This window comes from Dendrobates tinctorius, unplaced genomic scaffold, assembly GCF_039654945.1.
Source record: "Dendrobates tinctorius isolate UK_male_01 unplaced genomic scaffold, ASM3965494v1 ptg000011l, whole genome shotgun sequence".
Taxonomy (NCBI): domain Eukaryota; kingdom Metazoa; phylum Chordata; class Amphibia; order Anura; family Dendrobatidae; genus Dendrobates; species Dendrobates tinctorius.
Window position 1 is genome coordinate 87,076,256 of NW_027361679.1, and position 144,179 is coordinate 87,220,434.

At 45.2% G+C, this 144,179-nt stretch overlaps 1 protein-coding gene across 1 annotated transcript; it reads left to right on the forward strand.

The window, feature by feature from the left end:
* Nucleotides 1–23,988: 23,988 nt before the first annotated feature.
* Nucleotides 23,989–113,435, forward strand: RFX2 (regulatory factor X2). Its single transcript, XM_073544331.1, has 17 exons — nucleotides 23,989–24,220; nucleotides 49,582–49,694; nucleotides 54,353–54,429; nucleotides 56,216–56,474; nucleotides 58,466–58,540; nucleotides 66,135–66,316; nucleotides 66,761–66,880; nucleotides 68,371–68,486; nucleotides 69,313–69,431; nucleotides 69,636–69,745; nucleotides 78,525–78,676; nucleotides 82,480–82,577; nucleotides 99,234–99,383; nucleotides 99,467–99,675; nucleotides 99,782–99,935; nucleotides 104,243–104,285; nucleotides 110,500–113,435. Exons 2-17 carry the CDS (start codon nucleotides 49,590–49,592, stop codon nucleotides 110,607–110,609), a joined length of 2,079 nt encoding a protein of 692 aa, XP_073400432.1. The 5' UTR covers nucleotides 23,989–24,220; nucleotides 49,582–49,589; the 3' UTR covers nucleotides 110,610–113,435.
* The last annotated feature ends 30,744 nt before the right edge of the window (nucleotides 113,436–144,179 follow it).

The following is a 144,179-nucleotide window of genomic DNA, read 5'->3' on the forward strand; positions in this document are numbered from 1 at the left end:
TACCCGCTTGCTAGGTCCAAGGTGGAGAAGTACTTGGCTTTGCCCAATGCTGTCAAGGATTCTTCGATGCAGGGTAATGGTTATGAGTCCCGAACAGTGCAGGCATTGAGTTTCCTGTAATCTACACAAAACCGGATGGTCCCATCCTTTTTCTTGACAAGCACCACCGGGGCCGCCCAAGGGCTCTGACTACTCTGCACTACTCCTGAATCCAGCGTCTGCCTCACTATTGTCTTCACCTCTTGGTACATCTTGGATGGGATCTTCTGGTATCGTTCTCGAATTGGACGAGCATCCCCGGTCGGTATCTCATGCATGATGGCTTCAGTGCAGCCGAAATATTGGGCGTGACGGGCGAATGTGGCCTGATTTTCCCACAGCATAGCTTCTATCGCTTGCACACGCTCAGGGCCAAGAGCCTTCACATCCACTTCCATTTGATCAAGGATGATCCGTCCACTCCACTCCGGGGATGGCGTCTCTTCGGTCCCCGCAGCAACTGCTAGGGTCCACCCCGTACCTTCCATCGGCGATAAATACATCTCCTTCTGACTCACTACTTCACCCTTATGTAGGTATACCAGGGCCAGATCTGTCCCTCATGGCAAGGTGACCTCCCTGGGGCCCACATTCAAAGCACTTATGGGGACGTGTCCTTGCTGGATCACAACTATTGTACGAGCTATCATGACTTCTTGGTCCACTCCTACCGCAGGCTGAACATTCACTTCCAACCCATCAAGGTTGTGATGAGTCCCCACTGGAACGTGTAATATACTTTCTCGCTTGGGAGGCAGGATTACAGGCTCTTTCCCAGGGGCCCTGATGATCCCTACCGGCTGATAAGATGGCACACTCTTCTGCATCCCACAGACACGGATCAGTCGCTGAAGGGCTTCTTGAGTAGGCTTATGTGTAGCAGCGTACTTCCAATAACTGGGTCCCCGTTTGGTAAACATAATCTGATCGAGTTCACGTAGGATATTCATTCCCAGTACTACAGGCACATCTTCTTTGATGGGCGCAAGGACTAGCAGGATCCGTTTTCTCCCCACTTCTTGCCCACAGATTCGAATATTCATCCACACGACCCCTCTGACCGGGATCGGTTGTTGGTTGGCAGCAAACAACCGGATCAATGTCTCCTTCTCTAGTAGGCCAGGGCCTGAAAATGCTGCTTGAAATACATTTCTGGCATCGTCGTCACTTGTGACCCGGTATCTATCAAGCAATCCACTGGAACACTCTCGAATTCAGCACGCAGGATGGGACTCAGAGCAATCAAGTGTTCATTATGATAAGGAGTGGCCTCTCTCCTCGCCTCTCCAGCAGAGTGCCGCGTTACTGCGGGGGTTGGTAGTTTAAAGGCCCTTTTACATTTAGCGATGCACCAGCGATCCGACCAGCGATCCCACCCGGTCAGGATCGCTGGTGCATCGCTAAATGATCGCTAGTGAGCTTTCATACAGAAAGACCTCACAGCGATTCAGCAGCGACGCAGCGCACGATACTTACCATTCACACACAGCGATCCTGCGTCCTCCCGCCCCCCTCCAGCGTCGCTCGTCGTCACAGCAGGAAGTCTCAGCAGGAAGCGCCCGACGAGAAATGGAACCGGACATTCTCGCGCGATCAGCGATGGACAGCGGGGGAGCCGGTCGCTGGTAAGTATCACACATAGCGATATCGCTAGCAATATCGCTATAACGTCACAAAACCAGTGACGTTTTAGCGATATTGCTAGCGATATCGCTTAGTGTAAAACCCCCTTAACAGTGGCTTCCGCTGGCTTTGAGGATAATTCCAATAGTCTCTAGCAAGGTGCCCCCTTCCTCCACATTCCCAGCATTGGATGCCTCCTCCTCGCCGGGGGGCACCTCGAGCCTGTCCTCGTGCCTCCGATACCTGACGGGAGGGAGCTTGCACCCACTGATCCCTTATCGGTCGAGCCGAAGAATGGTTATATGAGTACGATGGGTGAGACTGTTGTTCTCCAGCAGCAGGCGACGGGCAGGGCCGACAGGGGGCCAGAACAGCCGAGTAGAGATGTTCAGCAGACAGATCTCCCATTCTTTGCTCCATCTGGGTCAGTTTGTCTTGAACATTGACAAGGGACTGCTGCAAGTCTTGCACCACCTGGACCAGCACCTCCTGATGGCTTGGGTCCACTCTGGTATTGGTGCCCTGGACACGCATCAACCCAGACGCGTAACTGTCTTCTTTGCTTTGGGCCACTGTTTCTGCCAGGATTTGACGAAATGTAAGAGCCAGATCTGCCCAGACCTGTTCTGACAGTGCTCGCCTCAAGGATGTGCTGTGCAGTCCCAGAATGAATTGTTCCCGGAGTATCTGGTCTTTAGAGCCCATGCCACCAAGTCCATCCAACTTCTTTCTCTGCACCTCCGTTAACACTTCTTGCAGTGCTGTCGCCTACTGAGAAATTCCTTCTTCTTCCAGCTGCAACCTCGAGAAAAATTTGGTGCGAAGGTGTCCCGCGCTAGCAGTCTCACCGTAGATCACTTCCAGGAACTTCATTAACTCTTTCAGGGTACTATGGGTGAGTTCTGGCTGTAGACAGACGTTTCTATGGGCCTCTCCCTCTAAGGCAGTCAAAGCGATGTCCATTTCAAGATCTGGGCTGATGTTATAAATCTTCAGGGTGCTTTGCAGCCAGGACACCCAATCAGACAGTGGCATATTATTGCCGTCAGACTTTGGTAGCACACTAAATATGGTGCCCATAGGGATTGTCCTTGCAGGGGTTCCACCAATGCCCACAGCATCCCCACTAACATTAGCATTCCCGCCGTTGCTGTCTGCTGCTTCCATCTTGGTGACAGCGCCACTTGACGCGATGGCCGGGGAACCACCACGGTGCAGGGAGACTATGGTACACAAGATGAGGTGCAAACAACAAAGGGTAAATTTATTGAAAGGCAAGGAATGAAGTGGATAAGGAAGGTGCAAATATTTTTTAGCTGGGCCGTCAAATAGCACGGTGCTCAAACTATTACAGGAACAATATATTTCAAACAGGCAAATCCAAACAATGAACACAGAATGATGCTACTCTAAGTAAAGCCTCCCTGGCCTCTACTAAACAGGCCACATGGCTGCCGTGTTCTGTCTATTGAAGCGTACACTAGGCCCTGATATGTGCACAAACGGGAACTGTAATGAATGAGTCACCGTAGGAGGCAAAAAAACAGAAATACTAGCTAAGTCCAGAAAACCAGAGAAGTTGGCAGCTATCGGATTGCAGACCCCTGAACCTAACAACAACAAGTAGCAGTAGCCGTGGGGGGTTCCTACGGTGCCCTAGACCCCTCGATCACAGCCGGAGAACTACATAGCCTAAAGACAGAAAGGGAAATCTAAACTGCCCCAGAGCAGACCCCAAAGCAATAGGCAGCCCCCAACATATAATTACGGTGAAGCAAGATGAAAAAACACTCACACAGATAGATAGATAGGCTGAGCAAATGATGGGGCCCAAGCTAACTAAATAGGACAGAATAGAAAAGCTGTTGTCTGCAATCCGCCAAAACCCTCTCAAAAACAAGAGCCAACAGACTGATAGGGAAAAAAGCCCTGAAGACGCTAGGCTTCAAAAAGACTATATCAGTACTCAGGTATTATCTGAAGACAGAGCAAAAAGGAATTCAGCTCACAAAGCAGGGAAAGGCAGAAATCTAGAAAAACAAGGCAAAACAAAACCAAAACACAAATGCAAAAAGTAGAGCAGAAAACTTAGCTTTTGAGGAGCAGGAATCAGACTGGTCTCCAAGAATCCCTCAGAGTAATCACCCGCAAGGCACAAGGGCGTAGGCTGCCTTATATCCAGTCAGCAATCCCAGTCATCATCATTCTGCTCAGGTGCTTTGTAATCAGCCTCACTACCTTCCTTCACCAGAAGAGGGAGTTCATCAGACCTCAATGGTGAAGGGGAAAATGAACTCACAACAGTACCTCCCCCTTGAAGAGGGGTCACCGAACCCTCATCCACGCCACCAGGGCGATCAGGGTGAGCACGATGAAAGGCACCCACCAATCTTTTGGCATGAATATCAGAGGCAGAGACCCAGGAATTATCCTCCTGACCATAACCCTTCCACTTAACCAAATACTGGAGTCTCCGTCTAGCCAGACGGGAATCCAGTATCTTCTCTACCTCATATTCCATGTTACCTTCAACTAATACAGGGTCCGGAGGTGCCACCCCAGGAACAACTGGTTCAACAAACCTCTTCAACAAGTACTTATGAAACACATTATGAATTTTAAATGTGACAGGAAGAGCCAAACGAAAAGAGACCGGATTAATAATCTCCAAAATCTTGTAAGGTCCAATAAATCTAGGCTTAAACTTAGAAGCCACCTTCATAGCGATATTTTTTGATGATAACCAAACCATATCACCAACCTTAAACTGGGGACCAATGGTCCTATGTCGGTTGGAAAACCGCTGGGCCTTTTCCTGGGAGAGAGATAACTTATCCACCACTTGGTCCCAGACCTGGTGCATACTCTCCACCACAGTGTCAACACCTGGGCAGGCAGAAGGCTCCACCTGCCCTGAAGAAAATCGAGGATGAAACCCAAAGTTACAAAAAAAAGGTGACATCAAAGTGGCAGAACTAGCTCTATTATTTAAAGCAAATTCGGCCAAGGGCAAAAATGAAACCCAATCATCCTGATCAGCGGAAATAAAACATCTCAAATACGACTCCAAGGTCTGGTTTGTTCTCTCTGTCTGCCCATTGGTCTGAGGGTGAAAAGCAGAGGAGAAGGACAACTGAATTCCCAGCTTGGAACAGAAAGTCCTCCAAAATCTAGACACAAATTGAACTTCTCTGTCAGATACAATGTTCTCAGGAATCCCGTGCAAGCGAACCACCTGTTGCAAAAACAGGGGCACCAAATCAGAGGAAGATGGCAACTTAGGGAGTGGTACAAGATGAACCATCTTAGAGAACTTATCACAAATCACCCAAATAACAGTCATTTCCTGAGAGACAGGCATATCAGGGATGAAATCCATTGAAATATGGGTCCATGGCCTCACGGGGAACGGCAAAGGCATCAACAACCCACTAGAGCAAGAACAAGGTTTAGACCAGGAGCAAGTCCCACAGGACTGCACAAAATTCCTGACATCATGAGACAAGGCGGGCCACCAAAAAGACCGACTCACCAGATCTCTAGTACCAAAAATACCTGGATGACCAGCCAATGCAGAGCAATGAACTTCAGACATCACTCTCTTCTTCCACTGGTCAGGAACATACAACTTTCCACTGGGACAACGCTCAGGTTTGTCCTCCTGGAACTCTTCCAGAGAACGTCTCAAATCGGGCGAGATGGCAGAAAGAACTACCCCTTCGCCTAAGATGGTAGCAGGCTTGGTCACCACAGGAGAATCAGCAAAGAAGCTCCTAGAGAGGGCGTCTGCCTTGACATTCTTAGTGCCAGGAAGAAAAGAGACCACAAAATCAAAACGTGTAAAAAACAAGGCCCACCTAGCCTGTATAGGGTTCAAGCGTTTGGCCGACTCCAGGTAAATCAAATTCTTGTGGTCAGTGAGGACCACGACTTGGTGTTTAGCTCCCTCCAACCAATATCTCCACTCCTCAAATGCCCATTTCATGGCTAACAGTTCCCGATTCCCCACATCATAGTTACGTTCAGATGGAGACAACTTTCGGGAAAAGAAAGCACAGGGATTCATTTTAGATGTTGCAGGATCCTTTTGGGACAAAACAGCTCCTGCACCAATCTCAGAAGCGTCCACCTCTACCTGGAACGGGAGTGAGACATCAGGTTGCCGCAAAACCGGGGCAGAAGTGAATCTTCACTTCAGCTCCTGAAAGGAAGAAATAGCCTCCGGAGACCAATTCAACACATCAGCACCCTTTTTAGTCAGATCAGTCAATGGCTTGGCAATACTAGAAAATTTTGCTATAAATTTCCGATAAAAATTAGCAAAACCCAAAAACTTCTAGAGGGCCTTCAAAGAAGTGGGCTGAACCCAATCATAAATGGCCTGTACCTTGGCCGGGTCCATTTCAATAGTTGACGGAGACAAAATAAATCCCAAAAATGAAATCCTCTGTACCCCAAAAAGGCATTTCGATCCTTTGACATACAGGGAATTCTCCCTTAAGATCCTGAACACAGTCCGAACATGTTCCACATGAGAATCCCAATCCTTGGAGAAGATCAAAATATCATCCAGATAGATAATCAAAAATTTATCCACAAAGTCTCGGAAAATGTCGTTCATGAAGCACTGGAAGACAGAAGGGGCATTAGTGAGCCCAAAAGGCATCACCAGGTACTCAAAATGTCCCTCCGGAGTATTAAACGCTGTCTTCCATTCATCCCCATGCTTAATGCGGATAAGATTATACACCCCCCTGAGGTCAAGCTTGGTAAACCAGCAAGCACCTTTAACTCTGGAGAATAGATCCGAAATCAGGGGTAACGGATACTGATATTTAATAGTAATTTTGTTGAGGGCACGACAGTCAATACAAGGCCTTAATGAACCATCCTTTTTGGCCACGAAAAAAAACCCGGCACCTAAGGGTGAAGAGGATGGTCTAATATGACCCTTCTCCAACGCCTCCTTAATATAGGATCGCATAGCCTCGTGCTCGGGTACAGATAAATTGAAGAGCTCGGGCTCAGTTCAATTGCACAGTCATAACTCCTATGAGGAGGCAAAGACGCAGACTCAATCTCACTAAATACATCATAAAAGTCCGCCAAATAGTCAGGAACATCATGCGACTGAGGAGAGGTGGAAAAAACCAGAGCCTCACTAAGGGCACACCGACAACCCCAACTCACCACAGACACAGATTTCCAATCCAAAACTGGATTATGAATTTGCAACCAGGGAAACCTCAGAACAATGGTATCATGCAAATAATGCAACACTAAAAATCTGCAATTTTCTTGATGGTCTGGGGCGACCCGCATTACCACCTGGGTCCAAAACTGAGGTTTATTCTTCGCCAAAGGAGTAGCATCAATACCCCTCAAAGGGATAGGCATCCGCAGAGGTGTCATAGGAAATCCACAACGTTTAGCAAAATCCAAGTCCATCAGGTTCAGAGCTGCTCCCGAATCCACAAAAGCCTTAGCGGAAAATGTGGACAGGGAGCAGATCAGAGTAATTGCCAGAAGAAACTTAGGTTGAACACCACCCACAGCAAATGTGTGTGCAAAACTTTTCTCTCGTTTAGGGCAGACAGAAATAATATGCGAGGCATCACCACAGAAGAAACACAGCTTATTACGCCTTCTGAACTCCTGACGTTGCGCCCTAGACAAAACTCTATCACATTGCATTGGTTCAGACATTTGTTCAACAGGTGGCAACACCTCTCGTGCGGTTTTGCGTTCACGCAAACGCCGATCAACCTGAATGGCTAATGACATAGAATCGTCAAAACCAGAGGGAACAGGAAATCCCACCATAGTATCTTTTACGGTTTCTGACAAACCCTTCCGAAAGAGAGCTGCCAAGGGACCATCATTCCAGGTAGTAAGGACCGCCCACTTTTGGAATTTTTGACAGTACAACTCTGCAGAATCCCGACCCTGGCTCAATGCCAACAGGGCCTTTTCATCCTGATCAATAGCATTAGGTTCATCATACAACAACCCCAAGGCTTGACAAAATGTGTTCACATTAGTAAGAATAGGATCATCAGGTTTCAAAGAAAACGCCCAATCCTGGGGATTGCCGCGCAGCAACGAGATGACAATTTTAACCTGCTGCGCGGAGCTCCCCGACGAGTTAGGCTTCAAGGCAAAAAATAATTAGAATTATTCTCAAAATTCAAAAATTTAGACCGATCCCCAAAAAACACATCAGGAGTAGGGATCTTTGGTTCAGCAGCATGTGAATGAGCAAGATAGGAGGAAATTCCCCGCACTTCAGCAGTGAGCTGCTCCACACGATCAGACAATTGCTTCATCTCCATTGAGAAAAAAAAATTCCCCCTACGGCCTCAGAGACATAGAGGAAAAAATATACACAAAAAAAAAAAATTCTGACAAACTCTTTTTTTTTTACAATTCTTTCCTGCTATTGAGTACCCTAGGATCTGCGGTATGGCTGGTGATTCTGTTATGAATGAGTCACCGGAGGAGGAAAAAACAAAAATACAAGCTAAGTCCAGAAAACCGGAGAGGTTGGTAGCTATCGGATTGCAGACCCTTGATCCTATCCACAACAACTAACAGTAGCCGTGGGGGGTTCCTACGATGCCCTAGACCCCTTGATCACAGCCGGAGAACTAAATAGGCCTAAAGAAAGAAAGGGGAAATCTAAACTGCCCCAGAGCAGACCCCAAAGCAATAGGCAGCCCCAACATATAATGACGGTGAAGCAAGATGAAAACACTAACACAGATAGAAAGATAGGTTGAGCAAACGATGGGGCCCAAGCTAACTAAAAAGGACAGGATAGAAAAGCTGCTGTCTGCAATCCACAAAAAACCCTACCAAAAAATGTCCCAACCGTCTGATAGGAAAAACAGGCCCTGAAGTCGCTAGGACTTCAAAATGACTATATCAGCATTCAGGTAAATTCTGAAGACAGAGCAAAGAGACAAACTGATCAGAGACAAAAATGGAACTCAGCACACCCCCGACCGGGGATGGCTGAACTCCAAAAAACAAGGTAAACAAAACAAAACTAATAAGTTCAATTGCAGAGCAAAAACTTATCTTTGGGAAGCAGGAGTCAGACTGGTCTCCAAGAATCCAGCAGAGAAATCACCAGTGACCCAGTCATCATCTACCAGATTAGGTGTTTGGTAATCAGCCTCACTACCTTCCTTCAACAGAAGAGGGAGTTCATCAGACATCGACGGTGAAGGGGAAAATGAACTCACAACAGAAGTCCATGGACAGATGAGTCCAAGGTCTTCTAGGAATAGGCAAAGGTACCAATTCCCCGGCCGGCAATGAGAGCTCTTTGAACGGGCGCAAACCCCACAAGCTGTGACATGATTCTTAATTTCTGCAGACATTAATGGCCACCAAAAAAGTCTCTTCACTGCCTCACATGTGGCTGCAATACCTGGGTGAGCCCCCAATTTTGAGTCGTGAAATTCTCGTAAGAAATCAGAACGTAAATGCTGTGGTACAAACAATCTATGAGCAGGTTTGGACCTTGGAGCTAAAGATTGAGCCCCCACAATCTCCCGCTCCAACTCCGACGATAGCTCTGCTATAACCACCTCGGGTTAAAGAATGGATGACGGTGGATCGGGGGCAGACAATGGTTCAAAACATCGTGATAGAGCATCTGCTTTTACGTTCGTAGATCCAGGCTGGAAAGTAATAGAAAACTGGAACCGAGAAAAAAAAGTGACCACCGAGCCTGTCTTGGAGTCAACCTCTTCGCTGACTTAATGTACTCCAGATTTTTGTGATCCGTGATAACCGTAATTGGATGCTCTGCCCCTTCCAAAAATGCCTCCATTCTTCAAATGCCAACTTAATTGCTAGGAGCTCTCTATTCCCAACATCATAATTTCTCTCTGCCGGAGAGAATTTTTTGGAGAAAAATGCACAAGGTCTAAGAGTAGTCAAAGTAGCTGGCCCTTGAGACAAAACGGCCCCCACCCCCACCTCGGAAGCATCGACTTCCACAACAAATGGTAAGGATGGGTCAGGTTGCACCAGTATCGGAGCAGACATAAAACAATTCTTCAAAACCAAAAAGGATTGTTTAGCCGGGAGAGACCAATTTTTGATATCGGCCCCTTTACATGTGAGGTCGGTGAGGGGCTTTACTATTTGTGAAAAGCCCTTGATAAACTTTCGATAATAATTAGCGAATCCCAAGAAGCGCTGCAGCCCTTTTGGGTCCTGGGGTTGAACCCACTCTGCAATGGCCTGCACCTTCTTGGGATCCATCCGAAACCCCTGTGGAGAAATAATAAGTCCTAGAAAGGTCAACTCCTGGACAAAAAAAGTACACTTTTCCAATTTGACAAACAATTGATTCTCCCTGAGTCTCTAAAGAACAGTTTTCACATGTACCTAATGAGAGTGTTTGTCAGTCGAGTAGATCAAAATATCGTCCAGGTAAATAACAAAGCGGCCAATCATGTCTGCAAACACCACATTGATGAAGTTCTGAAAAACTGCTGGTGCGTTAGCGAGACCAAACGGCATCACTAGGTCCTCAAATAACCCCTCAGTAGTGAGGAAAGCCGTTTTCCATTCATCCCCCTCTTTGATTCTTATCAAATTATAAGCCTCCCTGAGATCCAATTTGGAAAATCATTTTGCCCCCGAGAGTTGGTTGCACAAATCTGGAATCAAGGGTAAGGGATATGCATTTTTGACGGTAATCTTGTTGAGTTCTCGGAAGTCGAGGCAGGGGCACAGGCCACCATCTTTCTTTTTGACAAAGAAAAATCCTGCTGCTATCGGAGAGACTGAAGGTCTAATATGCCCCTTACGGAGACTTTCCATTATATAATCTTTCATAGCCAGACGCTCAGGTCCCGACAAATTAATTAAACGGGCTTTGGGCAATTTGGACCCTGGGATCAGGTCAATAGTGCAGTCAAATGACCTATGTGGGGGTAAAACCTCGGCCTCGCTTTCGGAGAACACATCCTCAAACTCCTTCAGGTATTCCGGAATACCCTCCAGACAGACAGAAGACTCAGAGACAGGTTTTGCGGGTGAAACACAGAACACAGATTTATAAGAGCAGTCAATACATTTTGGACCCCACTTAACGATTACTCTTCTCTCCCAATCAATAACTGGGTTGTGCCGTTGGAGCCACGGCATACCCAATACCAGCCCTTCGGGCAGATTGTCCATAACAAAACATCTCATCTCCTCAATATGGGAGGAACCCACATGTAAAATAAAATTGTTGGTAACATAACGAATCCCCGAACGGGTGAGAGGGGAAGAGTCAATAGCCACGATTTTCATAGAGGTCTCCAACCTGACTGTCCCTATCTTGACCCTGGAGACAGTACTGGAACTAATCAAGTTAAGGGCTGAACCGCAGTCCACCAAGGTTGTAGAAATAAAACGACAGTTGTCTACTACCAGTTCGACATTCAGCAAAAACTTAGAGCATGAGGAAAAAAGTACCTGAGGGTCTGGGCAGCCTCCTCGATCACTACCCAGACCTAGTAGTTTCCCGACGGCTTGGAAGTCGCAGGACAGGATGGGCAGTCTCTTCTCCAGTGTCCTGACTTCCCGCAGTAGAAACACTATTGCTTTTCACGGCGGCGCCTCCTTTCTTTCTCTCTGATCAAGGTGGCGCCAATTTCCATAGGCATAGGACTGGACTCCACCTCTTTACTTCCAGAGAACAAGGAAGTTTCAGAATGCATCACTTCTCTGGCTCTCAGCCGGCGATCCATTCGCACCGCTTGGGTCATGGCTTCTTCCAGAGTATCAGGAGGTGGGTGCAGGGCCAGAGCGTCCTGAAGGCGTTCTGACAGGCCCCTACGAAATAGCCCCCTGAGAGCAGCATCATCCCAGGCGACCTCGGCCGACCACCGTCGAAACTCCGAACAAAACCACTCCGCAAAGTGCCGACCCTGATGTGCACTCATCACCATGTCCTCCGCCAAGCGAACCGTCAGGCTCGTCATAAATGCGGCCCAAAGCCTCAAAAAATGCATCCACAGTCATGCGTTCACGGGCTGTAGGTGCTAGAGAAAATGCCCAGGCTTGTGGGGAACCCCGCAGCAGGGAAATAACTACCCCTACCCTTTGGAATTCTCCCCCGGACGAACGAGGTCTCAGGGAAAAGAATAATTTACATCCCTCTCGAAAGGCCCTGAACTCCCTTTTGTCCCCAGAAAAGGAGTCGGGTAATTTAACCGGAGATTCTGGAGAAGGAAGGGACACATCCCTATTCTCGGGACCTATAGCCCCCTGTACAGTGTTGACCAGCTGTTGCTGGGTATGAGCCATAGCACGTTGTTCCACATTTAATTTTTGGAACATCTGAGAAAGTTGCTTTACCTGCTCAGATAGAGCCTGCATAGGATCCATGATTACAGCGGATCCAGCCACACAGACACCACCTTTCGTTCAGAGGGAGCAGAGGAGAGAGAAAAAAAAACTGTATTGGTCGTTTATAATATCAGGCTCCTGACAGCGCCGGCGTGCAGCCTCCGCTGAGCAGGGACTCACCCATACAGTAGGGGCCCCGGGGACAGGAATAGCCGGAAAGTACAGATGCACAGGACCTGAACGCTGAAGCTTTAGCAAGCAGGCACAGGACCTACGGTCATGTGACAGCAAGGGGTCGGGGCTTAGCGTCCTGCTTTCAGAGATGTTAGAAAACTCAGAGTCAGGCAAAACGGAGGTCATACACAGTCCGGGCAAACGAGGTACAGAATCGTGAGTCAGAGAATAGTCAGTCATAGCAGAGGGTCACACACGGGATGGAGGCAGAAGTACCAGAGGGGCGATCACAGGGAGGTCAGGACAAAGCCAGGGGTCATGCATGAGACGGACACACCAGTACAAAATCAGAATCCAAGAGACGTAAACCGAGGCTAAAACAGATCATACACCAAACAATCGTACCAGGACAGGCGAGAGCACAAACGGAGCAGGGTCGGGCACACTCAAACTAGGAGTATAAACGACAGGAGAGGGTCCTCACCTGAAGCTATAAAAACCCTCCCCAGACCCAGAAGGAGGCTCTACCAATTAACCCCTACACCGCCTGCCCAGCATTCTGAATAAACCATGACAAAAAAGTTTTATTTAGTGGACTGAAAGGGTCATGGTCCTTGGGAGGCTTGGACCTGGGAGCCAGTGGAGAACATCCACGCTCCGCTCCTTATTGCGGCATTTGAGAGTAGCAAGGCTCAGAGAGGAAGGGGCCCTAGGAGGGGTAATGTTAGGCGTTGAGTTTTCCCCACTGCACAGGAGGAATCTCGAGTTATGCTCTCTGCGGTCTCCCATTCCTCTGCAGCTGCAGAGATTCCTGCTCAGCAGGGTCGTCGCTCCAGGCGTCTTGCCCAGGCTGATGCTAGGCATCTGGTTGCTCCTTCTTGCTCTGCTATAACTCCATGCCTGAGTCAGCAGCAAGTAGACACTTCTGGGACTAAGTCCTATCTTTTGGGTACTGAGTATGCCCGTGGGACGACCACCCATTGGAGGTCGGAGGTCACATGTGCAGGTCCCACTCCTGCTCGGATTGGTCCACCACTGGGAAGGTCCCGGAAAGACGCCACTATAAAAGAATCGCATGGCCGCTCGGCCATGCGCTAGTATAGACTCTTATGCTTATTTGTGTGTATGATGATGGATGCATGTATCTGGTGACTGACTCATTAAGACTCCCCTCCCTTTGATACACATGTTGGTTAGGGATTCAGAGTGAGAGTCAGCGCCAATGGGTAGCTATGCTCAAGCCACCATGCTCCCAGTACTCTATGCACACTAGCGTCCGACTGTGCCTCCCTGCTACAGGCACTGTCCTACCGCACCAGGTAGCTGTGACCGCTGTGCAACGCCGTGCGCACCTCTAGCGCTTTCCTCTCCGTCCTGGGTGGTTAGTGGCGTTCGCCGAAGCGGCACTGTGTGCACTTGGTGCGATTACAAACTCTGCTTCCTTTTGCTGGCACCGCAGCCACACCGCCGAGCGCTGATGGTCTAGAGGAGCTCTAGTCCAGTGTCTCTAGAACAGGGCTCTGTGACCTCTAATTAACGCTCACTCAGCCGACCTCTGTGAGTTCAACAGGCTCCGGCGTTTGTTTCAGCGGCTCTGTGGAGCAACAGAGTTTGCCTCTATTCACACTGGGTGAAGTTAACCCACGTGTGAGCAAGCTTTTAGCCACCATCTAGTTCCACCATTACTCAGCAGCATGTTCCATCTCTGCACGGTGGACTCCGGGCTGTGAACGCACCTCATATCTCCTTTCATATTATTTGGTGCGATCCGCAGGCCCTAACAGTTTGCTGTGTGTGTCAGTGTAGTGTCCAGAGGCTGGAGGCGCTACCAGGAGATAGGCCAGTACACCAGGAGACGTGGAGGGGGCCATAGGAGGGCAACAACCCAGCAGCAGGATCGCTACCTCCGCCTTTGTGCAAGGAGGAACAGGAGAAGCACTGCCAGAGCCCTGCAAAATGACCTCCAGCAGGCCACAAATGTGCATGTGTCTGCACAATCGGTTAGAAACCGACTCCATGAGGATGGTCTGAGGGTCCGACGTCCACAGATGGGGGTTGTGCTCACAGTCCAACACCGTGCAGGACGCTTGGCATTTGCAGCAGAACACCAGGATTGGCAAATTCGCCACTGGCGCCCTGTGCTCTTCACAGAGGAAAGCTGGTTCACACTGAGCACATGGGACAGACGTGACAGTCTGAAGACGCCGGTTTGGCAGTGGGTCAGTAATGGTGTGGGGTGGCATTTCTTTGAAGGGCCGCACAGCCCTCCATGTGCTCGCCAGAGGTAGCCTGACTGCCATTAGGTACTGAGATGAGATCCTCAGACCCCTTATGAGATCATATGCTGGTGTGGTTGGCCCTGGGTTCCTCCTAATGCAGGACAATGCCAGACCACATGTGGCTGGAGTGTGTCAGCAGTTCCTGCAAGATGAGGGCATTGAAGCTATGGACTGGCCTGCCCATTCCCCAGACCTGAATCCGACTAAGCACATCTGGGACATCATGTCTTGCTCCATCCACCAATGTCACGTTGCACCACAGACTGTCCAGGAGTTGGCAGATGCTTTAGTCCAGGTCTGGGAGGAGATCCCTCAGGAGACCATCCACCGCTTCATCAGGAGCATGACCAGGCGTTGTATAGTCATACAGGCACGTGGAGGCCACACACAATACTGAGCATATTTTCCTTGTCATGAGGCATTTCCACTGAAGTTGGATCAGCATGTAATTTGATTTTCCACATTGATTTTGAGTATCATTCCAAATCCAGACCTCCATAGGATATTCATTTTGATTTACATTGATAATTGTTATGTTTTATTGTTCTGAATACATTCCACTATGCAATGAATAAAAATTTGTAACTGGAATATTTCATTCAGAGATATCTAGGATGTGGTATTTTAGTGTTCCCTTTATTTTTTTGAGCAGTGTAAATATAAACCTCCAGTCCGTCACTGGCAGGATCCCCCAATAACACCAAAACAGTATGCTGCCACGTGTTCCTCGTTAGATATAAGACCAGTCCGTTAACAAGCTTATATCGGGTCAGAAAGCAACCCCAGGTAGAATATAAGTACTAGCTGGATTCACAGACATGGGAAATCCGGTTTTGAGATAAAAGAGCAGCCCAAGGTTAATTGATATTTTAATTGCCAAAATATGCACTAGATACTACAAATATATACAGAGTAATATACAGATATTACAGCCAGAAGTACAGATAAAAGTAGGGTACAGGTTGGGGATAGCAGTGAGCTGTATGTGTCACATTACCGTTTTTTATGGGCCATAACTTCCAAGCAGGAGGTCCAAATGGGACAACTGACGTCTCAACGGGTTCGTTGGGGCTGGACCGATATGGAGAGTTCAAACTTGGGTCGGCTAAGTGGTTCTGGAGAGCCAGACTCGATAGCTTGGTATCCAGGTCTGCTAGAGAGATGAGACGCAGTGGTGCATGCGGAGGTCTCCAAGAGTTATGGTGGTATATTTGACTTAATCCTGAGGTGAACGGTACTCTCATAATTCATCTCTAGATGTCGGTGATGCTCAGTCTAGAGTTTCCATTGATAGATAAGTGATGCTGGTTGCCTTGCACAAGAGACAACAGGGGGTCTCAGCTCTGCTCCTTGCCTTCATTAACACGTGGCCTCTAAAGGGCCCTTTACACATAGCGATATCGCTAGCGATATCGCTAAAGCGCCACTGATTTTGTGACGCAGCAGCGATATCACTAGCAATATCGCTACATGTGATACTCACCTCTGACCGACTCCCCCTCTGGCTATCGCTGATCGCACGAGATCGGCCTGTTCCATTTCTCATCCTCGGCTTCCTGCTGGCGCCGACGAGCGAGCCATGGACACAGGCAGAAGACGTCACCCTCGCCGCGTCTGACAGGTGAGTACGACCGCCGACCGCTGCTGCATCGCTAGTGAGATCTGCCTGTTTGGCTGCTCACTAGTGACCATTTAGCGATGCACCAGCGATCCTGACCGGGTCATATCGTGGTCGGGATCTCTGGTGCATCGCTAAATGTAACGGGGCCTTAATTCTCTTGCATATGGTAAAGTTCTGTTCTTTTAGGAATTGTGCACTTATCTCAAGGGTGGGGGCCACATTCCTGCTATGTAAGGGAGATCTCTGGATAATCTATGGGGCCTGAATTAATAAATCCAAAATGGAGTCTCCCTTGTCCCTCACAGGTGTACACATCTGATGGGTTGGCTGTAGTGGAAGAGATGTTGCTCCTCATTATACTATTTCTACTCTGGTGAAATTGATGCCACTTTGTTGGTGTCTGCCCCTAATTATTTTAAATTTGAAGACTCTTGATTGGGTCTCCATTAGCTTGATTGGCTGTAGTAGAAGACTTGTCAGTCCCTATTATACTATCTGTATTGTGGTGAAATTGATTCCACTTTGTTGGTGTCTGCCACTAATTTTTAGAAATGTGAATACTCCAAGTTGGGTCTACATTTGCTCGGTTAGCTGTACAGGAAGCTGTGTCAGTTCTTATACTATTTCTACTTTTGTGAAATTGATGCCACTTTGTTGGTGTCTCCAACTAATTTTTGTAAATGTGTAGACTCCTTCATGTGTGTTGCCTGAAGCAGCAGGTCTCCGAGATCGGCAGGCCTCTACATCCTTTGAGTGAACTACCCATGTTACTATCATTACATTTTTCTGACAATTACAGTCTGTGAAACTGATATGTGAGTATGGCTGAGCATAAAAGCAGGTTGAGCTGTTCACTGTGGCATCAGGCAAACACTGATGCTTAACCCACCTTTTCTTAATTTGAGGTTCAATTCAAAGCTGTAGATGCTGGCCCAGACCCTGATACGTCATGCATGATTGATTGCTGCTGTGCCATTCTAAAATTTGTACTGTGGGTGAATTGAGGCCACTTTCCTGGTGTCTGCCCCTAATTTGATGTTTTGGCAGCTTTTGTGAACGTTTGAAGGTGTTGTGAATGCATTTGTTTTTGCCTGCCATTGACTTCAATGACATTCGGTTATGTTCGATGAATATTGCAAAATCGGTGATCGTAATCCGAATCAAACATTGAAATATTCGCTCATCCCTAATAAGAAGATAGCAAAGCGTTCTCAAGTTGCCCTTTCCTCAATTCGAAATGTAAATAATAGCAGTTACTAGGAACCATAGAGGTCAAGATATGTGTAGAGCCAACAACCCAGCATGCTTATCTCCTACCCCAGCAGGGAAACCGGCTTATGATCTGCTGTGGCCCCCCGTCCTGCACTTCCTCCTCCGGCTGCTGTCCAAGGTCTTTGCATGACGTGTAGATCCCCAGGCACTGTGCTTATGGCGGGCACTCCCTTCTTATTAAAGTGGCTGCATGCGCCATCATAAAGTGTCCTCAACAATGGCTGTGAGACACTTATTATTTAAGGCACCTCCACCTGAATGGAGATGCCTGAGTAATGTGTATTGTTAGTCCCTAACACGCTTGCTAGTTGTCAGGTCCTCAGTGCTCACCAGTCAGTCTACCTGTCCAGTACCTGTCTGCTCATATTTGACCTGCCTATCTGTATTTCAGCAATACCAATCCGCACCTGCCAATGCTTATCTGTATACCAGCCAAACCCACCTGCACCTGCTAGTCCCTATCTGTATACCAGTCGTGCCTGCCTGTATCAGCTGTACTGTCCTACTGGGCTATTCCAGATACCTGTCCCTATGGAGTCAGCTGCCATATGTCCGAGGTCTGACCTGGAGTAGCACCTGGTGTCCATCAGAAGCCAAGACTAACCCCACCATCAAGGACTCTAGTGAAGTCAGGTGTTCACCTAGTCTCGCTACTCTAGGCTCTCCTCGGACCATGGCACAGTGGCTCCACCATTCCCATTACAGTTTGCTCAGGCCATGGAGTCTGCTGGCTCTCAGGCTTCCTCTATCTCAGACCTGTGCCAGGAGGTCTCCGGCCAGAAAGCCCAACAGGATAAAATCTCCTTCCTGTGGACAGTGTACATCGGTCTAGATACTGACAACTGCGGCTGCATCCGCTCCTACCCAAGCTGCGGCAACCTCAGTCGTATCCTATCAGCCTGCCAGCTTTGTACTCTGTTCCGGACCCAGTATGTCAGCTCCTCCACATTATAGAGGTGACATTGTCCTATGTCAGGGATTCATCAATCAGTGCATGTTGTTCTTCAAACTATTGGCTCATTAGATTTGCTTCCTCATATCCCATCTCACTGGCGAAGCTCTAGAATGGCTCAATTCCCTATGGAAATTGTTTCAAATCTACAGTACTTTCTAGAGGCCTTCCATAAGGTCTTTCATGAGCCAAGCCACGTTTCCTCCTCAGCATCTTCTCTCCTCAGACTGTGCAAGTGAAACCTCACAGTGGGCCACTATACTGCCTGATTCCATACCGTCTTCCGAGCTCGCCTGGAATAATCAGGTTGTCGACGACACCATCTGAGAGGGCCTTTTCGGGAGAATCTAAGACAAGCCGGCTGGTCGTCATATACCCACTTCACTGGATGACATGGTGTGCCTGGCAACTCGGATCGGCATCAGGTTTCTGGCTACATTTCAGAGGCTGATCATTTAGCAACCGTCAGCTTTGGCATCTTCTCCAGAGTCCATGCACATTGACCAGGTGAAGATTGACAAGCATCGGCAGGAGGTCCATCAAGACAAGGGAAGGTGCTTCTATTGTTGCAGCCCTGAACATTTGATCTGCTCCTGTCCAGATAAAATAAGAAAATCCATAGCCTATGGTCGGGCGAAGATCACTCTTCATCTTGTCAGTATCTGCTTCCTGTGGCAACATCCGTTTTGTAGAGTGGGTCTATCAGCCGCCTGGTTCCGCAGGAAATCTCATTCAACAGGCCATTGTGGAGCAGTATCAAATCTCGATCCAACGTTTACAGGATCCATTGATGGTTTCATCGGTGGACAAAAAACATCTCTCAGAGACCATCCTTTTTGTCTGAGTAATTTCAGGTCGGCATGCTACACTTGGAGAAGATTCCTGTCTATATGCTGTCAGGTCTGTCTTATCCTCTGCTTCTATGTCTGCCATGGAAGCAAAAGCCTATCCTGGATTGGAAATCCAGTGAAGTACCCGATTGGAGCCAGGAGTGCCACGAGAGTTGTCTTGTTCCCATTTGTTCTGCTAGACCCGTCTTCTTCATCTAATTTACCTGTCTCTCCTGCTGCATATTAGACGTACTTTGATGTCTTCGACAAACAGGAGGCTGAGACGTTACTACCTCATAGGCAGTAATAGCACTATCAACCTTCTTCCTGGCTCCTCTCCTCCATGAGGCTGTATCTACCCCTAGTCTCATGCTGAGACTCGAGTCATGTCCAAGTACATTAAAGAGAAATTAGCTAGGGGATTTAACCAGAAATCTTCCTATCCAGCCAGAGCAGGATTTTTCTTTCTAAAGAAAAAGGACAGCTCACTTCGACCCTGCATCGATTATAGGGGACTTAACCAGATTACAATCAAGAAAAAATATCCTCTGCCACTCATTTCCAAGTTGTTTGATCGTCTCAAATGTTCCAGAGTCTTCACAAAACTTGACCTTTTGGGGGAGTATAACCTGATCCAAATATGCCAGGGTAATGAATGGAAGACTGCCTTTAACACCTGCAATGGCCATTATGATTATCATGTAATGTCGTTTGGGCTCTGTAATGCCCCACCACTCAGTCTTTCAAGAACTCGTGAATGACATCTTCGGGGACCATGTCTACATGTGTGTGGTAGTTTACCTAGATGACATCTTGAAGTTTTATCCTGACCTGCCTACACACAGGAGGGATGTTCACCAGGTTCTGCAGCTTCTGTGCTGCATCGACCAAACAATAATTAGCTATTCTATTTGGAAATGGATGCTTCTTCCTCAGGGACCAGAGCCATTCTTACCCAGAAGTCTCCTTCTTGCCATATGGTGACCTGCTGCTTCTTTTCCAAAATCTTCTCAGCTCCAAAACGCAACTACTCAATAGGTGATCAAGAACTGTTGCCGATAAAACTGACACTGGAGGAGTGGTGGCACTTGCTTGAAGGAACATTGCACTTGGTGGATATTTACAACGACCAAAAGAATCTAGCTTATCTGCAGTCCACATAGCGGTTAAATCCACGGCAAGCAAGGTGGTCTCTGTTCTTCTGTATAGATAAATGAATTACTACTGCGCTTAAGGTACTGTCACACTTAGCGATGCACCAGCGATCCCGACCAGCGATATGACGCAGTCAGGATCGCTGGTGCATCGCTAAGTGGTCGCTAGTGAGCTGCCACACAGGCAGATCTCAGCAGCGACATCTCTGGGGACGGGGGTCGCTATTTACCTGTCACACTAGGCGATCCTGCGTCCTCCCGCCCGGCTCCACGCTCGTCTCTCCACAGGAAGCGCCGCAGGAAGCTGACGACGAGAAACGGTCCAGCCTGATCTCGCGCGATCAGTGATAACCAGCGGGGGAGCGTGTCGTAGGTAAGTATCACACACAGCGATATCGCTAGCAATATCGCTATAATGTCACAAGTTATAGCGATATTGCTAGAGATATCGCTTAGTGTGACAGGCCCTTTAGAGTCACTGGTATCTATTGTCTTACTCAAACGCCTGCTTCAACTTTATTGTCCATTTATGGCTGAATGATAAGAATGTCAAGAGGATGAACTTACCAGGTCCTTTTTGTCTTCCGATCAGGAGGAGGAGCCCCAACACATCATAGAGCCCTCCAAAATTGTTAGTCGCCCTGCTGGATTTGTCTCATGACCCATCTGGAAAAATTTTCATTGCTGAACCAAACCGGAAACAGGTTCTTCACTGGAGTCACTTGTCTAAATTGGCTAGTCATGCTGGACAGAGGAAAACAGCTCTTCCCTTTTCCCGGTATTATTGGTGGCCGACCCTGAGCAAGGATATTGTGGATTTCCTATCGACCTGTTCCTCTTGTGCCAAGAACAAGCCTAGGTAACAGCTGCCGACCGGGCGGTTACTTCCTTTGCCTGTACCATATGCTCTCTGACAGCATATCGCAATGGTTTTCATTACTGAGCTTCCATTATCAGCCGGGTGTACCATCTTCTGGGTGGTTGTGGATCGCTTCTTTAAAATGGCTCATTTCACTTCCCTACCCAGTCTCCCATCTGCTCCTGTGCTTGCAGAGAAGTTCATACTACATATTTTCCGCCTACACGGTATACCTCTCCATATAGTCTGTGATAGAGGCGTCTAGTTTACATCTTGATTCTGGAGGGCTACCTGCAAGCTACATAATGTCATTTGAAATTTCTCTTCAGCCTACCATCCGCAATCAAATGGGCAGGTAGAGAACGTCAACCAGACCCTGCCCAACTTCCTACAGCACTTCGCCAATGCCTACTACAATGATTGGTCCGAACTCCTACCTTGGGCCGAATTCTTGTACAGCACCCATGTGAGTGAATCCTCTGCTAAATCTCCATTGTTTGGGGTCTATGGTCAGCATCCCAATATTCCGCATGGGGAACATATTATTATTATTATTATTTATTGTTCTAGCGCCATTTATTCCATGGCGCTTTACATGTGAGGAGCGGTATACATAAAAACAAGTACAATAATCTTAAACAATACAAGTCATAACTGGTACAGGAGGAGAGAGGACCCTGCCCGCGAGGGCTCACAATCTTCAAGGGATGGGTAATAATACTGTAGGAGAGGGTAGAGCTGGTCGTGCAGCGGTTTGGTCGATCGGTGGTTACTGCAGGTTATAGGCTTGTCGGAAGAGGTGGGTCTTCAGGCTCTTTTTGAAGGTTTCGATGGTAGGTGAGAGTCTGATATGTTGTGGTAGAGAGTTCCAGAGTAGGGGTGATGTGCGAGAGAAATCTTGTATGCGATTGTGGGAAGAGGAGATAAGACGGGAGTAGAGAAGCAGATCTTGTGAGGATCGGAGGTTGCGTGCAGGAAAGTACCGGGAGACGAGGTCACAGATGTATGGAGGAGACAAGTTGTGGATGGCTTTGTATGTCATGGTTAGGGTTTTGTAATGGAGTCTCTGGGCAATTGGGAGCCAGTGAAGGGATTGACAGAGGGGAGAAGCTGGGGAATAGCGGGGGGACAGGTGGATTAGTCGGGCAGCAGAGTTTAGAATAGATTGGAGGGGTGCGAGAGTGTTTGAGGGGAGGCCACAGAGCATGAGGTTGCAGTAGTCAAGGCGAGAGATGATGAGGGCATGGACTAGGGTTTTTGCAGATTCTTGGGTGAGGAATGAACGGATGCGTGAAATATTTTTGAGTTGAAGTCGGCAGGAAGTGGAAAGGGTTTGGATATGTGGTTTGAAGGAGAGATCAGCATCAAGGATTACTCCGAGGCAGCGAGCTTGTGGGACTGGGGAGAGTGGGCAGTCATTTACTGTAATTGATAGGTTCGTAGGGGGGGTCACGTGAGATGGGGGAAAGATGATGAATTCTGTTTTGTCCATGTTGAGTTTCAGATATCTAGTGGAGAAGAAGGATGAAATAGTGGACAGACATTGAGGGATTCTGGTTAGTAGGGAGGTGATATCTGGTCCAGAGATGTAGATCTGTGTGTCATCAGCATAAAGATGATACTGGATTCTATGAGCTGTCCCAGGCCAAAGGTGTAAATAGAGAACAGCAGGGGCCCTAGGACTGAACCTTGTGGGACTCCGACAGATAGGGGGCGAGGTGAGGAGGTGGTGTGTGAGTGGGAGACGCTGAATGTCCGGTCTGTTAGGTATGATGAGATCCAGGAGAGGGCCAAGTCTGTGATGCCGAGGGATGAGAGGGTCTGTAATAATAGGGAATGGTCCACTGTGTCAAAGGCAGCCGACAGGTCCAGGAGGAGGAGGACAGAGTAGTGTCGCTTGCTCTTGGCAGTTAAGAGGTCATTGGTGACCTTAGTAAGGGCAGTTTCAGTGGAGTGGTGTGACCGGAAGCCAGATTGTAAGCGGTCGAAGAGGGAGCAAGAAGAGAGATGGAAGGACAGTTCAAGGTAGACGTGTTGTTCCAGTAGCTTGGAGGCGTATGGGAGAAGTGATATAGGGCGATAGCTAGATACAGAGGATGGGTCAAGAGAGGGCTTTTTGAGGATAGGTGTGATGGAGGCATGTTTAAAGCTTGAGGGGAAAACACCAGTTGTTAGTGATAGGTTGAAGAGATGGGTTAGGGTTGGGATGAAGACTGTGGTGAGGTTTGGGATGAAGTGGGGTGGGATGGGATCGGGTCGAGTGCACAGGTGGTGAGATGTGATCTTGAGAGTAGAGTGGAGAGTCGATCTTCTGTAATGGTGGAGAAGTATGTGTATACATACGTGTCCGTATGTACAGTATGTGCTCTGTGTATACATATGTGTATGTGCTCTGTGTATGTGTGTATATACACATCTATATACACACACTGTATATATAGTTGTAAGGGTTAACAGTATAATGCTACAGTTTAATACAGCGCCACCCGTCACCTACACCCAACGGTTAGCCTGGAGCCAACGCTCCTTCCCTCACAGACGCGGATTAGCTGCATTACTTCAGGTTTCACGCTACATAAAATGGCGGGGACCCTTTAAACAACTCCGCGCACCAACTTCGCTGGAGTTTGGCGGTTGTCCGGGTAACTACCCTTCCCCCACCCCGAGGCAATCACCTCCTCCCGCCAGTGCCGGCGCCAAAGCTCAGTACCCGCCCTGATTCTTGTCAAGGAGACTGAAGCGGAGGGCAGGGACGTAATCTAAAGACACGCCTACCGCGCTGGTCAAGATGACGAACGTCATGACGTCAGTCAGTTGTAGCCAATGGAAATGTGATAGGTGAGAGAGTTGGGAGTGGAACGTTGGCTGGTGACGTCAGAGGGAGAGGATAGCAACAGTTGCCTTGAGACCCCCGGCGCCATAGTGACTGTAGCCGTGGAGACTGTTACTTGCCAACCGGAGACACACGATCAGCAGTGGCCGGAGGAACAACCCGGGGACCGCGGGGCCACAAGTTTCCCATCACCGCGCAGCTAACCGCACGGGGAGCCGGAGCCAGGTGAACCGCTCACCCGTACAGCCCCTACTGCGGCGGGGATGGGGGAGTATGGACGGGCCACGGAAGTAGAGGGGTCTAACAGTGCTCCAAGAAGTGGCTGCAGATCCGGGCAGCGACATAGTAACCCTTTAGTGGCTAGCTATATCCAATCGTGTGTGTAGTTATAGATGTATGTGGGCGAATATAGTCATATATGTGTGTGTGTATAGTCATGTGTATATGTGTGTGTGTAGTCATATATGCATGTGGGCGAATATAGTCATGTGTGTGTGTGTGTGTATATAGTCGTGTGTGTATAGTCGTATATGCATGTGGGCGAATATAGTCATGTGTGTGTGTGTGTGTGTGTGTGTGTGTGTATAGTCGTATATGCATGTGGGCGAATATAGTCGTGTGTGTGTGTGTATAGTCGTGTGTGTATAGTCGTATATGCATGTTTGTGTGTGTATTTACATAGTCATATATGTATGTGTGCATGTGCTGCATATAGTCATGTATGTGTGTGCGCTCGCATAGTCATGTATTTGTGTGTGCATATAGTCGTATGTATATGTGTGCACGCACGTGTATAGTCATGTATGTGTGTGTCTTTGTGTATAGGTATATATGTATGTGTGTGCGTACGTATAGTCATATATGTACATGTGTGTCCGCACAGTCGTGTGTGTTCATACAGTCTTGTATGTATGTATGTATGTATGTGTGTGTGTGTGTGTGTGCGCGCGTGTAGTCATATATGTATTTGTGTATAGTTATATATGTGTATAGTCGTGTGTGTGTGGTCACATATAGTCATATGTCTGTGCGTGTCTACAGTCATATACATGTCACGTGCACATAGATATATAAATATATGTATATGCGTACACACACACACACACATATTACATACATTATATATACACACACATATATATATACACACACACTTGCCTGTGTCCAGTTTTAAGAGTATCTATCTAGTCAGATTGTAGTGCGGGGACAGAACTTTTCTGCCTTGTTGCTGTGCTGAAGTTTAGCAGTTTCCATAGAAACCCTTCCATGAGCTGCGGTGATGCCTCGACTCTACATCACTCCCTTTCCTATAGAAGTTGTGCTTCCTAGTGACACCGCTCCAGTATATGCTTCCCGATGCCGGAACCATCCATGTGGCTGAGGGTCAATGTACTGTACTGTAGCCTGGTGGTGCCCTGTATAGGGTGCACAGTGTTGTGCAGAGGGCACGTCACCATTGCTCCAGTTCTGGCCTAGGTCAGCAGATGTCGTTTCTGATCCCACCGGTTGTCACCTGGCATCTCCACAGGTCCAGGATTGGGTGGGCTTGGCTGCTCCTTCTTGTGTTTATATACATATATGTAGTGTGGTTTGTGTTGATGACTGTCACATACAGACCTGTTATACCTTCACATGTGTCCTGGACTGATTATATCGCTGTGTATTTATTGCTTCCCTCTGTTTCCTACCGACGTTTTTATATCTGGAAGGCAGGACTGTTTATTTTTGTTGCCGTTGGATACCAAACAGCTCGGCCGTGCAGCCCTCGCTGTGTACAGTCGTATTCGCAAAGCAGTTTTATTCCATGTGAAAGTGCACAGAAAATAAACCTCTCCTAGACAGCATTTTATTTACTCCATGGTAAGATCCCAAGATTTGGTAATGTCTTTGCTTTCCAGGAGATCTCACCCAGCTCATGTGATAATAAGCTCTTGGTATCTGTACCATATCATTGCTCTTAGATGTTGGGGTATTTTACCTGCTTTTACATATATGCATATAAGTGTTAAGGCCCCGTACCACATAGCAAGATCGCTGAAGCGTCACCGATTTTTGTGACACAACAGGGACCTCGCCAGCGATCTCGCTACGTGTGACACTTAGCAGCAACCGGGCCCCCGCTGTGATGTCGCTGATCGTGCTCGAATGTCCTGGGCCATTTTTTGATCGCTGGTGTCCCGCTGGCCAGCGCACATTGCTGTGTTTGACACCGACGAGCGACCTCGTTAGCGACTCAGAAATCATGGACGCAGGCGTGAGTCGTCAGAATCGCTGCTGTGTGACAAGGTCCTATCGACCGCCGAGGTCGTCTTACAGATCGCCGGATCGTTGCTGCGTCGTTGGGTAAATCTGACTGTTTGGCAGCTCACTAGCGACTATTTAGTGACGCACCAGCGATCCTTACCAGGTCGTATCGTTGTCGGGATCGCTGGTGCGTTGCTAAGCGTAACGGTACCCTAAGTATGCGTGTCAAGTTTGAGCCCTTTGGGGGATCTGCGATAGATCATAGAAGTAGGCCCAGTGAAGCCTATCCCTCTTTATCACTGGTGACTTAAGGCCCCGTTACACATAACGATGTCCCAGCGATCCCACCAATGATCTGACATGGATGGGATCGCTGGGACATCGTTGGGCTGATTGCTGGTGAGCTGTCACATAGACAGCCCCTCCATTAATCAGGACCAGCGAGCAAGCTGGTTTCTAATGTAAACATCGGGTATCCAGGAGCCGTGGCTCCTGGATACCCGATGTTTACATTAGAAACCAGCGTCGCTGATCGCTGGTCTCTCGCTGCCACATGCAGCCATGCGTGCTGGCCAGAGGGACACCAGCGCTGAAAAAATGGCCCAGGCCGATCGAGCACGATCAGCGATACCCGGCAGGGGGCCGGTCGCTGATCACTGTCACACACAGCGATCTTGCTGTGGCGTCACAAAATCAGCGATCTCGCTAGTGAGATCGCTGTGTATGACGGGGCCTTTTCTCCTTTTCACCGGTCACTTGTACTTTGGCATTGGGCACTCGCTACTACACTACTTTGATGAGCAAGTTGGCATCGTTCCCAGACTATTTCTATAGTTACCATTGCCGGGTCTTTTTTGGAATGAAAAACCGGTGGCCTGAATTTAGTAATCACATGATCAATGTATGTCCCAGGCTTCACCCATTTGCTTTCAATCAGGAATATAAAGAAATAAACATTAGATACAAGTTGGCCTGAGCCCACCTATTTTGTCTATTATGTCCGTGGACATAAGCATCAGGCGATTGGAATTCAGTCACCCTATCCTTTTATTCAGCGTGGCGATAAGCTTCTGCCAGATGATTCTGGTGGAGGCTCTTGTAGAGAGCACAGAAATCAAGCCTAGTGATCCTGTGAATGATGGAGTCAGGACAGAGAGCAGTCAGCCAAACGATAGTTTGCTCAGTTTTAGGGTTTGTTCTCATGTTACGATCATATAGCACACTGTGTCTCCTTTTTTAAATAAAAAGTGCAGTGGGACTACATTATATGAATACCCGATACTTTGGGGTCTTACGGAGGTGTCTGCAACGTAAAGGGGTTAAAAATATACTGCTCGCAAAAAATAAAGGGAACACAAACAGCCTGTTGCAAATGGAATAGTGTTCCCTTTATTTTTTTGAGCAGTATAGTTTTGTCTAGAGAACTAATCACTATGTAATAAAAATGGCTGCTGTCCTGTTGTACTGATAAAATCCTGTATGTTAGGTCATGTGCCTGTCAGCACGTGCAGTAGCAGCTCCTCCGCTGTGACCTGAGGATACTTACACCATGTACTGTCATACAGAATGAAAGGGCTGACAACAGAGTGAGTAGTCTCTACTTTCCTCAACACCCCTACTATCTCCAGTATTGGATCAGATAGACAGGGTGCACAGCAGTATGAGCAGCCTCTTCTTACCTCAGCACCCCTGGTATCTCCAGTAGCAGATCAGAAACAATGGGTGGACAGCAGTGTGAGCAGCCTCTTCTTACCTCAGCACCCCTGGTATCTCCAGTAGCAGATCAGAAAGACAGGGTGGACAGCAGTGTGAGCAGCCTCTTCTTACCTCAGCACCCCTGGTATCTCCAGTAGCAGATCAGAAACACTGGGTGGACAGCAGTGTGAGCAGCCTCTTCTTACTTCAGCACCCCTGGTATTTCCAGTAGCAGATCAGAAAGACAGGGTGGACAGCAGTGTGAGCAGCCTCTTCTTACCTCAGCACCCCTGGTATCTCCAGTAGCAGTTCAGAAACACTGGGTGGACAGCAGTGTGAGCAGCCTCTTCTTACTTCAGCACCCCTGGTATTTCCAGTAGCAGATCAGAAAGACAGGGTGGACAGCAGTGTGAGCAGCCTCTTCTTACCTCAGCACCCCTGGTATCTCCAGTAGCAGATCAGAAACGCAGAGTGGACAGCAGTGTGAGTAGCCTCTTCTTACCTCAGCACCCCTGGTATCTCCAGTATCAGATCAGAAAGACAGGGTGGACAGCAGTGTGAGCAGCCTCTTACCTCGGCACTCTTGGTATCTCCAGTAGTAATAATTTTATTTCTATAGTGCCAACCTGTTCTCCAGCACTTTACATTTTAGAGGGGATTTGTACAGACAATAAAAAACATTACAGAATAACAATAATCATATAAATCAACAGACACCAAGAGGAGTGAGGGCCCTGCTCGCAAGCTTATAATCTGAGAAAATAGGGGAGACACGAAAGGTGGATGGTATCAGTTACTTTCATTGTACGGTCCAGCCATCAGTGTAATAAATGAGGTGTTCATATAATGCTGCTGTGTGTGTAAAAGTACAGACACAGAGAGATTTTAAATGCATAAAGGGTGTGAGAACAGATGATACATGGGTGCTGGTTTTGAAGAAAATTTCATATGGGCAAAACAGGGATAGTTAGATAAATATGTTGAGGCAGTAGGCCAGTCTGAAGAAATGCGTTTTTAGGGCATGCTTAAAACTGAGCATTGGGGATTCATCGAATTGTCCTGGGTGGTGCATTCCAAAGAATTGGTGCAGCACGTGAGAAGTCTTTGAGTGGGAGGTTCGGATTATTGAGGATGTTAATCTTGGGTCATTAGCAGAACGGACGGCACGGGGCGGTTGGTAGACTGAGACAAGGGAGGAGATGTAGGGTAGTGGTGAACTGTTGAGCAATTTGTCGGTGAGACTGATAAATTTATATTGAACTCTGGAGTGGATGGGTAACTAGTGCAATGACTGGCCCAGGGTAGAGGGATCGGTGTAACGGTTGGTGAGGAATATGATCCTGGTTGCTGCATTCAGGATAGATTGGAGATGCGAGAGTTTAGTAAGGGGAGATCAATTAGAGAGTTACAATAGACCAGATGAGAATTAATAAGAGCTACAGTAAGTTTTTGCAAAGTAGAAAGTAAGAAAAAGTCGAATTTTAGAAATATTTCTTAGGTGTAGATGATATGAGCGAATGACCGGATGTGGGTAATGAATGAAAGCTCAGAATCAAGTATGACCCCAAGACAGCGGGCATGTTGCTGTAAAATAATGGTAGAACCACACACGGAAATGGCAATGTCGGGCATAGGTAGGTTAGTGGAGGGAGGAAACACAAGTTCATTTTTTGACAGGTTCCGTTTTAGATAGAGGTAGGACTTGATGTTAGAGATAGTGGTAAGACAATCACTGGTGTTGTGTAATAATGCAGGCATGATGTCAGGAACAGAGGTGTATAATTGGGTGTCATCAGCATAGAGATGGTACTGGAAACCAAATCTACTGATTGTTTGTCCAATAGGGGCAGTATGCAAGGAGAAGAGGAGTGGGCCTAGGACTGATCTTTGAGGAACCCCAACAGTAAGGGCAGATGAGAGGAGGAGGAGCCAGCAAAAGAAACAGTGAGGGCCCCGTTACATGCTTCAATGTCCCAGCGATCCCACAACGTTCCGACGTGGATGGGATCGCTGGGACATACATTAGTTAGCTGATCGCTGGTGAGCTGTCACATAGGCAGACTCGCCAGCGATCAGGACCAGTGAGCACGCTGGTATCCAGGTTAAACAGCGGGTATCTAAGCGGCGCTTAGGTACCCGCTGTTTACCCTGGATACCAGCTTCCAGTGTCTGCTGTATGGCGCTGGGAGCTCGCTGATCGTTGGTCTCTCGCTGTCACACGCAGCGATGTGTGCTGCCCAGCGGGAGACCAACAATGGATTTATAGCCCAGACCATTAGGCAACGATAAGCGATCAGCCAACTGATTGTTGCTACGTGTCATACGCAATGATGTCGTTTCGACATCGCTGCAACGTCACCAAGCTGGTGAAGTTGCAACGATATCGTTCACAATATCGGGTGTATTGGGGCCTTGAAGAAGCCGTCAGAGAGGTAGGAGGAGAACCAGAAGAGAACAGTGTCCTTAAAGCGGATAGAGTCGCGCATAGTGAGGAGGAGCTGATGATCCACAGTGTCGAATTCTGCAGAGATATCCAGGAGAATCAGCATGGAGTAGTAATTTAGCTGTTTAGAATTTAGAGATGATGGGAAGATTAGAGAAAGGTCTATAGTTAGTAGCACAGTTTTGGTCGAGGGATGCGTTTTTTTAATTTTTTCTTTTTAAGTATTAGATCAGAAAGACAGGGTGGACAGCAGGTGTGAGTAGCCTCTTACCTCAGCACCTCTGGTATCTCCAATATTAGATCAGAAAGGGTGGGTTGACAGCAGTGTGAGTAGATTCCTCTTTCTTCAGCACCACCAGTCTCCCACATTACATCCTAAAGACAGGGTGAAGAACAGTGAGAGCAGCCTCTTATTACCAAAGTACATTTAATGTCTCCTGTATTAGATCAGAAGGACAGGGTGGACAACAGTGTGAGCAGCGTCTTCTTACATAAGCACCTCTGGTATCTCCATTATTAGATCAGATAGGGTGGTCAGCAGAGTGAGCTGCCGCCTCTTACCTCAGCACTCCTGGTATCTCCAGCATTAGGTCAGGTAGGCAGGGTGGACAGCAGTGTGAGCAGCGTCTTCTTACATAAGCACCGCTGGTATCTCCATTATTAGATCAGATAGGGTGGTCGGCAGAGTGTGCTGCTGCCTCTTACCTCAGCACTCCTGGTATCTCCAGCATTAGGTCAGGTAGGCAGGGTGGACAGCAGTGTGAGAAGCGTCTTCTTACATCAGCACCGCTGGTATCTCCATTATTAGATCAGATAGGGTGGTCAGCAGAGTGAGCTGCCGCCTCTTACCTCAGCACTCCTGGTATCTCCAGCATTAGATCAGGTAGGCAGGGTGGACAGCAGTGAGAGCAGCCTCTTTGGCTAGTTTCACATTTGCGGACAGAGGGCTGCAGACTTCCTCTGTGAAGCCCCGCTCTCCCGCCGTGCCTCCCCCGGTTAGCTCTGCCCATTTCTGCATGCGGCTTCCTGCGGCCTGCGTACCCCATCTTTAACATTGGGTATGCCGGCCGTGCCGCAGTGCGCGGATGCTGCCGCATGTGTTATTTTGATGACTTGGCACCCGCATAAAATTTCAACATGATGCGTTCTACGCGGTTCGCCGCACCATCAAAACGACGCATGCGGCGGCATCCGCATACTGCGGCACGGCCTGTGTACCCAATGTTAAAGATGGGGTACGCAGGCCGCAGGAAGCCGCATTCAGAAATAGGCTGAGCTAACCAGAGGAGGCGCGGTGGGGGGCGGGGCTTCACGGAGGAAGTACGCAGCCCTCCGTCCACAAATGTGAATCCAGCCTTATTACTTGGGTACTCCTGGTCTTCTTGCACATGAAGTGGGTGGAGCTTCTACTGCACATGCTCACAGGCACAGGCCCTCACACTAGAGGACAGGTTTCTGTCCGTGTAACAGGACAGCGGCCGTTTATAATTCTATAGTGATAAACCTCCCTAGACAAAAACAATGGTGATTTGCTTTTTAAAAGTGTTTGTGAATCTATTCATAATGTCCTTTTCTTTAGGTCTTTATTTTTTCTACTCACAGAGAGCCCGCTAGCCGTTAGGACAGCACCGAATTATTAATTACTGCTGGATGATAGCTTTAGTAATGCATTAGCACGTTGTGATTTATCACAACTTTTGCTGCCATTTCTGTACAAACTGTGATAAATTCCTCAGGTCCTAATTCATTAAGACTGCCATTTGCTCATTCTTATTGAGAGCCTTGCAGAAATAAGATGTGGTGAATTCATTAAGAGGCACACGTCACTTAATAAATTCAGCGCATCTCCTCATTAGTGACGTGCACCTCACCAGAAATGTTTTAATCAGTGACTGGAGTAATATTTTTAGCAAGGAATGTCACCACTTTTGTTGAATTTGTCGGGTGGGCATTACCATGCCCTGTCCTGCCTCTGGAGTCCCTCCAGCTCCCCCCACTTTGTTGGAACTGATAAAAAAGAGTAAAAAGTTTGTGTTGCGCAAAAAAAAAAAAATTGCAAACTTGCAGAGTGTTTTACGGTTGTAGAATTTTTGATGCATTTGGGCTTCATTGGTTTGCTGCAATTGTGCAAAAATGATATCAAAGCTGCCACCTAATCACAGTATGTGCATACACCCTCAGCCTGTCCTTGAACTGTTCAGTTAGGGGTGTCTTCACATGTAGCAGTTTTCTCGGGGAGGGACACAAAACCACATGTCCAGATAACATCATGCAAGTTTTAGTTGTGGTTTTGATGCGATATTCACATCAATTGTGTGCCTGATTGTGTCTACCGATAGGTGACCACCTACTACACAGTATTACACCTCACCTCACACTCTGGTCAGCTTTCTATACTTGTGTGTGTTTATGATACACACCCTTTGAAAACTCATGGATGTCAGTGTGAGGCCTACAGTAAATCCATTTATTTGTCACATGCGACTTGTGACCAGTCCTAACACATTTGAAAACCTTTGCAATTCTGTTGCAGTCATTGGATGTCGCAGGACGCAACGTGACGCCATACGGGATCATTACATCCAGTGTTGCAATGTGGCACTGTGATTACAGTACACGTTGCTGTATAGCCCTGGCTTTTGATTGATCATCCCCATCACAATTACACACTGAACGGGAAACCACTGGGTAAATCTGACATGGAGAAGGACTTGGGTGTTCTAGTTAATGATAAACTTACATGGAGCAGCCAGTGCCAGGCAGCGGCTGCCAAGGCAAACAGTATCACGGGGTGCATTAAAAGAGGTCTGGATACACATGATGAGAGCATTATACTGCCTCTGTACAAATCTCTGGTTAGACCGCACATGGTGTACTTTGTATAGTTTTGGGCACCAGTGTTCAGGAAGGATATAATGGAACTAGAGCGAGTACAAAGGAAGGCAACAAAATTAATAAAGGGGATAGGGGAACTACAATACCCAGAGAGATTAGCAAAGTGATCAAACTAAAAAAAAACCCAGTAAATCACCCCCCCCCTTATCACCCCCATAGGTATTGGCAAATAATAAATATTTTTATTTTTCTATTAGGGTTGGGATTAGGGGTTGGGTTTGGGATTATGGTTTAGAATAGGGTTAGGGGTGTGTTGGGATTAGGGTTAGGGGTGGGTTGGGATTAGGGTTGTGGTTAGGGGTGTGTTGGGGTTAGGGTTGGAGTTAGAATTGAGGGGTTTCCACTGTTTAGGCATATCAGGGGTCTCCAAACGCAACATGGCGCCACCATTTATTCCAGCCAATTTTGCGTTCAAAAAGTCAAACGGTGCTCCCTCCCTTCCAAGCCCCGACGTGTGCACAAACAGTGGTTTACCCCAACATATGGGGTATCGGCGTACTCTGGAAAAATTGCACAACAACTTTGGGGGTCTAACTTCTCCTGTTTCCCTTGGGAAAATAAAAAATTGAGGGCTAAAAAATTATTTTTGTGGGAAATAAATGTTTTTTTATTTTCACGGCTCTGCGTTATAAACTTCTGTGAAGCATTTGGGGGTTCAAAGTGCTCACCAGACATCTAGATAAGTTCCTTTGGGGGTCTAGTTTCCAAAATGGGGTCACTTGTGGGGGGTTTCAACTGTTTAGGCACATCAGGGGCTCTGCAAACGTAACATGACGCCCGCTGACCATTCCATCAAAGTCGGCATTTCAAAACGTCACTACTTCGCTTCCGAGCCCGGAAGTGTGCCCAATGGTTCCCCCCACATATTGGGTACCAGCGTACTCGGGACAAACTGGACAACAACTTTTGGGGTCCAATTTGTCCTGTTACTCTTGTGAAAATATAAAAAATTGCGGGCTAAATAATTTTTTTGATGAAAAAAAAATGATTTTTTTCTTTTCACGGCTCTGCGTTATAAACTTCTGTGAAGCACTTGGGGGTTCAGAATGCTCACCACACATCTAGATAAGTTCCTTGGGGGGGGTCTAGTTTCCAAAATGGGGTCATTTGTGGGGGAGCGCCAAAGTTTAGGCATACAGGGGAGCTCCAGACGCGACATGGTGTCCGCTAACTATTGGAGCTAATTTTCCATTCAAAAAGTCAAATGGCGCTCCTTCCCTTCCGGGCCCTGCTGTGTGCCCAAACAGTGGTTTAGGACCACATATGGTGTACTTAGAAGAAATTACCCAACAAATTTTAGGATCCATTTTATCCTGTTGCCCATGTGAAAATGAAAAAAATTGATGCTAAGGCTATGTGCACACGTTGCGGATTCCGCTGCAGGTTTTTCTGCGCGGAAACGCAGGTAAAACCGCAGGTAAAGTGACCTGCGGTTTTCCTGCGTTTTGGTCTGCGGTTTTGCCCTGCGGTTTCACACCTCCACTATGTTAAAGGTGTGAAACCGCTGCGGAAACCGCCCAAACAATTGACATGCTGCGGTTTGTAAACCGCAGCAAAACCGCGCGGAAAAAACTGCAGCGTGAGCACAGCGTTTTTGAAAACCCATAGGCTTTCATTGTACTGTACGATGTCAGCGAAACTGCTGCGTTTCTGCAGGGCCAAAACCACTGTGGAAACGCAGCAGAATCCGCAACGTGTGCACATAGCCTAAAAGAAATTTTTTGTTGGGAAAATTAAAATGTCCATTTTTTCACAAATAAACGCAAAAATTATCAACCTAAATTTACCACTAACATGAAACCCAATATGTCACGAAAAAACGCTCACAGAATCGCAAGGATGCGTTGAAGCGTTCCTGAGTTATTACCTCATAAAGGGGCACTGGTCAGAATTGCAAAAAATGGCCTGGTCATTAAGGTCAAAATAGGCTGGGTCATAAAGCTTAACCCCTTAATGTCCAATGACGGACACAGTCCGTCATCGGACATTTCCCCTGCTTTGATGAGGGCTCCGGCGCTGAGCCCGCATCAAAGCCGGGACATGTCAGCTGTTATGAACAGCTGACATGTGCCCGCAATAGGCGCGAGCGGAATCGCCGTCCGCCCGCGCCTATTAACTAGTTAAATGCCGCTGTCAAAGCTGACAGCGTGCATTTAAATAGCATTCCCGGCCGCCGGGCCGGAAATGACGTCACCGCCGACCCCCGTCACGTGATCGGGGGTCGGCTTCATGTTGCCTGGACAACCAGAGGTCTCTATGAGACCTCTATGGTTGTTCCAGGCATATGGCTTTCAGCGCCACCCGGTGGTCGGCGCTGAAAGCACAGCAGTAAATCTGCCACATATGGGCGATCTGCTCATCGCCCATATGTAGCAGAGCCGATCGGGTTGCGCAAGCTTCTAGCCTCCTATGGAGGCTATTGAAGCATGCCAAAAGTAAAAAAAAAAAAAAAAAATGTTTAAAAATAAAAAAAAATTAAAAAAACCTAAAAGTTCAAATCAACCCCCTTTCGCCCCAATCAAAATAAAACAGTAAAAAAAAAATCCCACATACACATATTAGGTATCGCCGCGTTCAGAATCGCCCGATCTATCAATAAAAAAAAGCATTAACCCGATCGCTAAACGGCGTAGCAAGAAAAAAATTAAAAACGCCAGAATTAGGTTTTTTTGGTCACCAAGACATTGCATTAAAATGCAATAACGGGCGATCAAAAGAACGGATCTGCACAAAAGTGGTATCATTAAAAACGTCAGTCCGGCATGGAAAAAATAAGCCCTCACCCGACCCTAGATCATGAAAAATGGAGACGCTACGGGTCTCGGAAAATTGCGCAAATTTTTTTTTTTTTTTTTTTTTTTTTTTTTTTTAGCAAACTTTGGAATTTTTTTTCACCACTTAGATAAAAGAGGACATAGACATGTTTGGTGTCTATGAACTCGTAATGACCTGGAGAATCATAATGGCAGGTGAGATTTAGCATCTAGTGAACCTAACAAAAAAGCCAAGCAAAAAACAAGTGTGGGATTGCACTTTTTTTGCAATTTCACCGCACTTGGAATTTTTTTCCCGTTTTCGAGTACATGATATGGTAAAACCAATGATGTCATTTAAAAGTACAACTCGTCCTGCAAAAAATAAGCCCTCACATGGCCATATAAACGGAAAAATAAAAAAGTTATGGCTCTGGAAAGAAGGGGAGGGAAAAATGAAAATGTAAAACCAAAAATACCCCTGGTCATTAAGGGGTTAAGCTCATGGCAGAACTGGCACTGAAGTAAGGGCAGGATGAGATGAGTTCGGTTCACTTTGCGTTAGGGTAGTCCGTTTAACAGATTCGTTTGTAAGCAGCACTAACGCAATGTAACGGACATGTTAACCACCGCTAGACTTCCATTAGTGTAACGGATCCTAACGCATGTCAAAATTGGCATGCATTTGCAATGGTCCCGTTAGTTTGTGCTGCACCTTCCAACGCGGACTACCACGTTTTCGGGTCCGGTACAGCGAACTCACAGTCAACGGAAGCGTTCGGTCTGCCATAGAACTTTATTGCAAATGCAGGCAGACGCATAATGACCTAACGCAGCCACATGTGTTAACGCGACGGCAAAAATACACCACGAAAAGACATTTTTGGGCTCATTTTTAGCTCATCCGTTTAACGGATCCATTAAACAGATCCGTTAAACGGATTGCCCTAAGGCAATGTGAACCTAGCCTTAGCACTTTTATTACATCTCTTGTGTTTGCTATTGATGTTGTAATCCCGACGAGCGAGCCATGGACGCAGGCGGAAGAAGTCACCAGAGCTGCCGTCTGAAAGGTAAGTGCGACCGCCGACTGCTGCTGCATCGCTGTGAGATCTGCCTGTTTGGCAGCTCACTAGCGACCATTTAGCGATGCACCAGCGATCCTGACCGGGTCGTATCGTGGTTGGGGTCGCTGGTGCATCGCTAAATGTAAAGGGGCCTTAAGTATAGGGGCAGAATCCAGGATTTATGCAGTGGTCTTTACGGCCTACTACATGGACACTCTGACCTTGGAGTCAGGATCAAATGCTGATGTGACTAATCTTGGGCCACTTACCACACGTAGCGTTTTGTTTCATACGTTCGCTGTCATTTGTGTAGCGCAATACAGTTGTGGCCAAAAGTATTGACACTTCTTCAATTCTGTCAGATAATACTCAGTTTCTTGAAAATGATTGCAAACACAAATTCTTTGGTATTATTATCTTCATTTAATTTGTCTTAAATGAAAAAACACAAAATTGTCCTAAAGCCAAATTGGATATAATTCCACACCAAACATAAAAAAGAGGGTGGACAAAATTATTGGCACTGTTCGAAAAATCATGTGATGCGTCTCTAATTTGTGTAATTAACAGCACCTGTAACTTACCTGTGGCACCTAACAGGTGTTGGCAATAACTAAATCACACTTGCAGCCAGTTGACATGGATTAAAGTTGACTCAACCTCTGTCTTGTGTCCTTGTGTGTACCACATTGAGCATGGAGAAAAGAAAGAAGACCAAAGAACTGTATGAGGACTTGAGAAACCAAATTGTGAGGAAGCATGAGCAATCTCAAGGCTACAAGTCCATCTCCAAAGACCTGAATGTTCCTGTGTCTACCGTGTGCAGTGTCATCAAGAAGCTTAAAGCCCATGGCACTGTGGCTAACCTCTCTAGATGTGGACGGAAAAGAAAAATTGACAAGAGATTTCAACGAAAGATTGTGCGGATGTTGGATAAAGAACCTCGACTAACATCCAAACAAGTTCAAGCTGCCCTGCAGTCCGAGGGTACAACAGGGTCAACCCGTACTATCTGTCGGCATCTGAATGAAAAGGGACTGTATGGTAGGAGACCCAGGAAGACCCCACTTCTTACCCCGAGACATAAAAAAGCCAGGCTGGAGTTTGCCAAAACTTACCTGAAAAAGCCTAAAACGTTTTGGAAGAATGTTCTCTGGTCAGATGAGACAAAAGTAGAGTTTTTTGGGCAAAGGCATCTTTACAGGAGAAAAAAAGAGGCATTCAAAGAAAAGAACACTCCCTACAGTCAAACATGGCGGAGGTTCCCTGATGTTTTGCTGTCTCTGGCACTGGACTGCTTGACCGTGTGCATGGCATTATGAAGTCTGAAGACTACCAACAAATTTTGCAGCATAATGTAGGGCCCAGTGTGAGAAAGCTGGGTCTCCCTCAGAGGTCATGGGTCTTCCAGCAGGACAATGACCCAAAACACACTTCAATAAGCACTAGAAAATGGTTTGCGATAAAGCACTGGAGACTTGTAAGGTGGCCAGCAATGAGTCCAGACCTGAATCCCATAGAACACCTGTGGAGAGATCTAAAAATGGCATTTTGGAGAAGGCACCCTTCAAATATCAAGGACCTGGAGCAGTTTGTCAAAGAAGAATGGTCTAAAATTCCAGCAGAGCATTGTAAGAAACTCATTGATGGTTACCGGCAGGGCTGTGGAGTCGGTAAGCCAAACCTGCGACTCCGACTCCTCAGTTTCCCTTACACCGACTCCGACTCCACGACTCCGACTCCGACTCCCACACATATTGCTTATATGTAAGTGAAAAATTTATTGTAGTACAATGTGAACCTCAGACATTTAATCATTTTTATGATCCAATAATCAAGATATTTAGATAGAACAGAATATATATTGGTGTACTACCCGGTTTTCATTCTTTTTGGTACAGATACGATATGGATAGACAGATATGGATAAATGGATAGATAGAGCAGATTTCTAATCTGCTTTTGCTATTGAAAACATTATCTATGAGCTCAAAAACCTTTCAGGTGATGCAGTTTTTTAAAAAGATGATCAGCTTTTGCAGCTGAAAAACGTATCCTCAAAAAACACAGGAAAAACGCTGTGTGTGAATGTAGCCTTAGATCAGGAATATAACAGCCATTTATAGGACATTTCATAACTTTCCCAAACTCCTATGAAAAAATATTCAGCACATCCTGCATTGAATTACTGTACCCAATTTATTATATATTTTAGGAGTCGGAGTCGGTCCATTTTATTCCGACTCCACCAAAATGAGCACCGACTCCGACTCCACGACTCCGACTCCACAGCCCTGGTTACCGGAAGCGGTTGGTCGCAGTTATTTTGGCTAAAGGTTGTGCAACCAAGTATTAGGCTGAGGGTGCCAATACTTTTGTCTGGCCCATTTTTGGAGTTTTGTGTGAAATGATCAATGTTTTGCTTTTTGCTTCATTCTGTTTTGTGCTTTTTTTCATTTAAGACAAATTAAATGAAGATAATAATACCAAAGAATTTGTGTTTGCAATCATTTTCAGGAAGAAACTGAGTATTATCTGACCGAATTGCAGGGGTGTCAATACTTTTGGCCACAACTGTAGCTGTGTATCTGGTGAAATGTCTGTACATACTGTCACGCTGCAGTGTCTGCTTGTTGTCCGCACTGTGCGCAGCGTATATCTATTTGCAGCTATGTAATGAGACCGTTGTCATTTAAGCCAGCAGGACATTTCTGTCTACCCATCACTCCTGGTTGGCCTTATTGTCAGAGACAGCTGTGGGCACATACCTAAGCAGATGCCTCCTTATCATGTTTCAGGGAGTATAATCGATATAGAATTGATTTTGTCCGTCCAGTCGTGGTATACGTTAGCGAAAAGAACATATATCAAGGGGATACATTAGTACCGGTAATATGATCCGTTTGGATGTAGTCCGGGTCACGTGGAAGGTCTTGTGGGATATCGCATACAGCTTCTTTTACCAGTGTGTTGACCACCGGTAACCGAAGGTGGTTCTACTTTAGTCAGGGTCAAGTGGAAGGTGTAGGATATCAGGTACAGCTCCTTTTTCTAGAGTATTGACCACTAGTAACTGAAGGTGGTTCTACTGTAACTTTCCCTTGTATTGCCAATCATCAGTCCTTGACCATAAGAAAGATTGGCATGTCTAAGTGGTGGACCTCTTCATGCTGTTTTCTACCCTTCTCTTTAGTTCTACATAGAAGCTTTTATACCATACACTAAATGATCGATATGTCATTTCTCCATGTCTTTTGTTTAACTCTTCTAAAAGGGTTAAGGTCCGTGTGGACAGATATTTGTTTTTCCTGAAGATCTGAGCTTTAAACCTCCTCCGCGCCACCTGTATCCTGATGCCTCCAGGCGCTATTTAAAATACGCCGGCATCACTGTTTTCATATTTAACTTTGGTCTCCTTGGTTCCCACACTAAACACAAGGGGACTTCCCATAATCCTCGCTGAGCAGAGACACCTACTGGTTAGAGGAACACGGTTAGATTAAGCTTTTCTTTACTCCCCCTTAAACACATTTAACTTCTAAATCTGACTGTGGAATTTTTTGCCTGGCGTGGAGGCAAGCATATTTTTAAATCTGACTCCCCACTGTCTGATTAAAGGGACAGGCCTGTAATGTCTTACTGTGTCGTGTTATCAGACTGATCTAGTTCATAAATTACCGGCAATGAGTACCGGAGATAATATTGCTGAAATGCCTACACAATGGGGCAAGCAACTTACCGGGTGTACAGAGGATAGAGCAGCAGTGACCGGTGGGGAGATATTGCCCCACTGATGGACTAGGATCTGGATGGCACACTTGGTTTCTCAGTTTTTTTGTGACCATTGCACTATGTTTTAACAGGATTTTATCTATATTACCATTGTAATGTTATTTTTAGTGTTTCCTTATGTTATGAACAAGGAGGAGGAAAGTAATGACCACCTCCACACAACTAGAGTTGATGCAAATCGAATTGCTTGACCCGGTCTATCGGCCACGTCAATAATTGGTTGCTGGGCGGGTGCCGTGAGAACCGCTTCTTACTTGGCGTTTCTTTTGATCAGCCTTTCTGCTGTAACATCATGAGTGTCGCAGCGCATCGGTGATGTCACTCCAGACTGGCTTATCAGAAGAAGACATGCTGAGGTCGCCTGGTAAGAGGTTGTTCCCATCGAGTGACCAGATGTGACTGTCATGGCCGATGGACTAGGTCATGTGGATCGATTCACACAATCTCTAGTAACTACCAACCTACTTCTGTAGTAGTCATATGTATAGGCGTGGTCTCTGTCCTCTGAACAATAGGTTTAGCTCTGAGCTGAGTCACAGGCCTGTTCCTCATTAAAAGGAAACTTCAGTTATATGAAGAGAAAGTTCTAAAACTGCCAAGTATAAGCAGATTCGTTCACAAATTAACTTGAAAGACTCAAATTCACGATCTTAAGGCATGCCTATTTAGATATGCTTAATGCACAGGTGCTTGGTGCTGTAATATTCCCTGATTATTTTCTATTAAATAATATTCTGTCTACCGTTCCGTCATTATATCTACTCTTCTTTTTACAAATCATTAGAGTGTCAATGTGTAAATATATGAAATAAAACCACTGCATACCATGTCTGTGGAAAGTGGTTGAATGCCATCTGTATCACTCCATTGTATTGTTAATATCTAGGTTATTCAACTTTGAGCTATATAGAACCGTTGACTGAAAGAGCACAGAAAGAGGACTTAAAAATCCTCCACTTTCACTGGAATCTATACGTGTGTGTGCCAAGTTAGTCTATACTAGTATACGGATTGGGATCCTTCTTGTGCACCACCTACTTTGGAGTTGTGCCAACAGTTCTATATAGGAAACCAGCAAAAAAGCAGAGAGGTTTACCCGTACAGGCCTCCAGACAAATGCAGGATGCAGTGGACCCATATAATAAAGATGGCAACACAGGTACAAGAATACCGAAGAGACAACCGCTCACAGCCTACCAATACATGGAGGGGGCGGTTGCCTGGTATGTTGATGCACAAAACAACTTGTATGCGGCGCTGTTCACACTGTGGCAATGCACAGCATCCAGGCCAGCCTAGCAGTGACACCCTCCTATTAGCTCTGGCGGGCTGAGCTACTAGAAGGGTGTCACTACTAGGCTGGCCTGGATGCTGTGCATTGCCACAGTGTGAACAGCGCCGCATACAAGTTTTTTATTGTGCATTAACATACCAGGCAACCGCCCCCTCCATGTATTGGTAGGCTGTGAGCGGTTGTCTCTTCGGTATTCTTGCACCTGTGTTGCCATCTTAATTATATGGGTCCACTGCATCCTGCATTTGTCTGGAGGCCTGTACGGGTAAACCTCTCTGCTTTTTTGCTGGTTTCCTATATAGAACTGTTGGCACAACTCCAAAGTAGGTGGTGCACAAGAAGGATCCCAATCCGTATACTAGTATAGACTAACTTGGCACACACACGTATAGATTCCAGTGAAAGTGATATTTAATAAAGTACAGTACATACAGCAAAGATGTTTCGGTCTCAGCGACCTTCATCAATGTACTGTGTGCACTTATTGGTAGGGCAAAGTGTCCATTAAGAATGAGGAGCATGAGGAGCCATATGTCAGTCCCGGGTATGCGGGGTGAGTGCCAGCAAAGACGCGGTTTCCGCCGTTAGGCTCGCGTCTTAATGGACACTTTGCGCTACCAATAAGTGCACACAGTACAGCATATAGTACATTGATGAAGGTCGCTGAGACCGAAACGTCTTTGCTGTATGTTCTGTACTTTATTACATATCACTTTCACTGGAATCTATACGTGTGTGTGCCAAGTTAGTCTATACTATTCAACTTTGAGCTGACCTTTTAGCGCACCAGCCTCCAAATATTATTTGATGTTTTCCCAATATTCCATCTACTGGCATGATGCTATATATGTATGTGTAACCCTTTAAACAAGTTGATTTCTTTATGACCCCAAAGTGATTCTCTAGCAGCACGTTTTGCCATTGTGTATCCGTGAGTCAGGAAGTGCATTGGGTTGTGACGGCGCACTTACAGCTCCTCGGCCTCACTCTGCATTCCCGTCCTGCTCTCTCCTGGCTTATTGACAGGTCTTTGGTTCTCCTATAAGTGATTACAGCCTGAGGCTGCGGAGCTGTAAGTGCATCGTCACATATATACACAATTTCAGAATGAAATTTCTCACTGCTCACAGTCATTTTTTAAGAGCTACACGGTCATCTAACTAGTTTGGGAGGAGTATATGTTTTTGACAGGTTCCCTTTAACACCAAAAACTGTTTCTATCAGCATACTAAAATTGTAGTTTATTTCTGACACTTCTGTGGATCTATTTGAAAGTATTTAAAACCATTTGTATGCAGTGCTGTAGGCTCAATTCACACACAGGTCTGAAATGCTGGAGACTTGGTACTTCAATAATCTTATTTAATGCATTGGAAGTATCGCGGAACAGGGAGCCACCTGGTATTACCCCAGGCTTGAAGCATCATGACATCCATCTATACATCAAATATTCATTGCAACATAAGCCTTTACTGTGCATTATTTACTAGCGGCCATGTTCGGTTGCTGCACTCGCGTTATTGTAACATCGTTGTGTTTTTGGATTTCCATATTACCCATGTGACACCTACAGAATGTCCATCGCTCCTGCTAGTAGATGTGAATGTGCTTGTGACTGCTGGCAGGAGATAAAGGGAGACAGAGAAGTTCTTCTGCGTAGGTGGCCACAATCTTCTTGAAGGTCAGCAATGACTGTTAGTAAAACAGCCTTGTAGCCTTTATCTATAAAAAAAAAACAACAAACCTTTAAAATGTTCTTTTCTATGTGATTACAAAATATACATATCAGATGTGTTGTACTAGATGGGAGGTGACCAGCTTTAGAAAATCCTTTGCCAAAAATCCTATCTGAATTGTAATTTAGGCCAGGTACAGATGTGTGTTTTTTCAGTCGGTGATCTGCTGTACCTGGCAGCGACTGCTACACATCGCACTGAGCTGTGCTGTTCAACTCCATTCAATGTTTGCATCCAGCTGCCGCTAGGGTTGGGTACAGTGAATTGCTGGGGGTCCTGATCCCTAGAAATCTGAAATTGATTAACTATCCTAAGTACATGTCATCAGTATTACATGCTCGGATATTTTTAAAGGGATACTGTCACAAGGACCTGGGGATCGGAGGACCGCATGTTGTAGGTGCATAGATATTGTTTCCAGCAATGTACCACATGGCTGCTTTCTGTAGTTTTGATAAAATATCACTGTTTTCTCAGCATAACAGTTAGGGTCCCGTTACACTTAGCGACGCACCAGCGATCCCGACAACGATACGACCTGGTAAGGATCGCTGGTGCGTCTCTAGTAAGCTGTCAAACAGTCAGATTTACCCAACGACACAGCAATGATCCAGCGATCCGTATAACGACCTCAGCGGTCGTTGGGACCTTGTCACACAGCAGCAATTCTGATGACTCGCACGTGTCTATGATTTCTGATTCGCTAACAAGGTTGCTCGTCTGTGTCAAACACACAGCGATGCATGCTGGTCAGCAGGATGCCAACGATAAAAAAATGGCCTAGAACATTCGAGCACGACCAGCGACATCGCAGCGGGGGCCTGGTCGCTGATAAGTGTCACACGTAACGAGATCGCTGGCGAGGTCACTGTTGCGTCACAAAATCTGTGACGCTTCAGCGATCTCGCTATGTGAAACGGGGCCTTAACACTAGAGGACTAGTAAACCTGCTGCCATGTAGTCCTCCATATTCATGAGCTCTGTATGACCCCACCTCCAGCACTGAGTGTCAGCTGTCTGCCTATGCACAGTGTACACAATCATTAGTGTGGGCAGATCTCAGTATTTTAAGAACTGGTAGATCTGTAGCAGGTTAAGCAATGTTTTTATCAAAACTGCAGCCAGCAGCCCATTAAGGGATACACTGATGGAATCAGGGTCTTGCTACTACATCAGGCTGCCCTCAGATGGGTTAGTGTAAACCTGATGACTGCTTCCTTTTTAAAGGGTAATTCAACTTTTAATTTTTCATATGTTGTAATCTCTGTGTGCGCGCTAATGATCCGTGAGAGTTTTGGGTCCTGAGGCTCCTACTACGAGCTGAAGTGCTCACTTTCAGAAAGTCTCCGGAGCTCTGTCCATCATTCTTCCTATGTTCTAGCACAGGCTGAGCACTTGTGCCTTTAGTGATCCACGGGTGTCTCAATACAGACTCGGGTAGAACTGCCAGACAATCTACGTTCTGTAACTTTCTGGTCTAATCCTCACCTCTCTCTCCGACATGTCTGAGCTTGCCATTCTAGGGAGGTTTTTTTTTCTCTCCTTTTTCCTTTCTTCACTTCTGTGAGTACACATTCCTCAGATTCCTCATTGCTACACTGAGCCTACTTGTTGGGCCTAAGACAACCCCTGGCGAGGACATTAGATTTGCATTACAATACGGTAGATAAAGATGGCGACCCTGTGCCAGCGTGTCACCGTTGGTTCGTCTTTATTGTATTTGCTTTCTATCTCATGTAAACTCTTTTAACATGTACACGATTACCGATGCTGGAAAAGCGCCAAATAATTCTAGTTTTTCCTTCTAGTACATGCCATATTTCAGTGATGAGAATGAGCGTTGGAATTTGTGAGGTTGACCAACAGCTTTACTTCATTATGAAAGCTTCCATCCACGACATGTTCGGGATGGCATACCTAAAGGTCAGTTTTTTCGTGTACGTTGCAATTGCAGTGAACTAGAGGTTTTTTCCAGGCAAGCCAGAGACCTTACTAGGTTCATTTCTGGGGCGTATCCACGGCAGATGGTGGCCAAAGCCTTTAGGGCCTCAGCCCAACAGGATCGTCGAGATCTTTTGAGGACATGTTGTTGCCAAGAACGTATGGGAGTCAATTTTATTACCACTTTCAACAACCAGTGGCAAGACCTCTACAAAATTTTGAATAAAAATTGGGGCATTCTTTGTAAAGAACCAAGACTTCTTCCCTTTACTGGCAAGAAACCCTAATTGATTGCTAAACGAGCAAGGACCCTACGGATTCTCTGTGCTCTAGCCATTTCAAGAGACCCACAATACCATTGGGTAGAGGAACCAAGTTGTTGGGCACGTTTCCATGTGGGAATTGTACCATCTGTACTTATGTGGTTCGTAACAGACAAGTCTGTGCTCTTTCTTATCCAGATCCAATCCGCACATGGTGTTACTCTAACTGCCGAACTGAAAATGTTATTTGTCTCTTGGTCTGTGACTGTCCAAAACTTTATGTTGGCAAAACGAGTCAAGAATTGCCTTGCTTTATTAGGTTTTCGCATTGCCCATGGTCATATATGATGCCTCACATGTGTCTGACTGTGGGGGTGGTGCGCATGCGCTGTGGCTACCGATCGCCTTTGTTTTTTGTTCGCATGTGCTGAGCTGGTCACATGACCTTAGGTCCTGTTGCTTGCTGTCATTAATTTAACTATCGATGCATTATGCTTTAGAAGCCTGGTCCCTTTTTCCAATTTCTTTGGGACATTTACATTTCTTGTTTTTTCAAACATCTCGGCTTTGTGTTTGCATATGGGTTTAGAGCCCTTTGTGGTATATCATTCATTTGATTTAATCATCACGTGACCGCAAGGTCCTTTTCCTTGTGGTCCTTTTTTGCGTCTGCCTTTTTTGATACACAGGGGTAAGCTTGTTTTTGTTGGGTTCCCATGACTACGTTGTGTATTTGCTGTTCTTGATAAGCCTCTCACACCTGACTAATTGACGATTTACCGAATGACTTTGACTACATAAGGTTGACAAGCCTCTCTCTCCCTCACTTCTCCCTGAGGAAGCCATGCGGTGTGGCGATACGCGTGGGGTCTTTCCCCCTCTCCCCCTTGTGACCGGTCGCTCTTCTTCTCCAGGATCCAACAGGTCTTATTCAGGATTAATTACCTTCTCTCCCTCACCCTCTGTTTATTTTCTAGAGGGTTTTTGTTTTTATCTTTCCCTTTCCACTGATATTACTATTGTATTTTTTTGACAAATTTCCAGGTTTTTCTGGTGTGCTTCGATTTTTGTCATCGTTGTCTGTGGCTCTATGTGTGTTTCATTATAACACACTCCCAGTGCACATAGTAGAGGAGGGGTTCTTTCTGCGTGTGGGGCACTTACAAGGCCCTTCATGCTGTTGTATATTTGATAACCTTTTTGTTTTTTTTAATTATTTTTAAACTTGTTTGTTGCTTGTCTAACTTTAATTGTTACTTGTTATACCGTTTGTGGTGATCTTTGCCTTTACACGCTACTTTTTTTGTTTTTTGATTACTTTTTGGTGTGTGGTGGGAGATCCCACGTATTGACCTATTGGTAGTGCCCTCAGTTTTTTGTGATTTGTGAGGTTGACAGCACAATGTCCTGTAAAGATGTATATGCGGCTCCCATGGTGGTGGCTCATTAACGCTGGATGACTCCATTTTATGTGAATCGTTGACTTGTAGGTCGTCGATTGCACTGCTGGTAGTGATGAGACTGGCCCGGCCCGCACTGCATACATTATGTATATATAGCTATGACTTTGATGACGACAAAATAAAATGACTTCCTGCTGTTTTTCTAAACCTAGGCTGATATCAATTGCTTTGAGCTTAAGATGTGTCTAGATCTGATAATGTATTGCCGAAAAGCCTGAATATTATTTCATTAGGAAATGAGAAATGCTTCTCCGAAGCAGCGCTGGAATAAACAGTGTCTCTGCTCTCCCTCCCTCCACATTTCCCCCAGTCTCGTATAATAGATGACACATTGCCTAGTTAATGGCAGAAAGCAGAGCAGCGTACAGTAGGGGAGGGCGACGGGGGTGGGGTGAGTGGCGTATTGTTTAGTTTGGGATGTAATCTGTGAGTTGCCCGGCAACCAGATCATGGATACAGAAGTGGACTGCAGTTGCTCCTAGCAACCGTTGTTTGCAGAGCAACAATCCGGAGGAAAGCAAACAGAGCCAAGCATAGCAGTCTCTGCTCTACACATGGAACATCTGCATCTGTTTTCCTGCTGATTAAACACTGTCTGACCTCCGCTCTCCAGCAAGCCGCTGAAATCTCCACAGCACCACTGTGTGTGGGCAGAGATGGAGATATCATATACCGTATATTTCTTTTCAACTTCAAAGTTGTCCCTGATTGGTGCAGGAAGTTTAGCAAGTTTTCTTTTCACCTATGATCACCAGTAATTGTCCAGGACTTTAACCTTTGCTTGTCCTTTGTCTGATCAGTGGGAGCCGACACAAGCACCCTCCTGATGAGCGGTCTGCGGCGGCCAAAGCTGCTGAGTTATGGAGCTGCACAGCTCTGTGAACGGTATAGTGGCCACAGCCGGGTACTGCACATCGGCCCCCTATTTACATCAATTGGGGGGGGGGGGGGGGTCAGCGTGCATTACCCGGCTGCGGCCACTGTTCCGTCAACTGAGGTGTGCAGCTCTCTTCCACCGCCAACACTGGAATCTGACCTTGATGACCTATCCCAAAGATGGAACATTAATATTTAAGTCCTGGACAGTCCCTTTAATCCCTGGACAGTTTGCCGATTCCTGGCCTGACTTTCATAGCACGCTGGCAACAATAAGGCCTAATTCAGATGTCCGTAATTTCTATAATCTGCAAAAAAAAAAAAAAAAAATGATCCTAGTATCATCGGCACTTTTGTTCCGGTTTTCGTCAGTGTGTTAGTTGTTACTAACGTTTCTTTAGTGATTTTCACGTATGAGAAAAACAAACATTGCAAAGCTTCTGCTATCCATTACAATGTTAATCGTAGACTGCGCACACAGTGGCCTCTTAGACCAAATTTACCCATACAAGTCTGAGACTTGGACCAAAAACTGACCTCTTTATGCTGCTTTTTCTTTTGTAAACCAGGCATGTGAATATCCCCATAGACTATAATGGTTACATGTTCTATGTATGAAAAAGACTGATAAACCGCCCACGTGAGGCCTTAGTATTTATATGGTACAGTATATGTATTCTATAGTATCATGGGTGAATTTTATTTTCTAGTTGTACCATTTTTCATAAAAATACTCATCCAGGTGGCTTACTGACTTAGAAAGGATAATGTAATTACATTTTTGCACTTGGCATATTCTGGAGTTGTACTAGTAAAATCAAGTGCTCGGGAACATGTTGGGATCATATGTACATTTTAATGAATGTAATCTTCTGTATATGTATTATGCCATCTATGCTGTAGGATTAGTGACAGGAAGCCCTGAGCAGTGTCGGTCCCATGAGCCGCCTTGTACCTCGTATGTCTCCACTTCTGAGCACTTGCAGAGATACAATCCTTTGCTGAAAAAAAAGAATTCCCTTTATTAAGGAGAGCTTTGTGGAAAAGCTGCCTCTAAGCATTTTTACCTTTGCGGTGATTGCTTAGCACCTTTCTAATGTCACTCTCTTCTCTCCATCGTCTAGTTACCATCATGCAAAGTTCAGACAGTGGCTCGGATTCTGCGACCTCGGTTGCATTACGGACCTCGGCATCTGCTCAAGCACCAGTTGTTCAACCAGTCCCGGCTTCTCAGCAGGTAATGTGCTCCTAATGATAGAAAGATTGCATGCTGAAACCTAAAGGGAATCTGCTACCAGATTTTTTTCGAGCCCTGCTCTAAAGCCACTGGGCAGTGAATTTTCCCAAGGCGCCACATGAGGGCCCATGACTGTTGTGGAGGGCCAAACGAATAGGCTGAAATGAATTCTGTTCTATATTAATATTAACATATTTATTCTAATTATGTTATTTTAATATTGTCTTAATATCACTTAATATTGAGCAGAATTGCGTATGCTGATACCCCCTTATATACCGTATGAGTCTGCACACAGCCCCCTTATATACCATGAGCCCCCTACAAACAGCATGAGTCCCCCATATACAGTGTGAAAATCCACGTAGCATTTCTCTATACAGTATGAGAATAATCACACCCCCCACATAGCCCCCTATATATAGTATGAGACCTCACATAGCCTCCTACATACATGCAAACATCCCATACGCATATGGGAAAAGAAAAAACAAAAAGCAGCCCATCCTCACTTCCGATCCTCCCACTCCTAGCACTCCAGTGCACTGACCCCTCACAGCAGACATGATGTGATGACATCTGCTGTCTCAATTGCACATGCTGATTTGTGGAAGATGGAGCTGGTGGCACCGTCCTCCACCAGTGTAGTCAACGCTGTCTGCATATCAAAGATGTGGGTAGCGGTGACATGGGAGAGCGGGCAGCACTACAGGTCATGTTCCGGCCCTTGGGCAACTTGTTTCAGCACATTGGTTTCCGCGGGCTGGACTGGAACAACCTGTGTGCTGGATGTGGCTCACTGGCCACACATTACCTTGCTCTACCCTTCAGGCATTAGACCAGAGTTGGGGAAGCTCAGACCAGCGGGCTGTTTACGGCCCTTGATGACCTTTTATCTGGCCCTTGGGAAGATTCCTGGAAACCGCAGTGCCTGGGCCGGCAGCTGTGTTTCACCGTACTGGCTCATTAATGTCTTCTTGCTCTGTGCGCATACACATGCAGTGTTCCTTACTGAATGATGAGGCACATGCAATGAAAGATTACTTCCTGACACCAGTGCCAGCGTCAGGACGTACTTTATGGGTGGAGTTGGCGCACAATTTGTATGGCCCCGAAGAATGATTTGAATATTCAAATGGCCATTGGCAGGAAATGGATTCCCCACCCGTGCATTAGACTAAAGTTTATCAAACCCACTAGTATTGTTGGGCTCTGCCTACAGTGTGTATTGGGAGGGCCTCCCGAGAGATAAGGAGCTGACGTATCTGATATTTGGACTGCCAATCCTTTTGTTCTCAGCACGGTAAGCTGCCGCCAATGTAGTCTGGCAGTGGCTTTCATAGCTAACATAGAAGCACTCGCAGGGCAAACTCTGCCGTGCATGGAGAAGTAAGAAGATGTAGCCATCTATTGAGTTTGAGATCCTTGCTTTTCTAGTTTGCAAATTTTTTCTACATCCTACCGACTTCTTAAAGTGCAATAAAATCATCATATTAGACGATTTTAAGCAAAATGACCAAGAATGGAGATTATTATGAACAAAGAAATAATCATCTGTTACCTGTTGAATTCCCTCCCATGCAGTAATGGTATTCTGTCCGGCAATCATGCGACCACTGCAGACAATCCCTGGCTTCGATAGTCACATGCCATACGTGCAAATGTTGCCGCTGGAGCTAGTGATTGGCTGCAGGTTCATGTATATGATTTATTGCGAAAATTCTAGTCTTTAAGATAACTTTCTGATATTCTAAAGCTGGCCTTACCAAGTAGATATTTGGTGATGGTGGATCTGGTGGGTTTGTGAGGTGTAGATTAAATTTCTACCTGCCTAATCATTTGTTTTATGGAGATAAGTGACAACAGATGGCTTCAGCCGCTTATTTTGTTCCATCTCTTGAAAGCCAAATATCCAACAGCTATATATTGTTTGAGTAGCTTTTAGCCTTGCCAAAGGCTTCTGAATCTACAGAAGATAAGTTGTTAAAAACTATTCACTTAGCCTAAAAATAGGACATAAGTTCCTCTTAAAGCATCTTCTCTTTTTACAACCTCCTGTTAATCACCTTTTCCTTCCAGAGAAGTTTGTCTCAGTCGTCTGGCTCTGCTCCCAAAGGAGCACATGGTCAGGGTGTCTCTGTGCCCAGAGCTCACCAGATACAGCAGCAGGTAAAAGGCCCAAGAAGGTCTCCGCTCAAAGTCTGGCTGCTACTAATCCCCCTATACCCCACTGCCAACCTATCCTGGCAATTCTAAAGCACCGCTGACTGCTGCATCAGTTCTAACCCACTCTTGTATTTTACTATGCTTGGTCTATAATAACCCAGAATGTAAAAGTAAGAGAGGAATATTGTTTTGCTGTGAAGGTAGTAATCTTGTGTGCCCACCGCTTGATATAATGTGCATCTAATGCTGTTAATGTCATTTATCTCTCACATCCAGTGTTCAGTGATATTTATGCAGTTCAGCAATTGCCTAGTTGTGTTGCTAATAACACAATAAAGAAGTATTTTATCTGTAAAACTCAATTTGACAAAGTCCGTTGTAGTTAAAGGGTTGCTTCACTACTTGTATATTGATGACCTACCTGCATCGGTCGGATGATAACAGTTGCGGAGCTGAAAAGTACAGCTCAGTCAACTGTGTAGTATCCGCTGCCAGGTACTGCAGATTTGCTCCACAATTTCTATCATCCGTTGAAGTGGGTCTGCAGTACCTGGCAGCAGACAATACTACACAGTTGAGTGAGCTGTTCAGATCCACAACTATCATCCGGTCAAGTGGAAAGGTACAACTGTCAATTTTGAAGTGTCCTCTGCCAGGTACTGCAGATCCACTCAAATGTATGTTAGTACTGTACTGTTCAGTTCCTCAACTGCTAATATTCAGTTGAGTGGATCTGCAGTACCTGGCAGAGGACACTTCAAAGTTGACAATTGTACCGTTCCACTTGACCGGATGATAGTTGTGGATCTCAACAGCTCACTCAACTGTGTAGCAGTGTCTGCTGCCAGGTACTGCAGACCCACTTCACCAGATAACAGTTGTGGAGCTTATTTGCAGTACCTGGCAGCAGATACTATACAGTTGACAGATCTGTACTTTTAAGTTCCTCAACTGCTGTCAGCTTTGTAGTGGCTGGTGTTAGATACTGCAGATCCGCTCTGCCGGATGTTAGCAGTTGTGAACAATACAGCTTAATCAACTGTGTAGTGTCCGCTGCCTGGTCCTGCAGATACACTCTGCTAGATGTTACCAGTTGCGGAGGTGAGCAGTGCAGCTCCGTTAATTTAAGTGGCTGACAAAAGGGACTTCAATGCCACTTCTATTCATTGAAAAAGGGGTAGTTCTGCAGTGCCCAGCAGCGGCGACTACACAGTTGAGAAAGCTGTATTGTTCTTCTCAGGAGCTGCTAAAATCCTTCCTACTCTGGCGCTGACAACAGCTAAACATTGGGGATGCTGGTTGTCGGATCCCTGTCGATATGCTGTTTATGACCTAGCCTTAGCATAAGCCCTCAATATAAAGGTAGTGGAGCAATACTTACAATTCCTCATATGCACAAATAGGAAATTTGATGTTGCGATGCAATAGGAAAAATTCCAGCGTCTTTTATTGTACGCAGTTATTCGCTATATTCGGAGCATGATCACAGTACTTTTATAGCATATAGTTAATTTTTTGCTCCAGCTTGATGTCCCATTTCCACTTATTTTCGCATCTACAGGCTTTAAGCGTTCTAATCTGCAGTGGTCTCGGGTTGCCACTGATCACTTGGTTCGTTTCTGGCAGTCCAGGGTGATAACGTGGTTAGTACTCAGAATCTAGCTAGAATTGTAAGTTTGGGCTGCCAACATAGAGTGCTCTCTGCACGATGGTTTAGACCTCTCTCATTGAAGTCAGTGGCTCTGCATTATATAGACATTTATTAACATCTAATGGTGATGAGAAGCAGATAGGACTTAAAGAGATCTGCAACAAATGGGGAGTGGAGGAGAGGGGCACAGCCTGGTCTTCTATGCCCCTTATAAAATCTGATACATTTATTCCACTTGTTTTGGAAGGGTTTTTTTTGCTGTGTTCTGTGTTGTGGCCAAACTGAATCTTGCATCATTCTAATAAAAGGCGTTGAAGAACAAAGCTTTCACTTAATGGTGTTGGCCACTAACAAGCATCCTTACACTGCTCTGGTCTTCTGTGAGATGCTACTGCATGCTAATGTTCCAGCTATTCTGCATGACGCCGACATCTGTTACATGTATGCGTTAAGGGGTTTAGTTTTGATATATATTTTTTAAACTGTTGATATCATCCTACTATAGATCAATAGGAGTCCCACAGGGCCGCACGTTCAAGCAGCTGATCAGTGGGGGCGTCCATAGAAATGACTAATATCGATGGCCTCTGCTAAGGCTAGACCAACCAGAATAGTCCCTTGAAGTGTAACGTACATGCCATAATTGCCTATTGGATGGCTAGTAAAAAGATCGTAGATGTTATGTGTTTAAGTCATCAGTCCCAACCAATAAAACGGTTCTCAGATTAAGGACTATTTTTAATAACCCTAAAAAGCTTTGTACTTGTCTGCCTGATATTGAAATGTCACTTTCATGTGTAAATGCAGTCAGAGATGGTAAAAATGGGATTTGTCATTGCAGGTGCAAACCGTGCAACATGTGTACCCTGCACAAGTGCAGTATGTGGAGGGCGATGCCGTGTACACCAATGGCACCATGTAAGTATTCCTTATTCGAGGAACTCTGGCCTCAACATTAAGGCTGTGTGCCCACAGTAGCATTTTGAAGCGTTTTTAGGGCTCAAACCGCTTAAAATAAGCTTCTCATTCAATTTAATGCATTTTGGCCTTTGTGCCAATGCATGCGTTTTTTTCCGCTCAGAAAACGCTTAGCGGCTAAAAACGCAGCATGCTCATTATTTTCCGCATAGGTCCGCGGTTTTAGCTGTTTCCATTGTTTCCAGAAAACGCATCAAAAACGTGCAGAAATAAAACGTGCATCTTCTGGGAAGGAGTCCGGTTTTTTGAGCGTTTTAAAACGCTAACGTGGGCACATAGCCTAATCCCTTCACGACATACGCCGTGCATGTACGGCGCTGCTGTAGAGGTGATTTCCTGCAAACCGGTGTACATGTAACGGCGTGACTATCACGAAGGGTTCGCTCCAAGCGCTTGCGCGATCAAAAGCAGGTTGCAGCGCTGTATGAGAATGGATACCCTGTGGGCAACGCCCTTGATCAGTGCGTGGGCGATTAACCCTTCTGATACCGCTGTCAATGTGAACAGCGACATTGATCACCTTCTGCTCCGATTGGCACAACGCGATTGTGTTGTGCCGATGGTCTCCTTGGTGACCCAGGGCTGAAAGATGGTCGCGGGGTCACCCAGGTATGGTGGCCTGTAAGCTCCTGCTCAGACCAGGAGATGACACTCCTTCTCTCTTCCCTGTGGGCCAGAGACTAATCTAAGACGCTGCAATCCAAATGCATTGCAGAGTATTAGATCAGGGCAGTGAAAGCGGATATCCCATCCTGGAATTAGATTTAAAAAAATAAATAAATAAATAATAATTTTAATAAATATATTTATTGAAAGTCAATACAAAAATAAACGAAGTGCACATATTTGGCATCACCGGCTAATTCTATGCTCCCAAAGCCTAATGCCTCTTCCCTTCTAATCCCCACAGTGTGCCTAAACCACAGTTAGCATCCATGCTTGGCATTTCTGTGGTGAGGAGAACCCGCTTTAATTTATGGGGTCTATGTCTCCAGAAGCATGGGCTGGTCACTACAATGTACTGGTCACTACAATGTACTGGTCACTACAATGGCAGATTTGCAGTTTTCACTCCGCAAGATCCACTGCTGCTTGTTTCTGGAAAAGACCCATGGAATCAAAATAGTCACTACACCTGTAAAGTAGATAAAATCCCACCTGTAAAGTAGATAAAATCCCAAATGAGTATAATTTCCAAAATGGGGTCACTTGAGGGGGGATTCTGCTCTTCTAGCACTTAGGGGCTTTGTATATGGCGTCCGCAAACTATTCTACAATAATTTGTGCTCCAGGAAGCAAATAGTGCTCCGTCTCTCCCCAGTCTTTCCGTATGGCTAAGCAGTACTGTACAGCGACATATGGGGTATTGCCACTTTCAGCAGAAATTGGGGGATGATTTTTTTTTTGCTGTTTTTACTCATTTTCCAGTGCGAAAATTTAAAATAAATGGCGAGAACAATTTTTCTGGTAAAAATGTAATTGAGTGACAGTTTCCTTTTAAATAAGGGGAAGGATGTGTGTGTGTATGACACCCAAATTTATGAAATGTAATTTCTCTTACATGTTATATTCGTTATTCTGTCATCAAGCTCTTCCATCTACCCCACTTTCGTACAGTGGCCACTCTAACATGGTCTCTCCTTTTGGACGTAACTATTCGTTTACACCCCTTAGTTATGTGTTGCTTTTTGACTTGATTTCCACCTGTTTTTATTTTCTTCCACAGCCGAACAGCTTATTCCTACAACGCTGAAGCCCAGATTTACGCTCCAAGCAGTGCCGCCTCATATTTCGACTCTCAAGGCGGAGGTGCCCAAGTGACCACCGTGGTCTCCTCTCCCAGTGCGATACCCTCTCACAGTATGGTGGGCATCACCATGGATGGGAGCCAAATCATCTCTAGTTCTGGGGCATACCTAATTCATGGAGGTCTGGACAGTTCCCGCCATAGTTTATCTCACACTTCTCGGTCCTCTCCCGCAACGGTGCGTATGTGAGATCTGGCATTGTGAGTCTGTCTGTGTAGCTTGCTATCTATGGTGTGTATCCAGTAAAGAAAAAAAAAAAAACTTGTGTAATAGTCAACTTTAACATGTGCATTCAAGCTGCCAGGAAAACGAAAATCATGCTCAGTGCTGCAATTGCAGGACACAAAAGGGTTATTCCCATCTCCAAGATTCTGTCCCAATATGTAGTAGGTGTGCTAATAATAATATAAGCAAATATGTCTTATTAGAAATGTAGTCTAGTTCTGATTCACTATGTTGCTTACCCCATGTGCAGGGCATTGCAGTAGCTTAGATAACCATGGCAACGACAACCAGCTAACTGTCACTATATTAGCAGTAGTAACCACGGAAACCTAAGCTACTGCAGTGCCTTCACATGGTAAAAAGCTTATCAGAAGAACTATGCTACATTTCTAATATGAGGTATTTGCTATTATTACAACTATTACATATTGGGATAGGATCTTGGGAGATGGGAATACCACTTTAATGGCTTCCTTTATTTGTTTGCTATGTTAATCATGTACAGAAAAGTGACAATGACTTTTTAAGTGCATAAACCTTAAGTTATTTTAGGATAAGCATTCCTCATAATCTTAACTAAAGAATAAAGGGTCAATATTCCAGGCTTCCTGAGAATGAGTGACTGGTTTACAGAGATCAACAAGTTTATTTCACCATCTGATGGAACCTTGTACAGGATAAGAGTTTTCGTCGTTTTTTTTTTCTTCCTGACTTTTTAAATCTTTGTATCTCTGTATGACAGACACCAGTGCTTGCATGTGTGGAAATGCTACTGTAGGTTTTCACTTGGCCCATTTTCTACTTCCTCTGCTTTCTTTTCGTTCGTCCTAAAGTGCTCTTACACATCTAACCATATTGAGTTTAGATCTATTTATTTGATCATTTTCATACCTTAGTAGATGGTTTGCTTTAATGTTTTTGTTCTGATTGTCTGCTATTTCATATATGTAATTTTTTTTAAAGAGTAACAGTCGTTTTTATTTTTTTTCATAAATCAATAGTGCATGTAAACTTTGTAATATGTCTTATTAGAGAAATTCACTTTTTTTTTTTTTTTTTCTTCTCCTGAATTGATCTTCCATTCTTATGATTATTATAACTTGTGGGTACAGTACATAATTTTCCACTCCTGAGATAGATGACAGTTGGTACCTATAAAGTTCTATGGAGAACTATAACTGTCATTTCAGAACTTGCAGCAGATTGTCAGTCTGCATCTAGCTCCTCTCCATCGAATTTTAAGAGTGCCAACTGTCATCTATCTCTGCAATGGGGGAAGTCTTTCATCACCGAGTACAGATTTTTACCCGTTAATTGAGAGGAAAAGCTCAGTCCACAAGGTGGAAGAAGGACGCTTCTCTGATGAGAAGTATTGCAAAGTTGCTTAGTTTCATGTGTACTATTGATAGATAAAATGAAACTGGCTGTTACTGTTTAACGTCCCACTGCCTGCAATGGAATACAGCTAGACTGTACCGTGAGCGCATACACTGTCATTAGCGTTGCAGTCTTAGTGTCAGCTGGCCAATGGCGCCACGTTGTCCCGCAATTCACTGTGGAAGCCGAAAGCACCAAGCAGGATAGTCACAGCAAATGTTTTGTGAAATATCCCTAGAACCCAAACCCATCTATGTTGTGTAGTAAACGCCATTTGGCGATGGAGCGGCCGCTCTCAGCACCTACCTGTGACTTCTGTCTTCTGCACCTGTGTCCGCTCTCCCCATAACGCTGTGATCAAGCACCGCCGCTTGGACGTATGAGTTTTGCCTGTCACCTAACACAGTGAATGTATTATCCGGCCTCTACCTGGTTCTTCTGAATGTGTCGCTGCATGTCGCAGAACAGGAAGGCTTTTTCGGGCCATGTATTACCCCCATTCCCGCCTGTCCATAATCGGGGCTCTGTCTGACGTTTCCTCTGTTTTTTGCATGCTTTCTCTGTAGCTTGAAATGGCGATTGAAAATCTCCAAAAAAATGAAGGCATCACCTCTCACAAAAGCAGCTTGCTCAACAGCCATGTAAGTTCACCTCTAACTTCACCGTCTGCGGCACAGGAGCTTTACCGGCATGCTTGTGTATAACTCCTCTGCACCACATTTTACCTAGCCATAATACTACTTCCTATGCTCTTGTATAATGTCTACAACATGGGGGACATGTGTGCATTGGGTTCTTATTTATGTTTTCTCCTTTAATATAGTTGAATCCATAGTTTCATTTTTCACTGCGCTCTGCCACCTCACCAGAAGTGTAACTTGAATATCCTGGGCCCCAATGCTAGTTCTGTAACGGGACGCTCCGGCTACCATAGACTGTTAATAGTGCTGCTGCTCTACATGTGACAGATGGGCGCTTAGGCCCTCTCAGACACCAGTGCCTGGGTGCTTTAGCCATGACAAAACTCTGTAACAATGGAGATGTGCCTGAGATGTCTTTCTTTTATCCGTAAAACTTTAATAGCCAAAAAAAAGTTCTCCATATGTGACCCGTACATATGACCATTTATACTTTCACTTTGCTGCAGTGCATTGAGGGCACAACACTGCCACCCAGTGCTCACATACGCCAATAGATGATTTTCAGCAAAACATTTTTGGCCCTAAATCATCTTAAAGGGGTTGTCCAGTCCTTAACTCACATTATGTGACTACAGACATGTGAACCCTTACAGCACGAGTAATGTGCTCTGTCACGATTCCACAGCACCAGAAACAGTGGTCACGCGACCGCAGGTATCCAATATGCATACTCCCGGCCACATTCTGAATAGACTGTTTCCGGCCTCTCTATACACTTGCATTGAGCAATGCAGCACCCATCTAGTCTGAATGTGGCCAGGATGTGACATGCAGCGACATGACCGCCGCTGCCGGCACCGGATAATACTCACAGCTCCCAGAGGATTTACAGGTCTGCAGGCTTGTAGGTTAGGATTGGACAACCACTTTAATTGTGTATGTGATCTGAGATGTGAGAGAATATTGAAATATTTACCAACTTCCATCTTTTCTGGTTTGCCACCCTTTCCTCTACGGCAGAGGTCTCAAACACGCAGCCTGTGGGCCGTATGCGGCCCCTGAGGCAGGCATCTGTGGCCCGCGGTGCACCCCATATCTCACTCCCTGAGGCAGGGGGAAGGGCGCGCATTCAGGAGCGCGCTATGGCTGTTCTGTGTGCACACACTGCACAGGACCTGGGATAAGGTCACAGGAGTGGGAGGAGTCAGGTCACATGATCGGGGCCTCAGTGTATGCAGGAAGCTGCTGTCTGTGCTGATTGTCATGATGCTGGATGAAGGTAAGGTTATGTGTGGGGTCAGGAGGGGTTTACAGGGTGGATGTAGCAGAACCATGTGTGTACAGAGCAATGTGTATGGAGCGGAGCCGCATGTGTACGAAGTGTACTGAGCGGAGCCATGTATGTACAATGTGTATGGAGCGGAGCCAAGTGTGTACGAAGTGTATGGACCGGAGCCGTGTGTGTATGAAATGTATGGAGAGGAGCCGTGTGTGTACGGAGCGTGGTGTATGGAGAGGAGCCGTGTGTGTACGGAGCGTGGTGTATGGAGAGGAGCCGTGTGTGTACGGAGCGGAGCTGCGTGTGTACAAGGTGTACGTAGCAGAGCCATGTGTGTGCAGAGCAGTTTGTGTACGAGGTGTATGGAGAGGAGCCATGTGTGTATGAGGTGTAATAAGTTTGAAAGAAATGCGGCACGCCAGCTCAAATTTTTTTTTATGTGCGTTCCATTTACTATGTCGAGTTTGAGACCCCTGCTCTACGGGTTTACATGAGCACTCCTCTAGTTTGCTGGCTCACAAGTACTATTGTGTGGGCCATGGCTACTTCCTTCTGTAGAAATACAAAGCATTCTCTTAGGCAAAATAATTGACCAGTAGAAAACAATAACTCCATTGCCGTAGAAAATTATAAACTTTTTTCTTTAAAAAAAAAAAACTTTACTGAAAAAAAAAAACAATTATAAAGTCATTGATGTAAGTGTTTGCTCCCTTGAAATTGTTCCTGAAATGAAGTCTTTCTCCCAGAAAATCATTACAATTACATGTTTGATGTATTGGAACAACACAAAGAAACGGAGCAAAAAGCCAAATTGGACATAATTTCACACAACCCCAAAAATGGGCCAGACAAAATTGTTGGTACCCTCACCTTAATATTTGGTTGTATCCCCTTTGGAATAAATAATAACTGCAATCAATCACTTCCTATAACCATTAACAAGCTTCTTCCACCTCTCAACTGGAATTTTGCACCACTCATCTTTTGAAAACTGCTCAGGTCTCTCATATTTGAAGGGTGCCTTCTCCCTACAGCAATTTTAAGATCCCTTAACAGGTGTTCAATGGTTTTAGACCCGGACTCATTGCTGGCCTCTTCTGAACTCTCCAGCGCTTTGTTTCCATTCATTTCTGGGTGATTCTTGAAGTATGTTTGGGGTCATTGTCCTGCTGTAAGACCCGTGACCTAGGACATAAACCCCGATTTCTGACACCGGACACTACATTGCCGCCCAAAATCCTTTATAATCTGCACGTTTTATGATGCCTCACCCACAGTCAGGGCACCCAATGCCAGAGGCAGCACAGCAAAACAACGCCAAAACATTTTTGAACCTTCATCATATTTGACTGTAGGTACTGGGTTCTTTTTTTTTTTTTTTTTTTTTTTGGACCATTCATTCCATTTTCGGTGAACAGTAGAATGATGTGCTTTACCAGAAAGCTGTATCTTGGTCTCATGTGTCCGCAAGACGCTTTCCCAGAAGGACTTTGCCTTGTATACATTTTAGCAAGCTGCAGTCTAGGTTTTTTATGTCTGTGTCAGCAGTGGGGTCCTCGTCGGTCTCCTGCCATAACATCTAATTTAATTGAAATGTCGACGGATAGTTTGCGCTGACACTGATGCACCCTGTACCAGCAGGACAGCTTGAATTTCTTTGGAACTTGATTGGAACTGCTTATCCACCATCTGGACTATCCTGCGTTGCAACCTTTCATCAATTTTTCCCTGCTGTCCATGGGTTGTAAGCTTCATGTTTATGTTGCACTCCGTGGACAAAGGAGCTCTGGAGATGAACTTGTAACCTTGCGATAACTGATGTATTATATATTTTTTTTTTTTTTTTTTTTAACAATTTTGGTTCTCAAGTCCTCAGACAGTGCTCGTTCTGTTCTCCATGCTTCGTGTGACACAGACATTCAATGCAAAGACTGAGTCATCGTCTCCCCTATTTATCTGGTTTCAAGTGTGATTTTCATATTGCCCACACCTGATGCTTGCCACAGGCGAGTTTGAATGAGGATCATATGCTTGAAACAAAGTTTTGTGTGAAATTATGTCCAATTTGCCTTTTTTTTTTTTTTTTTTTCTCTTCTTTTTTGTGTTCCGGTATACGTAAAGGAAATAAACATGTATAATAAAACGTGTAATTTAAATAATTTTCTCAGAGAAATACTTAATTTTCTGGACCAATTTCAAGGGTGCCAAAAATAATCCATTAAAAAAAAAAAACATTATGGCCTTGTAGTCACAAAAAGGTCCAACATGGGCATAATAAACTATAAATATCAATTAATTCATAAATAAATGGGTGGGTATAGACCAATAGGGCCTTTGTACCAAATCACTTTTAAAAGTCTAACTATGCAGCATGCAGCAGATCAATTCATCACCATTGAAATCCATACAACATATGCATTACCAATAATGTAGTAATTTTATATATACATATACAAAAAAGTCAATAAAAATAATAAATCATGAATAATTTATCTGCACAATCCCAATGAAAATAGAGCAAAGATAAAACCTTCAATACAACAAGCATTGCATTTACTATCCACCAAACCTAATTCTGAAGGACCTAGAGACACACTGCCCAGCAGCTGACGCGTGTTTCGCGTAGAACTTAGAGGCTGCCTCAGTGTAAGCCTATGTAGCCTCAGAACGAAGTTCTATAAACTTACAAGGTGAAAGCGACAGTCCACACACAAACCTTTGTGTTACACAGCATGTCTGATTTTCAAGAAGCAGCAGCACTAGATACTGGGGAAGATGGCAATCGATTAGTTTATTGATACATTACATCTCGTACAAATGTTTTACTGAGACATTTACTTTAATACAAATATCCTGGTGACTTATTTCCTTTGAAGAAATATTTAGTGGTGTCATGCATTCCATCTAGCAATTTAATTTAGATGGTATACACACAAAAAAATGCTATTCTATATTTGTAAATTGTTATTGTGTAAGTCCTGTAGAAACATTCTAACATAAGCCAATTGCACAGTCGGTCTGCACTTTTTTCTAGAATTCTCTAACATTTTGTAGCTATTTTATATCATTGTAATGTCTTCTGGCAGTTCATCTCCCGAAGCTCTGTAAAGAAGCACTCCTATTAAAGTTTTTATCCTCCTAATCTGTAGCAATCATCATATTATATAGCACTGTGTACTTACAATTGCTCATTTTTCCTTTCTACCCAGCTAGTTTGTCTTTTTCCCATTAAGTCTATGACAACATATGATTAAAATCTGACTAGCTGAATCCTCCTAAGATCTACCGTATGTAGAATCAGGAGGTCAATTTCTCTATCGCTTCATTGGGGGTACACAGGTAACCGTGAGTGTATGCTGCTGTCGCTAGTAGGCTGACACTAGGCAAAAAAAGGAAAATAGCTCCTCCTCGGCATTATACACCCCCTGACGGGCACCAAGTACCTCAGTTTAAGCTTAATGTCTCTAGGAGGTGGACTTGTATCTGAACCCGGATCTGCATTTTTTTTTTTTTTTTTTTTTTTTTCCCCTTCCAGGGGATCCATATTCTAAAGCGACCAACCACTCTCTCCCTAAGGTCCTGCATGAGAGTCCTGGGGAAAATGATTGATGCCATGAAAGCCATGCCCTTTGCCCAGTTCCATACTCGTCCACTTCAGCTGGCCCTCTTGTCTACTTGGGACAAGAGGACCGTCTCCCTGCACTGGCCCGTGCTTCTGCTCCTCAAGGTGAGGCAATCCTTGACCTGGTGGATGCTATCCAACTCAGTCCTGTGCAGCAAGTCCTTCCTCCCTCTCCAGTGGCAGGCCATCACCACCGACACCAGTCTCCTCGTTTGGGCAGCGGTCTTCCTTCATCACACAGCGCAGAATCGCTGGAATGTTCAAGAAACCGCTGTCCCTTATCGATCTTCTGGAGATCAGGGCAATTTGTCTTGCCTTTCTCTGCTGGCAGTCCCCTCTCATAGGCCAGCCGATCTGCATACAGTCTGACAACACCACTGCTGTGGCTTACATAAACCATCAAGGAGGAACTTGCAGAAAACAGGTGATGGCAGAGGTTTCAAGGATTCTGCGATGGGCGGAGCATCACATTCCCACCAAATCAACCATGCAAATTCCGGGGGTGGAAGATTGGGCAGCCGATTTTCTACAAGCAGGTCTTGATTCTGGTCTGTCTCTCAGTACTCTAAGGGGTCAAGTTTCCGCTCTGTCAATTCATTTTCAACGAAATCTGGCTTCTCGTTCCCAGGTAAAGAATTTTCTTCAAGGAGTCACCTACCTGGCACCTCCTTATCATCCTCCGATAGATACATGGGATCTTAACTTTGTCCTTGGCGCACTTCAGCACTCTCCTTTTGAGCCCATTCAAGACATTCCGACTTCTCTCCTGTCATGGAAACTGTCCTTTTTAGTTGCCATTACGTCCATCAGGAGAGTTTCTGAGTAAGCCGCGCTGTCCTGCCATTCTCCGTTCTTGATTCTCCATCAGGACAAGGTAGTTCTCAGACCCGTTCCTTCCTTCTTGCCTAAGGTGGTTTCTTCATTTCACAATGTATAAATTGTCCTTCCCTCTCTTTGAACCACTCTGGTTCATCCCCTGGAGAAGTCCCTCCACAAGTTGGATCTGGTCAGAGCTATTCGAGTCTGGCCTTTTTGTCATCTCTAAAGGTCATCGAAAAGGGCTTCAAGCTTCCAAATCCGCTATTGCCCGTTGGATTCGTTCGACAATATTGGAGGCATACTGCCGCGTTCAGGACAAACAGCCTCCTTCACTACACCTGGGCCGTGGGGGATTTCTGGGCAGTTCGTCACCAGACTTCGGCTTTACAGATTTGTAAAGTTGCGACCTGGTCATCTTTGCACACTTTCGCGAGGTTTTACAGAGTTCATACCCATGCCTCGTCTGATGCTGGCCTGGATAGGAAGGTGCTGCTTTGGGACGTCCCATGGTTACCTGTGTCCCTCAATGAAGTGATAAAGAAAGAGGGATTTTTGGTACTCGCCGTAAAATCTTTCTTGGAGCCTTCATTGGGGGCCCAGCACCCTCCCTAACTGTTTGTACTGCTTTGGGCCTACGTGCCTTTGTTGTTGGGTTTGTACATATGTTGAGTTTTGTTTGCGTCTCCTATTTCTTCAACACTAAATAAGGTACTCGGTGCCTGTTAGTGGGTGTATACTTCTGAAGAGGAGCTATTTTTCCTTTTTTGCCAAGTGTCAGCCTCCTAGCGACAGCAGCATACATCCATGGTAACCTGTGTCCCCCAATGAAGGCTCTAAGAAAGAGATTTTATGGCGAGTACCAAAAATTCCTCCTTTTCCCTGTATGAGTCATCACAGCAAAAATCAATGCCGGGGGGGGTGAAGCAGCTTGGTCAGGAGTTGAAGAGGGGCATGACTCATACAGGGAAAAGAGACTTCTGTTTCTACATGGAACAACGAAAAGAGAAGAATCAACTGGGTAGAAATGCAAAATGAGCAATTGTAAGTACACTGTGCTATATAATATGATGACTACAATAGAGTAAGAGGACGAAAACTTTTGATGGGGGGGGAGGAGTGCTTCTTTATGCCGTCATGAAATACCACAATTATAAACATGAAAATAAGGGTATAAAGCATGAAGATGATTGGTGTATTACCAGTCCGCAGAATTTGCAAGATCAGGATTGATGCCACGTATTTAATGACTGTCGGAAAGGAGAAAGATTCTTGGAGAGCACAAGATGGCAACTGCAAGATGAGCAGCAATTCTGCCCTCCCTTTATCTAATATACAGAAAATAAATGATACAGAGCAAAGTGGCAGCCATCTTTCCTTATGCCTTGGCTGATGTAGCCTCCTTGTAGACCAGTATTCTTCTACTGCTTTCAGAAAATATGGTTGCCCTAGTTAGGACATATCTATCCTTATAACAGTCCTTCAGCATGTTGTCCTAGAACTCTACCCTCTGTCATTCCTCTGAAATGTATGAACAAATTGGCAACTGGGTGTGTTCCTGGAGAATCGTCTCTGACAGTGTCACACCGTGAAGGGACAAACCCCCCCCCCCCCCCCCCAACTAGTAGCGCCCAATTTATTGACCGAATGCAAATTTCTAAGAAGAGATGCGCCAGGATTGTCATGTCAGGCAAGGGATTCAGACCCCTTTAATTATGATTATGTATGTGATCTAAACTTTGCAGCTCTGTCCATACCCTTCAGTAGGTAGCAGAAGTTTAGGAAGGTGTGTTTTGGTAAGATGCTGTTATAAAAGCAGAGTATGATCTAGTATGTGGGATTTCCTCATTATTCTCCGCTTCCCATTATTTTTGCAGCTTCAGTGGCTGTTGGATAACTATGAAACAGCTGATGGCGTGAGCCTTCCCAGAAGCTCCTTGTACAACCATTATCTGCGCCATTGCCAGGAACATAAACTGGATCCAGTGAATGCAGCTTCATTTGGCAAATTGATCCGTTCTGTGTTTATGGGGTTGCGAACCAGACGTCTTGGCACCAGGTTGGTATAAGATATTGGGATACTTTAAGGGGTTGTCCACTCCTCACTTTCAGCAAACCCTACCGAATCCTAGTGGTGTAGTCCTGTAACGCGGTCTGGAACACGCACGCTTTGCTGAAACCTAACATTGTGTACTTTACACACAGCTATGATTTGGCACTCGGCAGGGCTAGCTGAACATGTCCTTAAGGTTGGACAAACCCTTTAAACTTGTAATAAAATATCCCTTTGTCCCTCAGCTGTCCATATTCAAGTATGTCTTTTTGTGCACCCTGTGTGTCAATAACTGGAAATCCAAGTAGAATTGAAAGGTACCAAAAGAATATTGCAGGGACAACACTTGATATTAGTAGGGATGGTTGGAAGTAAATGTGTGCATGTAGATGAAGAGAGATGATATATATATATATATATTGGATTTTTCTTTTTCATTTCTTGTAACAGAGGAAACTCTAAATACCACTATTATGGCATAAGGCTGAAACCTGATTCTCCTTTGAACCGACTTCAAGAGGACACCCAATACATGGCGATGAGACAGCAGCCCATTCATCAGAAGCAAAGGTTAGTGATCTCCGTGCACATTTTTGTAAAGTATCTCATTACATCCCACATAGACCTTCAGTGTTAAGTGTTAAAAGTTTTCCTATAGACCAAATGGTTCTTAATGTAGTGTATAGTAAGATGTTCCATATTAAAAGGTTTTGTTCCTTATACATACATGCAGGGCTGTGGAGTCGGAGTCGGAGCTCATTTTGGTGGAGTCGGAGTCGGAGTTGGAGTCGGTATAAAATGGACCGACTCCTAAAATATATAATAAATTGGGTACAGTAATTCAATGCAGGATGTGATGAATATTTTTTCATAGGAGTTTGGGAAAGTTATGAAATGTCCTATAAATGGCTGTTCTATTCCTGATCTAAGGCTACATTCACACACAGCGTTTTTCCTGTGTTTTTTGAGGATACGTTTTTCAGCTGCAAAAGCTGATCATCTTTTTAAAAAACTGCATCACCTGAAAGGTTTTTGAGCTCATAGATAATGTTTTCAATAGCAAAAGCAGATTAGAAATCTGCTCTATCCATTTATCCATATCTGTCTATCCATATCGTATCTGTACCAAAAAGAATGAAAACCGGGTAGTACACCAATATATATTCTGTTCTATCTAAATATCTTGATTATTGGATGATAAAAATGATTAAATGTCTGAGGTTCACATTGTACTACAATAAATTTTTCACTTAAATATAAGCAATATGTGTGGGAGTCGGAGTCGTTGAGTCGTGGAGTCGGAGTTGGAGTCGGAGTCGGTGTAAGGGAAATTGAGGAGTCGGAGTCGCAGGTTTGGCTTACCGACTCCACAGCCCTGCATACATGTGGGGACCCAAAGTTTACTAGAATCTAATGGGTTTATCCCACAAGCAAAACTTGTCAACTATTTTGTGGCTGTGTCTGATTGCTGGGGATCCCACCTATGGAAACCCTTTTCTGCTGTAGTCAGAATACATGACTGGTGAGAATAGCCATACACAGTGCACGTCTATCTCTGTCGGGCCCGTAGACATTGAATGGAGCTTTGCTCTATATTTTGCTTCCACTCAATTCAACAAGACCACTGCCTTTATGATCCATCTCACCTGTACTGAAGATGGCTTTAAAGAACTCTACGGCAGTCATAAGGTTAAAGCAGTATTCCCATCTCCAAGATCTTACCCCAATATGTAGTAACTGTGATATTAGCATATACCTCCAATTAGAAATGTAGTATAGTTCTTCTGATTAGCTATGTTGCTTAACACTTGAGAAGGGCATTGCAGTATCTTTGGTATCCATGTTTAACCACTCCTATAGTGAAAGCTAGTTGCTAGCGGTCGTAACCATGAACACCTAAGCAACTGAGTGGTAGTAGTAGTAAGTTGAAGTAGTAGTTAAAAAATAAGATCTTGGAGATTGGAATACCCATTTAAGGCTTCAGACCAAGATTTTAGGATGCCTTCTGCATAGAGGGATACTTAGTCTATTTTGTTTGTTTGTTCTATGCTTGTGATTAGGTACAGACCTTCACAAAAGATGGAAGGCATGCTAGATAGCACTCCAAATAGCAGCCAGCACACTTCTCCTGAGCAATCTGTAGCTGCCCAGAGTCAGCACCACCAGCAATTTATAGGTAAGTGTGTAGGAATTGAATTCTACTGGAATTTTACAAATATCCGTATTCTCTGTATCCCTCGTTTTGCTGAACCATGGAGGGCCAGCAAAAGGTTTATTTATTTATTTTTTTTTTTATAGCTTAATGGCTCTCCTCTCCAGCCACTGCCACTACTCGCTCACCCCTTATAGTCCTTTGTGCATCTTTTTACTGCCGCTGTGCGCTAGATCTTCTCACCAGGGCTTCTGGCCGTGACTAGGCATGGATGACTTTGTGCACGGGCATGGTCATCACAGAGCTACTTACAGCCAGGTGTCAAGGCCTAGAGTGGGGAGTTGTGACGGCCCTGCGCGCGTTGTGACGGCCCTGCGCGCGTTGTGACGGCCCTGCGCGCGTTGTGACGGCCCAACGTGCATACAGAGACTATAACTGGGTCTAGTTGTGGCCAAAAGTCCCGACCTAGTGTTTAAATGTACTGCTCAGCCCTGGAAAGGATGCACCGAGAACCGAGCGGCAGTGGTGAGCAGTGAGGTGACATTTTTTTTTCTCTTCCCTACATAATAGAGCCTAAAAGGGACATTCAATTTGTGGACAATAAATTTGCTCCAAATCAAATTTCCCTGTAAACTCCATACAATTTGTCGAATTGTGATCTCATCCGCTCTGCTCACCTCGCCCTAGTAAGCACACTTATCAGTCATTCTGTCCCGCTAAAGACAGGCTCACGTCTGGCCTGCAGTTTTTTCCAAAGTCCTCATTAAAGGGCTTCTAGTTTCTCTTTCTGCACTTGGTAAACGTTTACCAGAAAAGAGGTTTTCTCTAATTGCCTTTGTTTTGCTTTTAGATATGTCCCACGTGTTTCCAGATTTCCCTGCACCAGATCTGGGCACCGTCCTGTTACCAGATGGCATCACCATGACGGATATAAAGAATTTGCAACTTATGTACCGGCGACATTGTGAGGTTAGGATTCTTGCTTGCGGTCACATTCACACATTCAGTATTTGGTCAGTATTTTACCTCCGTATGTGTAAGCACTACAAGGAGTGGGTGAAAAATACAGAAGTGGTGACGGGTTTCTATTAGACTTTTAGCACTGCTCTCCCAGTTTCTGTTCTTTTTTTCTCCTGTTGAATCATCTGACTAGGAAAAATGTTGTGTTTGCAGGCTACCATCGATGTGGTTATGAATCTACAGTTCCAGTACATTGAGAAGTTGTGGCAGGCATTTTGGAACTCTAAGCCAAGTTCTCCAGATGGTTCTACCACATTGGCAAGGTGTGACTTCAAATTTAATTTCATTGGGTATCCAAAGGAGAGGGGGTAATTTACTGAGTGTTTGAGGTGTAATCTCTTGGACCTTCGGTGATCCCGTGAATTGGTTCTGTAAAGCCTAGCCTTTAAAGTGAATCTGTCAGCACTCTTTGGCTACCTTATCTGAGAGAAGCATAATGTAGGCAAAGAGACCCTGAGTCCAACGATGTATCACTTAGATTACTGGGTGCAGCAGTTGTGACACAATCAGAACTTTTAGATGTAGAATGCAACAGAGCTGAGAAAGCTACGCCCGCCCACACCAGGCTGTGTATGTACATTGTTAAGAATGAGCTGCTTATCGCAGAATGGGGCGGAGTTTGACTAGCAAGCCTGTGCCAGTTAGTATAATCAATGATAATGTCCTAATGATAAAACCTTCACCTTAAGTAAACAATGGCAAACAGCTTAGTAAATGACACCACTCTGAATTCGTTGTTTTAACCCCTACCTCATGCTGTCCTCAGATTACATAGCAAAAACCTGCTGATATATTACCCTTAACCCCTTAACGATCGCCGATACGCCTTTTAACAGTGGCAGTTAAGGGTACTTATTCCTCAGCGCTGCTTTTTTAACGGCGCTGAGAAGTAAGTGGATAGCGCCTCCCCCCCCACGTCAGAAATTCTCCGAGGTCTCGGCTAACGGGGGTAGCTGGGACCCCGAAGAACATGATTCGGATCATTTTTTACTGACCCCAGTGTTGCGATCACCATTATTCATGGAATAACGGCGACTGCAAAAAAAACCCGTCCGATTTCCCATTTAATGTCTCTCTCGTTTAAGGTGGTCTAGCACATCAGAGTAGAGAGAATTATGGTCCCCCGAGCTTCCCTGATACCTCCCATGTCCCTCCTGCATCCCCCGGTGATGTCCCCCAGCCAGCGGCATCTTCTACCTGGAAGAAAATGGCAGGCGCATGCGCACTGCACCCCCCGAGATGTGCTGGCCGGCATCAATAGGACATTTTTCTATTGGTTTGTTTTGATCACTGTGATAGACCCTATCACAGTGATCAAAATAAAAAAAAAAATAGTAAATCCCCCCCCTTTATCATGCCCTTAGTTAAGTAAAAATACTAAAAGTATGTATTTCCATTTTTGTCTTTACACTGTGTTCCAAATTATTATGCAAATGATATTTTTCTGTGATTTTCCTAAATGGTCGGTACAAATGAGTCAGTCTAATAAAAGTCATCACCTGTTAGAGTATACATCGAATTTTATTGAAGAAACCTACCAATGATAACAGTATAATCTCCAAAATGAATAAAAACTCAAATTGCACTGTTCCAAATTATTATGCACAGTAGAATTTCTAAACATTTGATATGTTTTAAAGAACTGAAAATGCTCATTTGTGGAATGTGCAGCTTTAGGAGGTCACAGTCACTGAACAAAAAAGCTATTTAACTCCAAAACATCCTAACAGGCCAAGTTACATGTTAACATAGGAACCTTTCTTTGATGTCACCTTCACAATTCTTGCATCCATTGAGCTTGTGAGTTTTGGAGTTTCTGCTTGTATTTCTTTGCATGAAGTCAGAATAGCCTCCCAGAGCTGCTGTTTTGATGTGAACTGCCTCCCACCCTCATAGATCTTTTGCTTGATGATACTCCAAAGGTTCTCTATAGGGTTGAGGTCAGGGCAAGATGGTGGCCACGCCATGAGTTTATCTCCTTTTATGCCCATAGCAGCCAATGACTCAGAGGTATTCTTTGCAGCATGAGATGGTGCAGTGTCATGCATGAAGATGATTTGGCTCCTGAAGGCACATTTCTGCTTTTTATACCATGGAAGACAGCTGTCAGTCAGAAACTCTATGTACTTTGCAGAGGTCATTTTCACACCTTCAGGAACCTTAAAGAGCCCTACCAGCTGTTTCCCCATGATTCCGGCCCAAAACATGACTCCTCCACCTCCCTGCTGACGTTGCAGCCTTGTTGGGACATGGTGGCCATCCACTACTCCATCCATCTGGACCATCCAGGGTTGCTCGACACTCATCAGTAAACAAGACTGTTTGAAAACTAGTCTTCATGTATGTCTGGGCCCACTGCAACCATTTCTGCTTGTGAACACTGTTTAGGAGTGGCCGAATAGTAGGTTTATGCACCACAGCATGCCTTTGAAGGATCCTACACCTTGAGGTTTGAGGGACTCCAGAGGCACCAGCAGCTTTAAATATCTGTTTGCTGGTTTGTAATGGCTTTTTAGCAGCTACTCTCTTAATCCGATGAACTTGCCTGGCAGAAACCTTCCTCATTCTGCCTTTATCAGCACAAACATGTCTGTGCTCAGAATCAACCACAAATCTCTTAACAGTACGATGATCACGTTTAAGTTTTTGGGAAATATCTAATGTTTTCATCTCATGACCAATGCATTGCACTATTTGATGCTTTTCAGCAGCAGAGAGATCCGTTTTCTTTCCTAAATTCCTTGAAAGCTCTGCCCTGCTTAATAATGTGGAACATCATTCTTAAGTAGTTTTCCTTTAATTGGGCTCACCTGGTAAACTAATTATCACAGGCGTTTGAGATTGATTTCAGTGATCCAAAGAGCCCTGATACACAATAGCATCTATGAGTTTATTTGAAAAACAAAAAATTATATCTTTATGACACTTAAATCCAATTTGCATAATAATTTGGAACACAGTGTAGGGTTGGAGCTATTGTTAGGGTTGGGGTTAGGGATATAGATGGGGCTAGGGTTAGGGTTATGGCTGGGGTTATAGCTAGGATTTGGGGATTTAGTCGGGGCTGGGGGCTAGGGCTTTGGTTGGTGTTGGGCTTAGGCTTGTGGTGTTGGGGTCAGGCTTGTGGTGTTGGGGTTATAGTTAGGGTTGGGATAGGGTTTGGGGATTTAGTCAGGGCCTAGGGTTAGGGCTTTGGTTGGGGCTAGGTTTAGGGTTGTGGTGTTGGGGTTAGGGGTGTGTTGGGGTTTGAGTTGGAGTTAGACTAGGGGGGTATCCACTGTTTAGGTACATCAGGTGCTCTCCAAATGTGACATGGCACCCGCCATTGATTCCAGCCAGTTTTATGTTCAAAAAGTCAAATGGGGCTCCCTCCATTCTGAGCCCTGCCATGCGCCCAAACAGTGGCTTTCCCCACCTACGGGCTATCAGCATACTCAGGAGAAATTGCACAACAAATTTTGTGGTCCATTTTCTCCCGATACCCTTGTGAAAATAAAAAAAAGTTTGGTTCCAAAGTAAATTTTTTTGTGAAAAAATTAAAATGTAAATTTTTTTCCTTCCATATTGCTTTAGTTCTTGTGAAGCACCTGATGGGTTAAACTTCTTGAATGTGGTTTTTCGCACTTTGAGGGGTGCAGTTTTCAGAATGGTGTCACTTTTTGGGTATTTTCTGTCATATTGACCCCCCAAAATGACTCCAAATGTGAGGTGGTCCCTAAAAAAAAAAAAAGTATGGTTTTGTAAATTTTGTTGGAAAAATTAGATATCACTGGTCAACTTTTAACCATTATAACATCCTTTTAAAAAAAGTTTCCAAAATTGTGCTGATGCAAAGTAGACATGTGGGAAATGTTATTTATTAACTATTTTGTGCGATAGAATCATAGAATCATAGAATCGTAGAGTTGGAAGGGACCTCCTGGGCCATCTGGTCCAACCCCCTGCTCAAAGCAGGATTCGCTAAATCATCCCAGTCAGATGTCTGTCCAGCCTCTGTTTGAAGACTTCCATTGAAGGAGAACTCACCACTTCTCGTGGCAGCCTGTTCCACTCATTGATCACTCTAACTGTCAAAAAGTTTTTTCTAATATCTAATCTGTGTCTCCTCCCATTCAGTTTCATCCCATTGCTTCTAGTCTTTCCTTGTGCAAATGAGAATAAAGTTGATCCTTCTACAATGTGACAGCCCTTTAGATATTTGTAGACAGCTATTAAGTCTCCTCTCAGTCTTCTCTTTTGCAAACTAAACATTCCCAAATCCTGCAACCTTTCCTCATAAGACAGGGTTTGCAGACCGGTCACCATTCTGGTCGCTCTTTTCTGAACTTGCTCCAGTTTGTTGATGTCTTTTTTAAAATGTGGTGCCCAAAACTGGACACAATATTCCAGATGAGGTCTGACCAAAGAGGAGTAGAGGGAAATAATGACTTCACGTGATCTAGACTGTATGCTTCTGTTAATACATCCTAGAATTGCATTTGCCTTTTTTGCTGCTGCATCACACTGTTGACTCATATTCAGTCTGTGATCTATTAGTATACCCAAGTCTTTTTCACATGTGCTGTCACTTAGCCCTATTCCTCCCATTCTATATATGCTTTTTCCATTTTTATTGCCCAGATGTAGTACTTTGCATTTCTCCCTGTTAAAAACCATTCTGTTAGTTGCTGCCCACTTCTCCAGTTTATTTAAATCTTTTTGAATCCTCTCTCTCTCTTCTCTAGTATTAGCTATCCCTCCTAGCTTTGTGTCATCAGCAAATTTAATCAGTTTACCCTCAATTCCTTCATCTAAATCGTTGATAAAGATGTTGAACAATACAGGGCCCAGGACAGAGCCCTGTGGTACCCCACTTGAGACATTCTTCCAACTGGATGTGCAGCCATTTACGACCACTCTTTGGGTCCGATCACTAAGCCAGTTATGAATCCACCTAACAGTTGCCTTGTCCATTCCATACTTAGTCATTTTTTCAATAAGGATTGTATGAGAGACTTTGTCAAATGCTTTGCTGAAGTCAAGATATACTATATCTACAGCATTTCCTTGATCCACCCAATCAGTGATACCGTCATAGAAGGAAATTAAGTTAGTCTGACATGACTTATTAGTTACAAACCCATGCTGACTCTGTTTAATCACTTCATTCTTATCCAGGTATTGACATACATGTTGTTTAATAATTTGTTCAAAGATCTTTCCTGGTATAGAAGTCAGACTCACCGGCCTATAGTTACCTGGGTCCACCTTCTTCCCCTTTTTGAAGATAGGAACAACATTTGCTCTTCTCCAGTCTTCTGGCACTTCTCCTGTTCTCCAAGAATTTTCAAAGATTATAGAGAGGGGTTCAAAAATTTCTTCTGCTATCTCCTTCAGTACTCTGGGGTGTAATTCATCTGGACCTGGAGACTTGAATTCATTTAGGCTAGCTAAGTGTTTCCTCACTATCTTTCTGTTTATAGATATCCTGGATTCTTCTATTCCCTTAATAGGACAGTGAATAACAGTTGATGTTACATTTCCTTTCTGAGAGAAAACAGATGCAAAATAGGAATTTAAAAGTTCAGCCTTCTCAACATCCTGTCTTACCATTTCATCATTTTCATCCTGTAAAAATCCTATAGCATCTTTGACTTTTCTTTTACTTTTGACATATCCCCAAAATCCTTTATTATTGCTTTTGACATCTCTTGCAAGCCTCAATTCATTTTCAGCTTTAGCTAATCTGATTTGTGCCCTGCAGGTTCTGCAGACAGCATTATATTCTTCTTTAGATATGCCTCCCTCTTTCCATTTTATAAACATTTTTTTCTTCCTTTTTAGCATGTGCTTAAGTTCTGTGTTCATCCATCCTGGTTTCCTTAACTGCTTCCTATTCTTCCCTCTTTTCGGAATTGTTAACAACTGTGCTTTGAGAATTTCATTTTTCAAGATTTCCCATCCTTCCTGGACATTTTTGTCTTTAAGGATATCCAGCCATTGGATCCCTCCAATTCTCTTTCTGAATCCCTTAAAATCTGCCTTTCTGAAATCTAACCTTGACGTCTGAGTCTTCACAGGTCTTCCGCCTCTAGTTATCCAAAATTCTAAAATAGCATGGTCGCTACCTCCTAGGGTCCCAGCCACTTTTACCTCCTCAACCATTTCCTCCCTGTTTATAAGGATTAGATCCAAGGTAGCAGTTCCCCTTGTTTTCTCCCTTACCTTTTGGAAGATAAAGTTGTCAGCAAGAGAGGATAAGAATTTCCTTGACCTGTTAGTTTTGCCTGAGAGAGATTCCCAACAAATGTCTGGATAGTTGAAATCTCCCATGACAACTATGTCATATTTTTTGGAGAACTTGGCCATTTGATGCATAAAGAGTTCATCCATAGCTTCAGCTTGCACAGGCGGCCTGTAGTAAATGCCTACAATGGTGTCCTTTCCATTGTTCTGTCCTTGTATTCTTACCCAAACAGTTTCCACAGAACTCCCAGTCTCTGAAGCTTCAATCTCTGTGCAGATATACGCGTTTCTAACATACAATGCGACACCCCCTCCTCGTTTATCAAGTCTGTTTCTTGCAAATAAGTTGTATCCTTCTAGTCTTGTATTCCAATCATGTGTATTGTCCCACCAAGTTTCAGTGATTCCAATGACATCATATTTCTTTTCCTGTGTTAGTAGTTCCAATTCTCCTTGTTTGTTGCCCATGCTTTGTGCATTAGTATAGAAACATTTTAGTTTGTGATTGGTTTCTCTTTCTCCAATATTTTTATTAATTAGATTCTTTCGTCTTTGTTCTTCCTTTCCACTTCTAATAGCAGAGTTCTCAATAGCATTTGTCAGGTGTATGGCTTTTTCTGGTCTTTTGCTTCCCTTCCCATGTTGTTCTAGTTTAAAGCTCTCCTTACAAGTGTAGCAAGGCGACTTCCAAATACCTGCTTTCCAGTCTTCGTAAGGTGCACCCCATCTCTAGCAAGTAGTCCATCGTATAAGTAGTTCACTCCGTGATCCAGAAATCCAAATCGTTGCTGACGGCACCATCGACGTAGCCAGTTGTTCACCTGCAGAATCTTATTCCACCTCCTTGTTCCATGGCCATCCACTGGGAGGATGGAAGAGAAGACCACCTGCGCTCCCAGTTCTTTCACTTTCTTGCCTAAGTCTTCAAAGTCTCTGCAGATGGTTTCCAGGTCGTTTCTTGCAGTGTCATTTGTCCCCACATGTAGTAGCAGGAATGGGTAGTCATCTGTAGGTCTGAAGAGTCCTGATATCCTGTCAGACACATCTTTAATTTTTGCACCTGGAAGACAACACATTTCTCTTGAAGTTATATCCGGTCTGCAGATAGCGGCCTCTGTTCCTCTCAACAGGGAATCCCCCATGACCACCACTCTCCGTTTCTTCTTCACAACATTTTTCTTTCTCCATCCAGGAGGACTCTGAAGGCGTACAAGGTTGCTGCTTGTTGGCAAAGTCTTATCCTGATGTATTTCTTCATCGTTTTCCTGCGTGAGAGCCTGGTACTGGTTTCTGAGCAGTATGGGTGCTGAATGCCTCCTGATCCTCCTGCTTCTCTGGGTCACATGTCTCCAATCCTCTGTTTCTTCAGGTGCACTTCGAATTTCTTCTCTTTCTGTAACATGAAGAGATAATTCTGCTCTGTCCAAGAACTCTTCACCTTCCTTAATGATCTTCAACGTAGCTAACCTCTCTTCGAGATTTTGCAACTTTTCCTCCAACAGGGACACAAGCTTGCATTTGTGGCATGTGAAGTTTGGCTTTTCCACTGGTAAGTCTGTGAACATGTAGCAAGAAATGCAGCTCACCAAATGGCTCCTGGCCTCTTCCATCTTGAGATTTCTTAAAAACGATGAAAGATGAGCCCAAGTTTTTCCGATTTCCTCTTTTCAGCTGCAACGGCCAAAACCCAGTGATCGTTGAGCTCGCGGAGACTCTTCACTTATCCCAGAAGGCACTGGGAATATGCAAATGATCTCCTCAAGACTCTTCCCCTGGTTTTCCGATTTCCTCTTTTCAGCTGCATTGTCAAAACCCTGTGATCGTTGAGCTCGCGGAGACTCTTCACTTATCCCAGAAGGCACTGGGAATATGCAAATGATCTCCTCAAGACTCTTCCCCTGGTTTTCCGATTTCCTCTTTTCAGCTGCAACGGCCAAAACCCAGTGATCGTTGAGCTCGCGGAGACTCTTCACTTATCCCAGAAGGCACTGGGAATATGCAAATGATCTCCTCAAGACTCTTCCCCTGGTTTTCCGATTTCCTCTTTTCAGCTGCAACGGCCAAAACCCAGTGATCGTTGAGCTCGCGGAGACTCTTCACTTATCCCAGAAGGCACTGGGAATATGCAAATGATCTCCTCAAGACTCTTCCCCTGGTTTTCCGATTTCCTCTTTTCAGCTGCAACGGCCAAAACCCAGTGATCGTTGAGCTCGCGGAGACTCTTCACTTATCCCAGAAGGCACTGGGAATATGCAAATGATCTCCTCAAGACTCTTCCCCTGGTATGACGCTCTGATTTAAAGGCATAAAAATTAAGTTTAAAAATTGCGAAATTTTCAAAATTTTTGCCAAATTTCTGTTTTTTTCATAAATAAACACAAGTCATATCAAAGAAATTTTACCACTAACATGAAGTACAATATGTCACGAAAAAACGTTCTAGAGGTATAACCTCACAAAGTGACAATGACCAAGCCAATTTTTACAATTCTGACCACTAAGTACCAATTTGGCTCTGTCACTAACGGGTTAGTTAATAAAGTGGAGGGGTGCATGCACTATTCTCTGCGACTACCATTGACAATGCTTTTGGTCATTTCCTGTCATTATAGAAAATTAATGGAGCCAAGGTCTAGAAAGTTCAACAATGAGGCCTGTGTAGGTCAGCTCTTGGGAGCTAGTGTCCCATTCTCAAGTCTTGCAGGGGATAACTTTTGATTCTGGGATTATAAGTTTAATTTTATGTTTTCCTTGTTGAACCTAGTAACCAGCTGCAATGTTAGAAATGAGTAAAGATAGTTTTATCTTATTACACAGTGATGAGGAACCAGAAGCAGTTATCCCTAAAGACAAATTGATGGTTATGTGTAAATATGAACCCATCATGAGATGGATGAGGAGTTGTGACCACATCCTGTATCAAGCCCTTGTAGAAATTCTCATCCCAGATGTTCTGCGTCCTGTGCCTAGTGAGTATTTAAGATTTATATTGTTTTCCCTTATTATTTTTCATTTAGACCTCACTGTATGTTTTTGTTTTTCTGTTTTAAAGACCTGTCACCAGGAGAGAAGTGGCCAGTTTTTGCTCTTATATTTTTAGCACTAGATAAAAAGGCCGTATCTTTGGGACTATAGAGGATGCTTTCTGTTGGTCTGATATGGTTGTATGTAAAAGTTTGGGAACCCCTGTTCAAAATTATATATCCCAACTTTATAAAAAAAACAGCCTTCTCTAATCTTGTGCTAAAAAACAGCATCCATGGGTTCTTCTAAGCAACTGCCTAGCACTCTGAAAATGATGGAGGCCCATTAAGCAGGAGAAGGCTATAAGAAGATAGCATAGCGTTTTCAAATTTCCTTTTCCTCAGTTTGAAATGCAATTAAGAAATGGCAGTTAGCACGAACAGTGGAGATCAAGATAAGGTCTGGAAGACCAAGCAAAATTTCAGTGAGAGCTGATAATAGGATTGCTATGAAGGCAAAGCAGAGTACCCGCTTGACTGCAAAAGATCTTCAGAAAGATTACACAGACTCTGAAGTTGTGGTACATTGTTCTACTTGGGAGTTCAATCATCCACTTAATTATGAAGAGTTAAAGCATGACTTTTAATTAGAAAAAAATAAAATCGTAAGAACAAAAGCATGCCAAACAAAAATGAGGGAGAAAGGGAAGTAGACACTGGTGGATGGGGGGATGGAGAGAAAGATACATGTCTGCGCATTTCAAATGTGAAGCTCTTAGTCCTGATAAGAACTAAAGGCCCCGTCACACATAAAGATGCACCAGCGATCCCGACAACGATACGACCTTGTCAGGATCTCTGGTGCATGGCTACATGATCGCTGGTGAGCTGCCAAACAGGCAGCTTCACCAGCGATCAGCACCAGCGAGGACGCTGGTCTCTAAGGTAAATATCGGGTTACTAAGCGACGCGCGTCACTTAGTTACCCGATGTGTACCTTAAAAACCTGCGTGCTCACGCCGGGAGCTGCCAGCACGCAGGTTTCTAAGGTACACATTGGGTAACTAAGTGACGCGCGCCGTTTAGTAACCCGATATTTTCCTTAGAGACCAGCTCCCAGCGCCTGCTTAGAGCGCTAGGAGCCTCACTGATCGTTGACTCCCGCTGCCACACGCAGTGATGCGCGCTGGCCAGCAAGAGAGCAACGATGAAAAAATGGCCCAGGCCGATCCTGCACGATCAGCGATACCCGGTGGGGGGGCCGGTCGCTGATCCCCATCACACACAGCGACCTCGCTAGTGAGATCGCTGTGTGTGACGGGGCCTTTAGAGTTTTACAGATTGAAACAGGTATTCCCTTGTCCTTTTGTCTTTCCCTCCCCTCCCCAATTTTTGTTTGACATGTTTTTATTCTTAAAATTAGTTGCTGGCCTGGAGTCCGCACGCCACATTCTCTTGATGGAAGCCACAATTTTGCTGCACCTTGGGAGCTCAATAATCCCTCCCCCCCCCCTTTTTTTTTTTTTCATTACATTGATCTACTGGTCAGAGACACTTGCACAAATATGGCCTACCTGGAAGAGTCATCAGAAGAAAAAACCTCTCCTACATCCTCACCATAAAATTCAGCATCAGAAGTATGCAAAAGAACATCTACACAAGCCTGATGCATTTTGGGAACAAGTTCCATGGACCAATGAGGTTTGGAGAGAAAAGGGCACAGCATTTCTGGAAAAGAACATCTCACCAATCATTAGGCACAGGGATAGATCAATCATGCTTTGGGGTTGTGTTGCAGCCAATGGCACGTGGGACATTTCACAGGTAGAGGGAAGAATGGATTCAATGAAATGAAATTCTAGATGCAAACATAACACCATCTGTAAAAAAAAAAAAAAAAAAAAAAAAAAGAGCTGAAGTTGAAAAGAGGCTGGCTTCTACAAATGGATAATGATCCCTAAACACACATCAAAATCCACAATAGACTACCTCAAAAGGCGCAAGCTGAAGGTTTTACAATGGCTCTCACAATCCCCTGATCTGAACATCACTGAAAATGTCTGGCTAGACCTTAAAATAGCAGTGCATGCAAGACGACCCAGGAATCTCGCAGAACTAGAAGAATTTTCCAAGGAAGAATGGATGAAAATCCCTCTAACACGAATTGAAAGACTCTTGGTGGGCTACAAAAAGCATTTACAGCTGTGATACTTGCAAAAGGGGGTGCTACTAGGTAGTATCCATGCAGGGTGCCCAAGCTTTTGCATCTGCCCATTTATATTTTTGTAATTTTCAAAATGTAAAAAAATTAAAATGTACCGTATTTTTTGGACTTTAAGACACACTTTTCTTCCCCCCAAATTTTGGGGGAAAACGGGGATGCGTCTTATAGTCGGAATGTACTTACACTTAGCGTGGTGGCAGCAGTCGTCGGGCGATTCTTCCGGTGGTCTGACGCTGCAGTGCGATGATCTCGCTCCCATGCCAGCCTGGGGCGGCAGTTTCGGCGGTGGTGTGGGGGGCTCAAGGCGACATTTTGTGAAAGCCCCCGCATTTCTATTGCCTCGATGCTGTGGCCTCAGGAAATTGGCTGCCGGAGGCGGCACATGCGCAGATTGAGATCTCTGCTCTGAGATCTCGATCTGTGCCTGGGGAATCAATCTGGCCTCCAGGAAAACGGCTGCCGGAGGCGGCAAATGCGCAGATTGAGATCTCGGCACAGATCTCGTCTCCTAAGATCTTGTTGCGTGATCTCAATCTGCGCATGCACTGCTTCTGACAGCCATTTTCCTGGAGGCCACAGCATCGAGGTAATAAAAATGTGGGGGCTCCGGGCTTTCACAAAATCACATTGGAGCCCCCCACTCCGCCGAACCTGCTGCAATAGCTGCACCAAGCTTGGATGGGAGCGAAATCATCGCTCTACAGCGTTGGACCACCGGAAGAATCGCCTGACTCCAGCTGCCATCAGCTCTGTGGATCCCCCCCTGGGTAAGCTGAATTCAGGTCTGTAAGACGGACTCCCATTTGACGCATTAATTTTTTCCCCCATTTTCCTTCTGAAACTTAGATGTGACTCTTGCGGTCCGGTGCATCTTGTATTCCGAAAAATATAATATATATATTTCTGCTTATAATACAAAGGAAATGTGTCATCTTTAACTTTAGGCCTTTTAGACATCATTTCCTCTTCAACTTGCTTAACTGTTCACAATAACAATAATTTTGACCAGGGGTGCCCAAACTTCTCCATATCTCTGTACACCCGATAAATCGCAGTGCCAATAATTTTCTGGCAGAGTGCTTTATTCCTGATATATAAGCCTCCCTACTTTTTCTCCGTTGTACCACGTGACCATACATTGACCATTTGAATCCTGCAGCGTATTCCGTGTTGACCAGAAGTTGCGCATTCATATGTATGTCTCACTAAAGAAACCACACTGAAGACACTGTATGATTCAGAGAGTCGTGTGTTACAGCAGAAGAATGCGGCATTAATCCGGAATAAAGCACTTGATAAAAAATGAATGTCACTGTTATTCACACAATGAACATTATAACCAAACCTAAAGAAAATGGAAAAACCTGGTTGGCTTCTCCAGTATTTCCAATAATCCATGCAACTGAAATTTGGAGCTACTGTCCTGACCATAAATCATGAAATTGCTTTGGTTCTCTATAATTTTTGTATCATTTTGTAAACAAGCCATCATTAACCAATTAATGGGATTAGAGGGACTTCTCAACTATCCGCCCCTTTAATGCCATTTTATGTTTAATGTAATTCCCTTTACATTCTATCTTAGGCACGTTGACTCAGGCTATCCGGAATTTTGCAAAGAGTCTTGAAGGGTGGTTGACAAATGCAATGTGTGACTTTCCTCAGCTGATTGTCCAAGCAAAGGTAACGTTAACTGCTTAAAGGGATTGTCCACCACTTTCTAAGCCCCTTTCATGTGAACATGCTACCATAGAAAATCTCTTTTGTAGATGCATTGCTTTCCCAAATCTTTGTTTCCTGAGATGCTCTCCTGGTCACATGATCTCTGGCTGAGAATTCTCTTGCCTTCCTGTGATATCACACCAGTAGCTGTGGAATCCCATGTGTCGTTTATGCCGTGTGGTTGGGCAGTCCTCTCTATTCAGCAGAGCTCACTCACTGCTACTGTCATATGGCTGCAGACACCGATCTCCCTGCACATTTCTCCTTTCAGACCACGTTTATTTCCCTTGCATCTATTGCAACAACACAAAAAACTGAGGGGAAGGTGGGGGGGAAAGAAAATTGGACATAATTTCACACACAACTCCAAAAATGGGCCAGAAAAAAATAATTCCTTCAAAAAAAATTGTCCTGTTCAAAATTCTAGTTGAGCGGTGTATGAAGCTTCTTGATGGTTATAGCAAGCGATTGATTGCGGTTATTTATTCCACAGGGTGTGCAACCAAATATTACGTTGAGGGTGCCAACAATTTTGGCTGGCCCGTTTTGGGGATTTTGTGTGAAACTATGTCCAATTTGCTTTTTTTTTGTTTGTTTGTTTTGTTCCAATACATACAAAGGAAATAAACATAACGTGTAATTGCAATAGTTTTCTGGGAGAAACTTTCTTTTCTGGAACAATTTCAAAGGCGCTAACACTTTTGGCGGTGCCTTCGTAATATACAGTGGAGGAAATAAGTCTTTGATCCCTTGCTGATTTTGTGCGGTTTCTCACTGACAAAGACATGAACAGTTTATAATTGTAAGGGTAGGTTAATTTTAACATTGAGAGATAGAATATCAAAAATAAAATCCAGAAAATCACATAGTATAAATGATATAAATGTATTTGCATTTTACTATGATAAATAAGTATTTGATCCCTTCCCAATCATTTAGAGTTCTTGCTCCTAATCAACTCATTGCTTGTATTAAAGGCAGCTGTCCTACATAGTCACCTTTTATAAAAGACTCCTGTCCACAGACTCAATCAATCAGTCAGACTCTAACCTCTACAACATGGGCAAGACCAAAGAGCTTTCTAAGGATGTCAGGGGCAAGATCATAGACATGCACAAAGCTGGAATGGGCTACAAAACCATACCTAAGGCGCTGGGTGAAAAGGAGACAACTGTTGGTCCAATGGTAAGAAAATGGAAGAAATACAAAATGAATGTCAATCTATATTGATCTGGGGCGCCACGCAAAATCTCACCTCGTTGGGTATCCTTGATCATGAGGAAGGTGAGAGATCAGCCTAAAACTACACGGGGGGGGGGGGAGGGAAACGTGTTAATGTTCTCAAGGCAGCTGGGACCACAGTCACCAAGAAAACTATTGGTAACACATTACTCCGTAAAGATTTAAAATCCTGCAGTGCCCGCAAGGTCCCCCTGCTCACCAAGGCACATGTGCTGGCCTGTCTGAAGTTTGCCAATTAACACCTGGATGATTCTGTGAGTGATTGGGAGAAGGTACTGTGGTCAGATGAGACAAAAATTGATCTCTTTGGCATTATCTCATCTCGCCGTGTTTGGAGGAAGAGAAATGCTGCCTATGACCCAAAGAACACCATCCCTACTGTCAAGCATGGAGGTGGAAAGGAGTGTTTCTCTGCTAAGGCTACAGGATTACTTCACCGCTTCAATGGGAGAATGTATTGAGCCATGTACCGTAAAATCCTGAGTGACAACCTCTCCCCTAGGACATTAAAAATGGATTATGGTTGGGTCTTCCAGCAATACAATGACCCAAAACATATAGCCAAGGCAACAAAGAAGTGGCTCAAAAAGATGCACATTAAGGTCATGAAGTGGCCTAGCCAGTCTCCAGACCTTAATCCCATAGAAAACTTCTGAAGGGAGATGAAGCTCCGAGTTGCCAAGTGACAGCCTCAAAATCTTAATGATTTAGACCTCTTTCACACATCAGTGTCTCCAGTACGTGTGGTGACAGTTTTCGTACCGGAGACACTGACAAGTGTAGACCCATTCAAATGAATTGGTATGTGCACATATCAGTGTTTTCTCACAGACCGTGTGTCCGTGTGCTCCACACGTCGACATGTCCATTTTTGTGCATCTGCATGGATCACATGGACCCATACAAGTCAATGGGTCTGTGTAAACAGGTATTGTACACGGATGGCGTCTGTGTGCCATCCTTGTGAGTTTTTAAAGTCACAGGGTTAAAGGGAATCTGTCACCTCTTTTTTGAGATATCATATAATGATATAATTCAATTGTGTGTCTCATAAGGATTCTCTTAGTACTTTTGCTTCCCCCTGACCCCGCACCTTTCATGCATTAATACCTTTACTATATCGGTTCAGATGTATGTGAACTGCTGCTGTCCGGTCCTCTGGGCGGGGCTTATTCAACTGCTCTTCCCCCCCCCCCCGTCTTGCTCTACGCATTTCTTGTGTTAAGCAAGACAGGTAGGGGGGGAAGCAGTTGAATAAGCCCCGCCCAGAGGACCGGACCGTGGCAGTTTACATACATCTGAACCAATATAAAAAAAGGTATTTATGCATGAAAGGTGTGGGGTCAGGGGGAAGCAAAAGTACTAAGAGAATCCTTATGTGACACACACTTATATCATTATATGATATCTCAAAAAAGGGATGACAGATTCCCTTTAAAATTGAAACAAATTGTTTGAATACTAGGCTCTGATACGTATCCACGCGGATAACACATGGATGATGCACACGGATGCCACACAGATGTGACAAATGAACACGTACACGGATTTCTCCGGTACTGTTATTTCCATTACCGGAAATAGGACATGTGAAACCGGCCTTAGAGATGATCATCAAAGAGGAGTGGACCAAAATTCCACCTGACGTGCACAAACCTCATCATCAACTACAAAAAACATCTGACTGTGGTGCTTGCCAACAAGGGTTTTGCCACCAAGTATTAAGTCTTGTTTGCCAGAGGGATCAAATACTTATTTCTGGTTCCATGACAATTGTGTACAAGATAATTGTGTACGGACAATTGTGTACAGAAAATTGTGTACAGGCCAATTGTGTCCAAGGACAATTGTGTACAAGGACAATTGTGTACAGGGCAATCGCCTTGTACACAATTGCCTTGTACACAATTGTCATTGTACACAATTGGCCTGTACACAATTGTCTGTACACAATAGTCCGTACACAATTATCTTGTACACAATTGTCCTGTCACCCTTATTTCTCTATCGCTTCATTGGGGGACACAGAAACCATGGGTGTATGCTGCTGCCACTAGGAGGCTGACACTATACAAATAAAGTTAGCTCCTCCTCCACAGTGTACACCCCACCGACAGGAAGTAGGATGTTCAGTTTAGCTTAGTGTCAGTAGGAGGTGGACACGGGTCTTTTACTAGACCCTTATCTACCTCAATGTGCGTCGTTTTCTTTTCAGGTTCCCGGAGGGATACAGTGTGAATGGTCACTACTGTACTTCCACACAGAGACTGAGTACGGCGTGTACTGCCACCCCGTATCCTCATATGTCTGGACGGCAGGACCCCCAAATCCCTAACACAGACCCGTGTTTAGGTGATCCCGCAAGAGAAAGAATACCTGGTCCTGCCTACTTCTCCCACCCACTCGCCCACCAGAGCCTGTCGGTCGAGGAGACACGGACGTCCCGCAACATGGTACTTTCCCTCTTTTCTCCCCAGTTACTGAAGAGGTGAAGAAAACGGGATAAGAAGAGAAAAAAAAAAAAAAAAACCCTTTATTCAAAGAGATGGTGGTTTGGGCGGCTAGCACAGTTCATACCTTCCGACTGGTTTCGGGGGCCTCAGCACTGCCTTGCAGATCCTTTGGGGAAGAGAGGGGGTTTTGGCACACAGAGGCTTCCTGTTCTTTGTGCCCCCGTGCAGCCTGTCTAAGCGGCGTCATGGCGCTTTGTTTGTGCCACTGTGGGGACCCGTTTGGCGCTATTGTATGTCCTCCGCGGGCCCCCCTCCCGCTCCGGCGGCCGCCGGCTGTAATCTATGTCCCGGCTTCATTTTGGGCCTAGTTGCAGCGCTGACTCCGCCCCCCTTCCTCTCGGCTCTGGGCGGGCTTTTTCCCGCCTGTTTCTCCTCTCGCCTCTTCCTGTGTGGCGTCAAGCTCCGCCCGCTACCCTCAGACTGTGGACGGGAGCCACCGCCATATTGCTCCTCTGGGCCCCTCGTTTAGCTGAGAGCGGGCTTCCCGGTCTCTGGCCGCCCTCACAGCGTGTGCGTTCTGCCCTGCGTCTTCTGGCAGACGCCATTTTCTGGCTGTGGTACAGGGGAGCCGCATCCAGCTATGAGACCTGCCTGTCTCTCTCTACAGCCATGAAGTCTTCTACAGGACATCTGCCGTAAGTAGCTGCACTGCAGACTGATCCCCTCCTCTGCTCCCCTGTCCCCTAACCTTCTGGCAGCGCTTAGTGGGATTGTTCTCATGTCTAACTCTAGGCCACTTCATTCTCCTCCTATTCCTCCACTGTGGTCCTCTCCCACCGTCCAGGAGCCCACAGTTGACCCGGTCGTACAGTCTCTGGAGCCGTACAGTCACTAACTTGATGGTTTTTCTGGAGCCGTACGGTCTCGAAGTAACTGTACTCTAGAGCTGTACAGTCACAGACGTAATAGTACTCTAGAGTCGTGTATTTTACTGGCATAATTGTAATCTTCTGCCGCGCAGTCTCTAGTGCATCAGTATGTCTGTCGGAGATCTGATTTTGTCACACGGTTGTTGTGTTTTTCGGCCATTACGGATAGGTGCCTTGATTTTCAGCAGAGCAAGTCTCAACCATTGCTTCACATAAAGACGTTGGGGTCCTGGCATAGCAACTACTCCAATATCTACAGCTCACAGGCACTCGTCCTTCAATTTTCTGCAGTCCCCTCCGGACGCTGGATTCATACTGCTATAAGCAGAACAAGGTGCTGCTTCTTTCTCTTCACGTCTCCAGTGTTTGGGCCGGACTTCTAGCTTAATAGAAGTCCATGTTATCTGGCAATTGTCTGCTGTGGCTCAGTGGATAGAGAAGCTGACCACAACTCGCTGTTCCAGAAGTTGGAACCATGGCGCACACCAGAGAGTGGTGTTTCGTCTCTTTCTGATCCAAAGCCTACTGTTCTACCGTCAGAAGAATTGACTGGTCAGAATCTACTTTACTACAGACTTCGTGGCACGGCTTACTACGCGTGAAGCCATTATTCTACCTGATGTCGTCGGGTATCCAGACCTAGACCGCAACACAGAAGCCGTTATTCTGCCTAATGCCGTCAGGTATCCAGACCTAGACCGCAACACAGAAGCCATTATTCTGCCTAATGTCGTCAGGTACCCAGTCCTATACCGCAATACAGAAGCCATTATTCTACCTGATTTCGTCAGGTATCCTGACCTAGACGGCAACACAGAAGCCGTTATTCTGCCTAATGCCGTCAGGTATCCAGACCTAGACCGCAACACAGAAGCCATTATTCTGCCTAATGTCGTCAGGTACCCAGTCCTATACCGCAATACAGAAGCCATTATTCTGCCTAATGCCGTCAGGTACCCAGACCTAGACCGCATCACAGAAGCCGTTATTCTGCCTAATGCCGTCAGGTTTTCAGACCTAGACCGCAGCCAGAAGCCGTTATTCGGCCTAATGCCGTCAGGTATTCCGGCCTAGACCGCAACACACAAGCTGTTATTCTGCCTAATGTCAGGTATCCAGGCCTAGACTTCCCCGCAACTCAGAAATGGCCGTCTCCTATACCCTTCTCCGGGTTCTCTCCAAGCTGATTTGTACTCAGGATACTTAGAGCCGATTGCAGCTGGGCTATATCCGCTATCCAGGCTTCAGACGCATCACCTACCAGGTACAGTAGTTCAAACGGCCGTATTACTGTGGAGATGTGTCTGGGGTTGACTGCTTCAGTGGTACTGGTGTTCTGTACCGTATTCAGGTGAGTCAGACGCTCTCGCCTTCAGGTTCCTCGCGTTCTATTGCAGCAGTACTCTATCCCTTATCGAGCACTTGAATAGTCCTCTATCAGACATGCCATCTCTCTGGTAACTCAAACGTACCCGAGGCCATCAACTATACCAATCAGGCTATACTGTCCTGTTTTCTGGTGAGTCAGAAGCGTCCTCTCTCACGTTCCTCACGGTCTTTTGCAGCTTTTGCCTAAGCTCCCGTCTAATCGTCACTCGAGGTGAGGTGCCGGCATTTATTGCTCATAGCGGGCTACAGCCGCGGTTACAAGTCGCTTTCAGGTGAGTCAAAGACACCTCTCGGCTACATATTTCATTGTCAATAACATCTGTGGTTTGTTAACAGTTAAACGTAACCACTACTATGTCCAAACAGAACGGATCTCTGTCCCACAGTGCGGATCTTGGTAGCAACATATCTGGATACTCCACCTTCAGGTGGGTCAGACTCTCTCGTGTCAGGTACTGATGGTCGTGCTTTTACTGCGGCATGTTCTGTACCCTAAGTGTGAGTTGCTCCACAGGAGTTTTTGCCATCTACTGATCAGTTTACTGTACTGTCCAGAAGCCATCTTTACTGCCGGTGTGTTCCGTCTATCTTTGATGTTTGGCAAATAGTAGTTTATAAGTTCTAGCCTGCTTTAGGGGCCTTCGAGCTACCACACTACCATAAGCTCCTTATCTGTTGGAATTTACCTATTCTTACTTACAGACGCCGAGTAAAGCCTCCAGCAGCTCAGACATGTGACTTCTGACCGTGACCGGGAAAAAGTATCCCACCTCAGACAGGAGTGGGATCTAACTCTGCGCAAGCATCGACCGGGGTAAAAAGCTGTTCCAGTCCTGGATCCAAGAATGAGTCTGGTGATAACGCGTTTCTTCCTTCGGCTAGTATTGTATCTTTTCACTGTTATCCTCAGGCGCGTTTTGTCTTAGACTTAGGCTAGCGGGTCTACACACCGTAATCCCCTCCCTGCTCCAGAGGATCCAGGATGGATTCGGTCATTTACATCGTCCTACAAATTCACCTGCCTTTCGTCAGCCTAGTTGTCTTCTGGTGTCTATTTGATTTACCTAGAGCCAACTTTTCTTACAGTTATCATACTCCATGTTTTGCATGAACTTTCCTTGCTCGACTAATCACTTTTCTAAGTCCAGCTACACTATTTTTGTCCATATCCACACTCATCCCGGGATTCTGGATTTATCTCCCTTTTGGATCTCAGTCATCCAGTAGTCTCCGTTCTATCTCCTTTGTGGAGCAATCAGTTGTCTCTTCATAGCCATCCTGAGCCTACATCGCGGCGATGAGATCCAGATTATCCCCTGGTTCCATTCAGTATGTTTTCAGTGTTTGGCTCTTTCGCAGGTTCTCAGTGGCCTGTTCTCAGGCCTTGTCATTTTCTCACAGAACGGCCTTCAGCCATTTCCAAACAAGAGGGCGCCTTAGTATATATCTCTACTTCTGTGACTACGAACCCTCCGGTTCCAAGTCTCCCACTACTACGGTCCTTCCTGTCCCAGAAGTGCATCCCTCAGATTCCATGGCAAATTCACACAGTAGTTGGCAAGGTCAACCTTGAAACCATCCGCCGCTTTATCGTGTCCTGCCTTAGTCTCCACTCGTGTTACAAAGTTCTGTAGACACGTGGCCTAGCTCGCTCATCAGAGCATTCTTGCTGGGGACTGGTCAGAAGATTTGATCGTCCTCACTGTCCAAAAATTTTCTCTTGCATGGAAACATGGGTTTTCGCCTCATCATTCCCGTCTAGGGGTTCATTTGGCTTTCGGTTTCACGAGCGAAATTATCTCCAAACAAGTCCCTCACCAGCTTCTCGTTTCTTCCGGGTAGCTCCAATCGCTTAATTATTGAGAAGGTCACCGGAAGGACAAGCGCTCTCCTTCCTCAGGCTGAACCTCGTCGTTCTTCAGCGCATTTTCCTCAGCGTGCCTTTTCGGGATCTAGGATTGAGTCCATCCTTTTTCTCAGGAGGAAATTTTTCTTCGTTCAGCATTTGCCTCCTGCGAATCGCATGATTGTTCCATGAAGCTCTTATCCAGGTTCTGATTCCTTCAGGGCTTTGGCGATATCTGCTTTCGCAACGTACGGGTTCATTTTCCTTTTCTGTTGGTAGCCTTCCCTTTCAGGCTCTCCACCACTCCTAGGGCCTCACAGACTCTATAGCAGCTGTGGTACACTTCCTGTGGGTCAAGGGTCCACTCTACATCTCTAAATTCTTTTTCATCCGCCTCGAATTTTCCCTTCGTGGCGTGCTCTCATCAGGCTACCTGACCACAGCAACGGTACTTATCAACCTCGGGCTTGAGGTATAGTAATCCTCTGGCCTCCAGGTCAGCGTCTGCTCGCGGAATCTGGTCGACATTAGTAGGGTTGCCGGCCCAGGAGGGACTGCGTTCTTTTCAGTACGACGCACACTGCCCGGGCAGTGTGTGTCCTCCTGGCGGTACTCTTTGGGCCTACGTCTGGCTCCTCTGCAGTACGGTCATTTGTCCTCCACAGGTCCATGAGGTTTTTCAGAGCCCATGCCTAGCTTCGGCAAGTGGCGGTCGGGGTGAAAATACCTCGCAGGTGACCTTGCAGGTGACGAGGGTGACTTCCTTGTCCCGATTGGAGTTGTTTGCTGTTCCCTCCCCTTGGGGACTTCTTTGGGACGTCCCATGGTTTCTGTGTCCCCCAATGAAGCGAGAGAGAAAACAGGATTTTTTGTTGCTTACCGTAAAATCTGTTTCTCTGAGCCTTCATTGGGGGACACAGCACCCTCCCAAGTTGAACAGCACAGTTTACTGTATATTGTTACAGTATGGATTTGTGTTTTCTGTGGTTTTTATCTCGTTACAGATTACTTCTCCTACTGGTTTCTCACTAACTGAACATCCTACTTCCTGTCGGTGGGGTGTACACTGCGGAGGAGGAGCTAACTTTTTTATTTGCATAGTGTCAGCCTCCTAGTGGCAGCAGCATACACCCATGGTTTCTGGGTCCCCCAATGAAGGCTCAGAGAAACAGATTTTACGGTAAGCAACAAAAAATCCTGTTTTCTCACTGCAAAATGCAAATAAATGTATATCATTTATTCAATGTGATTTCTTGGATTTTATTTTTGATATTCTATCTCTCAATGTTAAAATTAACCTACCTTTAAAATTATACTGTTCATGTCTTTGTCAGTGGGAAAACTTACAAAATCAGGAAGGGATCAAATACTTATTTCCCCCACAATACTCAGGAGGTGTTCCAGCAACTTCGACCAAAGGATGGTTAAAATCAAAAGACTTTATTCCAAAAACTTGATTAAAAACAGAATAGATACATAAAAAACATATGGTTCACCATTGTGACAGACGCTTACGCGTTTCGGACTGGAGGGTCCTTACTCATAGCTTAACATCTTACAAATAAACATATACCTATATACACTTGCTGGCTGAAGTAAAGTGGGAGGGAAAAAAAAAAAAATGGGCGGAAGTCCACAATAGTAGGAAGGGAGGATTTTCTCCACCATACCATAAAGCATTGAATCTGAACATGGAGGAAATCACCACATCATCTTAATTATATATATATATATATATATATATATATATATATATATATATATATATATATATATATATATATATATATATATATATATATATATATATATATATATATAAAGATCAGATTTTAAATTCATGCCTGCAGGATATTGTGTTTTTTAACTTAAAAATCCACATTGCTTCTTTACGCTGCAATTCCTTTTTTCTATCACCTCCCCTCTTGGGGTTTCGGACAGTTTCTATTATATTAACCCTACAAGTACTGACATCTCCATGTACAGAAATAAAATGCTGAGAGGCTCCCGAGGGACTCGTAGTTTTATTACATGAATCATAAAGATGTTCAGAAATCCTTTTGCGAAGAGGACGTGTGGTGTTGCCCACATATTGAATGCAGCATGTTGCATGTTTCACATGTTATTAAATAAATAACATATGTGGAACTACAGTTGGCAAACATATTTATAACATGTTCATTTTTTGTAACTGTGGACTTAAATGTAGACTTATTATACATGTATTTACATAAACCACATGATCTTCTTCCACAACGATAGCTACCAGAGACAGATAACCAACTAGAATTATTTTCTGATGAAAAACGCAAAGTGTGATCACTGGGGGACAAAATATTCGCAATTGTAGTTCCTTTTTTAGGAATAAAATTGCAGCCTTTATCCAATATAGTTCTCAAAGTTGGATCCACCCGTAAAATAGGTAGATTTGATTTAATAATTTCCGTTATTTGATTAAATTGATCACTATATTTAGTAATAAAAGCTGGTTTCTCCTGAAAATTACTAAATTTTGATTTTATTACCAAATAATCATCTCTTGTTTTTCTTTCTGCCACAATTTTACCCCTATTAATTTGATGCTTGCATTAACCTCTAGTCTTTAATCGTTCGTCAATTATTTCACATTCCTGTCTGTAAAATGAATCAGTTGTGCAGCACCTCTTGGCACGCACAAAGTCACCTACTGGGAGATTATTAATGACTTGTTTGGGATGGTTGCTGCTAGCATGCAACAAGGAATTACCTGATTGCGGTTTTCTATATAAACATTACAATAATTTTTTCTGGAGTGAACAGTTCATTTTCTTAAGATAAAGACTATTTATATAATATGGCTGAAGGTGAAGTGTCCTTTAGGCTATGTGCACACGTAGCGTTTTAAAACGCTTACTAAAAACCGGACTCCTTCCCAGAAATCGCGCGTTTTTTCCGCGCGATTTCACCGCGATTATGATTGCGATTTTGCCACGATTTTCGCGTGCGATATTCATGCACTTTCCAAGCGATTTGAAGCATCGCTTGGAAAGTGATTGACAGGTTGGTCACACTCGTCAAACATAGTGTTTGACAAGTGTGACCAGGTTTTTACTATTGAGGCCGCCTATGCGGCATCAATAGTAAAAGATAGAATGTTAAAATGCTAAAAAAAATAAAAAAAATTGGGGTATATTTACCTTCCGGCGTCCCACGCTGCCATCCCGGGCCTCAGCGTTCCCAGCAATGCCTTGCGAGACCTGTGATGATGTAGTCTCGCGTTGCTATAGCGATCTCACGAGACCACGTCATCACAGGACCTTGCCGCAAGGCATTACTGGGAACGCTTAGGCCGGGAATGCATCGCGGGACGACGGAAGGTAAATATACACCGATCTTTTTTTTTATAGGGGTATGGTACCCAGGGCCTGGAGGACAGTCTCCTCTCCTCCACACCGTGGGTACCAACCGCACATGAGACGCTTAACTTTCCGCATGGTGGGCATAGCCACATGCGGGAAGTAAGCGATTCTCATGCATTCCTATGGGTGCGGAATCGCGGCAATTCTTTGCGATTCCGCACAAAGAATGAGCATGCTGCGATTTTTTTCCGCGATGCGATTCCGCCGTGGAAAAAAGCGCAGCATTAGCACAGCATGTACGGAATGCCATAGGAATGCATGGGGGGCGTTCTGTACACGATTTTTAAGCGTTTTCGCGCCGAAAATCGCTGCAAAAACGCTTAAAAATCGCTACGTGTGCACACAGCCTTAAAGATTCAGAATTTTTTTTCAATAAAAAATGCGGATAGACATAATAAGGCCGCTGCTGTTTTTTCTAGAACAAATAGAGTGGATTTGAGAGATCATGACAATATTGAAAAATCAATATCAGAATTGGAAAAACAAATGATTATTAGATTAAAAACGTGGTGGGATCTGACCACTTTGCAAAACTATATAGGTCATGAAATGATCCCTAGAGGTCTAAGATTGAATAAACGCTCCACAGTTCAATTTGATGTCTCATTTTCTGACAAGTGGAATAACATTTTGTCAGATTGTTCCATAAAATTAATGTCCCTTATTATCCAGTATGAGGAAGAAAAAGTTTCCGTTTTGGATAAAAAAATCAAAGATATTGAAACTGAATTAATACAATTTGAGAAAACGAAATCTAAATATGCTGGAAGAGTACATTGTAAAAAGGAAAAAAGAGACACTAGAGATTATGATGAAAATGTGGTCTACAGTTGGAAAACATTCAATAGAAATAATACCCTGAACAGTAGTTTTCGAAAGCGGTATAAATCACAAAGACGTGAGTTTTTCGTCTACTGATAATACAGATGGGTGTACTGATGAGTCTGATGTAGACATAGAAGAACAGGCAGCGACTACTAGTTCTATCCTGACAAAAAACTTGGATTCACAGAAAGGATTGTCATCAAGAAAAAACGGAGGCGGGCAGGGCGAAAATATCGTAAGACGAAATTACTACACCAGGCACTACCAAAAGAGGAACAAACAGTTCTAAACCTGTCAGCCACAATTTTATCAGATGCACAGGTGGAAGTTCTGGAGAAAGGATTGGGTTTTGTCCCAAATAAACAGTTTAATCTTTTTGACACAATTCTGGACATGAATAAATTTATCAGAGGTTTAACAATAAAGAAACATTTTTTTGATGAACAAGACTCTATTCATACTGTCCAAGATGAGATTCCACCTGTGAATGAATATTCAGAAAAATCTTTTTCAGACCAGATTATTTTAAAAAAAATTGTATGAAATGTCAGAGGAGGAAAAAAATTTTTTGGACATAAATGACCGTCTGTTTGGAAACAGGGTTCCCAATCCTACTTATTACCCAGTGCAGTCACGTAGCACAGTGATGGAGGAATTTCAAATAGTGGTGGAAAGTGAACTTACCAAACTGGCATCGGAAATTACAAATCAGAATAATAAAAAAACTTAACAAAAAAACAAAAAAATGCATTGGAGGAATTGAAGAAAAATTCTAACATTGTTATAAAAAATTCAGATAAAGGTGGATCTACTACTATACTGGGATACTGGTCTTTATGAACATGAAGTGCATAAGTTGCTTCAAGACAGTGTTGTGTACAAGCCGTTATTGAAGGATCCTACAGAGGAGATAAGAGTTCTTTTAATGAAAATTTTGGAAGAAGGACATTTGATGGGTTTTTTTACTAGTCAGCAATTGGAATTTATGAATCCACCTTTCCCCAAAATTCCTCTTTTTCATGCCTTGCCCAAGGTTCATAAGGGGGTATTTCCCCCACCTATGCGGCCTGTTTTCTCTGGAATAGGGTCATTATTGGAGAATTTGGGGGATTGGTTGGATGCATGACTTCAACCTCTAGTATTGAGATCACCTAGCTATATCAAGGACAGCAAACATGTGTTACGTGTAATGAAGAACATTAAGTGGAATAGTAATTATACATGGGTTACTGCAGATATTGCTACACTGTATTCATCTATACCTCATCATCTAGCTATTCGTGCACTTCAGGATCAGTTGCTTAAATATACTAAATACAGTGTGGAATTGCAGCAATTTATTTTATCTGTAACTGAATTTTTGTTAAACAACTATTTTATGTTCAAAAGGAAAAGCAATTTGTTCCTTCAATTACAAGGATGTGCGATGGGGGCGAAATTTTCCCCATCGCTTGCAAATATATTTGTTACTTGGTGGGAGGAAGAAAAAATTTATGGTCAGGAAAATATTTTTATGGATCATATAGAATTTTTTAGAAGATTTATTGATGATCTGATAATAATATGGAAGGGTGATCCAGATAATATAAAAGAATTCATAAAATTCCTTAATATTAATAATCATAATTTAAAATTTACATATCATATGAATAAGGAACGAATTGCTTTTCTTGACATGATGTTGATTGGAAATGAAGCAGATTTTAGGGTTGAAGTATGTTTATATAGAAAACCGCAATCAGGTAATTCCTTGTTGCATGCTAGCAGCAACCATCCCAAACAAGTCATTAATAATCTCCCAGTAGGTGACTTTGTGCGTGCCAAGAGGTGCTGCACAACTGATTCATTTTACAGACAGGAATGTGAAGTAATTGATGAACGATTAAAGACTAGAGGTTAATGCAAGCATCAAATTAATAGGGGTAAAATTGTAGCAGAAAGAAAAACAAGAGATGATTATTTGGAAATAAAATCAAAATTTAGTAATTTTCAGGAGAAACCAGTTTTTATTACTAAATATAGTGATCAATTTAATCAAATAACGGAAATTATTAAATAATAAATCTTTATTTTTATATAGCGCTAACATATTCCGCAGCGCTTTACAATTTGCACACATTATCATCACTGTCCCCGATGGGGCTCACAATCTATATTCCCTATCAGTATGTCTTTAGAATGTGGGAGGAAACCCACGCAAACACGGGGAGAACATACAAACTCCTTGCAGATGTTGTCCTTGGTGGGATTCAAATTTACGGGCTAACCACTGAGCCACCGTGCCGCCCGTAAATCAAATCTACCTATTTTTACGGGTGGATCCAACTTTGAGAACTATATTGGATAAAGGCTGCAATTTTATTCCTAAAAAAGGAACTACAATTGCGAATATTTTGTCCCCCAGTGATCACACTTTGCGTTTTTCATCAGAAAATAATTCAAGCTGGTTATCTGTCTCTGGTAGCTATCGTTGTGGAACAAGATCATGTGGTTTATGTAAATACATGTATAATACGTCTACATTTAAGTCCACAGTTACAAAAAATGAACATGTTATAAATATGTTTGCCAACTGTAGTTCCACATATGTCATTTATTTAATAACATGTGAAACATGCTGTATTCAATATGTGGGTAACACCACACGTCCTCTTCGCAAAAGGATTTCTGAACATCTTTATGATTCATGTAATAAAACTACAAGGAGTCCTTCGGGAGCCTCTCAGCATTTTATTTCTGTACATGGAGGAGATGTCAGTACTTGTAGGGTTAATATAATAGAAACTGTCCCAAACCCCAAGATGGGAGGTGATAGAAAAAAGGAATTGCAGCGTAAAGAAGCAATGTGGATTTTTAAGTTAAAAACACGATATCCCGCAGGCATGAATTTAAAATCTGATCTTTACATACATACATACATACATACATATATATATATATATATATATATATATATATATATATATATATAATTAAGATGATGTGGTGATTTCCTCCATGTTCAGATTCAATGCTTTATGGTATGTGTATGTATATATATATATATACATATATATATATATATATATATATATATATATATATATATATATATATATATATATATATATATATATATATATTTTTAAGATGATGTGGTGATTTCCTCCATGTTCAGATTCAATGCTTTATGGTATGGTGGAGAAAATCCTCCCTTCCTACTATTGTGGACCTCCGCCCATTTTTTTTTTTTTTCCCTCCCACTTTACCTCAGCCAGCAAGTGTATATAGGTATATGTTTATTTGTAAGATGTTAAGCTATGAGTAAGGACCCTCCAGTCCGAAACGCGTAAGCGTCTGTCACAATGGTGAACCATATGTTTTTTATGTATCTATTCTGTTTTTAATCAAGTTTTTGGAATAAAGTCTTTGGATTTTAACCATCCTTTGGTCGAAGTTGCTGGAACACCTCCTGAGTATTGTGCCTACAAGATTTTCCGGAATCCAAGTTCCCTGCACCGCCCAGGATTGATTGCATTCCTCCTGACTTCGCATTTGCTACGGTTTGGTGAGCTGACACAATATTTTCCTTGGTTATTTCCCCCACAGTATACAACATATTTTTTGGATTATAAGACAAATTTGGGAGGAACTCGGGGCGTTTCTTATAATCCGAAGGTAGCTGGGAGGGGAGGCGGGGGGAGCATGATCACAGGAGCCAGGGTCCCTGCTATAGGAGGCCAGCAGGAGTGGGGCGATGCTGTGGGCTTTGGGCCTTTTTAAGATGCTGATGCTGAGCAGAGTCTCGTTCCCATTGAGTTCCCTTGCGGTGGGCTTCAGGAAAAAGGCTGCCGGAGGCGATGTATAGGCAAATTTAGATATTGGGAGCCCGTGACCCGCTGCATTGCCTAGCTGCTGCCGCCGGACTCCTGAAGCAGTGACCCTGCCTCCTGTGACACCGCACCGTCGTCGACACCCATATAAGCTGCCATAAAATGGGACAATAAGACGTTTTCCCTAGTTGTTTCTTCAAAATTTGGAGTGCGTCTTATGGTCTGGTGTGTCTGCAAAATACTGTGTGTGTTACTCTATATTGCCAAGGCTGGTGCTTTGTGTTACTTCATTCACTGTATCCGTGGCTTGCTAGGACTGAAGCTGGCGGGAGTGGCGTTACAGGGGGTGTGCTCACTGCTGACTGAAGTCCAGCACAAGGGCTGATGGGAAATGTAGTCACAAGGCAGCAGAAAAGCCTAAAGAGGAAGAAGTGATGGCTGTGATTAGCTTTCTGTGTTCTTGCACGATTTCTGCTAAGCAGAAAAGTACAAAATGTGAAAATTGACAAACTGTATAAGGGGATCTTTAAGAGCATTATCCTTAGGCATTTATGACAAAAACAGTAACTGAGTTAGTGTAGTGGACAACCTCTTTAAAATAAATGTTAGTGTCTTTATTATCCTCCTTCCCCCCCCCCCCCCCCCCCAATTCAATAATCTTGCCCTTTTCCTTTGGTTGAATGTATATGCTATGTTAGCTTTCAGTGTTTTTAATTTTTTCAGGTTGGAGTTGTTAGTGCATTTGCTCAGACCCTGCGTCGGTACACGTCCTTAAATCACCTGGCCCAAGCAGCCCGGGCCGTGTTACAGAACACGTCACAAATTAATCAGATGCTTAGTGATCTCAATCGAGTGGACTTTGCCAATGTTCAGGTAAATGTAGGAGAAGTTGCTAGTCTTGGAAAAGATTTAATGCTGTGCATTTATTAACTAGCCATTTTTATTGGTGACGACAGGAACAAGCATCCTGGGTGTGCCAGTGTGAGGAAGGCATGGTCCAAAAGCTGGAGCAGGATTTCAAGTTAACGCTTCAGCAGCAGAGTTCATTAGACCAGTGGGCAAGTTGGCTCGATAATGTGGTCACCCAAGTGCTGAAGCCACATGAAGGGAGTACCAGCTTCCCCAAAGCTGCAAGGCAGTTCCTCCTAAAGTGGTCCTTCTACAGGTACGTTCTTGCTTGTGAAGACATGAGAAAACCTTTTAGAACTATTGATACAGTAGTTATTTCTAATAATTCCCTTACTTTACACAATTTTTCTCTTTCTTCACAGCTCAATGGTAATCCGGGACCTCACCTTGCGTAGTGCTGCCAGTTTTGGGTCCTTTCATCTAATTCGATTACTTTATGATGAATACATGTTTTACTTGGTGGAACACAGAGTGGCTCAAGCGACCGGCGAGACACCTATTGCAGTAATGGGAGAGGTAGGTTAATAGATCCCATGGTATTACAAGCCGAGTTGCTTACTGATACAAATGCTTCTCACTAAATTAGAATATCATCAAAAATTTAATTTTATTTCAGTTCTTCAATACAAAAAGTGAAACTCATATTATATAGAGTCATTACAAACAGAGTGATATATTGCAGGTGTTTATTTCTGTTAATATTGATGATTATGGCTTACAGCCAATGAAAACCCAAAATTCATTATCTCAGTAAATTAGAATACTTTATAACACCAGCTTGAAAAGTGATTTTAAAATCCGAAATGTTGGCCTACTGAAATGTATGTTCAGTAAATGCGCTCAATACTGGGTCAGGGCTCCTTTTGCATCAATGTGGCGTGTCATGGAGGCGATCACCCTCTGGCACTGCTGAGGAGTTATGGAAGCCCAGGTCGCTTTGATAGCAGCCTTCAGCTCGTCTGCATTGGTTGGTCTGGTGTCTCTGATCTTCCTCTTGACAATACACCATAGATTCTCTATGGGGTTAAGGTCAGGCGAGTTTGCAGGCCAATCAAGCACAGTGATATTGTTGTTTATAAACCAGGTATTGGTACTTTTGGCAGTGTACACAGGTGCCAAGTCCTGCTGAAGAATTAAATTTCCATCTCCAAAAAGCTTGTCAGCAGAGGGAAGCATGAAGTGCTCTAAAATTTCTTGGTAGATGGCTGCGCTGACTTTGGTCTTGATAAAACAGTTGACCTACACCAGCAGATGACATGGCTCCCCAAACCATCACTGATTGTGGAAACTTCACACTAGACCTCAAGCAGCTTGGATTGTGGCCTCTCCGCTCTTCCCCCAGACTCTGGGACCTTGATTTACAAATGAAATGCAAAATGTACTTTCATCTGAAAACACTTTGGACCACTGAGCAGCAGTCCATTTTTTTTCTCCTTGGTCCAGGTAAGACGCTTCTGGCGTTGTCTATTGGTCATGAGTGGCTTGACACAAGGAATGCGACACTTGTAGCCCATGTCCTGGATAAGTCTGTGTGTGGTGTGTTATGAATGGGTCACCAAGGAGGATGGCAGGAACAGGCTAAGCCACCAGAAAACCAGAGAGGTTGGTAACTAAGCGGATTGCAGACTCCTGATCCTATCCACACAACTAGCAGTAGCCGTGGAGCGTATCTACGATGCCCTAGATGCCTCGGCACAGCCGGAGAGCTAACTAAGCCTAAAGCAAGAAATGTGAAATCTAAACTGCCCCAGAGCAGACCCCAAAAGGAATAAATAGCTCCCAAACATATTGTCGGTGAGACAAGATGAAACACAAACGCAGGCAGAAAAATAGACTGAGCAAATGATGGGGCCCAAACTGACTAGATAGGAAAGACACTGTCTGCAATCACGCAAAAACCCTGAAAAATCCAACACATCTAATGTACAAAAAAACACTGAAGTCACACGACTTCGCCCCCACTATATCAGCACTCTGGTATGAACTAGAAGCAAAGCAAAAGAGACCAATATAACAGGGGACTGAACAAACTGACACAGGCTGTAACATATGGAGCGGTGGTCCAGCACGACCCCCAGAGGAGCATGCTGAACCCGCACAACAAGCAAAGAGAGACAAAAACAGATCAGATGCAAAGGGTTAGCAAATGAGCACTTAGCTGATCAATGCAGGATCAGGTCAGGAGACATCAGACCTCAGAATGCACAGGAAAGCAATCACCAGCAGGGATTGAAGGAAGTCTGCAGACTCAAATACTCCAATCAGTAACCCCAGACCTCCAGTCATCATCATCATCAGGTTGCAAACCTCTGTCAATCTGGACAGCTCCACTACCTCCAGTAACCACCGGAGGGAGCAGAGGGAGCTTCGGCTCAGAAGTCTGAGCCAGGGAATTCACAACAGTGGTGGCTCTTGAAGCATTGACGCCAGCAGCAGTCCACTCCTTGTGAATCTCCCCCCAAATTTTTGAATGACCTTTTCTTAACAATCCTTTCAAGGCTGTGGTTATCCTGGTTGCTTGTGCACATATTTCTACCACACTTTTTCCTTCCACTCAACTTTCCATTAATATGCTTGGATACAGCACTCTGTGAACAGCCAGCTTCTTTAGCAATGATCTTTTGTGGCATACCCTGATTGTGGAGTGTGTCAATGACTCACAATCTTCCCCATGATTATGGAGCCTACCAAAATAGACTAAGGGATCTTTTTAATCACTTAAGAAACCTTTGCAGGTGTTTTTTGTGAATGACTTTGGGTTTTCATTGGCTGTAAGTCATAATCAACATTAACAGAAATAACACTTGAAATAGATTGCTGTTTGTAATGTCTCTAGTTAACTCCTTTCTGACCTCGGACGCAATAGTACGTCCGATGTCAGATCCCCCGCTTTGATGAGGGCTCCGGCGGTGAGCCCGCATTAAAGCCAGGACATAACAGCTGTTTTGAACGGCTGACATGTGCCCACAATAGGCGCAGGTGGAATTATTATTAGGTCGATATTAACTAGCTAAATGCTGCTGTCAAACGCTGACAGTTGCATTTAACAAGCGCTTCCGGCCGCCGGGCCGGAAATACGCACATCACTGACCCAAGTCACGTGATCGAGGGTCAGCGATGCGTTTTCATAACAACAGAGGTCTTCTTGAAACCTCCATGGTTGCTGATGCTGGATTGCTATGAGTGCCACCCTGTGGTCGACACTTATAGCAATGCTGTCATTCTGCTACATATAGGCGATCGGAGCATCTACTCTGTGTAGCAGAGCTGATCAAGCTATGGCAGTTTCACATGGAGGCTATTGAAGCATGCCAAAATTTAAAAAAAAATGTTTTTAAAAATATGAAAAAAAATACAAACGTTTAAATCGCCCCCCCTTTTGCCCCATTCAAAACAATTAAAAAAAAAAAAAAATCATACCCAATATGTGTATCGCCACCTTCAGAATCGCCCGATCTATCATTAAAAAAAGGATTAACCTGATCGCTAAACGGCGTAGGGAGGAAAAAAATCAGAACGCCAGAATTACATTTTTGGTCGCTGAGACATTGCATTAAAATGCTATAACGGGCAGTCAAAAGATCGTATCAACAAATAAATGGTATCCTTAAAAACGTCAGCTCGGCGCGCAAAAAATAAGCCCTCACCCAACACGAGATCACGAAAAATAGAGACTGTACGGGTATTAGAAAATGGTGCAATTTTTTTTTTTTTTTTTTTCTAACAAATTTTGGATTTTTTTTTTTTTTTCGCCACTTGGATAAAAAAAGAACCTAGACATGTTTGGTGTCTATAAACTCGTAATGACCTGGAGAATCATTATGGCAGGTCAGTTTTAGCATTTAGTGAACCTAGCCAGAAAGCCAAACAAAAGCGTGTGAGATTGCACTTTTTTTTGTTTTGCATTTTCTCCGCACTTGGAATTTTTTTCCTGTTTTTGAGTACACGACATGGTAAATCAATAGTGTCTTTCAAAATTACAATTCATCCTGCACAAAATAATAAGGCCTCACATGACCATATTGACGGAAAAGTAAAAAAGGTATGGCTCTGGGAAGAAGGAGAGCGAAAAACGCAAAACCGAAAAATCTGGGGTCATTACGGCGGTAATATATAAGTTTTACTTTTTGCATTGAAAGAACTGAAATAAATTAAACGTTTTCATGATAGTCTAATTTAGTGAGAAACACTTGTAGATTTCATCCTTCAATACAGCTCCCAATGAAAAAAAAATAGTTATTGTCCCATAGTTTTTTTTTTTTTTAATTTATTTATTTAGCCCCCTCCCAAATAAAAAATATTAGTGAGAAATGTGGTGTAGCTAGTGGCTTATCCACTATATTTCTATTTTGAACTCGACAGGTAGATCTGAGGCTATGTGCACACGCTGCGGTTTTTGCTGCGGATCCGGTGCGGTTTTGGCCGCTGCGGATCTGCAGCAGTTCTGCAGACAGTGTACAGTAGCATGTTAGTCTGTGATTTACAATCTGCTGTGCACATGCTGCGGATTTTAAGCTGCGGAAAAGCTGCGGTTTTGAATCCGCAGAAAGAAATGACATGTCAATTCTTTTCTGCGGATTCTGCTGCGGTTTACCATCTCCTCCATTGTAGAGGTGATAAACCGCAGGGGAAAACCGCAGGTGGTTTTACCTGCGATTCCGCAGACCAATCCGCAGCGTGTGCACATATCCTAAGAATGTGCACTGAGTAAAATGCACACTAGAAAAGTAACACTGGATTTATTACTTACAATTTTTAGGTGGTTTTTCTTTTTTTTTTATTTAAGAAATTAAAGATGCATATATTTTCTTTTTCTCCTCTAGTTCAGTGACCTGTCCTCTATGTCTCCTGTGTTAATGGATAAAGGTGAGCAATTGCCATATTTTATCCTTAGAAGCCATTATTTAACGTCGAGCCCCTTACTTCGCTGTACCAAAGACGCTCCAGAACAGTCAGGAGCACCAATGTTTTATGCACGGAACCTCTGTCTACCCTCTCACAACACTGTTTCTCATTTAATCCACTGAAAACACGTAATCACGAAATCCAATACTTTATTCGTAAAAGGATTTTACAGCCATTTGCTTTGTGCGATCTATAGAAGTAAAATGTGGTTTATATCCCTTTGCATTGAAAAGGGTCAAATCCACTGTGAATATCCATGCTATAGATCCATTTCTACACCCAAATTGTGCAGAATGTGAATGCCATTTATTCGAACATGGCGTGTTACCCGCTTCAAATTTCACAAGCGTAAGTGCTAAATATGCATCTTTGTTGTGTTCAATTGCAATAAAGGGAATCTGTCAGCAGATTTGTGCCACCAAATATGAGAGCAGCATAATGTAGAGACAGAGCCCCTGATTCCAGCCGTCTGTCACTTACCGTGTCGCTTACTGGAGTTTTTATAAAGTCTGTTTGATCAACGGGAGATTATTACTAGAGGACTAATAATAATAATAAATTTTATTTTTATAGCGCCGACATATTCCGCAGCACTTTACATTTCAGAGGGGATTTGTACAGACAATAGACATTACAGCATAACAATAATCACATACAGTAGATTATAACAAATACCAAGAGGAGTGAGGGCCCTGCTCGCAAGCTTACAGTCTATGAGGAAAGAAGTAGACACGAAAGGTGGGTGGTAACAGTTGCCCTGATTGTATGGACCAGCCATAATGTTAAGTGTGTAACAGTACAGACACAGAGGGCTAATGGATGCATAAAGCATGTGGGAACATGATGCTGGGAACCTGGTTATGGTAAAACTTTTGGCTCTGCCACACAGGGATAGGTTAGGTTAATGTGTTGAGGCGATAGGCCAGTCTGAATAAATGCGTTTTCAGGACACGCTTAAAATTGTGGGGATTGGGGACTAATCGTATTGACCTGGGAAGTGCATTCCAAAGAATTGGCGCAGCACATGTAAAGTCTTGGAGACGGGAGTGGGAGGTTCTGACTATTGAGGATACTAAACTCAGGTCATCAGCAGAACGGAGGGCGCGGGTAGGGTGGTATACTGAAACAAGGGAGGAGATGTAGGGTGGTGCTGAGCCATGGAGGGCTTTGTGGGTGAGGGTAATAAGTTTATACTGAATTCTGGAATGGATGGGTAGCCAGTGTAATGACTGGCACAAGGTAGAGGCATCGGTGTAACGATTGGTGAGGAATATGATCCTGGCTGCAGCATTCAAGACAGATTGGAGAGGGGAGAGTTTTGTAAGAGGGAGACCGATTAGAAGAGAGTTACAATAGTCGAGACGAGAATGAATAAGAGAAACAGTAAGAGTTTTTGCAGAGTCAAAAGTAAGAAAAGGTCGAATTCTAGAAATGTTTTTGAGGTGCAGATGACAAGAGCGAGCCAGTGATCGAATGTGGGGGGCAAAGGAAAGCTCGGAATCAAGTATGACCCCAAGACAGCGGGCATGTTGCTGGGGAGTAATAGTGGAACCACAGACGGAAATGGCAATGTCGGGTGTAGGTACATTAGTAGCGGGAGGAAACACAAGGAGTTCAGTCTTTGACAGGTTCAGTTTCAGATATAGTGAGGACATGATATTAGACACAGCGTTTAGACAATCGCCAGTGTTTTCTAGAAAGGCTGGCGTGATGTCAGGAGAAGAAGCGTATAATTGGGTGTCATCAGCATAGAGATGGTACTGGAAACCAAATCTACTGATTGTTTGATCAATAGGGGCAGTGTACAAGGAGAAGAGGAGGGGGCCTAGAACCGATCCTTGAGGAACCCCAACAGTAAGGGGAAGGTGAGAGGAGGAGGAACCGGCAAAAGAAACAGTAAAGGAGCGGTCGGAGAGATAGGAGGAGAACCAGGAGAGAACGGTGTCCTTGAGGCCAATGGAATGGAGCATAGTGAGGAGGAGCTGATGATCCACAGTGTCGAATGCTGCAGAGAGATCCAAGAGAATTAGCATGGAGTAATGACCATTTGATTTAGCTGTTAGCAGATCATTAGAGACTTTAGTGAGGGCAGTTTCAGTGGAGTGTAAAGAGCGGAAACCGGATTGGAGAGGGTCGCGAACAGAGTTTTCTGAGAGATAGCGGATAAGACGGGAGTGGACCAGGCGTTCCAGGAGTTTAGAGATGAAGGGAAGATTAGAGACAGGTCTATAGTTAGCGGCACAGTTTTGGTCGAGGAATGGTTTTTTAAGTAGTGGATGTATGATGGCATGCTTAAATGAGGAGGGAAAAATACCAGAAGAGAGAGAGAGAGGTTAAATATTTTAGTTAGGTGAGGGGTGACAGCAGGGGAAAGGGACTGGAGGAGATGTGACGGAAATGGGTCACTGGTGCAAGTAGTTGGGCGAGAAGATGCAAGGAGCCTGCTTACTTCTTCTTCTGTGACTGGTTCAAAATCAGAGAGTGAGTTAGATGCAGTGGGGGAGGGAGGAGAGTGCATGGTATGAGGGGATTTGGAGATAATTTCCTGTCGGATCTGGTCAATTTTTTCTTTGAAGTAATTGGCCAGATCGTCAGCTCGGAGCTCCGTGGTTGGGGCCTGTACTCTTGGATTGAGTAGAGAATGAAAAGTGTCAAAGAGACGTTTCGGGTTATTGGACAGTGAGATGATGAGGGTGTTGAAATAGGTTTGTTTGGAGAGGTGAAGGGCAGTGTTGTATGTTCTAAGCATAAACTTAAAATGGATGAAATCTTCGTGTAGATTGGATTTTCTCCACAGACGTTCGGCGCACCTGGAGCACCGCTGCAGGAAACGTGTTTGCACCGTGTGCCAGGGTTGTCGCCGTCTGCGTTGTGGTGTTCTATTTATAGGGGGTGCAAATTCATCCAGGGCAGTTTGAAGTGTTTCATTGTAATGCTTCAATGCAGAATCAGGACATGAGAGGGAGGAGATAGGGGCCAATGAAGACTGCAAGTTCTTCAGAAGTTTCTGGGTGTTAATGGCCTGTGTGTTTCTATAAGTCTGGACAGTGGGGGTGACCTGAGCAGCCTGGCAGTTCTTTATAGAGAATGAAAGAAGATTGTGGTCAGAGAGCGGGAGAGGGGAGTTTGCAAAATCATCCACTGCACAAAGCCGAGAGAAGACCAAGTCGAGGGAGTTTCCGTCTTCATGCGTTGGAGAATTAGTAAGCTGCGAAAGGCCAAATGAGGAGGTTAGAGATAAAAGGTGAGTAGCAGATGGGGAGAGGGGAAGAGCAATGGGGATGTTGAAATCTCCCATGATGAGGGTAGGGATGTCACAGGAGAGAAAATGTGGAAGCCAAGTGGCAAAATGATCCAGGAACTGATGGGAGGGGCCGGGAGGACGATACACCACCGCCACTCGCATGGAGAAGGGGGTGTAGAGTCTGACGGCATGGACCTCAAAAGAAGGGAAGACAAGTGAGGGTACTTGAGGGATAACCTGAAAGGTACATTTTGGTGATAGGAGCAGACCAACGCCTCCACCAGCTCTATTGTCTGATCTTGGGGTATGAGAGAAGTGTAGCCCCCCCGTATGAAAGAGCAGCAGCAGCGGTAGTATCTGACTGCTGGATCCAGGTTTCAGTAAGAGCCAGAAGGTTAAGAGAATTAGAAAGGAAGAAGTCATGAATGAAGGAGAGTTTGTTACACACTGAGCGAGAATTCCAGTTCTAGTAAACCTGCTGCTGTGCAGTCCTCCATATTCATGAGCTCTGTACAACTGCGCCCCTACCACGGATTGTCAGCTTTCTGCCTATCCACAGTGAGGACAGAAAGCTTCCAATCAGTGGTTTCGTGGGGTTATACAGAGCTCAGCATTCAGAGATCTCGTAGATCTTCAGCAGATAAAACAGGGATGGTATTAAAACTTCCACAAGTAGCACAATAAGTGATTCTCTGTCCCTACATTATGCTGCTTTTAGATGGGGTTGAAAATACCTGATGACACTTTCTCTTTAAGGGTTTTAAAAGTGGTGCATGAAGATATTTATGTAAAAAATATATAAAATATACCTTTCAGTGATTAGGCATTATGAGTCTGAGTGTGAGAGGGAGTTAGCAGGCCATCCATTAATTAGGGCTACCATATACTTGCATGAAGATACATAATAAAGTTACATAGATAATTACAAAAATATTCTAATAACTAATTTCATTTTCCTTCGATCTTAAATTGTTGAAAACTGTGATTGGAAAAACATGTCACTATCATGATTAAACCTGCTCTGTTACTTATTTTACTTGGACATGAGAGTGGTTTGAAGTTTACCCCCTGTTTAATTCTATATAATATATTGTCGTTATTTATCGCGGAACATTCTGAGACGCTGTAAGCAGATGCTGGGAGCTGGTATCCAAGGTAAATAGCGGGTAAATAAGCGCGCGCGGCGCTTAGTTACCTGCTGTGTACCCTGGTTACCAGCGTGCTCGCGCTGGGAGCTGGTATCCAAGGTAAATAGCGGGTAAATAAGCGCGCGCGGCGCTTAGTTACCTGCTGTGTACCCTGGTTACCAGCGTGCTCGCGCTGGGAGCTGGTATCCAAGGTAAATAGCGGGTAAATAAGCGCACGCGGCGCTTAGTTACCTGCTGTGTACCCTGGTTACCAGCGTGCTCGCGCTGGGAGCTGGTATCCAAGGTAAAAACAGTGGGATAATAAGCACCGCGTGCGCTTAGTTACCCGCTATTTACCTTGGATACCAGCTCCCAGCGCGAGCACGCTGGTAACCAGGGTACACAGCAGGTAACTAAGCGCCGCGTGCGCTTAGTTACCCGCTATTTACCCTGGTTACCAGCGTCCTCGCTTGTCCTGATCGCTGGTGAGATCTGCCTGTTTGACAGCTCACCAGCGATCATGTAGCGACGCACCAGCGATCCTGACCAGGTCGTATCGTTGTCTGGATCGCTGGTGCATTGTTTAGTGTAACGGGACCCTTAGGCTACGGTCACACTATCAGTATTTGGTGAGTATTTTTCCTCTGCATTTGTTAGCCAAAACCAGGTGAGGAACAATCGGAGAAAATGTATAATAGAAACACTTCACCACTTCTGCATTTTTGCCCCACTCCTGGTTTTGGCTTACAAATTCTGAGGAAAATGCTGGCCAAATACTGATAGTGGGGCCGTAGCCTTAATATCTGAATAGAACTCATTTATTACATCATTTGGTCAGGGTTTAAATAGGTTTTAATGGTCAAACCTTGTAACAATATAATTGGCTCAGGTTATCTGTAAATATGTGCTTTGATTAGCATACATACATCTAATTGTTTAAAGTTAATGCTATCGACACCCATCTTTAGGGTCTAGGTGTGGCTCTACTTTCTTTTTTTAACTTTATGTGCGATCTCTCCGTCTAAAGCCCCCATCACACATAGTGACGCACCAGCAATCCCGACAACAATATGGCCTTGTCAGGATCACTGGTGTGTCGCTACATGATCGCTGGTGAGCTGTCAAACAGGCAGATCTCACCAGCGATCAGGACCAGAGACGCGGGTAACAAGCGCGCGCGTCGCTTAGTTACCCGTTGTGTACCTTGGATACCAGTGTGCTGGCTGGGCTGGGAGCTGGTATCCAAGGTAAACAGGTTTCTAAGCGCCGTGTGCAATTAGTTACCCGCAGTTTACCTTGGATACCAACTCCAGTGCGCTGATCGATGGTCTCCCGCCTGCCACGCGCAGAGATGCGCGCTGGCCAGCGGGAGACTAGCGATCAAAAATATGTCCAGGGCATTCGAGCACGATCAGCGATACCCGGCGGGGGGCGGGCGCTGATAGGTGTCACACACAGCGATATCGCTGGTGAGATCGCTGTTGCGTCACAAAACTTGTGACTCAGCTGTGATCTCGCTGTGTGTGATGGGGGCTTAAAGGAAATTCCTGAAAGACGCCTTGTCTCAAGACATACACAGACTCAATTTTGGAAAGAGAGGATGTGCACGAAGAATAACCATAATGGAGTCAGGATAGATAAACCCTGCTCTCACAATATTAATTACGATCATTATTGTATAAACTTTTTGATTTATTTGCAATTTTTATTTCTATAGCGCCAACTTATTAGTGATTATTAGTCATTAGTGATTATTGTAAAATTCTTTCCTACGACTTGGTAAAATATTAATCTCCTCTTACAGATGATATCAGTGAGCTAGAAAGTGATACAGATGGGGACCTTCGAGCCTCGGGTGAGCCCCCAGTGAAGAGGGAGCGTGTGGATATGAACCACTCCATGCAGGAAATGTAAAAGAATAAAGGAAAAGTCAGCTAATGCCTTAATGCTTCTTGCAATGGGATTTTCCTCATTTGTGAGGCAACCTGCCTTCATGAAACTAGTGCCTGCACAACACAATGTTGAGAGTTCAATGTGTTTTCGGACCACTTCAACCATGTTTCTTGGCATTTGCTGTTAATTTTTGAATGGAAGACATAATGGCGAGGAACAGATGTGACATCACTGACAATCCACACTACAGCCAAATGTGCCACGTTCCAGACCATCTTCTATATTGTGCAAATGTTACTTTAATGTAAAGTACCTAGGTTGGAGATGTGTAGAGAGATGTTTTTAGATTATTTTTGAGACTTGTTAACATAAAACAAAGTAAATATTGTGGATTGTAGCCGAAGCCTTTTCCAATCTTTTGGCTCAGGGTAGGTACTTGTACACCATGGCTCTGTTACCTCACTGTATATATAGATCCCTGACCTGGACAGAATTAATTTGCCAAATCACACTGTGCTTTAGACAACACCCTAGAGTGTGAGAACTTCCAAGCTGTCCATGAGTGGAGAAAGTAATGCTGGGGAGTTTTATAAAAGGCTACAGCCGCTCATAAATGGGAGTCTTCTGCAGTACCCGCGGAGTGTCTTGAATTTCGTCATGCCTTCCTTGACAAACAAACAAGCATTGAAGCAGTTCTATATGCTAAACTCATCTCATGGTGGTTTATTAAACCTTTTAGGATCAGGTCTTGTACATTGTTGCCAGTTTATTAAGAAGAAACCTGTTGAATCTAGGCTTTCAGGTGTGTATCTGATGTACCCCCATCATTTCTCTGTCTTAAGTTTGAAATACCAAAGCATCCTGAAGGCAAAGCACAAAGACTTGATTTTATTTTGTGAATAAATTGTTATGCCCTGAATTTGGGCACACCTTTTTTTTTTTTTTTGTCTTGGCTCTGGTGCCTTCAGAATCCAGTAAAGGAATTCTAGACTTTTGGACCCTCACCCCCACTTCAAAGGTTTGGAAAAACATGACCGCTTCAGAGGACGACTGTTCTCGAGACTCCCTCATCTACGTAGTATCTGTAACGCGATAGATTTTGTCTTGGCCTGTGCTCCGTGTCTGTGCTTTCTGGTACCAACATCAGCTTGCCAAGAGTTTAGCAAACCAGTGCCTTAGTATTTGATCCTGCCTCACTATCCTCTCCCTCTGTACCGTTTAGTGTATGTTTGTGTATACCTTTTTGTTTCCACAGACTCTGGTTCATTTGAGCCTAAACTAACTTACTATACAAATGTTCTAAAAATGTGAACTTCTTAAGTGACCTCCTGATAAAGCATATACCATGCTTTAGAGATGGAGGTCCCTAGTCTATATTGATCTTGACAGTGTACGTGGATAATTATAAGACCGTTAGTAGATAGTTTGTGGGCAGGAAAGTAATTGACATTTATGGTGATTTGAAGAAATACTTTAAAACATTATTTACTGACGTACATGTAGAGCTTGGATTTAAAGGGAATCTGTCATTAGTTTTTTGCTGACCCATATGAGAGCAGCACAATATAGGAGAAGAGACCCCGATTCCAGGGATGTATCACATACTGGGCTGCTTGTTGCAGTTTTGATAAATCACTGTTGTCTCTGCTGCGGATCTACCAGATGTCTGTATAGCCCCGCCCTCACCACTGATTGGCAGATTTATGTGTACACTGTGCATAGACAGAAAGTTTCCAATCAGTTGTGAGGGTGGGATTCCTAGAGCAATAAGCCCAGTAAATAATATATCACTGGAATTGGGGTCTCTGTCTCTACACCATGCTGTTCTCAAATTAGGTGGCAAAAATCTGGTAACCAATTCCCTGTAAATAAGCTTATTCTGAGAAGACCTATCACTGCATATTAGGAAACCAAACTATAAGACTTGCTGGTGACTTTTGACACGGTTCTCTACTGTTGAACTTTTGTGTCCTGAATGTGAACATGTGGCCTTGTACCCTTCCCCGGGACTGTGTAGTTGCCTTTCTTGTAAACCTTTTTAAGTCTGGGAAATATAGAAGTAAAGATTTTATTTTATTTTTTTTAACTCTGTATTTTAGGAAATATTTTTCTGAAATATAATACTTTGATAGTAGTAATTGACTTGTTTATCAGATGTGTGGTTTGTAAAGTGGCAAACATTGGCCTCTGAAGAATACATTGCTAGCTGAATTTTAGTATCCATGATTGAAACTGGTTTTTCAATAGTGAACCTGTTATGCGTTTTTCCTTTTTCACAGCAAACAACCTTTTTCTATTTCAAATTTGTTACTTTTTCACACACAAAATTCAATTAATTAGTTCTGTATTAATGTAATAAAAGTAATGGTCAGATATTTTAGATTTATTTTGTTGTAATACAACAGTACTTCTTTTTTTTTTTTTTTATTATCTTACCCTCAGTTTGATCAGCCGTTAAGTTATGCTGTTCCTATTTTATCGTGTGGCCTAACGTTACTGTGCGTTATTTGGATTTAATTTTTTTTTCTATGACCTAGTTGTTCTACTTCATTCACTTCCCAGGCTGAAAAAGGATGCTTGTAATGTACACTTGTTTGTGTAATCTGGGAATTTACAGCTCCTTTCCTTTTTTATTTTTCTAAAATTCATGTTAAAGTTGTATTTTTTTTTTTCTTATCTAAAGGCACTAATGTATATTAAACAGAATAAGGGTTGTAAATACACCACACACTTAATGTCAACGGTCAGAGCTCTGTGTTTTGTTCTTTGTTAAATGTAGAAAGCAATTGTGACTTTTATTTCATTTTCCTTGTAAAGTGAATATTGGATTATATTGGATTGAATGTGTTTGTGTCATGCAGTGTGTTCATTTTATTCTTTCACTTGCGTTCAAAGGTTTATTTAGGATAAACACCTCATACAGGCAAGCTTTTTTCCCATCCCACAACAACACCATACGATAGATATGGTCGACCCACAAGGACAGGAAAACCTACAGATTTAAAAGACGTAGCATCTCTTCCTGCTTCAGTGGTTTCCTGTCCTTGGAGGGAGACCTACAGTCCTGTAGATGCCAGGGATTTGGACTTGCTTCCCAGCCCCAGTGTGGGGGGGAAGGATAAGCTAACGCACCTGGTCTCTGCCTGACTGGTAGCGACGGGGGTTCCCGGCAGATCGTCCAGGGAGTGGAGCGGTCACACAACATCTGCGGGGGGCCCTGATAAGGCTACCCGCTGTTCCCCCAGAGCTTGCCATGGTCCGACTTTGAATGAGCGCTACAAAAAAAGCGTTCATATGCGCGCAGTGAGGAAGTGGCCGGTGCCACAGTCCAGTTCTGGGGCATGGCTGGCCCCAGGGAGCGGGAAACTTGAAATGGCCATCCAATAGTATAAGTGCTCTTCCCCTATCATTCTGGGTTGCACCACCTGTGGTCAAAATGGAGGAAGAGAGATTAGCAAGGGATCCTACAGGTTAATCAGTCCCCCTCCATACACTTTAGTCTCCTGCTTCTTGGGTGATGAGTGGAAAAGCCCTCTTCTTTTATTTACCTGTAATCTTAATACGGTGTCCTTAATGGCTTTCTGGGCTTGCCCTATAATATATTTAACTAAATCAAAAAACTAAAGAGTGTGCACTTCGTAAAATAAAACTCTTGTCATCTTATGGCAAAAAATTGTTCCAACTCTGCATAGAGAAGACAGTGTCAGAGGAATCCTTGTCCCTTAGGAATAGTTTAAAAGCTATTGTCAGAAATTTGCTTAAGGGTCTTAAAAATAGGACCCCTTGTGTTCCTGCAGATAAGTTGGATACAAGCTCAGACCAGGACTTAGATTGGAAGTTAGAGGGGTTTTATTCAGATATCTCATCTTCATCCTCCTCCTCGGGTGATAATGAGGGCCGTCCTTGTTTCCCAGCAGAGGACACGGACAGATTAGTCAAAGCAGTCAGGGTCACAATGAAAATTGAAGACATAGAGCCCAGGACAGGACGTAATGTTCAGGGGATTGGAAGGGAGGAAGCTAAAATGTTTCCCAGTTCATAAAAATGTATCCTCCCTGATTGAGGAAAAAAAAAAAAGCCAAATATGAGGTTACATTCCAAAAGGGGTGAAAAGAAAGTACCCTTTTGAAGCAGATACCTCAGAGTTGGGGAAAAGGTCCCAAAAATTGATGTGACTATTTCTCATGTACCACGTAAATCGACATTACCAATTAGAAGATTAAGGCCTCTTAAAATACCCTTTAGATGAGAAGGCGGAAATATTCCTAAAAAGGGCTTCAGAGTAGGGGGCTGCTGATTTTAAACCAGATATCACTGCAAATTCACAGACTATATGGTTGGATCAGCTGCACTCTCAGATCCGTGTGATCAAATCCTGGCTGTTTCCCAACTATTCGGAAGGCAGCACTTTTTTTTAGCGGATGTCTATATGCTCATTGCTCATGCCCGCTATCCAACTCCACTCACTGTGCTCTTTGGTTAAAAAGCTGGGCAGGAGATCTGCAATCAGAGTAAATTATGCGGTATTCCAAGCCAATGAAAAATCCTTTTTGGGCCAGTCCTAGATGAGATACTTTGGAAGGTAGCAGATGTCAAGAAAGGATTTCCCACCAATTTCTTTCACAGGAGGTCCATTTTCCCTGAGGGAAACATAAGTTTTCATTGACAACAAGAACCAGTAACCCAAGATAGAAGGGCCAGAGGAGAGGAAAAGGATTTAACTATGACTCCTTTCCTGCTCATCACCTTAAAAGACTAGGAAGTCAATGGCGACAGGTAGGTGGAAGGTTAAAAATGATTCTTCCTGCCTGGGTACAGAGTTGAAAAAGCAGATGGATCTTAGATAAAAATAGGGCAGAGGCTAAAACTAGAGTTCAGCTCCTAGCCACTAGGGAAATGCCAGGTTACAAAAATCCAGATCTCAAGCAAAACAGGACGTCCGCACATTAGTGCAGAAAGGGGTTCTTGTTCAGGAGTCCGAAAAAGGGAGAGGATTCCCAGATCACTCTTTTAAATCTTTCAGGTTCACTATGATTCTTAATCAGTGTTTAAAAATGAGACATTTCAAAATGGAAAAAATAGAAACAGCGGTGAAACTCCTTATTCCAGAATGCTTCTTGGCAATATTAGATCTTCAAGATGCGTATTACCATGTACCTATTTTTCAACAACACCAAAAATTCCTAAGAGTGGCAGTAAATATCCTGGAAGTTGGCAGCATCTTCAGTTTCAAGCCCTTCCCTTCAGGTTATCCATGTCTCCCTGGGATTTTCTCAAAAATAATGGTGGAAATGTCAGCCCATATCTGGAAAAATCTAAACTCCATGGAATGGCTGTTAAATGCAAAGAAATCAATGATTCTGGAGCAGAGATATGTATTTCTGGGCATTCTGTTGGATTCATGTCTATTTTTTCTTCTGGGAGAAAAAAAACAACCCAAGTGGTTTCCAGTCTGATCAACAACCCAATAGTATCACTGAAGAGGGCCATGTTCATTCAGGGGTCCCTATCGCTATGCATTCCGGCAGTGGTATGTGCATATGCACATTTCAGAATTCTCCAGTGGGAGGTTCCTGGAAACAGAAAAAAAAAGATAAAAGGGACATCTAGACAGGAGAATATGTCAAAAATAATTCAGGAGTCCCTATTTTGGTTGTTCTGTCAGGAGAATCTGTTACAGGGAGTTCCCTGGGAGATTCCGAATCAGTCATCACCACGGTTGCAAGTCTCTTTGGTTGGGGGGCACATGTGGAAAACAGAGTGTTCCAGGGGCAGTGGTCACCTGCTCTGAGACAAGCTTCCTAAAATCTAAAGGAACTGACAGCAGTCAGGTTGACTCTAGTAGAGGCATTACCTGGTCTAAGAAACAAAAAGTAAAAATACTTTCAGAATGCAGGACGGCAGTATTTTACATAAACGGGGGGGCACAAGATCGTGGTGGCTGATGGCAGAAACAGGGAGACCTATGACGGTTGAGGAAGAGAATCTCATGTCAGTCTGATTTGATGTGGTCTTTCCCTTTGAGATAATCTGCAGACAAAGTCGTCACCAGTCAATATTTCAAAAGATGGCACTATGAGGTCAGCCCCAGATAAACCTTTTTGCATCCAAAATCAACAGGAACGTGTTGGAAGGTTCCCCAAATCTGAGGGAATTCCCCTCTGGGGTGAGTGTTTCTCCACAAATAGACTCCTGAGCTAGCGTATGCCTTTCTGCCAATCTCCCTGATCCCACTAGTTCTAAGGAAGATTTTGTCCAAAAGCGACATGATTCACCTGGTTATGACTAATGGCAATGTGGGATCCATGGGTTCTCTTGCAAATTCTGGACCTACTGTCTAGGGTCCAGTAGTTTGCTTGGGGGTAGAGAATTTCCATCTGATGGCATGGCATTTTGAGCTGCCACTCTTTTAGTCAAAGGGGTTTTCCAAAAATCTAATTTCTACCCTTATGGGGTATAGGAAGAAGCTAACAACTAAGATTTATGTAAGGGTTTGAAAGTGTTTTTTTTTTTCCATTTTCTGTGATAAATCCCTTTGTAATTAACCCCTTACCATGGGATCAGATCTTAGAACGCTTACAGAAAGGACTGGAGTTGGGTCTGTCCATACCCTTAAAATATAGATATCCGCCTTGTGTGTCCTGTTTGATCAAAAGATTGCTGACCACCAATGGGTAATAAGATTTATAAAATCAGTGGGCAGGACTGGTGGCTCAGTGTCAGGTTCCACCATGGGATCTTAATCTCGTCTTAAAAGCCCTAACTAGTTCCCTGATTGAGCCATTAGTGGATATACAACCTAAAATTCTGACCTATAAAATGATCTTACTGGTCACCCTCACATCAGCTAGAAGTATAGGTGAAGTACAAGCTCTATCAGTCAGCGCATCATTCACCAATATTCCCTCTGATAGTGGTCATTAGACCAGACCCAAACTTTCTCTCTTAAGGTATCCTCAACCTTTCATAGGTCTCAACAGATCATTTTGCCTTCTTTTTGTGATAACCCCAGAAATGAGAGAGGCTAGATTCATTTCCTTAGACATCAGAAGCAGAGATGGATGCGGACTCCTGGATGTTCAGGTCAGTCGGGGTCAGCCGAACAGTTACAAGAAGTTTGAGCAGCAAACACCGCTTCTGATCGGCGGTGAAATCATCCCCGCCAGTCAGAGTGCCGTGGTTCCCACACTGTCAAAAGACAGCGTGAGCGCTCAGCTGTGATCGGAGCTATAAAGTTTACCTACGGTCACTGGTGTTAGCTGATGGAACTACTGATCCCATCATCCGACACCTGCAGTCGCTAATAACAGTGAGAGCAGGAGTGGCGGATGGGAGTATTCATCCATTGCTCCTGCGCTGTAAATAAATAATTGTAAAAAAAAACGGCGTGGGTTCCCCTTTATTTTTGATAACCAGCCAGGCAAAACTCAGAGTTTGGGGCTGCAACCCTCAGCTGTCAGCTTCAACAAGGCTGGTTATCAAGAATAGAGGGGTCCCCATGCTTTTTTTAAAAAATTTAATTAAAAAAAAGGTGTGGGGTGCCCTATTTTTAACCACCAGCCTTGCTAAAGCAGACAACTGGGGGCTGGTATTCTCAGGCTGGTAAGGGGCCATGGATATTGGCCCAACACCAGTCTAAAAATAGCAGCCATCAGCTGTCCAGAAAAGGCGCATCTATTAGATGAGCCAATGCTAGTGATTTGCCTGGCTCTTCCTACATGCCCTGTAGCGGTGGCAAGTAGGGTTAATATTTGTGGGGTTGATGTCATTCTTTGTATTAAATTAGCCAAAAAATGTTCCAAGAGAAAATCAATTAATGGCACATTTCACATCAATTATACATCAACAGCAGATTTCAATCCATCCGAGAAAGAAGAGATCCATAAATAAAATAAATACCTAGGTTTATTTCAATATATTAAAAAGAACATGTATAAATAAATCAGTAAGGAGACGCCACCAGCACAAATAATCCTAAAGTGTGGATACCAATATCCGTGAAAAGCAATATCAGGCTAAATGCTAAAATCCACAAAATTAACTAGGCATAATTATATATTTCCAATATCTTAACATAAGTAAATGTGTATCATAAAGTGCACAGTGCTAATAATATATGATCAAACTAATGGTTTTCACAAGGTAGAAAAAAAACTTAATTCTAAAGAGCTCTATCATAGATGCTACCAAGTGACAATAGCTGCTTCAGTGTGCACCAATGTTCATAAGTTATACAAGGACTTCAAACATAACAGCAAAAAAATGTGTACATAGCAAAGTTATGATATAGCCATACCCTTAAAGGAATCCACAGAAGAATGAAAAAAGAGATAAGGAACTCCATTTTAAACCATAATTGTGTGATAATACTGTAATAAGTCTAACAGCCCAGTAGCAAAAAAATGCCATACACGAAAACATGTGGAGGGATACAATTGCCAAGACCATTGATATATAGAAGGAGAAAGAGCCCAATATACCTTACAAGAGTAGTGGTGGTGTCTCCTAACCCTGATGTGCGTTTTGCCGCTGGCTTCTTCCCGGTGCTAGCTGGGATCTCACAGAGTTCACGGCAGTTCAGCTCAGCTGAGAATGGAGCCTCAATAACCTGAGGTAACCTCGATGATGTCACCGTTCGTCACTGAGGCTCCACTCGCATTAGTTCGTTCACCATTGGTTCTCAGCCTTGACGGTCGCATCTTGGCACCGTCCAGGTTGAAAACTGTTTATCCCCCAGACATGGATTATGGCATGGGGCAGAACGACAGACAGGTATGGTATATTGTTGTTTTTTTATTTTTAGTTTATTACAGGAGATCGAGGGCTTTGGTGGAATTGGGTGTTAGGCGAGTATAACGGTGTTTGTTATTTTTAAATAAAGTAAAAATGTGTTTTGCTTTATTATAAAAGATTTTATTCTGGCTGTGTGTTTATTTACAATACAGCTATAGGATTATTAATGGATAGGTGTCTTACAGATGCCTCTCCATTACTAGTCTGTGGGCTTGATGTCATCTGACAATAAAAAAATGACATCAACCCCACAAATATTAACCCCACTTGCCACTACTACAATGCAAGTGGGAAGAGTCGGGCAAAGTGCCAGAATTGGCGCATCTAATAGATGTGCCTTTTCTGGGCAGCTGCGAGCTGCTATTTTTAGGCTGGGGGGGGCAATATCCATGGTCCAATACCAGTCTGAGAATACCAACTCCCAGCTGTCTGCTTTAGCAAGGCTGATTGTCAAAAATGGATTGGACCCCATGCAGTTTTTTTTAAAATTTATTTAAATAATTAAAAAAAACAGCGTGGGGACCCCTCTATTCTTGATAACCAGCCTCATTGAACTGACAGCTGAGGGTTTCAGCCCCCAGCTGTGAGTTTTGCCTGGCTGGTTACCAAAAATTCAGGGGAACCCACGCCATTTTTGTTTTTAAATATTTACAACGCAGGAGCGGCTGATGAATACTCCCATCCACTGCTCCTGCTCTCACTGTTATTAGTGGCTGCAGGTGTCAGATGATGGGATCAGTAGTCCCATCAGCTGAAACCAGAGGTAAACTTTATACCTCCGATCACAGCTCCTCGCTCACGCTGTCTTTTTTTGACTGAGAGGGAACTGTGGCTCTGACCAGCAGGGATGATTTCACCACCGATCAGAAGCGGTGTGTACCGAACCCGAAAAGTAACATGGTGAAATCCGTGTTCGGTATGGATGTCGAACTTTACTCTTGGGGTTTGCCCATCTCTAGTCAGAAGGTGTTTAATACAATACTTAGAAAACACATCTGAGTGGCGGAAAACTACTCTTTGTTCTTTTTCAGGGTCCAAGCAAAGGCCTAGCGGCATCTAAAGGGACCCTTGCTAGATAGCTTAGAACAGTAATTACTCTAGGCTATCCTTCAGGCAGACATCCCACTCCAGAAAATTTGAGGGCCCACTCCACAAGAGCTTTATCTACCTCTTGGGCAGAAAGGGCCAGTGCATCTCATGAGCAGATTTGCAGAGCAGCAACTTGGTCTTCACCATCCACATTTTTCAAGCACTGTGTGTTGGATTTGGGTGCTTCTAATCTTTCCATTTGGGAGAAAGGTTCTTTAGGTGGTGGTCCCTCTCTAAGGATTCCTTTGTCATCTTTCGTATGGTGCTGTCGTGGCGATGGGAAAAATAATTACCTGTAATCTGATTTTCCAGAATCCACAACAGCACCCTTTATTACCTTCTTTTTTTATATGGTTTTGGTGCTATTCTTACCTTTCGCAATTGCGCACTGGGTGAATCAGAAAAAAAAAAGTTATATATTATATAAACAGAGAGCCTCTCATGCTCTGTAAACCACTGAAGTTCTCATGCAGCGATGGTGCTGTAAGTGAGATCACCTGAGCTCATCAGCTAATAAAATCGTGTGATCTCTCTCCCTCCATAAATTTTCTATGGGATTAAGGTCTGGAGACTGGCTAGGCCACTCCATGACATTAATGTGCTTTTTGAGCCACTCCTTTGTTGCTTTGGCTGTAGATTTTCAGTCATTGTCTTTCTGGAAGACCCAGCCACGACCCATTTTTAATGTCCTGGCAGAGGGAAGGAGATTGTGACTCAGGATTTTATGGTACATGGTTCCATCCATTCTCCCATTGATGTGGTGAAGTAGTCCTGTATCCTCAGCAGAGAAACACCCCCAAAGCACAATGTTTCCACCTCCATGCTTGACAGTGGGGATGGTGTTCTTTTGGTCATAAGCAGCATTTCTCTTCCACCAAACACGGTGAGTTGAGTTAATGCCAAAGAGCTCAATTGCTCCTTTGCCTCATTGGGGGACACAGAGACTGTGGGTGTATGCTTCTGCCGCTAGGAGGCTTACACTAAGTGAAAAAAAGAGGTTAGCTCCTCCGCAGTATACACCCTCGTCTCTATTGCGGGCGGAAATCAGTTTTTTGCTTAGTGTCCATGGAGGCACACGTCTGGTTTTTGTCTCCAGACTTTTTTCGTCTTTTTCCCATGAAGATGTGACAGGGGTAACGGATCCCATTGAAAGCGTCCGATTTCCCCAAACCAACAACGGGCGAGCACGTGAGAGTGTCACCTCCACGTATCCTCTCCTGCATCGTGGGACACAACGCCGGACTTAGCCCTGACCACCCCTAGGTATTGAAACCATGGGCTGTACAGAGGCACAAGACTAGTCTGTGCGGCCCCCACTGCTCCACCAATGCTTAGACTGCGGTGCTGCAAGGTGGTGGATGGTCCCCCTCCTCACCCCCTGAAGGGGTTAGATGGAGCTAGGGTGCCTGCACCATCCTATTTTTTTTATCAAGGCCCCCTCACATACCTGCGCTCAGGCTGAAGAGGATCATCGGTGAGGAGAGGGTCTGGGAGGGCTCCTGCAAAATTCCGAGGGCTGGAGCCCCAGCCGGCGGAAGCCCACCGGCCATGCAAGGCAAGAGTAGCTGGATCTGTCAGGCGGCGCCGCACCGGTTAGTAGCGCCATGCTTTGTCAGAACCATGGAACCGCGCGCCCCCCCCTCCCCATCAGGTAGGGGAAAAATTGAGGCCGCGGCTTCAGCTGGAGCTAGGCCGCAGCCGGAAGTCCCGCCCCTGGAGCCGCGTGTCACTTGCGGCGGTGAAGAGATTTAGGCCCCGGCTTTTGAGCGCGGCTAGGACGCAGAATGAAAGCACCACCCCTAGAGCGTTTTTTTTTTACCTGCTGGCTCACTCCCACAGCTGGTGGCACGCGATTTGAAGAAGCAGCCAGGATGGGGGGGGGGGGGCGCAGGACTGGGGTAAGTGCTGCCCGAGAGGCCACGCTACAGGGAAAATGAGGTGCTACCTCCTCCCCACATCCCCAGCAGCGGACAGATACAGTATGTCCGAAAAGGCAAAGATGCACACGCTCTATGCATCTCTTGTCGGGCTGCGGCTCCACGGGCGCAGAGCAAGCAATTATGCGAAGCCTGCGAATCCGAACGTGCCCAGGAGCCCTCCCCTGCAACCGCGACCAATGTGTCAAATCCCCCGTAGTGGGCCTGATCGCTGTCACAGTCCATGGCGTCGCTTACGAGAGCAATGGAGTCCCTCCAAGCCCCAGATAAGGGCAGGGACGATGGCTCGCCGGCCTTAGAGGGAACCTCCACCTCACAAAAGCCTCCGGCCTGCAGGGGCTGCTCTCACTCCAGGAAGACCCGGAGGAAACTAATCCACATGGTGTCGCCCTGTCCATCCGGTGCCTTGGCATCCGTAAGCTCTGCTTCTCGCTCCCCATTACCAGTGGTTAATAGCGAGCAGACCTCAGATTGCGACCTAGACGAGCCCATTGACCTGGACACTCCAGGGTCACGTGAAACAGTGGACAGCCTCACAGAAGCCATCAATTAGACCCTGGGGATTGAGGAGGATCCCGCAGCGGCTATGGGGCATAAAGTGGCATTTAAGCAAGTGAAGCGCCCGCACAGAATTTGTTCCTCTCACCTGGAGTTTGAGAACATAGTGCGGTGGGACAGAGAACGTCCAGACAGGCGTTTCTCGGGTCAAAAGGCACTCGAAACAAGGTATCCGTTTGCTCCGGACCTCCGTAAAAAAAGATGGATGAAATCCCCGATGGGGGATCCTCCGGTTTCGCGCCTAGCCACTAAAACCCTGTTATCCGTCTCTAGTGTTTTTGCTCGATTAAGGATCCCATAGATCGCCTTATACAGAGCTTAGCTCGCTCAGTATATGAGGCGTCAGGGTCAGCACTCGCTCCCTCGTTCGCAGCAACTTGGGTAGCCAAGGCTATGATATCATGGTCAGAGACATTATACAAGGTTGCGCAGGAGCAGGATCTACCTGCAGAGATTTCAGAGGTCGCAGGTCAGATGGCGATGGCCGGAGACTATGTAAACAATGCGTCTTTGGATGCGGCCAATTGCTCGGCACTTGCTGCTGCTAATGCAATTTCGATCAGAAGAGCCAATTCGTCTAAGAAGTACTTGACTTCCCTTCCTTATCAGTGCGGCCGCCTATTTGGGGAGAAGTTGGATCAACTTATCTCTGACTCCACAGGAGGAAGGAGTGGGTTTCTCCCTCAACAAAGGGTCAAACCGCTTTTTCGTCACCCGTTTCAGGCACGTTCTCGGGCCTTTCGCAACACCAGGTGGACTACAGCGGCCAATTCCGCCGCCCCAACCAGGATAACGGTGCGGCAGGTCTCATATAGAGCCAACCCATTGGGGAGATTGCGTACTCAGCAGCACAGATTGAGGGGATCCAGATCCCAAAGATCGTCGGCCAAATGGCTCGAGGCCTTTACCAGACGACACCGGCAAGGTGGGCGGCTGCCTACTCTGGTTTTTCCATGTCTGGGCCAGTGTCGCTCACGACGCATGGGTAAAGGAATTAGTGGGCTCAGGTTACAAGATAGAATTTGTCAGATACCCGGCAAGACTGTTTTTTCTTTCCCACCTTCCCAGTTGATGCCCAGGCAAGGGCTCCATTGGGAACCATCAAATCGCTCCAGCACAACGGAGTCATTGTTCCAGTACCGGAACACGAAAAAAATCAGGGGTTCTATCCCAACCTTTTTGCGGTTCCCAAAAAGGATGGGTCTGTCAGGCCTGTTTTGGACCTGAAGCTTCTGAACAAATTCATCGGGATCAAACATTTCCGGATGGAGTCTCTCCGGTCAGTCATATCGGCCATGGAGCAGGGAGAATACTTAGCCTCAATAAATATCCAGGGTGCATATCTGCATATTCCCATGTTTCCTCCTCATCAGAGGGTTCTACGCTTCAACATCAGCAATCTACGTGTTCAGTTCGTAGCACTACCCTTCGGGCTAGCCATGGCCCCAGAGTGTTCACAGAGGTTATGGCAGTCGTCATGGCCATACTGCATTCTCGAGGCATAGTCGTCTTGCCTTATCTGGATGACCTCTTGGTCAAAGGCCCTTCAATACGGGCATGCGAGGAAAATGTCAACATCACGCTAGATACTCTTACCCCCTTAGGGTGGTTGGTCTATGCGAAGAAGTCATCCCTTGTGCCAGCTCAAAGGATCTCCTTCCTAGGAGTGATTCTCGACACTTGCCGAGGGTTGGTAACTCTCCCTCAGGAAAAGGTGAGAGCGCTTCGGCAGGGAGTCCGGATACTTCAGCAACCAGTCCCTCATACCATCCGATCCAGGATGAGGAGTCTAGGGAAAATGGTGGCAGCAATGGAAGCGGTACCGTTCGCCCAGTTCCATCTTTGCCCCCTGCAGCACGCCCTTTTGTCAGCTGGGGACAAGAATCCCTTCACGCTCGATCGGCAGTGCCGACTGTCTTTTCAAGTCAGGCAGTCGCTCGGATGGTGGTTAACCAGTTCCTTTCTGACCCAGGGGAAACCTTTCCCTCCAGACCATTGGGGTGATGACAACCGATGCCAGTCTCCTTGGCTGGGGAGCGGTGTTTCGCCACCTCACGACCCAGGGACGGTGGTCGCCACAGGAGGCACGCCTCCCGATCAACTTATTGGAGATATGAGCAATTTAGCTGGCTCTGCAAAAGTTTCATCACTTTCTAGCAGACCGCCCCGTCCGGAGTCAGTCGGCCAACGCCACAGCAGTGGCTTACATAGATCACCAAGGGCCACCCGCAGCAGAGCAACCGTTCTGCAGTGGGCCAAAGCAAACTACTCGGTGTTTTCGGCTGTCCGCATCCCAGGCGTGGAAAATTAGGTGGCAGATTTTTCTCAGCCGGCAGGGTCTTGCGTCCGGAGAGTGGTCTCTACATCCCGAAGTCTTCTGGCAGATTTGTCAGCTGTGGGAAACTCCGGATGTGGACCTGATGGCGTCCAGAGTGAGCACCAAGGTGCCCACATATGTCGCTCGGGCCAGGGATCAGCAGGCAATCGCTGTGGACGCGTTGGTTCTGCCATGGAACCAGTGTCGCCTCCCATATCTATTTCCCCCGCTGCCACTACTTCCGAGAGTCGTCAAGAAGATCAAGACGGAAGGGGGGTCGGCAATTCTGCTGGCACCGGATTGGCCCCGTCGAGCGTGGTACGCAGATCTAATGCTGCTATTCGCCGACGGCCCTTGGAGCCTACCAGAACGCCCGGATCTACTTTCTCAAGGGCCAATTTGCCACCCGAACTCAGGGGCCCTGTGTTTGACGGCCTAGCCGTTGAATCTTGGATTCTAACCCAGGCGGGGTTCGGGAGCAAGGTGGTCGCTACAATGATTAGCACACGGAAGCCTGCTTTCAGCACAAATTTACCACCACACCTGGAAGGCGTTCTTCGCTTGGTGTCAAGGCCGCGGTGTTTCTCAGCTGAGATTCTCGATCCCCAACATCTTGGCTTTTCTCCAGTCGGGCCTAGACTTGGGCCTGGCTCCAAGTTCCCTCAGGAGACAAAAATCGGCCTTATCCGTCCTGTTCCAGCACAGAATTGCTACCAATATGCAGGTGAAGACTTTCATCCAGGGAGTCTCCCATTTGGTACCTCCCTATAAGGCGCCTGGGACCTTAACCTGGTCCTAAGTGTTCTGCAGGAAGCTCCATCTGAACCGCTTCAGGATGTCTCTTTGAGATACCTGTCCGGGAAAGTGGCGTTCCTAGTTGCCATCATTTCTATCAGGTGGGTTTCAGAGCTGGCGGCCCTATCCTGCCGAGCTCCGTTCATCATTTTCCATAAGGATAAGGTGGTGCTCAGACCAACCCCTCCTTTTCTCCCGAAGGTCGTGTCTTCTTTGCACATTAATGAAGTTGTTGTCTTGCCTTCATTTTGTCCAACACCGGTGCACCGTGTGGAAAAGGCTCTGCACACGATAGACCTGGTAAGAGCCCTCCAGAGGTACGCGTCGAGGATGGCACCCTTTCGCCAGACGGACACGCTGTTCGTGCTCCCTGAAGGGCGCAGGAAGGGACTCACTGCCTCAAAATCGACCATAGCCAGATGAATTCGTTTTGACTATTCAGGAGTCCTACCGTATTAGAGGTGCGCCGATTCCAGCAGGTATCAGAGCGCACTCTACTCGGGCAGTGGGCGCCTCTTGGGCGCTTTGGCATCAGGCTTCGACGGAACAGGTTTGCAAGGCAGCAACCTGGTCCAGCCTGCACACATTTGCCAAACATTACAATATCCATACACAGGCCTCGGCGGATGCGAACCTGGGTAGAAGGATTCTCCAAGCAGTGGTGACGCACCTTTAAACAAGAGGTGCAGGTAGCTTGGATTGGTGAGTCAATCTACCACCCAGGGACTGCTTTAGGACGTCCCACAGTCTCTGTGTCCCCAATGAGGCGAAGGAGAAACATGGATTTTTGTGATAACTCACCGTAAAATCGTTTTCTCCGAGACACTCATTGGGGGACACAGCACCCACCCTATCAGCCAAGTTGGCTCTTGTCTTGTTTAAATTAATATATGTTTACTTATTGGATATAAGGGTGATGTTTTTTCTTTGGACGTGTTGTACCTGTATTAAGGCTGATTTTTGTTGTCCTCCTACTGCTTTGGCACCAAACTGATTTCCGCCCGCAATAGGGGCGAGGGTGTATACTGTGGAGGAGGAGGTAACCTCTTTTTTTCACTTAGTGTCGGCCTCCTCGTGGCAGAAGCATACACCCACAGACTCTGTGTCCCCCAATGAGCGTCTCGGAGAAAAGGATTTTACGGTGAGTTATCACAAAAATCCATGTTTTTGTCTCATCTTACCAAATCACTCACAAAATCATCCAGGGGTTCATTGGCAAACTTCACATGGGCCTTCACATGCGCGATCTTGAGCAGGGGACCTTGCATGCACTGCAGGATTTTAAACCTTTTCAGTGTAATGTGTTACCAATGGTTTTCTTGGTGACTGTGGTCCCAGCTGTCTTGAGATCATTAACAAGTTCCACCGTGTAGTTTTAGCCTCCTCTCTCATCTTTCTCATGATCAAGGACACCCCCCACAAGGTGAGATTTTCCATGGTGCCACAAATTGTTGTCCATTGACAATCATTTCGTATTTCTTCCACTTTCTTACTATTGCCCCAACAGTTGTCTCTTCCTCACCCAGCGCCTTACTTATGGTTTTGTAGCCTATTCCAGCTTTGTGTAGGTCTATGATCTTTTCCCTAACATCCTTAGAAAGCTCTTTGGTCTTGATCATGTTGTAGAGGTTAGAGTCTGACTGATTGAGTCTATGGACAGGAGTCTTTTATAAAGGTGACTATGTAAGACAGCTGTCTTTAATGCAGGTAATGAGTTGATTAGGAGCATCTATCTGGTCTACAGGAGCCAGAACTCTTAATGCTTAGTTATTATATACAGTTATGTTATAGACTGTTAATGTCTTTGTCAGTGAGCAAACTTACAAAATCAGCAAGGGATCAAATACTTATTTCCCCCACGGTATAATATTCATTATGTTAACTAGGGAGCAGGTCACTGAAGGATCAGTGACCTGTCAGTCTTCATTATGAGAACCTAATCAAAGCACCACATGAAGCCCTCACCCACAGATCCGTCCCGGAGCCAGAGCATATCATTAACTCAAAACTGAAAATAAGGAGTAAACAACCACAAGATGGATTTCATCAACCAAGGTATCATTTCAGTCAGTATAATGGCGCCGACCTGACACCGTAGGTTACTGTGCACAATCCTGCTGACAGGTTCCCTTTAAGTTAGGAGCATAGATAGGTATGAGAACCTGGTGTCTCCACCTTCAGGAGTAATCCGGAGGACAGGGATAGACTAGTGCGCTCCTAGTTCGAGGGATCATGTAGGTTCCCACAGTCCCTTGTCAGTACATATCACTATCCTAACCTTTTTGGATCCATTATGTATTCTGTGGCTGCTCTGACAGGACAGCTACAACACCTTTGCCTGAAGTTGACAGATTTGCACTCCATGGCTTTACAGCACCCATCGACTCCAGGCAGCTCCCAAGCAATCCCTGGTGGAGCTCAAGATCATTTGTAGTTTTCAGGGAGGCCTGCATAATTTATTTTAGATTATGTGCTCATTCCTCATGTGTGGCTCATAATCTCTCTTCTCCAGGGTGACCCTCAAGCCTGGCATTTTGCCTCCCATCTGATTCCCAGTCGCTTCAGAAGGTCTAGGTCCTATCTATGATGACCCCAACCATGTTCCTTTCGCTGAGTCCAATCTATGTCAGCTGCAGCAGGGAGACCAGCCAGCGGAGGAGTATTGCTCTAAGCTCCATAGGTGGTCAATGGATACTAGGTGGAATGACCCCACGCTCCATAGTCAAGTATATCAAGGGCTTTCTGAGAGGATAAAGGATGCTTTAGCCCTGCATGACACCCCAGATTCCATGGAGATGGCAATGTCTCCAGCTATCTGAATGGACCACCATCGATGTCAGAGACATAAAAAGACATCTCTTTTTTGGGGGGGTGAGGGGTCAGTGAATCTTATGGCTGAGTCTACAAAGGAACCCATGTAGTTCGCTGGGATAACTAATTTTACCAGTCCTCATGCAGTACGGCCCAAAGAAGGATTGTGTTGTTTGGTAAGAAGGGTCATTTTGTAGGTACTTGTCCATCCACACGTAACTGCAAATAGCCATCGGGAATCAAAGGAGCCTGGGTTGCGGGAAGGTTTGCAACCAGGGTGTATATATTTCCTCTGTGGGTAGGACACAATTCTTTTTATCAGCTGAGATCCAATCTTGGAGAAAATAGGGTGGTTATTTCAGCCTTTTTGGACTGTGGGGCGGGGTTTAATCTGATTGATGCCTGGTTCATCCAGGACCAGGGTCTCAATCTTCAAAAATTGTCTAGCTCTATACCTATAATCACCTTTTTATTCTTCACCCTTGCTCCAGAGGTATTTTACTCAAGTTATTTGAGTGATACGTCTGCAGGTGGGGGCCATGCACTTGAAATCAATTGATTGTTATGTTCTAGAGGAATTGCCTTTTTCTGTGGTTCTTGGACTATCTTGGCTAACCTTGCACAATCCCATGGTGGACTTGCAGACTCGAGGTAGTAAGGTGGAGCGAGTACTGTCAAAGACACTGCTTGCGCACCTTTTTTTACCCAGGGTTGATACCCGGTATCTTCCAGAACACCTGTCTAATTTTGAGGATGTGTTCTCAGAATAGGAGGGTCGGGAACTTCCTCCTCATCGTCCTTATGATATGCGCCATTAATTTAGTTTCTGTGGCCAAGCGGACTAAAAGCAGGTTATATAATATTTCAAGTCTGCAAAAGACTCAATGAGGAGGAAAAACATTTTGAGTGAGCAGTTAGCACATCACAACAACTTGTCCCCCTCCTTACTGAAGCCACTTGCTCACTACTTTCAGGTGGGACAGCCGCAGACAGACAAGATCCAGGTGTCCTAACGCCGGCGTCAGCACTCAGCGCAACCAGGCAAGTGCCGAGGTCCTGAGCAGGCAGGGAGGCCCACTCGCCATCGGGGACAATGGCATGCTATCGGTGAGTGGGCCCCGCGTCTGCTCAGGGCCTCCGTACTTACGATATTTACCTCTCCCTGTTCCACCGCTGCATCGTCTTCCACGTCTCCTTCTGTAACATTTAAGGTCAGAAGACGCGATGACATCACGTCTGTGCACCCTCTGCCTGAACACAGAGTGCAGAGAACTGGAAGATGCTGAGGAGTCCAGAGCAGAGCAGTGGCCAGCGAGGAGAGGTGAGTATTCCAATTTGTTTTTGTTTGGAGCAATATATGTGGCCCATTATATGCTGGAGCATCATAAATGGCACCCATCATACACTGGAGCATCTTATATGGGGCCTATTATATATGGAGCATCTTATGGGGCCCATCATATATGGAGCCTCATATGGGGCTCATAATTCTGTATGGAGCACTATGTGGTGCCCATAACTATATGGAGCAATATATGGGGCTCATTATTCTGAATGGAGCATTATGTGGTGCCCATAATACTGTTTGGAGAAATATATGGGCTCATTATTCTGTATGGAGCAGTAGGTTGTGCCCATAATACTGTATGGAAGACTATACTGTTGCACAGCACACGGACCATGCATGTGCCCTCAAATTTTTGCAACTCATCTCCTTGAAAAACCCGACATTTCATGAGCCGCGTACAGTAAAATCACAGCGTGACAAATCAGGAAAAGTCTTAGTTACTCACCGGTTAATGGTGTTTTTCGGAGTCCATGACAGCACCACCTGAGAGAGGGGATCCGCCCTTCAGGAACAGGAAACCTACAGATACAAAAGGGCGGCACCTCTCCCACGCATCAGTTGGATTACAGAGCACAAGAGGACCACAATGGTTAACAGCACAACTTATATACAGTACTTTTACACAACTATTCCTTATCAGTGTACATACAAGAGGAAGAAGTGCACACTAGAGTTGAGCGACTTTTGGTTTTTTAGGGTCGAGTTTTGTTTCGTGAAACCCGACTTTTCCAAAAGTCGGATCGAGCAAGATCGGCCGATTATAGGGAAAAGTCGGGGTCGTCCCGAAACACGAAACCCAATGTAAGTCAATGGGGAATAAAAGTCGGCAGTGAGAGGAGGACAGGAAACACACCTACAGTGCCCGTTTGAATGCCAAAAGCATCAATTCTTCTTACTTAAGCTTGTCAACCTTAATTAACTTCATAATACAAGTTACGCACTGAAAAATGGGGGTTGGCTCCAGGTTTTCATGTGCCCTGGGCGAAAGAGCGCCCCTTTAACACATACCACAACTCATCATGCTCCGATACGGCAGAGAAATAGCGGTATAGTACAATGAAAAATACTTCACTTTTTACAGCCGTTCTCACGCCCAGTATGGATTACACGTGATTGCACAAAGGTGAGAAAGGGTACCGTATCCCCGGATAACATGTATGGATAGCGTACACATTCAAAATATATGTCTATACATCAGGAGGCAGGCTCAGACGGTGTCAGGCACAGTATGGATTTGACGGCCCAGACTACACAGCGGAGTAGCAGGGAGAGGTAAAGATTGCAAATGCTGGGGCCCTGCTCAAGCAAGGGGGGCCCACTCGTGGGCGTCGGTACTGGCACTGGGCCCCTCATAGTACGGCGGTGTGTCTGACGGCGGGTGTGCACCACCACCACCGTCAGAGACACTTGATTGCACTATGAGGGACCCTGTGCCAGTGCCCGCGCCCAAGAGTCGGCCTACCCACCTGTCCAGGGCAACGGCACTCGCACGGTGTCGTGCGCTAGGTGGTGACCCCGGCCATGGGGGGGGGAGGCAGCACAGTTAGGGAGTTTTAGAAAGTGGCATTTGTTGATGCTGGACATTCAGCTGATGCAAAAGGCGAAATAGGTCAAGTCCCAGGAAGAGGTGGACCAAAGCAAGCCATTTTTCTGTCACCCTCTGTGTCATCAGGGGAAGGTGGGACAAAATCCTTGGAAACCCATGCATGGTTCATTTTAATGAAGGTTAGATCATCCACATTTTGGGTTGACAGACGGGTCCTTTTTTCTGTCAAGATTGATCCAGCTGCACTGAAGACTCTTTCCGATAGCACACTTGCAGCTGGGCAAGCGAGCTCCTGTAAGGCATATTGTGCCAATTCAGGCCAGGTGTCCAGTTTAGCGGCCCAATAGTCAAAGGGGAATGACCTGTGTGGGAGAACATCGATATGGGAGGAAAAGTAGTTTGTAACCATAGTTGACAACTGCTGTCTCCTGTCACTTTCCATCGATGCAGTATTACCAGTTGTGTGAGCGGTACTTGAAAAATCAGTCCACAACATTGTCATGAAACCCCTGTCTCCAACGCCACTTCTGCTGTGTGCACCATGAACACCTCTGCCAAGCTGGCCCCGGCCCGTACGGCTCGTGTGAGAACCATCACCGCTGCTGTGTGCTGGGAATGCCTCAAGCAACCGATTTACCAGAGTTGCTTGTTTATTAGCCAATATTAGGTCAAGGTTCTCCTGTGGCATGATGTTTTGTAATTTGCCTTTATAGCGTGGATCCAGGATGCTGGCCAACCAGTAGTCGTCATCGTTCATCATTTTGGCAATGCGGGGGTCCCTTTTTAGGATCTGCAAGGCATAATCTGACATGTGGGCCAATGTTCCCGGTGTCAATGATGCACTGCGAGTGCTGGGTGGAGGAGCACTTTCTGGCAAATCCACATCCCTCCAGTCACGCACAAACCCTGTACCAGACCTTGCCACGCCAACATTTTCACTCGCCCCACGAGATGCATCCTCCTCCCCTAAGTAATCATCCCCATCATCATCCTCCTCCTGCTCTTCTTCCTCCACCTCATCCAGGAGAGGTCCCTGAGCAGACAATGGCTGAATGTCATCAAGGATTCCCTCCTCCTCTTCCTCCTCATCAACATTGGCTGCAGACGCCTGCTCCTTAAGGTACGTGAAAGTTTGCATGAGCAGACGCATAAGTGGGATGCTCATGCTTAGGATGGCGTCGTCTGCGCTTACCAGCCGTGTGCATTCATCAAAACACTGAAGGACTTTACAGAGGTCTTTCAGCTTCGACCACTGCACACCTGTCAACTCCATGTCTGCTCTCAAAGTGCCTGGCCGTGTATCCTCCCACAAATGCATTATGGCCTGCCTCTGCTCGCACAGCCGCTCCACCATGTGCAGGGTGGAGTTCCACCTTGTTGCAATGTCGATAATGAGGTGGTGGTTGGGAAGGTGGAGCAATCGCTGCAGCTTCTGCATACGAACGGAGTGTACAGGTGACCGGCGGATGTGCGCGCACAGTCTTCGCACCTTCTGGAGCAGGGCTGTTAACTCCGGATAATTTTTGAGGAAGCACTGCACCACCAGGTTCAAGGTGTGAGCCAAGCAAGGTATGTGGCTGAGTTTTGAAAGGGCTATGGCTGCCACAAAATTACGGCCGTTATCACTAACTACCTTGCCTACCTCAAGATGTACACTGCCCAGCCATGACTCAGTTTGTCGCTCCAAGTACTCGGCCAGCACCTCGGCGGTGTGTCTGTCGCCCAAACACATCATCTGCAACACAGCCTGCTGACGCTTTCCACTAGCTGCTCGATAGGGGGACACCTCGTGTGCAACAGTGGCAGCTGCAGATGGAGTGCTCGTACGACTGCGCTCTATGGACGAGCTTTCGCTTCTAGAGGAGGAGGAGGAGGGTCGAACGCCTACAGCCAACTGTTTCCTATACCGTGGGCTAGGCAGCACTGTCCCACCACCGCTGTCCCCTGTGGACCCTGCATCCACCACATTAACCCAGTGCGCAGTGATGGACACGAAACGGCCCTGGCCATGCCGACTGGGCCATGCATCAGTTGTGAGGTGCACCTTTCCACTCACTGACTGCTTGAGTGCATGGACAATGCGGTCTTTTACATGATGGTGGAGGGCTGGGATGGCTTTGCGAGAGAAGAAGTGGCGACTGGGTAGGTCATAGCGTGGTACTGCATAGGCCATGAGTTCGCGGAAAGCTGCGCTTTCCACCAACCGATAGGGCATCATCTCAAACGAGATTAGTTTGGCAATGTGGGCGTTCAAACCCAGTGTACGCGGATGAGAGACTGAGTACTTTCTTGACCTACTCATAGTGTCTGGGAGGGTGAGCTGGACTTGAGAGCTGCATATGGTGGAAGTAGCGGTGGACAGGGCGGACTGAGAGAGGGTTGATGATGGTGATGGAGTTGGTGTTCTTTCTGATGGCCTAGATTCAGTATTTTGTTGATATAACAGTGGGATTCCCTGACTGCTGTGGCCTTGCAACGACACCTCAACATTTGCTGCTGTGCTAACCGGTGGGCTTACAGTGGGGGAAACAATGTAGCGTTGTTGACTACCTTCTTTGTGATCAGTTGCACATGTGGCACTTGAGGTTTGGTGTTGTGTCCACGCTTGCAAGTGCATGCTGGTTAAATGTCTAAGCATGCAACTGGTATTCAAATTTTTCAGATTTTTCCCTCGGCTAAAGGTCTTTGCGCACTTCTTACAGATAACCTTGGCCTGATCATGAGGATTTTGTTCAAAAAAGTGCCACACTGCACTCTTCCTACTTTGGCAGACATTTTGCGGCCTAGCACGCTGTGATCTTTTGACCGTCTGGACAAGCTGTCCAGCAACTCTTTTGATTTTTGGAACCTTTCTTTGGAGTGCTCCGGGCCTGCCAGATAACAGCTGTTGCGATGTCGATGTCTGCTGTGGATGCTCCTCTTCATCTGAGCTATTGGAAGCAGCACCCTCTTCCCCCAATGGATGCCAATCTGGGTCAACAACTGGGTCATCCATCACCTCCTCTTCAATGTCATGTGCACCTTCCTCTGTGTCACCGTGTATGGTGGTATAGTGTGCGGGAAGGGGCACCTGAGTCTCATCAGGGTCAGAATCTGGCTCTGTACACTGCGAGGACAATGTAGTGCTCTGAGTGAATGTACCAGCAGAATCATCTATCAGCAGCTGTGCATCAGTGCACTCCATGTCAGATTCATTTTGGCCTGGGTAATTCACCATTTCCCTTGATAATCCAGGCATGGTATGTGAAAACAGCTCCATGTAGTAATCAGTAGTATGGCCTGCGTCATCCTTCAATCTTGGTTGGGGTGAAGGACACAAGGAAAGGTGTGGTTCATGAACATGAGCCTCCAATGACGACTCAGTGCTTTTACTTTTTACAACTTCAGAAGAGGAGGCGATAGAGCTGGAGGCTGAGTCAGCAATGTAAGACAAAACTTTTTCCTGATGCTCTGGCTTTAAAAGCGGTTTGCCAACTCCTAGAAAACTAAGCCTTCGAAGCCTTATGGAGCCAGACGATGACACAGGCTCAACACCTCCTGCATTCGATCCTATTTTGCTCTTGCCACTACCATCAGATCCACCACCAACACCATCATTACCAGCTGCCAACCTCCGCCCAATTCCACGGCCTCTTCCACCAGCCTTCCTCATTTTTTGTAGAAATGTAGACAAAATCCAACAAACTATATAGTAATGTAAAACAAGGTACAAGGTGTCTATAGGACAGGGGAGATTTTGAATTTCTGCAGACACTAGTGGACACTGGACACTTTTGGATTGTGTGAGGCCCACTGAATATCAGAGCGCTATGTCACCGGCTCGATGGCACAGGTGTGAAAAAAGTGACTACAGGATAAGGGAGATTTTGAATTTCTGCAGACACTAGTGGACACTGGACACTTTTGGATTGTGTGAGGCTCACTGAATATCAGAGCGCTATGTCACAGGCTCGATGTCACAGGTGTGAAAAAAGTGACTACAGGATAAGGGAGATTTTGAATTTCTGCAGACACTTGTGGACACTGGACACTTTTGGATTGTGTGAGGCCCACTTAATATCAGAGTGCTATGTCACAGGCTCGATGGCACAGGTGTGAAAAAAGTGACTACAGGATAAGGGAGATTTTGAATTTCTGCAGACACTAGTGGACACTGGACACTTTTGGATTGTGTGAGGCCCACTGAATATCAGAGCGCTATGTCACAGGCTCGATGGCACAGGTGTGAAAAAAGTGACTACAGGATAAGGGAGATTTTGAATTTCTGCAGACACTTGTGGACACTGGACACTTTTGGATTGTGTGAGGCCCACTGAATATCAGAGCGCTATGTCACAGGCTCGATGGCACAGGTGTGAAAAAAGTGACTACAGGATAAGGGAGATTTTGAATTTCTGCAGACACTTGTGGATACTGGACACTTTTGGATTGTGTGAGGCCCACTGAATATCAGAGTGCTATGTCACAGGCTCGATGGCACAGGTGTGAAAAAAGTGACTACAGGATAAGGGAGATTTTGAATTTCTGCAGACACTTGTGGACACTGGACACTTTTGGATTGTGTGAGGCCCACTGAATATCAGAGCGCTATGTCACAGGCTCGATGGCACAGGTGTGAAAAAAGTGACTACAGGATAAGGGAGATTTTGAATTTCTGCAGACACTAGTGGACACTGGACACTTTTGGATTGTGTGAGGCCCACTGACGCTGTATGGTGTGAAAAAATGCACGCTCAGTACCTCAGCAGGACAAAAAAAAAAAATTGGGATTGCTTTTAAAAAAGCAGTTTGCAGAGCAGTGGGTAAACAGCAATGCAGCTGTCAGGAAGCCTTAGAAGGCAGCCTAACAACCAACACCGCTGATCCACCACAATATAGCCTCCCCTTGCACTGCACACACAGGGACTGGTGTGTTGTACAGGCAAAATCGCTAGCAGCAGAAGCAGTTTTTTTTTCTTCTTCCCTGCCTAACGCTCTCCCTACAGAATCAGCAACCTCTCCCTATGCTAAGATCGGCAGAAGTAAGATGGCGGTCGGCGTGCACGCCCTTTTATAACCCATGTGACGCCCACCAAAGCAAGCCAATCACTTGCATGCCCTTCTGAAAGATGGTGGTGACCCCTGTCTATGTCATCACGTTGCCCACAGTGTCCGTGGATCCTGATTGGCTGAAAAAGAGCGCAAAACAAACTTTTGAAACGCGACTTTGGAGCGTAAGTCGCCGACCTCGTGGCCGACCTCATCCTAGGGTCGGGTTTCGTTTAATGAAACCCAACTTTGCCAAAAGTCGGCGACTTTTGAAATTTTGCGACCCGTTTCGCTCAACTCTAGTGCACACCCAAATTTAAACTAAAGGGAGGGAATATACGGGTGCTGTCATGGACTACGAAAAACACCGTTAACCGGTGAGTAAGACTTTATCCGTCGTCCATGACAGCACCACCTGAGAGAATTACAGAGAGTAAAACTATTTAGGGAGGGACTACAGCCTGCAGTACCCTTATACCAAAAGAGAGGTCTGTGGAAGCACCCAAGTCTAGCCTATAATGACTATAAAAGGTGCTCGGAGAGGACCAAGTAGCCGCCTTACATATCTGGTCAATGGACACTTATGATCTTTCGGCCCACGAGGTCGCCATGGCTCTTGTGGAATGCTCCCTCAGCTTCCGGGGTGGCAACCTGCCTTTTGAGGTGTATGCTATTGAGATCGCTTCTCTAACCCACCTGGCTAGTGTACCTTTTGCCGCTCTACAACCTTTCCTAGGGCCTTGATGAGAGACAAACAGGGCATTATCTTTTTTCCAGGGATCGGTAACTGCCAGATATTCTATGAGGCATTTCCTAACATCCAAGGTGTGAAGTTTCTTTTCCTTCTCATTAGCTGGATTAGGGAGGAAAGATGGAAGGACTATCTCCTGTGTCCTATGAAAGCTGGAAACTACTTTAGGTAAATACGCCGGATCAGGTCTGAGTATTACCCTATCGTCCTTGAACTGTATATAAGGAGGACGTCTAGATAATGCCTGGATGTCGCTTACCCTACGAGCTGAGGTTAGAGCTACCAGGAAGGCTACTTTGAGGGACAGGTTCTTTATGGAAGCTGATGAGATGGGTTTGAATGGGGCTTCTGTCATAGCCGTGAGGACTAGGTTCAAGTCCCACGGCATGAATCTATCTTTCGCTATTGGCCTGGATCTACCTGCTGCCTTAATGAATCTACTGATCCAGTAATTACCCGCGATGTTGCAGCTAAAGAGGGCCCGCAAGGCTGATACTTGTACTTTAAGGGTACTAGTGGAGAGCCCCATATCCAGACCTTTCTGAAGAAACTCTAAGATTTGGTTTACAGGTGCTGAAGCGCCAGCGACCACTCCAGAGTTCTGCAGGAATTTTTTCCAAATTCTGACATAGATTTTGGTAGTGATGACTTTTCTACTTTTAAGTAGGGTGTTAATCAGGTCTGGGGAGAAGCCTTTTTCTCTCAGCAGTGTCCGTTCAAACTTCACACCGTCAGATGTAGGCCAGCCACCTGAGGATGGAGCACTGGGCCCTGGGATAGGAGATCCGGGATGTCCGGAAGGACCCAAGGGTCGGACACCGACATGGTCCTGAGGCAAGAAAACCAAGCCCTCCTGGGCCAGAATGGAGCGATAACTATCACCCTTGCTTTTTCTCTCCTGATTTTCTTCATCACCAGGGGTAGTAACGATAGGGGAGGGAAGGCGTATGCTAGCCCGAAGTCCCACTTTATCAGAAAGGCATCTACCGCCAGGGGGTTCTCTCTGGGATTTAGGGAGCAAAATTGTTTTAATTTTCTGTTTTCCCTGGTAGCGAAGAGGTCTACCTCTGGTTGTCCCCATTTCTGTACAATTAGGTCGAAGATGGAAGTGCTTAGGGACCATTCTCCTTGTTTTAGTGGATTGCGGCTTAGGAAATCTGCTGTGATATTTTCCTTCCCTTTTATATGTAGAGCTGTTAAAGATTGAAAATGCTGCTCTGCTAGCCGGAATAGCCGTTCTGCCACATTTATCAGGGGTTTCGAACGAGTCCCGCCTTGGTGGTTGATATAAGCCACGGTGACCTGATTGTCGGAGAACACTCGCACATGATGGCCCTGTAGATACACAAGTAGCTCTTTAGCTGCCTGCTCTACCGCCGTCAACTCTTTCAGATTAGATGACATTTCTATCTGATGACGCTCCCATAGGCCCTGTACCAGAATCTCACCCATATGAGCCCCCCAACCGGAAGGGCTAGCATCCGTGGTGATTATGCGGGATATGTCATACTCCAAGGGGACCCTGGATAAATTATCCTTGTCTAGCCACCACTCTAGGGACTCCCTTGTGTTTCGGGACAAGGTTAGCTTGCCCTCTAAGTAACCCTCAAGGATTCTCTGATGCTTTAAGACCTCGCCCTGCAGTTTTCTTGTATGAAACTGTGCCCACTGGACTCCCGGGATACAGGACGAGAGGGAACCCAGAAGGGACATGGCTTTCCTGAGGGACATGGTGGGGTTATTGCAAGCGTTCAGGACCTGATAGTGTAGGCGAACAAGCTTCTCCGGGGGCAGACGGCATTCCTGTTTCTCAGAATCTAGGATCAGGCCCAAGAATTGTTGGACTCTCACCGGCTGTAACCGAGACTTTTTAATGTTAAGCAGCCATCCTAACCCCTCTAAGGCAGACAATGCCCTTTGTAGCTGTTCCAAACAATGCTTTGCTGTTTTCCCTACAATCAGGAAGTCATCTAAGTAGGGGATCACAAGAATGTTTGATTCACGTAGATGGGCCATAACTTCCGCTACTACTTTGGTAAACACACGGGGAGCAACTGCCACCCCAAAGGGGAGGGCCGCATACTGGAAATGTTGGACTTGACCCATCCAGCTGAACCGCCACTCTGAGAAACCGCTGATGAGCTGCATGAATGGGAATATGGTAGTAAGCGTCTTTTAAATCTAACACCACCATAAAACAGTTTTGAAACAGTAATTTTATTGTTGATTTAATTGTCTCCATCTTAAACGGGCGTATGACCAGGAATTCGTTTAGGGATTTAAGGTTTATTATAGTCCTGAAGGACCCGTCCGGTTTGTGGACCAGGAATAGGGGGGAGTAAAACCCTTTCCCCGTTTCTCCCTCTGGGACCACCGTTAGGACCCTCTTACGACAGAGATCATGCACCTCGGCCTCCAGGGCAGCTTGTTCTGGTGTGGAAGACCTGAGCGGGGTGACTTTAAATCGATCTTGGGGGACCCGGGCGAATTCTAGGCGTAGCCCCGCAGCTACCACCCCCATTATCCATTTACTATTGGAAATCAAGGACCAGGCTGGGTAAAAGGCAGCTAGTCTCCCCCCTACCGGGGCAACTAGTCATTGGGGCGGTTTTTTAGTGTCACGTGCTGGACCTTCTTGACGCCCCCCTTCTCCGAACATGAAACCTGTACCTCTCCTTCTTTTGTCCTCCCATCTGCCCTGATCTCTGGACGGCCTTCTACGGAAATAGCCTTTCCTGGTAAAGGGACGTCTGTAAGAAGGATTCGGTAGACTGGGGAACTTATTTTTATCATCCCCGGCTTTCTCTAAGAGTTCATCCAAGACTGGGCCAAACAGATATTCACCCTCACATGGAATGGAGCAGAGTCGTGATCTGGCCTGGATATCTCCCGTTATTAATTCTATGGGGAATCTATAATTAAATACCATGGTGTGGTGGTATTTCTCACACGTATGTGGTATTATTCACTCACTGTAATCTCTTCATGGTGTGGCTGCATTTTTCCCCTGTATATGGAATTATTTGGTCGCTATAAGCTGGTAGTATATGGTCTGGTCAAGGCAGGGGCGTAACTACCGGGGTAGCAGCCGAAGCGGGTGCTTTGGGGCCCGGCCCATATAGGGGCCCGGGTCCCCGGCTCCAATCGGCGCTACCCGGGTAGTGTAATATTAACGCAGCAGCCCCGGGCCCCGTGCTTATTAGCTCCATCTCATCTTCAGTTCTCAGCGGAGTCAGCGCAGCTGTCCTTCCTGCTTTCAGCGTCCGCTCATTACCTATTTGCATAAGTAATGAGCGGCTCATTACATATGCGCATATGTAATGAGCGGCACTGGCGGCTCCCTGGCTGGCTGTCTCCAGCGGCGGCTCCTGAGTCCTGACTCACTGTTAGTTGCGGTGTCTGGTCTCACTCACGTGACGTGATGCACTGACGCCGGTGACAGCGAGTCACTCTCCTCCTGGCTGGGCCCTGACCGCCGCGTGACCTCCTGGCCCTTCTCTGCTGTCTGCAGTGGTTTGCGCAGGTGGTGAGTCACCGTCCCGATCCCACGTTTCTTTCCTCTCCTGCGTAGCGATCCTGTCTGATGTGCTGCTGCTCCCGCTCCTGTCCAGTCCTAGTGTGTACTCCTGTCTGTCACTGTGTCTGACTCTGAGTCTGACTGACTGTGTTACTGTTACCGTGACCGTACCGTACCGCATCCCTGACCTGAGCCGTGACTGAGCACTCCTATCAGCGGGTCCGGTGAGTACCGTGAGTGAGTCACACAGACTCACACTCACACTAGTACTAGCATAACACACACTGGCTGTCTGGCTGCGATGAGGCAGCGTTATAAAACCGCAGATAAACGGATATAATGGAGCAGCAGCAGCTGCTGAGAATATTAATTAATATCAGCTTGCTTATAATGGGGCACGCCGAGGCAGTCACCTGTAATATCAGCTTGTCATTACAGCCGCAGCGCTATTAATAAGAATGCAGCGGCCTGCGGATTATATCTCTGCTGCGGACTGTGGATTATATCTCTAGATTATATCTCTGTAGCCTCATGTCATTACAGCGCTATTAATAACAATGCAGCGGCCTGCGGATTATATCTCTAGATTATATCTCTGTATATTATTTCTCTATAGACTATATCTTTTCTGTGGATTATTTCTCTGACACTAGTGACTAGTCAGTCGATCAATGTATAAAATAGCAGGGCAAGGGAAAGGGTCCAGCTTCAGCAGGGGACACTAGGGCCGGGAGACAGTCACACAGTGACACAGACAAGTCCAATGTCCTCGGCTGATGGCTGTGTCTGTGTGGTGGTGGGAGTATGAGATTCAATGGCTAGCACACGATAGGTACGGGGGTATGGTGCTAGTGAAGGAGGCTCATGAGTCCCACATAAATGTCTATTAGAATCACTGCACACATACACTTAAGGAGTATTTGCTTATTAGTGAAATTTATTGAAAACAAGTGCTCTTATAGTGATTGCGACAGAATGACGTTTCGGCCATTCAAGACCTTGATCACATAAGTCGCCTTGAACAATGTAGTGGTTCATGAAGGATGTGGTCCTTATGATCAAAATAGGGACAGCGAGTATGCCCGTAGTAGTTCTGAACTAAGGGCTGTCCTGAATTAGGTAATGGTCACTTATGCCTTTAGGTTAGCCAGGGTCAGAACGGTCGCTCTATGTGGGGTGGTGGCGAGATGGTGGAGTGTGTTAACACTCAGTTGTAGCAAGGAGGAGTCTCTCTCCTCTGCCGGCTGTGTGGTGGTGGTGGACGGTGGTGTTGGACTCTCTGCCGGGCTCCCTGTCTGACTCCTGCGGCCTGCTCAGTGCGTCCAGTGTCCTCCTCCTCGGTCATGCAGCTCTGCCGACCCCCAACTACCGCTGTCCTGCAGTGCCGGCCCGGCTGTGTGGTGGTGGTGGTGTTGTGCGCTCCCTGCCGGCCTCCCTGTCTGACTCCTGCAACCCTGCGGCCTGCTCAGTGTGTCCAGTGTCCTCCTCCTCGGTCATGCAGCTCTACTGGCTCCTGACTACCGCTGTCCTTCAGTGCCGGACCGTGCTGGCCTGGCTGTGTGGTGGTGTATGATTATGTGCTCTCCGCCGGGCTCCCTCTGTCTGACTCCTGCCCTGTGAAGAGATGGCTAGTCTGGTGTGGTGAGCTGCTCTGCTGTCTCTGCACCTTCCCTGGTGATGGGGCCCCAATGAGAGGAAAAATAGGTTTCTGGGGCCCCACGCAACGGTGGTCGCCCCTATGCTGTGTTAATAGTACGTCACTATCCTCCCTGGAAGTGCCGGCTACCTGAGGGGGTGTGTCTTGAAGGGTGTGTGTCTTTGAGTGGGCCTCGTTTAAAAGTTTGCTATGGGGCCCAGTCAGTTCTAGTTACGCCCCTGGGACAAGGTGTGGTGGTATTTCACTCTTGTTCAGTATGTGGTATTATTCTGTCACTATGTGGTGGTAATATGTAGTCCAGTCGTGGGGTGGTGGTATTTCTCCCTTGTATGTGGTATTATTGGTCTTGTTATAATGGATTGTGTTGTGTATGGCAGTCATTTGTTCTCTCTGATATTAATTAGTAAAAGATTCTTTATTTCCATTAGTGATTAAATATGTGAAACAAGATGCACTTACAGGGGTTCTCCATTGAAATCAAGTACTGTAATCACCTCTCCACAGGATAAGTGATAGCTTTGATTTGAGGTGGACCGACTGCTGGGACCCACTTCAATCGGCAGAATGTGGAGCTTTTATCCCTGGAGCATCATGGGTGACTTGACCACTGATCCATTCATTCCCGAAGTGGCTGTGAACGCAGCTCTTGTTTTTTTCTGGAAGACCCAAAGAGGATGAATGGAGCTGCGGTCAGACATCCCACATGCAACTGAATTTTAACATGGGGATAAAAGTGTCCTGTCAGGGATAAAAGTTCTCCCCATTCTTCCGATCGGTGCGATTCCCAATGGTAGGACCCAAATGATCAATAAGTTATCACCTTTCCTGTGAAACCCATTGATTGATGTGTTTGAACCAAAGAACCCCTTTAATGTATACTGCCGTAATTGTACATCCCAGTTATAGTTTGTGCACAGTAGATGTTCAGGAGCCGCCTGTGTTTTACAGTCGATGCTCCACTGTAACGGGGATAGCAGCTAACATGTACTTGCATATAGCTGTAGGGTGGGCCTCTATGGTCAGTTCCTCTTGTGGACCCCAGTCCAACACTGCCTACCTGTATAGATGGCTTCCCCTTGTCAGTAGCGCAAGAAGTCTTGTTTACTTGCTGTCTGTGTGGTATCGAGCAGGGTTCCCCAACTCCAGTCCTCAAGGCCCACCAACAGATCATGTTTTCAGGATTTCCTTAGTATTGCTCAGGTGATATTTGCTTCACCTGTGCAATATAAAGGAAATCCTGAAAACATGATCTATTGGTGGGCCTTGAGGACTGGAGTTGGGGATCCCTGGTATAGACTATCTGAAAATGGGGTGACTACTGTAAGGCTAAGTGCACACGAACCGGGACTCTCGCGGAAATTACCGCGAGAATTCCGGAATTCCATTCCGCGGGAAAATCGCATTTTAAATTCCCGCGATTTTCCCGCGGAAAAACTAGCATTTT

What these genes read in the sequence shown, in the direction of transcription:
- RFX2 (XM_073544331.1), top strand. Translation starts at nt 49,590, where the DNA reads ATGCAAAGTTCAGACAGTGGCTCGGATTCTGCGACCTCGGTTGCATTA. An exon ending in TGTACCGGCGACATTGTGAG is followed by an intron (nt 69,432 to 69,635) that starts GTTAGGATTCTT and finishes TTGTGTTTGCAG; the next exon opens with GCTACCATCGATGTGGTTAT. An exon ending in TGTTCTGCGTCCTGTGCCTA is followed by an intron (nt 78,677 to 82,479) that starts GTGAGTATTTAA and finishes ATTCTATCTTAG; the next exon opens with GCACGTTGACTCAGGCTATC.